We start from the raw sequence: 144,179 nt of genomic DNA on the forward strand, positions 1-144,179 counted from the left end.
CGTCTGCTCAGACATGGCTGTTTCGCGAATTCAGAACACAGTCTCTACTGAACAGAACTCGACGTGGGAAGTTGGGTGTGTCGATGCAGCGGTGCAGGAACCGCGCGCAGTAGGCATCATAGCGTGTACCCTTTGTGAGTGATACGGATGTAATTTTTGCTCACGCAGAACGTTCCAGACGATACTGTGACTAACACCCATTGCACTCATTGACGGTTTCTCTTCAGTGCGATGAGGTACATCTTCTTCAAATTCGGGCGTGCGGCGTGGAGCACCACAGTCCTACCTCCTAACGTTGAATGTATCTGTTTCTCGAAGCCGCTGCGTAACTTGGGCAAAAAGCTTGTGCGATAGCGTGCTACGTTGCGGAAAACATTCGTGACACCGCCGACGAACAGCCCTTCTGTTAGCTCGAGCTTCGCCATACACGAGGATCATGTCTGTGTATTCCGAAAACGTGTAGCGCACCATGCTTACTCTGTCCAAGACGTACAGGCACTGAATAGGTCTCGCAGCAAGGCAGATGTTAGGTGACAACAGTTGATCGTCTGATGTAGCTCACATCATCCCGTCTAACCTACTGCATACCAGGACAAAGAAGTCTGAGACTTTTCTCTTTCCCTCAGCAGACCTGGCCGCTTTATACATATGAATCGAGATTGTCGTAGGACGGAAATGGTACATTTCTGGACCTGGGTTCCTATTCAAAATATTACGTAGCTACTTACTCCCCTCTACAATTATATATATTTGTGGTAAGATCTTGTCAGACCAAACTGCTTAGGTCATCGGTCCCTAAGCTTGCACACTACTGAATCTCACTTAATATGACTCACGCTATGGACAACACACACTCCCATGCCCGAGGGAGGACTCGAACCTCCGACGGGTGGGAGCCGCCCTCTACAGTTCCTCGAAGTTTTGTAAGGGGAATTTCCGAACACCCTGTATAAAAAAAGTACCACATTTCACCTCGGTTGATATTCCCCTTATCAGATGACTCAACCATTTCTCTCTTTAGTAGCTGACAGGGGCACAGTTTCACCAATAAGAACAAGATTAGCTAAGCACAGTAGCGTTTAGACCAATCTTCGTGCTGATGGGTCTTTTCACTTTTAGTTTCAAGTTATCTCTGACCTTTGCTTCTGTTTATGAATTTCCTTCCGTACATTGAATCGTTGAAAGTCTTGGGTCGGCTCATATTGTTTGCCGCCTAGAGGTTTACATTGTGAGAGCTGTCGGGACCCAAACAAAGATCGAATCCATGCACTAGGTTAATAATCATTGATTTTATACACTAAACAACTACTTTCTGACGTTTTAGGCAGTCTCCAACAGCTGCTCGGTTGAATTCCTGAATGGTTCCCCATCTCTTCCTCAGAAACACAGTAAACATGTAGTTAAAACAAGATAAAAAATGAATCTACAATCCCAAAAGAAGACATGAATTTCGCGTGTCGTCGAAAATGAGGTCTTAAGTCGCGGATCACAAGATGAGACAGGGCAACGATGGGGAAGAAAATTTAGTTTGTCCTTTTCAAGAGAGTCATCCTGGCATTCGTTTCAAACGATTTAGCGAAATTACGAGAAAGCTGAGTCTGTGTGCCGGACGAAGACTAGACCCCGTTCCTAACGAATAAGAATCCAGTTAATCCAATCATATTGATGCGGCACATGCACAGCGAAGACGTATGCAGCAGGTGCACACATGCGGTGCCTCACTGACGAGGAATCTGAAACAAGGAGGAAAGAAGAGTTCCTGTCCGCGATCGAACCGGGGGCCTTCTGCGTGAGAAGCACATGTGATAACCGCTATCATTGGAAACGACGGGCTCGGAAACTTCGTTCTTGTGCACTCCTTGCAGTATCAGTTTCTCTCCCGTTCGCACACGCAATACTTGATGGACAACGCCTCTGACGTCCTCAAACCCATCACAAATGAAGGGAAGTCTTCGTAGCGCCCACGCACGTGTCATCCATAGCGTCACGCGCGGATACCACCGTTTAACGCAGTCCCATCGGTAGTTCGGTCCGAGGAAGACGTACTATGAATTCCCTTCCTCATATCTAGGTGAATGAGGACCCATCAACTGCGTCACCTGCTGGGATCAGTGATGATACGATAAAAACCGTATTACTGTTTCTGTAATCAATATTGCGATGTGAGAGATCGAGTGTGATATGTAATTGTTGAGATACTCGGTTCACGCTCAAGAAGAGAACGGTTCGAACATCCAGTAACCGGACTTCTACTTTCCATTGTTATTGTAAAACCTTCACCGAATGGTGGGATGATTGATAGCCTTAAAGAAACAGTCGTACACCACATTCATCACCATCGTTCGACTGAGCTAATAATCTGTCTCTATCGACAACACTGTTTGCAAGATCCTTCTATTCAGTAGAGGCTGTAGATTGCGTCAAATGTAGGCTGTCTTCTATACAGAATCAAGTTTAGCCTGAGTTCAAAACTAGACAAGAGCTTCTAACAATAATGCTTGTATGTTGGCGCGGTGTATGTAAACAGGGACTGGAGATGGTTCCCAAACTTTTTCGTCGAAGCTGTAGGTTTTAGAAGACATAGTTTTACTTTCGTCTCACGTGGTTTCTCCAGAAGTACAGCTGGGCACGACGACAGTTAGGGCTGTTTGGTGATGACGCTGGAGTTATAATCCTAGGAGGTTCCATATATGCTCGATTGGAGACAGATCTGATGACCGAATAGGCCAAAAGCGGTATGTGAGAGAGCGTTATCTTCTTGGAAAACAAGGTACCTTTTCCGACACAAAGGCATTTTAGCGGGCCTGACGTATTCGGGTTGGAATCATTTGCGCAGATATTTGCATCTACTGTTTGATGTTCATTCTACTGTGGATTTTAGAGAGTACATTATATTATAATATATGTTAAACTACCCGTTGACTGTTTACAAATAAAACTCTGGGATGACGACATATCGTACGCAGCAGTTTTAATTGTTATTAATCTAGTTTGCTGGCCGCTGTCGCTGAGCAGTTCTAGGCGCAGACTGGAACCGCACGACCGCTACGGTCGCAGGTCGCAGGTTCGAATCCTGCCTCGGACACGGATGTGTGTGATGTCGTTAGGTTAGTTAGGTTTAAGTAGTTCTAAGTTCTAGCGGACTGATGACTTCAGATGTTAAGTCCCATAGTGCTCAGAGCCATTTGAACCATTTTCTAAAATCCATGAACCATGGACCTTGACGTTGGTGCGGAGGCTTGCGTGCCTCAGCGATACAGATAGCCGTACCGTAGGTGCAACCACAACGGAGAGGTATCTGTTGAAAGGCCAGACAAACGTGTGGTTCCTGAAGAGGGGCAGCAGCCTTTTCAGTAGTTGCAGGGGCAACAGTCTGGATGATTGACTGATCTGGCCTTGTAACACTAACCAAAACGGCCTTGCTGTGCTGGTACTGCGAACGGCTGAAAGCAAGGGGAAACTACAGCCGTAATTTTTCCCGAGGTCATGCAGCTTTACTGTATGGTTAAATGATGATGGCGTCCTCTTGGGTAAAATATTCCGGAGGTAAAATAGTCCCCCATTCGGATCTCCGGGCGGGCACTACTCAAGAGGACGTTATTATCAGGAGAAAGAAAACTGGCGTTCTACGGATCGGAGAGTGGAATGTCAGATCCCTTAATGGGGCAGGTAGGTTAGAAAATTTAAAAAGCCGGCCGAAGTGGCCGTGCGGTTAAAGGCGCTGCAGTCTGGAACCGCAAGACCGCTACGGTCGCAGGTTCGAATCCTGCCTCGGGCATGGATGTTTGTGATGTCCTTAGGTTAGTTAGGTTTAACTAGTTCTAAGTTCTAGGGGACTAATGACCTTAGCAGTTGAGTCCCATAGCGCTCAGAGCCATTTGAACCATTAAATTTAAAAAGGGAAATGGATAGGTTAAAGTTAGATATAGTGGGAATTAGTGAAATTCGGTGGCAGGAGCAACAAGACTTTCGGTCAGGTGAATACAGAGTTATAAATACAAAATCAAATAGGGGTAATGCAGGAGTAGGTTTAATAATGAATGAAAAATAGGAGTGCGGGTAAGCTACTACAAACAGCATAGTGAACGCATTATTGTGGCCAAGATAGACACGAAGCCCATGCCTACTACGGTAGTTGAAGTTTATATGCCAACTGGCTCTGCAGATGATGAAGAAATTGATGAAATGTATGATGAGATAAAAGAAATTATTCAGGTAGTGAAGGGAGACGAAAATTTAATAGTCATAGGTGACTGGAATTCGAGAGTAGGAAAAGGGAGGGAAGGAAACATAGTGGGTGAATATGGATTGGGGGAGAGAAATGAAAGAGCAAACCGTCTGGTAGAATTTTGCAAAGAGCATAACGTAATCATAGCTAACACTTTGTTCAAGATTCATAAAAGAAGGTTGTATGCATGGAAGAATCCTGGAGATACTAGAAGGTATCAGATAGATTATATAATGGTAAGACAGAGATTTAGGAACCAGATATTAAATTGTAAGACTTTCCAGGGGCAGATGTGGACTCTGACCACAACCTATTGGTTATGAACTGTAGATTAAAACTGAAGAGACTCCAAAAAGTGGGGAATTTAAGGAAATGGGACCTGGATAAACTGACTAAACCAGAGGTTGTACAGAGTTTCAGGGAGAGCATAAGGGAACAATTGACAGGAATGGGGGAAAGAAATACAGTAGAAGAAGAATGGGTAGTTCTGAGGGATGAAGTATGAAGGCAGCAGAGGATCAAGTAGGTAAAAAGACAAGGACTAGTAGAAATCCTTGGATAACAGAAGAAATATTGAATTTAATTGATGAAAGGAGAAAATATAAAAATGCAATAAATGAAGAAGGCAAAAAGGAATACAAACGTCTAAAAAATGAGATCGATAGGAAGTGCAAAATGGCTAAGCAGGGATGGCTAGAGGGCAAATGTAAGGATGTAGAGGCTTATCTCACTAGTGGTAAGATAGATACTGCCTACAGGAAAATTAAAGATACCTTTGGAGAAAAGAGAACCACTTGTATGAACATCAAGAGCTCAGATGGAAACCCAGTTCTAAGCAAAGAAGGGAAAGCAGAAAGGTGGAAGGAGTATATAGAGGGTCTATACAAGGGCGATGTACTTGAGGACAATATTATGGAAATGGAAGAGGATGTAGATGAAGATGAAATGGGAGATACGATACTGCGTGAAGAGTTTGGCAGAGCACTGAAAGACCTGAGTCGAAACAAGGCCCTGAGAGTAGACAACATTCCATTAGAACTACTGACGGCCTTGGGAGAGCCAGCCCTGACAAAACTCTACCATCTGGTGAGCAAGATGTATGAGACAGGCGAAATATCCTCAGACTTCAAGAGGAACATAATAATTCCAATCCCAAAGAAAGTAGGTGTTGATAGATGTGAAAATTACCGAACTATCAGTTTAATAAGTCAAAGCTGCAAAATACAAACGCGAATACTTTACAGACGAATGGAAAAACTAATAGAATCCGACCTCGGGGAAGATCAGTTTGGATTCCGCAGAAATGTTGGAACACGTGAGGCAATACTGACCCTACGACTTATCTTAGAAAATAGATTAAGGAAAGGCAAATCTACGTACCTAGCATTTGTAGGCTTAGAGAAAGCTTTCGACAATATTGACTGGAATACTCTCTTTCAAATTCTAAAGATGGCAGGGGTAAATACAGGGAGCGAAAGGCTATTTACAATTTGTACAGATAGCAGATGGCAGTTATAAGAGCCGAGGGGCATGAAAGGGAAGCAGCGGTTGGGAAGGGAGTGAGACAGGGTTGTAGCCTGTCCCCGATGTTATTCAATCTGTATATTGAGCAAGCAGAAAAGGAAACAAAAGAAAAATTCGGAGTATGTATTAAAATCCATGGTGAAGAAATAAAAACTTTGAGGTTCGCCGATGAGATTGTAATTCTGTCAAAGACAGCAAAGGAAGCAAAGGAAGAGCAGTTGAACGGAATGGACAGTGTCTTCAAAGGAGGGTATAAGATGAACATCAACAAAAGCAAAACAAGGATAATGGAATGTAGTCTAATTAAGTCGGTTGATACTGAGGGAATTAGATTAGGAAATGAGACACTTAAAGTAGTAAAGGAGTTTTGTTATTTGGGGAGCAAAATAACTGATGATGGTCGAGAGGATATAAAATTTAGACTGGCAATGGCAAGGAAAGCTTTACTGAAGAAGAGAAATTTGTTAACATCGAGTATAAAGTGTCAGGAAGTCGTTTCTGAAAGTATTTGTATGGAGTGTAGCCATGTATGGAAGTGAAACATGGACGATAAATAGTTTGGACAAGAAGAATAAGAGTCGAGGGGCATGAAAGGGAAGCAGTGGTTGGGAAAGGAGTGAGACAGGGTTGTAGCCTCTCCCCGATGTTATTCAATCTGTATATTGAGCAAGCAGTAAAGGAAACAAAAGAAAAATTCGGAGTAGGTATTAAAATTCATGGAGAAGAAGTAAAAACTTTGAGGTTCGCCGATGACATTGTAATTCTGTCAGAGACAGCAAAGGACTTGGAAGAGCAGTTGAACGGAATGGACAGTGTCTTCAAAGGAGGATATAAGATGAACATCAACAAAAGCAAAACGAGGATAATGGAATGTAGTCAAATTAAATCGGGTGATGCTGAGGGAATTAGATTAGGAAATGAGACACTTAAAGTAGTAAAGGAGTTTTGCTATTTAGGGAGTAAAATAACTGATGATGGTCGAAGTAGAGAGGATATAAAATGTAGACTGGCAATGCAAGGAAATCGTTTCTGAAGAAGAGAAATTTGTTAACGTCGAGTATAGATTTAAGTGTCAGGAAGTCGTTTCTGAAAGTATTTGTACGGAGTGTAGCCATGTATGGAAGTGAAACATGGACGATAACTAGTTTGGACAAGAAGAGAATAGAAGCTTTCGAAATGTGGTGCTACAGAAGAATGCTGAAGATAAGGTGGGTAGATCACGTAACTAATGAGGAGGTATTGAATAGGATTGGGGAGAAGAGGAGTTTGTGGCACAACTTGACTAGAAGAAGGGATCGGTTGGTAGGACATGTTTTGAGGCATCAAGGGATCACAAATTTAGCATTGGAGGGCAGGGTGGAGGGTAAAAATCGTAGAGGGAGACCAAGAGATGGATACACTAAGCAGATTCAGAAGGATGTAGGTTGCAGTAGGTACTGGGAGATGAAGAAGCTTGCACAGGATAGAGTAGCATGGAGAGCTGCATCAAACCAGTCTCAGGACTGAAGACCACAACAACAACAACAACAAGAATGTTGAAGATTCGATGGGTAGATCACATAACTAACGAGGAGGTATTGAACAGATTTGGGGAGAACAGGACTTTGTGGCACAACTTGAATAGAAGAGAGGACCGGTTGGTAGGACATGTTCTGAGGCATCAAGGGATCACAAATTTATCATTGGAGGGCAGCGTGGAGGGTAAAAATCGTAGAGGGAGACCAAGAGATGAATACACTAAGCAGATTCAGAAGGATGTAGGTCGCAGTAAGTACTGGGAGATGAAGAAGCTTGCACAGGATAGAGTAGCATGAAGAGCTGCATCAAACCAGGCTCAGGACTGAAGACAACAACAACAGTTTTCATACTTCAACGAAATTAGAGACACAAGAATGTTATTGGATTCCTCTGCGCAGATTAGTTCACGTAATTTTTCTAAGGCTTTTGGCTCAGCACTTACGTCCTAATAGCTATAGGCATCTGGCGAGTCAATGAAAAATGTGGTTTCCCTACATATACCCCTGTGATCTGAATGGCATCTTAGGATTTATGTCGGAGGATCTTTCCCCTATGTAGTTCCGTTAAGAATGGTACCCGGGAGAAATGAATGTCGGTAATCCTCCAAGTGAGCTCGAATTTCTCCGGTTTTTACTGTCGCGGTCAGTTCACAAGGTAAGCGTGGGAGAAAGTTATCTGTTGCCTGACTCTACTTGAAATGTACGCTCTCGCAATTTCAAGAGTAAACCTGTCCTTTCGTAGAGTCTACCACCGGAGTTCGAAGAGAAACTCCTTAACACTCTCGCGCCCACTACAACAATCCCGTCACAAAATACGGTGCCCTCCTGTTAATCTTCCGTATATGCTCTATTAATCCTATCGGGTAAGGGTCCCAGAGGAACGTGACAGACTTGAGAATCGATCGAACGAAGGTTTCGTAAGCCGCATGTTTCGCGCGTGAATCACTTTATTTTGCCTAGAATTGCCCCCACGATCCTCAGTATGTAATTAATCTGGTTTTCATACAACTAGTTTCCTGTGAGATCGTTTCACCATTTGCATTGGTCTCTTTTTTTTTTTTTTTTTTTTTTTTTTTTTGCTGGTTCACAGACATATATTTCACGGTTGCTACTATTTCCACACGATAAGGTGGGTAGCGGAACGTAGTTGTAGATTTAGATCGTGCAATTATAATGTGTCTTTCCAGCTATCCACATGCAGATCTTTCTGCGTTGGACCCTATTTTTCGGCCGTTCTGACTTTCCACTATACGACAGCGTCGTCCTCAAACAGTCTCACGGAGCCTCTAACTTTATCCGTTAGATGGTTTACACAGATTAACCAAAACATTATGGCCACCAGCTTAACAGCGTGCTAGACCACTTTTGGAGCACAATGCAGCAGCGACTCTGGATCGCATAGATTCAGCAAGTGATTGGTAGGTTGTCAGAGGTATGTGGCACCTAATGTCCACGCACAGCTCATACGGTTCCTGTATATTACACGCCGGTGAGACTTCCTGGTAGATTAAAAATGTATGCTAAACCGAAATTCGAACTCGGGACCTTTGCCTTTCTCGGACGAGTCCTCTACTGGCGGAAGTAAAGCTGTGAGAATGGGTCGTGAGTCGTGGTTTGGTAGCTCAGTTGGTATAGCATTTGGCCGTGAAAGGGAATGGTCCCGTCCTAGCAAACAGTTTTAAACTACCAGGAAGTTCCTTGTCAGCGCATACGTTCCTTGTCAGCGCATACTCCGCTGCAGAGTGGAAATCTCATTCTTGATGCGTGCCGGTGGTTTGTGGGAGCGTAGCTGTCGCCGGATGGCGTCTCAGATGTGTTCCAACGGACTCAGATCAGATGAATTTGATGGCCAAGACATCAACGTGACTTCACTATCGCGCTTCTCCAACCATGGTAGCATGGTTTTGGCCTTGTGACACGGGACATTATCCAGCTGGAAGGTGCCACAGCCGTGGGGGAACACATTAAGCAAGACGAAATGTAACTGGTCAGTAATAATATTCACTCAGTTCATAGCCGTCATAGTGCCTTAGATGGTGACCACAGAATCCTTGAAAACTCGGATGAATGTCATCATAGTCTATTATACTGAGGTAACCAGAGTCATGGGATACTTCGTAATATCGTGTCGGACCTTCTTTTGCCGGCGTAACGCAGCATATCAACGTGGAATGGACTCAACGAGTCGCTGAAAGTTCTCTGCAGAAATATTGAGCAATACTGCTTCTAAATCGGTCCAGGATTGCGAAAGTGTTGCTGGTGCAAGATTTTGTGCATGAACTGACCACTCTATTATGTCCCATAAATGGTCGATCGGATTCATGTCGGGTGACCAGGGTGGCCAGATCACTCGCTTGAATTGTCCAGAACGTTCTTCAAACCAGTCTTGAACAATTGTAGCCCGTTGACATGGCGCATTGTCATCCGTAAAAATTCCATCGTAGTTTGGGAACGAAAGTCCACGAATGGTTGTAAATGGTCTCCAAGTAGCCGAACCATTTTCGGGAATGATCTGTTCAGTTGGACCAGAGGATCCAGTCCATTCCATGTAAACGTAGCCCACATCATTATGGAGCCACCAGCAGCTTGCACTGTGCATTGTCGCCAACTTGGGTGCATGTCTTCCTGACGTTTACACCACATTCGAACACAAGCATCAGCTGTTACCAACTGAAATCGGGACTCGTCTGACCAAGCCACGGTTTTCCAGTCGTCTAGGGTCTAGCTGATATGGTCACGATTTCAGGATAGGCGCCGGAGGCGATTTCGTGTTGTTAGAAAAGGCAATCGCATCGGCCGTCTGCTGCCATAGCCCATTAACGCAAAATTTATACCCACTGTTCTAACGGATACGTTTGTCGTACGCCCCATATTCATTCCTGCGGTTATTTCACGTTGTGTTGCTTATCTGTTATCACTAATAACTACGGAAACGCCGCTGCAGTCGGTCTTCAAGTGAAGATCGTCGTCTAGTGCGTTGGCCTTGGTGAGAGTTAATGCCTGAAAGGTGGTTTTCTCGGCACACCCTTGACGCTGTAGATCTCGGAATATTGAATTCCCTATCAGTTTCCGAAATGGAATATCCGAGCTCCATCTACGATTCTGCATTCAAAGTCTATTTATTGCCGTCGTGCGGCCGTAACCAAGTCGTAAACCTTTCCACAAACTCGTAAATCGCCTGAGTACAAATGACAGCGCCTCCAATGCACTGCCCTTTCATACCTCGTGTACACGATACTACCGCCATGTGTATAAGTGCATACCGCTATCCCACGACTTTTGCCACCTCAGTGTACTGCGCTTGGCCTCCCATGGCCGTTATCGGAAACACGCGGTGACGTTACAGTAAACAAGTACAGTTGTGACCAAGGAAAACGCATCGCACGGTGAACGCTCTCAGAACAGTTGTGCGTATTCTATCAAGTGCTTCTGAGTGTCCTCGTAAAAGGTCACTACAAAAACTTGCGATATGTCGACCGAAGCGCCCTAACAAGGGGGGGGGGGGGGGGGTGCAATGATGTTGTGCTCATACTTTGTTCGACATGTGAAAATGCGAAAACGTATCGACTATCTAGCGAAATTCAAGGAATACGACAGCAGCCTGTATTTACTGCATTCTAGGTTTCATGATGAGCGAGCTGAATTTCACAAATTCACTATGTTGATTCTTCCAGGAAAGATTATTTGTTTCCAGAAAGGTTGTAACATGCGACTGTAAATATGGGTTCCCGCTTTCATAGTTTCTTAGTTCAGTGCTGTACTCAATACCTAAATCTGCACTTATGTGCTACACAACCAGCTTCATTATGTTAGATAAGAAACTACTCCTGATTATTGCAAGATGCGCAACAAAAACTGGAGAAAGAATACATTGACTCTGTTAGATCTCTGTATACTGAGAACAGTCTCAAGAAACTAATAGTGCTCAAATGAAAATGAGTTGGTGCCTCACTTGTTGTATCCGGATACACCGCAGTTGTAGTACGATAGAACTGTTGTAGGTTCATATCGGAGAGGCTGCGTCTCACCGTACTGAATTCAAGTCTTCCTCGCCGTAGGACACGCCGCTAGTTTTTCGTGGAGGGAGCAGGCATCGGCAGACATCTGCCCTTGGCATGTGGCATGTGGCATGAGCAGAGCTGCTGCCTCCCGCTCCGTCGCTACCCCGACTCATTGCTTTTTATGAACGGCTGTCGCGCGACCGGTCTGTGTTTTATACGTCGTAACAGAGTGCGCCCTCGGGTGCGGAAGAGGACAATTTGTTTTCAGCTTTGGGTGCAAACAGCGTCCTGCTACGCGCCGCTGCCTCCGTAGACGGCTGGTCTTTTGCCTCCGGCGTGTCGCTGCAGCAGACGAGCTTACATTCGACAAACCGACCGCCAGTGCACAGGTTCTCGCTTAACAAAGGCAATATCCGTAAGAACGGCAGTTAAGAAGCGGAAATGACGACGTCTGTTTAATCATCTACAGAGGAACTGAGACAGTGTAACGTCCCCTTAAAAAAATTTATGAATGACTGTGCTGATAAACCTCCTATGTTATTTGATTTTCAAACAGCTTAGCAAAACTGAACGTACTCAGACATTTCTCTCTCTACTTATTCTGATCATCACTAAACTGACACGCAATATTTTTAGCCCAACGCAATCTGACTTTCAATAATCCCTACAAAAGAATGGTCCTGACTGAAAACAACCTATACCTTTCATGAATCACTTACCTCACAAAAATCTTCGTTACTCGAACTAATGCAATACAGCGAGCGCCAATACTGCCAGCTAAATAAAAGATTCTAACTACTGAAGGCACTAACTACTGATAGGCATAGTCAGCAAATGAAAGATTTTGATAGAGAACAAACAGTGTATTTTACCTTAATAGTGTTCAAAAGTCATCATATATATATCTATCAATTCATGACATCCATCTTTACAAATTTCCTTTTTCTGGCGGACACACGTCCAGATCGTCCGTTCTCAAAACTCTGGCATCTCTCTCTCTCCACATCCACCACTGCTGGCAGCTCACCTCCAACTGCCCAACACTACGCGCTGTTCACATCCAACTGCCCAACGCTTCACTAGCAAATATTCCAGCAATGAGTCCAACCAGCCACAGACTGCACACAGCACAGTCAGTGATTTTCATACAGAACGCTACGTGGCGTTACCAACATAAAAACCTAAACAGCCTACTACTACAGTTAAAATACTTGTAGTGAATCCTTAAGTTCGAATACGCTTCTAGATAATAAAATTGCAACATCAGTAAAGAGAGCAAGTAACTGTATTTCTCATGCTGTACATATAATGTATACTAGGAAGGATACAAGTTGTAGCGCGGTAAATTATTGATTTGGGCTTGAAATAAAAAGCTAATGAATACTTAGAAACTTACATTTTTATTTCTCTCATATTGGACAATAATGGAAGTTTCTAATTACATTGTTTAAACAGTATATCTGGCATATGTCTACCTTCACAATACGCACACTGCCGCAGTCGTTTTCTGAGATTCTCATGCACTCTTTCAAGCATGTCTTCTTGCAGTTTCAGCCTCAATATTGTTCTGTAGGTCTCCCAGGGTATTGTAACGGTTGCAATACACCTTTAACTTCAGGTAACCCCAAAGAAAAATTTTATATCCCGACTGGAAGGCGGCGCGTGGGACTATTCCTGTAAACTGAAGGGTAGGCCGAATGTTGGAAGTTGGTAGGACCAGGAAAAGGTGAAAAATCTCTCGGTACAACTTTTTACGTAAAAGTACAATTAATAGGGAATATTAACCAAGACATATACGTAACTTTTGTTAACGATGAGCAGTCGTAAGTAGTACATACTCTCAGTAGCAAGCTGAGGTTGAAGCGATGTTTCCAGGTCGTCTGACCGAGCGAGGTGGCGCAGTGGTAACACACTGGACTCGCATTCGTGAGGACGACGGTTCAATCCCGTCTCCAGCCATCCTGATTTAGGTTTTCCGTGATTTCCCTAAATCGTTTCAGGCAAATGCCGGGATGGTTCCTTTGCCAGGGCACTGCCGATTTCCTTCCCCATCCTTCCCTAACCCGAGCTTGCGCTCCGTCTCTAATGACCTCGTTGTCGACGAGACGTTAAATAACACTAACCTAACCTAACCAGGTCGTCTGCTCTTGATGAAATGGCCTGACTCTGCAGCGGAGCTCGTAGATCTGCTCAGCGCCTGCTAGAGGGCGCTATCGTCGATGTCGGTCGTAGTGCCAACTGAAGTACTTGCCCCTCGCCGTGGCATCTTAGCTGTCGATACCACAAAAAAAATCGCGTTGGGCTGAGTCAGGTGATCGTGCGGTGCGGGCCAGTTGAGATCCCCCATCCGAGAGATTAGCCTTCCACGAAATGTTTGCCTCTGAAAATTCATGGAAATGTCCACTGTGTGTGCAGTGGCACCGTCTTGTTGAAACCAGGTATCTTGTAATTGCACTGCCTCGAAAGCCGGCTGGAAAAACACTTGCAGCGTAATTAAGTAACGATCTGAATTCAAGTTTCAGGACTACGATTTTCCTGGGAAAAGTAGGGGCCAATGATGCCTACTCGTGATTTGGCGCACCACACAGTGAAGCGGTCTGAGTGCAGGGGTCTCTGGTGAAATTGCCTCGGGTTCGTGTCGTTCAGTACCGCATATTCTGTTTGTTAACACACCCACTGAGGTGAAAATGTGCCTCATCAAAAAAAAATCACATTTGCGCTACGGGGTATGGTTGCAAGCATGTCTTCACAAGATGTTCTTCGTTTTGCATAATCCCGTACTGATAATTCTCAACCATGGACATTTTATACGGGTGAAAATTCAGTTCATTATGAAGAATCCGGTGGAGAGAACGTCTTGAACTGCCAAGAGCAAGTGCGTATTTCCGAGCTGAGCGTTTCGGAGATTGTAGTACTACTGCTCTAACTCGATCGACATTTTGTGGTGTTGTAACGCTTCTCTCAGGTCCTCTTCGTACAGATGACACATCCCCTCTTGCTCTGAATTTAAAATTGATTGCCGTCCCGGGACACGTCCGCGTGGGGGTACTGCAAATCGCAAACGAAAAGCACGCTGCACTGCAGTGATCCAATGGGAATTCGAGAAATACACTTCAGCACAAAATGAGCGCCCCTGACGTGTCCAGTAGATTATCGCAACTGAACGACAATTAAATACAAACCCCCGTCGGTCACTATAAACCACGCCCTCTCTCCCCTCTACTCGAACAACAGTGCCGCCACAACATGAATTCTAAAAAAGCAATTTACCACCCTCCATCCTCAACTTGAGTAAATTACATGAAACATATTCGCACTTCCGATTATGGACAACCATCAGCTACATAATGGAATGACGACAACGAATTTTTTTTTTTTTTTTTTTTTGCATTTTGTTCGTTATTGATCGTTGTGTTTGGTCGTTGCGGACGTCGCAAGACATCCTGTTAGAGTTCGGTGGTTGATCCTTCCATTCAGTTTTTTATTACAGAGGCCAACCGGCTCTCTGACCGAACACGCTGAGCTACCGTGCCGGCATCATTAGGCTATCCGAGCATTACTCACGTCCAGACTCTAACTTCCATACATCGTAAGCCATATGTCTGCAACTTGCACGAGTACATTCGTTATGTATATTCCCGTACAAAAAAAAATGGATCAAATGGCTCTGAGCACTATGGAACTTAACACGTGAGGTCATCAGTCCCCTAGAACTTAGAACTACTTAAACCTAACTAACCTAAGGACATCACACACACCCATGCCAGAGGCAGGATTCGAACCTGCGACCGTAGCAGTCGCGCTGTTCCGGACTGAAGCGCTTAGAACCGCTCGGCCACCGCGGCCGGCATTCCCGCACAGGGGAGACATTTTAATTGAAAGTTGCTTGGCCAGTGTTGGCTGATAAATACGACATTGAAGTGCCTGCGATGTTCACAAGTACCATGCAATGTTCCTTCGATCATGCAAGCAGGCTTTCAATTAAAACGTGTCCCCTTGTCGGGGAATGAAGACTCCTATGCCATCTGTTGGCGTTCTGTTAAGCCCGTACAGATGTCGGGGAATGAATACTCCTATGCCAGCTGTTGGTGTTCTGTTAAGTCTGTACATATGAGCAGACTAAGCAAATTTTGAAATCCAAATATGGGGATAAGAACAGAATTATCCAAACTCACCTGGATTTATTGGGGAATCTTGACACTTCGACTTCATGCAGTCCAGAGGCTGTCAATTCCATCTACATTGAGTTCCATAAGCGCATCCGAACACTAGGAGAAAATGTGGACTTATGGGAGACTGCTTGCACTCAAACTTCTTCGAGCCTTTCCTACAGGAATTTCCAAAAGTTGGCTTGTGCGTGCCTGAAGGCAAAAGACTGAAGAAGGGAACCTCACCCGTCTTATGGAGTTCTTAAATGAAGAGGTGGAAGGAGCTATCAACACACGCAAAATTCGTGGAGATACTGTTCCACGCGAAAATTATGTACCAACAGCACCTGCCTTCCATGTAAAGGTTAAGACGAAGAGGGACAAGAAGAAACAACATAACACCAACAGATGGCATAGGAGTCTTCATTCCCCGACACCCCTGTTCGGGAATATACATAATGGATGTACGAGTACAGGTTGTAGACACGTGGGAGACTACGAATCGAGGTTTGGGTCTTGCACTGAGTCGAACTCGGATAGTCAAATAGTAAGGCACCGATCGCAATAAGCGGGAAATCCGGGTTCGTGTAACGGTCTGGCACAAAGTTTCATAGTCGTCATTGCATTATACAGCTGATGTTTACCCATATTCGCAATTGCGTGTACATTTCACGTATTTTATAACGGCTGTAGTCGCCGCAGTGCGTGTTCCTTCGGACACGCATGCATGTCTGAAGGAACATCGTATCTTACTTGAGAACAACGCAGGCACTGCGATATCGAATGATTAAATTGGTAGCTGACCAGGGGGTTTACAAGGTGTGGAATTTAGTGTACAGGGCTGCCACCAGTGTTCGCACCAACGATGGTTCTAACCCGACTGGGCGCGGGGCAGGGGATGGCGGTTATGGATGAAACAACAGGTTCTCGGTTATATCGGTTTTTTTCTCTGTAGTTTAAACAGACTGTTAAAACCGCTCAAAATAACCGTTTTTGAAATAATCGATTTTTGGATTTTTATTGCTACTTTTTACAGTAATAAAAGTAGACTCTGAACAAAGACTAAATAATTCTAATAAAGGTGAATGAGTACGTGATCTCGGTCGATATGGCGTCGACGCTTTGGCAGAATTCGTTCTCCAGCAAAGAAGGCAATGGCGAACGAGACGTGTGCGGCGATGGCAAGAGAGGAAGGTCACAAGCTGATGACTTTCCTGTATCATCCGCTTTTTGATGGTATCAGTGGTATCAATGGCTTGCCATGAAGGGCAACAAAAGGGGCACATAATATCGTCGAATTCAGAATGTGAATAATAGAACAAACGTAATACTTGTTGGGATTTTGAGTCGACATCCTTATTCTGAGTTTATTTTTCGATGACAACACAGTCGCTCCTGAAATCTGGCGACATGTAGCAATGCTGTCAGAGAAAAACAATGTGGGAAACGTCGATTAATTTACTTTTCGGATTAAGCTCGTAAGTTAACCGATTTGCTGGGTTAAAGAATAAACTTCCATAGGCCAATGTACGAAGACTAGACGTGAAGAGGTAGGTGGAAAGTAGCGATGACGCAATGTCTGTGCCAGCTCCTGAATCACAAATACTGGGTAGACTGTGCCGTCCTGCAGCCAACAAAATCCTTCTGTTGTGTGTATCGCCTATTACTACGATTATTCAGAGACATCAGTGCTACCATACATAATCAAAGGAAGCTTCACAGTTTAGCCGGCTCCATTATACGAATCCCAAACACTTCACGCTGCGGTAGCAGGTTTGAATCCTGCATCGGGCATGGATGTGTGTGATGTCCTTAGGTTAGTTAGGTTTAAGTAGTTCTAAGTTCTAGGGAACTGAAGACCTCAGATGTTTAAGTCCCATAGTGCTCAGAGCCAATTGAACCATTTGAACTCAAACACTTCAGTATCAGAGATGCCGACGACTTCCAAGATGCTACTCCAGGCGGGTGTAAAATGAATGTACGCAACGGAAATATTGAACGCGAAAATGAAGATTTGGCTCTGTTTGACTAACCCCTCAAGCAGATCATAGGATCTGTTAATGGTGATTATCTCATTCTTCCTCTTTAACATATAAATTACAACATAAACATAAATGAATGATTAAGGGAACTAGTAACTAGCAAATGATAACTGCTGTTTCCGGTTATACATTTATTGTAGATTAAAATCCCTTTACATTAAAAATATTTTTATATCAATGTCCAATGGACATAAAGAGATACAAATGAAATCCTAACTAATACGATTGATCAATTGCCCAAATCTGCCCCTTTTTATGGCTACGTGATCTAATATAAATAACGCGAGACGACTGACATCATCTACGTACCAAACTCTAGAAGACACTACTTTCAAAGATCATCTAAAGTGGTGTGCAACCTCAGTGGAAATAAAATTTACGTGATCACAGCTGTTTAGCTTTATAGCCCTAATAAGCCGAAGCAATTAGCAATATCACCGTATGTACAGCGTCCTGTGCGTCGGAGTGATGGTTTTCGTACACGTATGCGACGATGGAAGGACCCCAGCCAAAAAATAAAACTCTTTCAAACACTAGGATGGCAGAAGGCGGTCCTCTGACTATTATAACCTAATACCGTCTTCTCCTCTCTGTGTTCTACAGACAAGAAACGCGAACTCCCAGCCACAAGGACAGAATTCAGATAACATCTCTACGTGAGTATAGACAGAGGAAGTGCTCTCAATCACTGAACGCTGCGTACTCAACGAAGATTCCCTACCTGGAGGCGAAGTCCTGTATAAGTTGGCAACAGTTTAGTGCCTAACCGTTCTAACTATAAAATCTCCTGAGAGCAAAGACAGCAAGTCCCTGTACCAACAAAAGCTGATACTGAGCGACTGTCAAACGTAGGCGCTCAAAACAGGAGACCCCTTCTCTCCACCGCTGGCTTCCAGCAAAGCTCGGCCCCCCTCCCTCGTAACTCAGAAGGCGAATCATATTGTCGAAAGCACGGAATGTCCTCCCTCTCTACAGATTCTTCCGAACGACGACCAACCATATTTTAGTCTTTTGTCGTCCAGCGCGGGGAGTTTTCGAGAAAATACCTATACTCGTACAATGGTGCACTCCTCAGAGTAAAAATCCTCGGAAATAACCCAGCCTGCGATTTCCGAGGTAGTGGTTCTTCCTTCCTCTCTGCTGCGTCCAAGATTTTCAGAGTTTCCGAAGTATTATCCGGTTATCCTTCCGGCACCACTACAATACCGGCTGGCCGCCGCCGTATTGTGCTTCCGCGCTCAGGTGTCCAGACCGTCTGTCTTGGCACTTCAGTGAAGCAGGACCAACACACTTGTGCGGGCTTTTCCACCCAGGGCTTGAGTTACGCCTGCTGTTTCATTTCCACTGAAATTCCAACCTCTACTAGTATAGGCAATCATTCATTACGCCGTTTTGATAATAAAGACACTCCGTCACCTTTCGTACAATAAGCGTTAGCAATTATTCACAAAGTGTGCGTGACAATGTCAGTCATCTTTAAATATTCATATATACGATGTACAACCTACAAATGATACCTAATTTCGGTTGTAAATCACGGCAAAGTATGTAGATGAGTGCTTGTAAGGTGCGAAATTATAGCCACCTTACAGAGTTAAAAGCATCTCCTGCGTCAGCTGCATAGTAATGTAAGCAGTTCCACAGACTTTTATAGATAAACAATAACGAAACTTCCGCCACCTTCTTACCTTGAATAACAGTGGTCATTTATGTTTCTACTTTTGTGCTGACTGTTACAGTTTTCCTCTTCTTGGCAACATCACTGATTGGAGCTGCCGCATCTCGTATGTATTAATTAATAAGTAACGAATATGCTACGAAACTCGATGTACCGTTTCGTTACGGTCTGAAACGTTTTACAACTTCCATGTTTCCTTACTCTCACGCTGTTCGCGCACGGCTCGGGCCAAGTCTTTGGTTATCGTATTCCTCCAATTCGTTAACCTCACTGGACTCGGAGTAATGGGTACGTTTCGTTACTCGCCTTTCTCCTTCCCTGCACGTAGGTGCCGATTCGGGAGGTTTTGTATCCCTCCAATTTATTATTCTCAATGACGCAGAGTATCGAATACTTATTGTCCCTCGCTACGTGTTTTTGCTCCATGTAGTCCGTGTCAGACTCGGGCGGAATCGGCAGTATTCGTAGTTCTCTAACTGCTTCGTTCAACACGCTACGGATTCCCCGGTACGGAAAAAGTGCCCTCCCTTACCGCTGCAGAGAGTCGTAGCTGTACAGCAGAATTGCAGGGTACGTGAGGAAGTGGCGTGGTGATTCAGTTTGTAATTATTTTGATAGGACAAAGAATTCAATTCTTACTACTTCAGCTGCTATCATTAATGTCAGTATAACGTTGGTGTCTTTTCATCATTATGTGGAAGAGAAGATCTGTTCAGGAAAGAACACACTCAAATGAGGCATTCAAGAGCTCACTTATACACACAACTTGCTAGCAGACAAAAGTATTGGCTACATGAGTAATGACGTTCAGTAATGAAAGAGTAACGAATATTTTGCAACGGTAGGTCTCTCGACAGTACCGAATCCATTCAGTACAGAATTTAGTCGCTTCTTCACAGCCTTACCACTGGGCGACTCCGCATTCGCATCTGGCCTTCTTGATTCAGTTTCCCTACAATCTGTATAAACCATTAAGATGAATGCTGAGTTAAAGAGATCGGCAACTTCTTGACATAACACGGAATCCGCTGAGAATTTTAACTACGACGCTGAGAAAACCTATATAAGATGTGGCTTAAACTGCCCGAACAGATTCTTTCATTCTTTTCTTCTTTCCTGACTAGAAGTATCTCTATAATCTCGCCAGTCGATAGACCACTTGACAGAAGCCATCAAACGTAAAGAACAACGCACTGAGACGAAAGAACTCTCCCTCTTTCCAATTTCCTCTTTTTTCCGAGCGATTTGACTCCCTCTCTTCAATCCTGTCATCCCTCCCCGAAAATTACACCGGCAGTAGTTTTCCATTTCTTGCGATTTCTCCCGTTCCCTTCAATTCCGAAATGATTTTCAGAAAAAGGTAGTTACGTTTCCTCACCTTACTCTGGACTCGCATTGATTATAACATCGGTACCGCTTTACGCAGTGTTTTATGCTTGAGACTGATTCATTTTCTGGCACCTATCTAGCCGACACGGTGGTCACACCGTGGTCGACTGGGTGGACTCTCATTCGGAGTGCTCTCCGAATGAGAGTCCACCCAGTCGACCACGGTGTGACCACCGTGTCGGCTAGATAGGTGCCAGAAAATGAATCAGTCTCAAGCATAAAACACTGCGTAAAGCGGTACCGATGTTATAATCACATTCACGACCGGCGAAACGGCTTTAGATTTGTCTGTGATTTCCTAATTAAGGCGAATCGTTAGATTACACTTCGAGAAAGAAAAAGCAGATATTCTGTCAATCCCTAGTGACCTCGTCGTCGGCGGGACTTACAGACCCACTCTCCTTTACTTTGCTTCTTTTTTTTCTTGAACTGAATCCTGCGATGACGCAATGCTCACTCTTTATCGTGAATATAATTCCGTTGGATTTTTGTGACCAAATACCACTCCCGTTGTCACTTTCACCTACACTATGTGATCAAAAGTATCCGGACAAATGGCTGAAAATGACTTACAAGTGCCGGCCCGAGTGGCTACAGTCTGGAACCGCGCGACCGCTACGGGCGCAGGTTCGAATCCTGCCTCGAGCATGGACGTGTGTGATGTCCTTAGGTTAGTTAGGTTTAAGTAGTTCTAAGTTCTAGGGGACTGATGACCTCAGAAGTTAAGCCCCATAGTGCTCAGAGCCATTTCAACCATTTTTTTACTTACAAGTTCGTGGCGCCCTCCATCGGTAATGCTGGAATTCAGTATTGTGTTGTCCCACCCTTAGCCTTGATGACAGCTTCCAGTCTGCCAGGCAAACGTTCAATAACGTGCTGGAAGGTTCCTTCGTGAATGACAGCCCATTCTTCACGGAGTGCTGCGCTGAGGAGAGGTATCGATGTCGGTGGGTGAGGCGTGGCACTAAGTCGGCGTTCCAAAACATCGCAAAGGTGTTCAGTAGGATTCAGGTCAGGACTCTGTGCAGGACAGTCCATTACAGGAATGTTATTGTCGCGTAACCCTCCTCCACAGGCATTATGAACAGGTGCTCGATAGTGTAGAACGATGCAATCGCCATCCCCGAATTGCTCTTCAACGGTGGGAAGCAAGAAGGTGCTTAAAACATCAATGTAGGCCTGTGCTGTGATAGTGCCACGCAAAACAACAAGTGGTGTAAGCCTCTTCTATGAAAACCACGACCGCACCATAACACCACTGCCTCCGAATTTTACCGTTGGCACTGCACACGCTGGCAGATGACGTTCACCGGACATTCGCCATATCCACACACTGCCATCGGATCGCCACATTGTGTACCGTGATTCGTCACTCCACACAACGTTTTTCCTTTGTTCAATCATCCAATGTTTACGCTCCTTATACCAAGCGATGCGTCGTTTAGCATTTACCGGCGTGATGTTTGGCTTATGAAATACAAGTTTTCTCACCTTCCGCCTAACTGTCATAGTACTTGCAGTGGACCCTGATGCAGTTTGGAATTCCTGTGTGACGGTCTGCATAGGTGTCTACCTATTACACATTACGACCCTCTTCAATTGTCGGCGTCTCTGTCAGTCAACAGACGAGGTCGACGTGTACACTTTGGTGCCGTGTGTGACCCTTCACGTTTCCACTTCACTGTGACATCGGAAACAGTGGACCTAGGGATGCGCTGAAGAATTCTTAGGAAACAGAAGCCCGTCGGATCGAATCCTGGTTGGATCAAGGGATTTTCGGTCTGCGTTTTAGCCCAGAATTCACGTCTCAACGACATGAGGAGTGGCCAGAAACTACACTTGGAATGGATTCCACGTTAAACTACAGGTCCCTTTTCGCCGGTTAGATAATAGGGGTAATTTGGGGACAAGTAAGTCGCCGAATTGGTGTCCAGTTGAAAGACTTACATCAGGCCATTGATTCAAATGAAATTATTGTTATTATTATTATTTTTTTTACAGGATGGGGAAAATAAAACTGGCCCGGAAAACACTTCATGATGTTAAGTTCGGGTCACAAAATATTTTCTGGACAGTTTAACTTTTTTTAATGTAGAATACCCTACAGGTGAGGTCGATTGCTCCCTGAGACTATTCCTGAAAGACACAATGGTATACTGAGAGGTACTGGCATTAGAAAACCATTGTGGAATCCAGGAAGACCAACTGTCGATCAGTACATGGTGCAAATATTTAGATAAGCCTCAACGCAAAAAGATATGTACATGTGACTAGGCGAAAGACTCACTCATGTTTGCAGGCCTCATCGCCTATAATGCACTGGAACGAGTCACGGCTGTAAAAAAGCTAAAGATATCCATTCGGAGCGTTTTACAATGACGACATAACTCCAGCTGTGGGGGAAGCAGATGCCAGACTGATCTATTAAGATAATGGTAACTAAGTATATTTTACTGATGCTTACAGTACTCATAATCGGATGGTCATCAAGGTTTGCTCGTCAGTATTAACCTCGTAGCAAGTTAGATTAACGGAACCGATAGACGAGACCCACACAAGAAACGCGCGATTCGTCACTGGTTTTGTTTAGTCAGCGCGAGACCCTCACAGAACTTAACGAGCTCCAGTTGGACGTGCTGCAAGAAACTAAAATTTAAGCTTAGGGTTTAACGCCCTGTCGACGACAAGGCCATTAGGGATGTCGCACAAGCCCGGATAAGACCAAAATAGGATAGGAATTCGGCCGTGCCCTTGTCAAAGAAATCATCCCGCACCCATCTTATCGATTTAAAGTAAATGGAAAAATCATAAATCTGTATACATGTAGTTGAAGGGGCTTTAGAACTCTGAGCCTCTGAACGCGAGTCAAAGGCTTAGTTCTGAATAGTTACACACGCAGATCAGGTAGCTACAACAAGACAATTTTAACATGAATACGACGTGACAAATGAAAATGCGCTCAAAACCGGGAACCGAACGTAGATTTCTTGCTTTTCGCGAACAGTTAGGCCATAGGAATACACATTCAGGCCTCAATCACACGTTTGCTGTCTCTAATGTTTTGTACTATGATTTCTGCTCAATTCAACCAGACATTCACCCACAGGATACGTGGAAATACCCGGTCTAGCACAAATTTTCTTTAGTCACGATACATTCATTAGACTGTGAGTTATTTTTCAACGGTCCTTTCTGATATCACTTAACTTCATTGCATCTACACTGAAGAGCCAAAGAAACTGGTACACTTGCCTAATATCGTGTAGTGCGAGCACGCAGAAGTGCCGCAACACGACATTCCGTGGACTTGACTAATGTCTGAAGCAGTGCTTGAGGGAATTGACACCATGAATCCTGCAGGGCTGTCCATAAATCCGTAAGGGTACGAGGGGGTAGAGATCTCTCCTGAACAGCACGTGGCAAGGCATCCCAGATATGCTCAATAATCTTCATTTCTGAGGAGTTTGATGGTCAGTGGAAGTGTTTAAAGTCAGAACAGTGTTCCTGGAGCCACTCTGTAGCAATTCTGGACATGTGGAGTGTGGCATTGTCCTGCTGCAATTGCCCAAGTTCGTCGGAATGGACAATGGGCATGAATGGATGCAGGTGATCAGACAAGATGCTTACGTACGTGTCACCTGTCAGAGTCGTATCTAGACTTATCAGGGGTCCCATATCACTCCAACTGCACACACCCCACACCATTACAGAGCCTTCACCAGCATAAACAGTTCCTTGCTGACATGCAGGGTCCATGGATTTATGAGGTTGTCTCTATACCCGTACACGTCCATCGACTCGATCCAGTTTGAAACGAGACGCGTCCGACAAGGCAACATGTTTTCAGTCATCAACAGTGCAATGTCGGTGTTGACGCGACCGCGCTAGTTATAAAGCTTTGTGTCGTGCAGTCATCGAGGGTACACGAGTGGGCCTTCGGCTCCGAAAGCCCATATCGATGATGTTTCGTTGAATGGCTCGCACTCTGACACTTGTTGATGGCCCAGCTCTGAAATCTGCAGCAATTTGCGGAAGGGTTGCTCTTCTGCCACGTTAAACGGTTCTCTTCAGTCGTCCTTGATCCCGTTCTTGCAGTATCTTTTTACGGTCGCAGCGATGTCGGAGATTTGATGTTTTACCGGATTCCTGGTATTCACGGTACACTCGTCGAATGGTCGTACGAGAAACTCCCCACTTCATTGCTACCTCGGAGTTGCTGTGTGCCATCGCTCGTGCGCCGACTATAAGACCACGTTGAAACTCACTTTAAATCTTGATAACCTGCCATTGCAGCAGCGGTAACCAATCTAATAACTGCGCCAGACAACCGTCGTCTTATATAGGCGTTGCCGGCCGCAGACTCGTATTCTGCCAGTTTATATATTTCTGTATTCGAATACCCATTTCTTTGACGCTTCAGTGTATATTTACTGTATCCCTACCAATCATTAATTTTATTTCAAAGGATCGAATTCAACTCTTACTTTTAATATTAGAAGAGTGAATGCTTGCAAACAAATCATTAGACATTCTACCAATTCCTCCCATATATACCTCACCAGTAAATACAATGACAGGGAAGTTGGAGAGCTGCGCGGGATTAGCCGAGCGGTCAGGGGCGCTGCAGTCATGGACTGCGCGGCTGGTCCCGGCGGAGGTTCGAGTCCTTCCTTGGGCATGGGCGTGTGTGTTTGTAATAATTTAGGTTAAGTAGTGTGTAAGCTTAGCGACTGATGAACTTATCAGTTAAGTCCCATAAGATTTCACACACATTTGAACAATTTTTTTGAAGTTGGAGAAGCCCTGATTTACAAATTATCGTACCGACAGACGTTGTTTTGTACACCATCAGAGAACGGAGCAGATAAATAGGAGGTGGAAAAGGGAGGGGGTGACACTTCTGGTCGGCTAACAAGGGAACCTCCCCATCGCACCCCCCTCGGATTTAGTTAGAAGTTGGCACAGTGGATAGGCCTTGAAAAACTGAACACAGATCAAACGAGAAAACAGGAAGAAGTTATGTGGAACTATGGAAAAAAATAAGCAAAATATGCAAACTGAATAGTCCATGGGCAAGATACGCAACATCAAGGACAGCCTCAGCTTACGAGTGCTGTGGTCGCGTGTTTAGCGTGAGCAGCTGCGGAACGAGAGGTCCTTGGTTCAAGTCTTCCCTCGAGTGAAAAGTTTTCTTTTTTTATTTTCGCAAAGTTATGATCTGTCCGTTCGTTCATTGACGTCTCTGTTAACTGCAATAAGTTCAGTGTCTGTGTTTTGCGACCACAAAGCAAAACCGTGCGATTAGTAGACGAAAGGACATGCCTCTCCAACGGGAACCGAAAACATTTGATCGCAAGGTCATAGGTCAACCGATCCCTCCACAGGAAAACACGTCTGATATATTCTATACGACACTGGCGACGGCATGTGCGTCACATGACAGGAATATGTTGTCGACCCACCTAACTTGTACACTTGGCGAATGGGTAAAAAGATTCTTGTACCTTGCCCGATTTAGGTTTTCTTGTGGATGTGATAATCACTCTCAAAAAAGTGATGAAAACATAAGAGTTTGTCACATAAACTGAAAATAAAAAATTAAACTTTACACTCGAGGGTAGACTTGAACTAAGGACCTCTCGTCCCGCAGTTGCTCACGCTAACCACGGGACCAGGGCGCTCAGGCGTTCATAGTGTCCTTGATGTTGCCTATCTTACACGTCAACTACTCAGTTTGTATATTTTGCTTATTTTTTTCATAGTTCCACACAACTTCTTCCTGTTTTCTCGATTGATATGTGTTCAGTTTTTCAAGGCCTATCCACTGTGCCAACTTATAACTAAATCTGATGGGGGTGCGATGGGGAGGTTCCCTTGTAAGTACTGTTTGCCGCTGAGAAGAATGTGCACGCTAGAAATGCGGCAAAGAGTCAAGTGATGTGCCCTACACACAACAGCACAAGCCACGCCAAACACACTTACTTGAATGCAGTTGAATCACTATTGTAACTGTGGCCCGCGTAAGGAGGATCGAGCTACGTAAATATTGTAAATCGACTTCACCACTATAACTGTGACAGGCGTAGTAAATCGACTCATTTCTTCAGTGTACTTATCATTTCATAATAATGCGGATCAAATTCTCCAGTTAGGTGCGTGTGGTACTACTGGCTGCTGTATCAGTAATTTTATTAATACTGCTACTGTGTTATCAACAACATAAACATGTTTGGTTACGATACCTATTTCTAGTTTTTCAGTTAAAACATCGCCAATATTGGACGTGATACCTGCCTGCATATTACACTACCGTTTCTCTTTCTCAGTGGAGCTGCACATAAAAAATGGAAGTAACTGGGAGACCATGGACAGTTTATGAAACGGTAACAATTAAGTCTACTGGTAAGGCAATGGCACCACCACCGCGTATCGAAGTCATGTTTAGTTAGTAGCATCTTTGGAAAGAACGCACACCAAGTTTCAGCCATATTGGTGTATTTCTTTGTGTTTGGCATTCGTGTGAATCAAGAAAGTCGAGTGATTGTCAAAAATGGACGAAAAAGAATTTCGTGTGGTGATTAAACATTACTTTATGAAAGGCAAAATGCCTCAGAAGACTAAACATTACGGTGACTTTGCACCTTCGGTTAGAACAGTTTATAAGTGGTTTCAAAATTTTCGGAGTGGCCATATGGTCACAAGCTACGCTGAACGTTCTCGACGCCCTGTTGAAGTTGCGACTTCAGAAATCATTGATAAAATCCATGATATGGTGATGGTTTACAGAAGAGTTAAGGTGCGTGAGATTGCTAGTGCTGTGGGCATCTCGAATGAATGGGCACATAATATTTTGGACATGAGAAAGCTATCCGCAAGATGGGTTCCGCGATTGCTCACGCTTGACCAAAAACGGAATCGTGTGAAGTGTTCCAAGGATGGTTTGCAGCTATTCGGGAAGAATCCGCAGGACTTAAAGCGTCGTTTCTTCACTGTGGATGAAACATGGATACATTACTATACTCCTGAGACCAAAGAACAATCTAAACAATGGGTTACCAAGGGAGAACATGTACCAAAAAAGGTTACGGCGACTGCCTTTTGGGATTCTCAGGGGATAATCCTCATCGACTATCTGGAAAAGGGTAAAACTATTTCAGTTGCATATTATTCATCGTTGTTGGACCATTTTAAAACCGAGCTGCAAGAAAAACTCCGGCGATAGGATCGCAAAAATGTCCTTTTCCATCAAGACAATGCACCAGCATACACCTCAGCAGTTGCGGTCGCAAAATTAATGGAAGTAGGATTCCAACTCGTTTCACATCCCCCCTATTCTCCAGACATGGCTATTCTCCAGACATGACTCCCTGGGACATTTGTTCCCCAATATGAAGAAATGGCCGGTGATTGCAGCAACTAATAGCTGCTTTGCAGACTTGGACAATTCCTATTATTCGGAAGGGATCAACAAATTAGAACTGCGTTGGACGAAATGTGTAAGTCTAAAAGGAGACTATGTCGAAAAATAAAAAAGGTGTACACCAAACACGTAAGTAGTTTTTATTTTTGCACGGACTTCTCAAACGCCCCTCGTATAACAGCTGCGTTACACAGGACAACGGAATATAGACTGTAGCTTATGAGCGCTCCACTTGGATGGATACTGAAGTGTGCACTGGTATCGGTTGTTTATAATTAAAGTGCAGCTACACACGGACGTCCAGTGTGGGCTCTAATTACCGTACGACAGCGAAACTTGGTAGATATTCTAAGTTAAAGCGGAACCGATTTGTGCTGGAAAAAACTACTTCCAATTTTGGCCACCAGATGCAAATCTGGCGCTGTGAATGTAAGGAAGGCATAGAGAAATGTTTCCATATGTAATGGATTAGGAACGGAATGTGGGCAGAAAAGGTCAAACAAGTGAGAAATGTATAATGTTGATTCTATTATTAACCGCCAGTTACATAATTTTTTCAAAATGAACACCAGAAACGTCGACAAGATGCCGTACAGAGCCAGATTTGCACTCCAGTCTCTGTCGATACACTGTGGACGTGGGACAGCGGCTGGTCAAATATTTAACAAAGAAATTCGCCGAACAGTCGTGCACATTGAGAAGTTATTTTATTTTGTTTTTGCTAGCAGTTTCCGAAATTCACTATGCCATCTTCAGGACCCAAATGCACCTCTCAAAAATTATCGATATTCGCATCCTGGGGCCGTCTGTTTCTCTATGTCGTGAATTCTCAAGTGATTCTTTCGAGGACTTCAGTGTAAGATTTGCACCTGGTGGCCAAAATTGGAACTAATTTTTTCCGGAGTAAACCGGTTCCGCCATTAACGCTTTAGCATATCTACTAAGTTTCGCTTCGACACGATAATCACAGCCCACAGTGGACCTCCGTGAGCAGCTGCACTTGAATTACAACCACCCGGTACTTTCTACACTACTGGCCATTAAAATTGCTACACCAAGAAGAAATGCAGATGATAAACGGTTATTCATTGGACAAATATATTATACTAGAACTGACATGTGATTACATTTTCACGCAATTTAGGTGCATAGATCCTGAGAAATCAGTACCCAGAACAACCACTTCTGGCCGTAATAACGGCCTTGATACCCCTGGGCATTGAGTCAAACAGAGCTTGGATGGCGTGTACAGGAACAGCTGCCCATGCAGCTTCAACACGATACCACAGTTCATCAAGAGTAGTGACTGGCGTATTGTGACGAGCCAGTTGCTCGGCCACCATTGACCAGACGTTTTCAATTGGGGAGAGATCTGGAGAATGTGCTGGCCAGGGCAGCAGTCGAACATTTTTTGTATCCAGAAAAGCCAGTGCAGCACCTGCAACATGCGGACGTGCATTATCTTGCTGAAATGTAGGGTTTTGCAGGAATCGAATGAAGGGTAGAGCCACGGGTCGTAACACATCTGAAATGTAATGTCCACTGTTCAAAGTGCCGTCAATGCGAACAAGAGGTGACCAAGACGTGTAACCGATGGAACCCCATACCATCACGCCGGGTGATACGCCATTATGGCGATGACGAATACACGCTTCCAACGTGCGTTCACCGCGATGTCGCCAAACACGGATGCGACCATCATGATGCTGTAAACAGAACCTGGATTCATCCGAAAAAATGACGTTTTGCCATTCGTGCACCCAGGTTCGTCGTTGAGTACACCATCGCAGGCGCTCCTGTCTGTGATGCAGCGTCAAGGGTAACCGTAGTCATGGTCTCCGAGCTGATAGTCCATGCCGCTGCAAACGTCGTCTAAGTGTTCGTGCAGATGGTTGTTGTCTTGCAAACGTCCCCATCTGTTGACTCAGGGATCGAGACGTGGCTGCACGATCCGTTACAGCCATGCGGATAAGATGCCTGTAATCTCGACTGCTAGTGATAAGAGGCCGTTGGAAGCCAGCACGGCGTTCCGTATTACCTTCCTGAACCCACCGATTCCATATTCTGCTAATAGTCATTGGATCTCGACCAATGCGAGCAGCAGTGTCGCGATACGATAAACCGCAATCGCGATAGGCTACAATCCGACCTCTAACAAAGTCGGAAACGTGATGGCACGCACTTCTCCTCCTTACACGAGGCATCACAACAACATTTCACCACGCAACGCCGGTCAACTGCTGTTTGTGTATGAGAAATCGGTTGGAAACTTTCCTCATATCAGCACGTTGTAGGTGTCGCCACCGGCGCCAACCTTGTGTGAATGCTCTGAAAAGCTAATCATTTGCATATCACAGCATCTTCTTCCTGTCGGTTAAATTTCGCGTCTGTAGCACGTCATCTAAATGGTGCAGCAATTTTAATGACCAGTAGTGTAGTTTCTCGAGCGTACAAGCGACGGTGCTGCCACCTGGCCAGGCCTCAGTTGGCTTTGCTGGATAATACCTCGACACCACAGTAAGTAATCAGTATAGAGGAGTTCTTGATCCGCACAGTACACGACCGGAGGTGTGTCATCAGCAGGCAGTGGACGGCTGGCGCGTCCGGTGTCCGCCCCTCGCCGTGGAACGCGAGACGCTCGTGGCGTTTGTTTCGCTGAGAGTGGCGAGGGGCGAGCGTGGCTGCTGGTGCGGGGCGACACACGTGGTGCGCACGCAGCACGCAGCGCACAGCAAGCAGCCGTCACGCACGCCCGCAGCTGTTTACGCTCCGCGCCAAACAAACGCCGCGCCGCGCTACCCGACCTGCTCTGCTGGTGACACGTCACAACTCCCAGCTCGAACGGCACACCTTGCCTGCTGGCGCTTGTCGCTCCTCGCTGTTGTTTTTCTGGTCTTTCACTGCACCCTCAACTCCAAGCAGTAGAGCGGCCAGCGGCCTGTTTGCGATCCGGTCCTTTATAGAGTCGCGGTTCTTTTCAACCAATTACGACTTGAACTGGTGGTGGGGCACAAGGGTTCCCAGCAGGGTATAAATCTGGTGGGATGACTAGTTTCGGCAATTGCCTTATAACCGAAATAAACCTCCAGACAACCTTGATCGGAACCGGTGGGTAAGAACAATTTTTTATTTACTTCTAGGATAATGTTCATAGTCATGGACAAAAATGTAAAAAAATGTTTGTATGTGTCGAATAGTAATGAATAAGTCAGTTAACGGGTGCATGTTGGAATCCTGATTTTTGCTCAATAACCAAACTGTATGTAGGGTATCTGGTTTGCTTTGAGCAAATCGTTAAGTAATTAAATATGTTGTTGTTATTGTGGACTTCAGTCCGGAGACTGGTTTGGTGCTGCTCTCCATGTTACTCTATCCTGTGCAAGCTTCTTCATCTCCCAGTACCTACTGCAACCTACATCCTTCTGAATCTGCTTAGTGTATTCATCTCTTGGTCTCCCTCTACAACTTTTACCCTCCACGCTGTCCTCCAGTACTAAACTGGTGACCCCTTGATGCCTCAGAATATGTCCTACCAACCGATCCCTTCTTCTAGTCAAGTTGTGCCACAAATTTCTCTTCTCCCCAATTCTGTTCAATACTTCATCACTAGTTATGTGATCTACCCGTATAATCTTCAGCATTCTTCTGTAGCACCACATTTCGAAAGCTTCCATTCTCTTCTTGTCCGAACTATTTAACGTCCGTGTTTCACTTCCATACATGGATACACTCCACAAAAACAATTTCAGAAATGACTTCCTGACACTTAAATCTATACTCGATGTTAACAAATTTCTCTTCTTCAGAAACGCTTTCCTTGTCATTGCCAGTCTACATTTTATATCCTCTCTACTTCGACCATCATTAGTTATTTTGCTTCCCAAATAGCAAAACTCATTTACTACTTTAAGTGTCTCATTTCCTAATCTAATTCCCTTAGCACCACCCAAGTTAACTCGACTTCATACCATTATCCTCGTTTTGCTTTTGTTGATGTTCATCTTATATCCTCCTTTCAAGACACTGTCCATTCCATTCAACTGCTCTTCCAGGACGTTTGCTGTCTCTGACAAAATTACAATGTCATCGGCGAACCTCAGAGTTTTTATTTCTTCTCCATGGATTTTAATTCCTACACCAAATTTTTCTTTTGTTTTCTGTACTGCTTGCTCAATAAACAGATTGAATAACATCGGGGATAGACTACAACCCTGTCTCACTCCCTTCCTAGCCACTGTTTCCCTTTCATGTCCCTCGACTCTTATGGTTGCCATCTGGTTTCTGTAAAAATTGTAAATAGCCTTTCGCTCCCTGTATTTTACCCCTACCACCTTCAGAATTTGAAAGAGAATATTCCACTCACTATTGTCAATAGCTTTCTCTAAGTCTACAAATGCTAGAAACGTAGGTTTGCCTTTCCTCAATCTGTCTTTTCAGATAAGGCGTAGGGTCCGTATTGCCTCACGTGTTCCAACATTTCTACGGAATCCAGTCTGATCTTCCCCAAGGTCAGCTTCTACCAGTTTTTCCATTCGTCTGTAAAGAATTCGCGTTAGTATTTTGCAGCAGTGACTTATTAAACTGATAGTTCGGTAATTTTGACATCTGTCAACACCTGTTTCCTTTGGGATTGGAATTATTATATTTTTCTTGAAGTCTGAGGGTATTTCACCTGTCTCTACATCTTGCTCACCAGATGGTAAAGTTTTGTCAGGGCTGGCTCTCCCAAGGCTATCAGTAGTTCTAATGGAATGTTGTCTACCCCTGGGGCCTTGTTTCGACTTAGGTCTTTCAGTGCTTAATTAAATATACAGGTTGTAAATGATAACTGTTTACAGGAGACCACAGCAGTGGAGAGGGTTGAGACGAACAATGTGATATATGACACATGTGGTTTATCAGGCTGAGAACTGGCCCAAAAAAAATGGTTCAAATGGCTCTGAGCACTGTGGGACTTAACATCTGAGGTCATCAGTCCCCTAGAACTCAGAACTGCTTAAACCTAACTAACCAAAGGACATCACACACATCCATGCCGCGAGGCAGGATTCGAACCTGCGACCGTAGCGGTCGCGCGGTTCCAGATTGAAGCGTCTAGAACCGCTCGGCCACACCGGCCGGTAACTGGCTCAAATTGGCCTATAAAAGCAATCTGTAATGATCAGCCCGAAGATTACCTACCTAATAGCAGGTATGTCCACCTTTGGCACGAATAACAGCACCGACGCCTCGTGGCATGGAAGTAACGAGGCCTTCGTAGGTCGCCGAATGGAGTTGGCGCCATATCTGCACACACACAAGTCACCTAATTCCCGTAGATTCCGGGGAGGGGGCGATGAGCTCTGATGCCACGTGCAGTCACATCCCAGATGTGTCCGATAGTGCTAAGATCTGGCGAGTGAGGGGGCCAGCACATCAACTGTAGCTCGTTACCGTGTTCCTCGAACCACCTCATCGCACTCTTAGCCTTGTGACATGACGCATTTTCTCGTTGAAAGATGCCACTGCCGTTGATAAACACGATCGTCATGAAAGCGTTTTTGTGGACTGAAACCAGTGTACGACACTCCTTGGCCGTCATGGTACCTTGAAAGAGCTCGACTGGACCCATGGATGCCCACGTGATTGTTCCTCAGAGCACAATGGAGCCGCCGCCAGCTTGTGTCCATTCGCAGTACAAGTATCAAGGAGCTGATCCTCTGGAAGACGAAGGATTCGCGCCCTCCCTTCGGCATGATGAAGACGGTGCATTCATCAGACCATGCAACGCTCTGCCACTGCGGCAACGCACCCATTTCAGTCGTAGCTGTCGATATCGTGGTGCTAAGATTGGCACTTGTATGGGTCCTGCAGAGGCCCATCGTTAGGAGTGTTTGATGCACTGTATGTTCAGACACACTTGAACTCTGCCCAGCACTGAAGTCTGATATTAGTTCCGCCACAGCTCGGCTCCCATCCTTTTTTATCAGTCTGCCCAGCCTACAACGTCCAACATCTGTATAGAGGAATGGCTGCCCAATCCCACAATGTCTGGACGTGGTTTCACCCTGGTTTCGCCACGTGTTGAAGATACTCACCACAGCACTCTTCGAATTTCTGAAGTCCTCTTGCCGAGTCTCCGGACCATTACAAACTGCCCTCGGTAAAACTCAGATACATTGTGCGCCTTCCCCATTCTACGCAATCACAGCACGCTCACTGATACTACATGCACCGTGCGTGTGTCTGACCAGCAGTCTTTTCTCGCCAGGTGACGCTGCTATCGCCTGGACGGGTTTATATCGATAGTATGTCGGTGGTTGGTTGGTTGTTTGTTTGGGGAAGGAGACCAGACAGCGTGGTCATCGGTCTCATCGAATTGGGGAAGGATGGGGAAGGAAATCGGCCGTGCCCTTTCAGAGGAACCATCCGGCATTTGCCTGTAGTGATTTAGGGAAATCACGGAAAACCTAAATCACGATGGCCGGACGCGGGATTGAACCGTCGTCCTCCCGAATGCGAGTCCAGTGTCTAACCACTGCGCCACCTCGCTCGGTACAGTATGTCGGTGGTCATAGTGTTCTGTCTGATAAGTATAAGCGACAACACACGCGCGCTGCGCTAGATTTTCAGTATCCTGTCGCATTCTAACGCTACCGGCTCGCTCGTCTATTTCATTGACATTGCTAATTTAAATTTAAGCTTGAGGGTAATGAAAGAAAAAATATTTTTGTAGCCGATGTGCAGAAACTAATTACGTTTGCAATTCGATTTAAACTTAACCCTTACAAGCACAGCAGTTTCGCTATAAGAAAGCCAAACAAAATGGTTTAATTGTAAATTCACAGTACTTTGAGATAAAACAGTTTAACAACTGTATATGCAAGAACAAGTAGTTTTTAATATTCAACGACGATGCTAGTCTGGCGCGGCGCGCATGCGCTGTAGCTTAGATGGCTACTGTAGAACAATCTGATACTGTTTCCCTGCTCAATATACCGCAAGTGTCCTATATCAGTTTGTTCGTTTTGAGTTCATTTACTCCACTGTGTGACATTTTCTCGTTCTAAACAAGAAACATGGCTTGCAGGGAAGATATTTTTATTGACTGAAGGAGTTACATGTGCTATAAACGATCATTATGCGGAACAAGAAAGAAATAACCTTTATCCTGAGCAAATGAAAATAAAGTTTGCCCATGTACAGCCCCAACCGGTCGTATTAAAATCGTGTTGTTGCATGACTGCGTTTAACACAAATCAAAAGATATGTATGAAAAAAGTGAGTCTCGCTGCAAAATATACAGGGAATAGGCAATATAACGTGAACAGTAGTAGTAATGGGATGCTTGTGTTTGACTATCAACAACACAGATAAGGCGCGTGTCGCGCTGGACTGTGCTTCTTCGGTACGGACTAGGTACCAGTGCAGGCTGTTTACGAGTAGTGCACATTTCGTATCTGCATTCAGAGCGCCGACGTCGACGTGCAATGAAAGACCCAACAGAGTTCCAGAGAAGGCAAATTGTGGGGGCCCGATTAGGCGGAGCATCAGCAACCAAGACAGCCATATCATTGAAGGTTTCAAGAGCAACTGTTTCATCAGTTATGACTTCCTACACAAAACATGGAAAGACATCATCGTATGAACTTAATAGTGGGCACAAATAAAAACTAAATGACAGAGGTCGTCATACGCCAACACGAATTGTGTCAAAACAACACAAAACTACGGCGGCTAACGTGAGTGCAGAGCTCATAAAGCGACTATTCATGGACGAGCTGCTATAACGAAACCATTAGTGACGACAAGCAACGCAAAGAAGCGTAAGAAATGGTGTCAGGATCATAAATCTGGACGGCTGATCAGTTGAAACACATCATATGGTACGACGACGAGTCAACGTTTTCGTTATTTCCAACATCGGGCCGAGTTTACGTCTGGAGAACGCCAAAAGAAGCCTACAGTTGCTTGATTCCAACGGTTAAGCATGGAGGTGGAAGTGTGATGCTGTGGGTAGCCTTATCATGGTATTCTGCTGGTCCCATCATTACTCTCAAAGGCTGTGTTACAGCCAACGATTATGTGAATATTTTAGATGATCAGGTGCACCCCATGAATCAAATGTTGTTCCCCAACAATGATGCCATATTTCAGCACGATAATGCACCCATTCACACAGCCAGGAAAATACAATCGTGGTATGAGGAGCACTCAACTGAACTGCAGCGTATTGCATTGCCAGCATAGTCCTCGGACTTGAACATTATCAACGGTATTGGAGCGCAGACTCCGGAGCAGATTTCCGCCTCCCTTGTCGCTACAGGAATTAGAAAAGGTTTTGATCGAAGAGTGGCATACCATTTCACTGGAGACTATACAATCATTATATTCCTGCAATCCAAGAAGACTCGCACCTGTATTACTGGCAAATGGGGGTCCAACCCCTTATAAATAAACCATTCCGAAGTAACTACAGGTATTCACATTATTTTGCCCATCCCCTGTACATTGAAGCATACTGTTCTCGTGGATATGTAGTTAACTTATTGTACATGATTGGTACAGCATTTATACATTGTAGATTTCTGTCGAAATACCGTGCAAAGAAAAAAAAGACAATAATCCGGCAGCGTCCCTTGAGAACATTACGACAATCAACGCCAGCAAAACGTGAGATCTTGAGTATATTTATATCTGTTGACTTTATCTCGAGATACACATTTTTATTTGTCGGAAGACTATGTTGCTCTGTCTTACTTTCACCACACTAACCAAACTAACCTCAAACGTACTTCTATTGGCCAACGAGCACCGCTGCGTTTACCCGCCGGTAATCACGCGGCGTTATAATATTGTTTCCTGTCTGTACGCCTGAGGAACCAGCCTGCCTTTACACGGTCCTGAGGCGTGTAGGCGCGTATTGTTATTGGTTACTTGGACTTCTTTTACGGCCGGCCGTATTTCCGCAGCGCACTTGACAACTGAATGCCAGAGAAATGAAGTGCAGACTGGATTTTACCGTTGTCATAAACCGTGGCATAGCCGGTAGCGATGCGGCGTTCAAGCGCAGCACATTTACTGGGTTATAAAAGGAGCAGATGTTCGACCGCATCACTCCTGTATGGTGCACATAGCTCTCCCTGTGTAGGCTGTGCCACATAAATAAGGGTACTAACTTCAGGAGGTTATTCTGGAACCAAGATGAGAAGTCAACACAAACCTACGACCAAAATTCCTATTTCGTGACAACATGCGGTTGGACATCTATCACAGGTCGCTGACACGCCTGACGAAAACCTTGTAGAGGGTTTACTTGCAGGTGTTACCACAGTGACAAAGACTCTCAGGTTGATGACGTGTTCCTTGATTTGAGGAAGGGATCTATTACACTCCTGCTGTGCCGTTTGGTGTAAAAAAGATACGAGTTTACAAAGTATGAGACAAAATTTGTCGCTGGATTGAAGACTTCGATGTAAATATAACTCGACATGTCGCTCTTAACGGAACAAAAGAGTACCCCAAGGAAGTGTGATAGGAACGTTACTTTTACAATGTACGAGTATATAAATGATGTAGCAGGAAACGTCGAAAGCTCTTTAAGACTCTTCGCAGATGATGCGGTTGTCTGTAACAAAGCAGCAACGCCAGAAGGCACTATGGATTCACAGAATGATCTATAGAGAATAGATGATTGGTGCAGACTCTGGCAGTTGATCCTGAAGATCAATAAATATAATATACTGCGCAAACATAGAAAAGTAATTCCCTAGTGTACATCTACACTATTGGTGATACACTGCTGAATACAGTAGCGTAAAATATGTAGGAGTAACTATACAGAGCCACCCCTTAAGTGGAATCATCACATGAAACAAATAGTAAGAAAATCAGATGCCAGACTGAGATTCGTAGAAAGAATCTTAATGGAATGTAAATGCTTACTGAAGAAGTAGTAAACTGCCTAATATCGTGTAGAGCCCCCGCCAGCAAGCAGCAGTGCCGCAACACGACGTGGCATGGGCTCTGAAGTAGTGCTGGAGGGAATTCACACCATGATTCCTGTAGGGCTGTCCATAAATCCGTAAGAGTACGAGGGGGTGGAGATCTCTTCTGAATAGCACGTTGCAAGGCATCCCAGATATGCTCAATAATGCTCATGCCTGCCGAGTTTGATGGCCAGCGGAAGTGTTTAAACTCAGAACAGTGCTCCTGGAGCCACACTGCAGCGATTCTGGACGTGTGGGGTATCGAATTGCCCAAGTCTGTCGGAATGCACAATGGACATGAATGGATACAGGTGATACGACAGGATGCTTATGTACGTGTCACCTGTCAGAGTCGTATCCAGATGTATCCGCAGTCCCATATAACTCAAACTGCACACGGCACACACTATTACAGAGCCTTCACCAGCTTGAACAGTTCCCTGCTGACATGCAGAGACCATGGATTCATACAGTAAGTACCAGTACAAGTCCAGCCGCAATCTGAAACGAGACTCGTCCGACCAGGCAACATGTTTCCAGCCATCAACAGACCAATGCCGGTGTTGACGGGCCCAGGCGAGGCGTAAAGCTTTATGTCGAACTGCCATAAAGTGTGCACGAGTGGGCCTTCGACTCCGAAAGCCCACATCGATGATGTTTCGTTGACATTTGTTGATGGCACAGCATTGAAATCTGCAGCAATTTGCGGAAGGGTTACACTTCTGTCACGTTGAACGATTCTCGTCAATCGTCGTTGGTCCCGTTCTTGCAGGATCTTTCACCGGCCTGAGCGACGTCGGAGATTTGATGCTTTACCGGATTCCTGATATTCATGGAACACTCGTACGGGAAATCCCCACTTCATCGCTACCTCGGAGATTCTGTGCCCATCGCTTGTCCGCCGACTATAACACCACATTCGAACTCATTTAAATCTTGATAACCTGCCATTTCAGCAGCGGTAACCAATCTAATAACTGCGCCAGACAACCTTTGTCTTATACAGGCTTTACCGATCGCAACGCCCTATTCTCCATTTTTACATGTCTCTCTATTTAGATACGCATGCCTATGGCGTTTCAGCCTATGTGTACATGAGTCTGTGTTTCTTGTTTTCATTACTTTGTCGTTTGAGAGATGTGTGATTGCTTTCTTCACCTACTCAGATAGCACTGAATAAATTGGCACGCCAGACCCAGATGTCAAAAATACCGCATATTCATCGCTGTTGAGCGTCAGGAAGGGGCACTGGCTGCTCTAGTACAGAGCACGAGGCCGCAAGTAGCAGTAAGGGTCGCCGTGCGCAGTGGTGGTGAGTTTACGGGCGGACGATCGACAGGAATGCCGAAAGCAGAGCTCGCGCCTCGAGTCGCTTACCCTCGCGGCCGGCGGTCGTAAACGCCACTCCGCTAAACATCCCGCTAGCAGCGTGCGGGGTGTCGACTGGGAGGCCGTAAACAAAGCAAAGCGGTGACGCAGCCGGCCGCCGCGCAGGCGGGTCGTCACTCAGCTGTCGCGCCAACAGCGGCCGCGTGAGGGGGAGGGAGGCTCCGAGGCCACGCACGGGTCGTTCGCTCCTCTCCTAGAGGTCCGCGTCCGTGCGCGCCACGCCGCTCAGCGCAGCAGACCAAATGACCAGCATCGCTCTAGTTACGTCAAGGTGCGTACACAACGCAAACAAAAGCAAACGGACGACCACCAACCGCTTGGTTGGCCGAGATTTACAGAAGTTGCATACACACTGGACTACGGCAGTTAATGCAATATCGATAAACCGTTACTTTTCCCAAATAACATCGATATGTGTCAGTGATATGCGGGCTTTCAAAAACATGAAATTGAAATGATGTGGCCCTAAACTACGTACCCTCAGACTCAAAATTGATATATTGAAAGTTTTGGCTGGTTTCGTTGTCTAGGGGCTGGGATACGTAGTTGCCGCATTACAGGCCAAATACTGCTTAGTCTACAGTATACAATATGAATATACACATGAATCGAATGGTCGTAGGTTCCTATCATTCGGTACCTGTGAATTTTGAACGTAACATAAACATTTATCCATGACAGATTGCAATTAAATAAATTCTGCAGGTACTATTTCAACGACTTTAAATGATGAGTACAATAGCAGAAGTACCTGTAAGAATGCCCTTTATTACTGTAAAACGCTTATTGGTGTCGATGGTCCAACAATTAAATAAAATGTAAGTTGAATAACACGGAAACCATAGATTCCTACTTCACGTAATTAGTTATGAGCAACAACATAGCTCGCGAGATATTCACTTGTTAACGCATACTACGTCTTCATTGCAGAAGCCACGGAAATCTCACAAGCACACAGGTCGGCACTACGACCATGCGTGTGTCGCGCCATGCTGTCCAACACTCTCTCGTGTCCTCTCCCGTACTGTCCCTCGCGCCGCACTGTTCAGAACTCCCCCTCCATTCACTTCGGTAGTCGCCTCCTTTAATAACGAGCGCTGTGATTGGCGATAGAGCTCCCGTCATGTCTCCAAGCCAACGCATACTCACAAACATTTTCAAACGGCTCTGAGCACTATGCGACTTAACTTCAGTCGCCTAGAACTTAGAACTAATTAAACCTAACTAACCTAAGGACATCACACACATCCATGCCCGAGGCAGGATTCGAACCTGCGGCCGTAGCGGTCGCGCGATTCCAGACTGTAGTGACCAGAACCGCACGGTCACTACGGCCGGCCACAAACATTTTGAAATACATTCGAAATACTGGATTTACATTTAAATAACTTGAAATTAAATAAATATTCCTACTCCAGGACCATAAACACGCTCTAACACACATTATTAAATAGGTAAACAAAGCAAATAAACATATATCAAAGGAATAGAAACAAAAGGTAGGCCAGTAGCCTAATGTCTCTGTGCTTTCTAAAACACAGTAAATAATTGGCCAAGATCTTCATGAATAGTATATAGCCGGCCGAAGTGGCCGTGCGGTTAAAGGCGCTGCAGTCTGGAACCACAAGACCGCTACGGTCGCAGGTTCGAATCCTGCCTCGGGCATGGATGTTTGTGATGTCCTTAGGTTAGTTAGGTTTAACTAGTTCTAAGTTCTAGGGGACTAATGACCTCAGCAGTTGAGTCCCATAGTGCTCAGAGCCATTTGAACCATTTTTGAATAGTATATATCGGATATAAACAAAGACATAGATGAATAAATATATTTACAAGCATGCTGCTACTGTTGTTTCTTGTAACTGTGTAGTACTTATGGCCTGACGCGATTGGTAGAATTCGGCCACGTTGACCTCCAATAACTCATGTACTATTCAAGGCACATGACTGTAATTTATCTCAATTTAGGTTTACACTAATAGCTGTCTGAAGACATGTCGATCGACAAAATAGTATGAAACGTTTAGATTTTAGAAATTCGTTGCTGGGTGTTACTTGTATAATTTACAGTCAGATACTAAACTTTAATCTAATAATGATATTGTAAATCTGATTACACCATCAGAATCGTCGTGCAAGTAATGGTAATGTACATGTTTCTTTTTAAGGTATCTACTATTAATTTCTATATGAACTGTGAAATGTCTGCCATTATAGTTTCACAAAGTCCGCCATCTTTGCACTCGCGTCATGTCTCCTTCATCGACATGCAATTCCCAGCCACGCTGTCGGCCTGGACCCCAGCTACCGTTTGGCACCACGTGGCCACCGACGAGCCGCCGTCCGCTGAGAGACCCCAGCGCGGCCATCCCAACTCCGATCTTAGAATATTTTCAGGGCGCCACAACTCGCCCGTTACAGATTTATTTTTATCTGTTATATCGATATAGAAACGGCAACATCGAGTGCCGATATTGTTATTTTACATTATATTTTTTTCACAATTTTCGTTAAATATTTGAACTTGTTCTTTCGAAATTATAGTAGAACATAATTTTACTTTGACTGTGTGAAGGAGTCTTACTACTTTTTGAGCTTTTATCAGGTCCAGTCTTTCTCGTGGACTGTGTGAAGCAAGTATATGTGACACAAAAGAAGCGCTCCGATTGCACTGTGGGAGGAAAGGGGGGGGGGGGGTTTGGCGTGCAAATGCAATAAGAAGATTCTGTTAAAAAACAATTTTTAACGCAGCTAGTGTGCAATCTCTTCACATCGGCATTCTTGAAAAACAGTTGCTAAAAATGATGGACAAAAATCTAAATGACAAGACCCGTCTTTGCGGTGGGCGGAGACGTGTGAGTGGAAATGCTGACGTAATAGGCGCTTGGCACTACCAACATAAACTGCGACGTTTAGCTTCATCACGCAATTTTGACACTACAATTGCTAGGTCGCTGGCGTTGGCAGAAATGAAAAAACTGGAAAGTCAACATGAAGTGTTCCGGACAAATACGATATGTGACGAAACCGAGCGACACACCCGTCAGACACGTGTTATTGTGCCACTTACATGCAGTTACCATTGTTAGCGAAGTGGTTATCGCGAAGAGTGAACGTGCATCGTTTTCCTTTCAATTCCTGCTCTAAGGATGGTAGGCAGGCTGCTAGCTTGTTGACGTACATATCTAATAATAAATCAGTAATTAAATAAACAGCTCTAAAACCCCAGTATATTTCCAATGTGAAGCCGGTATTTTTATGGGCTGGTACATCGATTTCTTTTAATCGATGCATCGATATATAAAAGCGTTTCTTCGATATGTCGAAGGCAGAAGACGATGTGTATGAAGTATCGATTTATCGAACTCCCGATTTTTAAAAAATTATCGACAGTCATACACTGGACCACCGAAGGCCACCGAACGAAAGCCAAGCGCTTCGTTGCCCGATATTTGCTTAGTGTTCACGGAGCCAACAAAGTGGTAATAGGAGCCAACAAAGCGGTAACATCAAAGCGGTGGCCGTTGGTTGGCCTTGGGATACCTGTCCTAGTTTGGACCCAGGGTCGGATGTTAGTTGGTTCAGTAGCGATTTGTTAGGTCTATAGAATAAGTGTGTATATAAGTTTTTCAGGACAGCCACGAGTTGCGCTTAGAATATTTTATTGACCGGTTTCGCTGTTTAATTTAACAAGTGCGTCATCAGAAACTCTGGAATTTATTGTATAAAACACAGCAGATGGCTGTTAGATAGAGAGCGAAACCGGACAATGAAACATATTGAGTGCGACCTGTGGCTGTCCTAAAAAACCTAATTTCAACATTCACTCTTTCCCGTACTGGCACTGTCTGCCCTCACTGAAAATGTGTATTTACTGTGATTAGATTTTAGAGTATGGATGAGAATATGGAGAGAGCATTGAAGCTGACAGTGTTTTATCGTGAACAGGAATGTTTACGGGCCTCTACGAACTGCGATCATAAAAACAAACTGAAAAAATTAGGCGCTCGGAAGGAAGGAAGGCCGGCCGGTGTGGCCGTGCGGTTAAAGGCGCTTCAGTCTGGAACCGCGTGACCGCTACGGTCGCAGGTTCGAATCCTGCCTCGGGCATGGATGTGTGTGATGTCCTTAGGTTAGTTAGGTTTAATTAGTTCTACGTTCTAGGCGACTGATGACCTCAGAAGTTAAGTCGCATAGTGCTCAGAGCCATTTGAACCATTTGAAGGAAGGAAGTGAGCCATTAGAAAGAAATGTGCACGATGTGAAAAAGAAAATTGAGTCTTTACTGACATCTCTTTTCCGTAAACGACAAAGAAAAAATCCTTCAAATGGCTCTAAGCACTATGGGACTTAACATCAGACACATCCATGCCCCAGGCAGGATTCGAACCTGCGACCGTAGCAGCAGCGCAGTTCCAGATTGAGGCGCCTAGAACCACTCGGTCACAACGGCCAGCTAAACGACAAAGAGAAACAACCTAAACTAGGAACGACCATTAAACTTTCTACTGCAGGTATAGCTCTCCTAAAATAGGTGTCATCTTCGGAAGTTTTATGACCTACACAGTTCTAAAACAGTTCGAAATCTGTAGCCTTCATTTAGAATAAGTTATGATATTACCCATATATTCAGCTTCGAGACCAGACGTTAATTTTGCCCCATCACTGTGGTGTGCGTACTGTAAGACCTTCGGTACACACACCATCAGATTATTTGACTTGTCGCTCTAACGAAGTAGGCGAGTGACAGCAATGTGTCTCGTGGTCTTATCGTGGCGTGTTTATTTTCTGCCATTAGGTCAGACGATAGAAATGCCACTTGCACGCTTAGAGTAGCAGATTGACGGTGACCAACTTTAAACAGAACTTGATTAATTTTCACACATATTTATTAAAATGATAACAAGCATAAACATTACTTAACTTGATTCTGGATGCTAATTACAATTGACAATCTGAAGTTCCTTTGGTCTTGGTACGTTAATCTTATTCTCACATATCTCTGATACTTGACAAAGTGTCTATACATTTATCTTCATGGCTATGTACAGGAATATGATAATCTTCTTAGGCGCAGTCTGAAACTTGACTATAGACTGGTACAGACAAATGCAGACTGGTACAGACTAATGCAGACTGGTACAGGCTGGTGCAGACAAATGCAGACTGACTAATCGGAGGTCTGTACACTCGTTATGATACCTTGCGCGTTCAGGTAACATTGCGCAAGTGTGATCCGCGAGGAGAAAAGGTTCTACGTTAGCAGCAATCTCATTGGCTGCGTTACATATTAATACGCGGATCGGCGGAAGCAGAATTTGGTCCGTCTCTAAGGCAGCACCATCTCGTAGTGCAGAGACGGACGAGCGCTGCGCCTGCGCTGTTGTGCTTAGTGGGGCGCACTCTTGTGGGAAAGTTGTGTACGCGCTGACTACGCGGAACTATGTACACAACAATCACACTGCTCCCTACTTATAAAATGGAGGTCGTCGACCAGAGTCTTTTCGTCTTCTTTTTCTGACGAATAGCTTCTTGCAGTAACTTAAATGCTGCACAAGCGACAACTACTAAATCCTGTTCTTCCCTCAAGATATAGGCTGGTGTAATTGTAATTAAAACGCAGCTTTAGAACTAGAGCAACATAGGAGCAACATCGGCAAGTTATCAGAGCGATTCCACATGGCCAAATCCGTTGCTCCCAAGTGTTTGGTTTCGTGAGGATGAGAGACCGAACGCCAGTGCGCTGAAGACCAACGTTTGACTGAATCCTTTGGCTCTCATTCGTAGGCTTAGTGTGTATGTGCATTCAGACGCTAAGGCTGCCCGCATCACCTCTGGCGAATATAGTTCTATGGTTGCACTTATTCTTTCTGCAATACGCAGATGTTTATTAAACACAATAACTGGGCGTACACTGAAACTTTCCGACAGATTAAAACTGTGTGCTCAAACCGGAACCTTACCTTTCGCAGGCAAAGCCGTTACTGGCTGGGCTATCCAAGCACGACTCACCACCTGCCGTCACAGATTCACCTCTGCCAGTACCCCTCCCTATTCGCCAAGTTTAGATAATTTCGCCTGCGTAAGTTATGGAACTAGCACTCATGGAAGGAGGAATATTTGGGTGAATTGGCGTATCCACAGCCTAGATGGCTACAAGCTGATTCTTGCAAGGAAACAAATAGCAACCAGTCACTGTTAAAAACACTATTCGCCGCGCGTTGTGGCCGCGTGGTTTAGGGCGCCAAGTCACGGACTGCGTGACCCCTCCCGCCGGACGTTCGCGTCCTCCTTCGGGCATGGGTGTGTGCGTTGTTCTTAGCATAACTTAGTCTAAGTAGTGTGTAAGTCTAGCGACCGATGACCTCAGCAGTTCGGTCCCTTAGAAATTCACATGCATTTGAACATTTGAATAACTCTATTCATTCAGACAAGTTGGGTAAAGTACCCACCATATTGTAAGAATTTGGTGATTTGGTGGTCACAAAACGTTGGCGTCGTCGTCGAACGTGAAAGAGACTCAATGAAACCGAATGTGTTTTTTGCCGCTTCTTTTCACAAACTTTATGGACCATTCTTTTTTGCGGAGGAAGTTGTGGCAGGAATGTCATACCTGGAATACTGCAAAACGGGCTGCTTTCTCAACTTCACGAAGATTCCAATGACTTCACGACGGGGCCGCGCCTCACTTTCACTTTGAGGTACGGTGTTACGTTACCAACACCATCCCATGTCGTTGGATGGGAAGACGTGATTTTGGCTTCCCGGGCCACGAGACCTCATACCTCGCGATTTTCATTTCTGTAGGAGTACAGAGACTTTGTCCCAACAATGGCAGCTACTCTTCAAGACTACAAATCTGTCAGTCCCAAGAATATCGATACAAAACATCGATAATCGATACAGACTCACATGCTATAGTCCGCCATCTTGTGTTGTGTGCATGTATGTGAAGCAATTTGTGCAGTGAATTACGTTGGCGATCAGTGACAAAATACAATGTGCAATAGTGTAATGTCAATCAAAAGCTCCGCCATTACACCAGTGATGCAAGTGAAGCAGCAAGATGATGAAATTGTAAGTGATCAACTGTCATATAAAAGCCTTTCACACTATTGTCGTAACACATAACTGATGCAAATCTATCTGCATCCTGTACAGGCTGTGATATCATACACAGTCAATCACAAGGAAGAAAACCAGCAGAAGACATCACTGATTTCGATTTCTGGCCATCCACTGCCCCCCTCCTCCCCACCAAATGCCACACCAGCCGCTACAGTAATAAACAACGGGCAAAGAGTTCTAGATTAATCTAGTTTATGACTTTATTTTTAAGTAACATTTCACTGTCTGTATGTATGTATAAATGCCTGAAGATGAACAGAACAAGTTCTAAACGCGTTGACTTATGTTAGATTAAACATAAAATAAAAAAAGTGACTAATAGCAGAAATTAGAAATAAATAATTATCCCACACAGTCACGGTTCATAAACATAGCCTGAGAATAATTACTCTTCAAGAGCTGAGAAAAGCGAATTGGTGAAGCTGTCATTTCAGTAAACAGGGACCTGTTGATCTTGTGTGGAATGAAATGAACTACCGTTTGGATGTTTCTCGAGCAACGCATGGTGCTCATGTTGAGTGTGTGGTATAGCGCCTGTGTGAGAATACCACTTTGAACCTCCGTCTACCGGGACATGCTCAATGTGTTTCAGTTTGTTTGCAATAAAAGTTGGAACCAGTTTTGTGCTTTTGAATAACCCTGTTCAGGATGAACCAAAAGTCAACCGACAAACCTTCAGAGGTGGTAATATAGACCAAAACAAGAAAAAAATGCATAGTAAACTTGGCTCTAAAATGCGTACCTTCAGAACTATGAGCACTTCTCCTCTACTCATATCTCTTCTACTGCAAGCTCTTTGCTTTCCATATTTTGCAAAAACGTAGTAGCCGCGCGGGATTAGCCGAGCGGTCTAGGCGCTGCAGTCATGGACTGTGCGGCTGGTCCCGGCGGGGGTTCGAGTCCTCCGTCGGGCATGGGCGTGTGTGTTTGTCCTTAGGATAATTTAGGTTAAGTAGTGTGTAAGCCTAGGGACTGATGAACTTAGCAGTTAAGTCCCATAAGATTTCACACACATTTGAACATTTGAAAAACGTAGTACTGACCAAAACAAGAAAAAAATATCCGGTAGACATGGGCTCTAAAATGCAGACCTTAAGAGTTACGAGCGCTTGTTCATCTTCCATACCGTGAAACGCGTCTCTTATACTGAGCACGTGCTAGTAGCTCTTAAGGTACGCATTTTGGAGCCCCTCTTTACTAGGCACCTAGGCACTTTTTTCGTATTTCGGTCCATGCTACCACCTCCGAAAGCTTATTGGTGGAAGTCTGGTTCACTCTTTATCCTACTTACATCTCGCGAAAACGACCATGGACATAAAATTACAGAAATTCGAGCTCACATGGATGTTTATCAGCAATTGCTCTTCTAGTCAACCATTCATGACTGGCACAGGGAAAGGGGGAAGTGACAGTAGTATATAAAACGCGCTGTAAGGTGGCTTGCAGAGCGTAGATGTAGATGCAGAAGAGTGCCCGCGAATGAAGAGCGGTCCTCAGAGTAGCTGAGCTAGTTCACAGACGGTGGTGACGTCGCGAACCGAACGCCAGAGGCAACTTCTGTTGGCAGCGGCGTGGTGTACGCGGGGTCGGCACCGCCCACGCAGTGCTGGCGCCGGAGCAGCTGGCAGCAGCGCAACCCCTGGCCTGTGCTGGCAGGGAGATGCGGAGGGTAAGGGTGGCCTCCCCAACAGCCAGCGGCCTGCAGCCGCAGTGCGAGGGCGCGCAGCCAGACACGCCGATATTGATCTAGGCCTTCTCTAGCCCTCCACTACACAAACACCAGGCCCCTATCCCTGCCATGCCTCACTGTTGTGTTTCTGGAAATCTTGATTGTCGTTTCTGACGTTTGTGCCACGCTGGAAATTTTTTTCTCCTTCAGTTTCCTCCAAAAAATAGCAAACCAATCTACAAGCAGCTGCCTAGGGTGATTTTTCGACGGCACGGTTCTCAACCATATGGTGAAGAAGCACAGAGGGATTTTTCTACGACAAAACATTTGGTTCCCTGAAGTGTAGCAACGGTATTCAAATCTTATGGGACTTAACTGCTAAGGTCATCAGTCCCTAAGCTTACACACTACACATCACTGAGGCTTTTTGCGGATGATGCTGTGCTATATCGAGAGGTTGTAAAAATAATGGCTATGAGCACTATGGCCCTTAGCTGCTGAGGTCATCAGTCCCCTAGAACTTAGTACTACTTAAACCTAACTAACCTAAGCACATCACACACATCCATGCCCGAGGCAGGATTCGAACCCGCGACCGTAGCGGCAGCGCAGTTCCAGACTGTAGCTCCTAGAACCGCTCGATCACTCCGGCCGGCGAGAGGTTGTAACAATGGAAAATTGTACTGAAATGCAGGAGGATCTGCAGCGAATTGACGCATGGTGCAGGGAATGGCAATTTAATCTGAATGTACACAAGTGTAACGTGCTGCGAATACATAGAAAGGAAGATCCTCTATCATTTAGCTACAATATAGCAGGTCAGCAACTGGAAGCAGCTAATTCCATAAATTATCTGGGAATATGCATTAGGAGTGATTTAAAATGTAATGACCATATAAAATTAATCGTCGGTAAAGCAGATGCCAGACTGAGATTCATTGGAAGAATCCTAAGGAAATGCAATCCGAAAACAAAGGAAGTACGCTTGTTCGCCCACTGCTTGAATACTGCTCAGCAGTGTGGGATCCGTACCAGATAGGGTTGATAGAAGAGATAGAGAAGATCCAGCGGAGAGCAGCGCGCTTCGTTACAGGATAATTTAGTAATCGCGAAAGCGTTACGGAGATGATAGATAAACTCCAGTGGAAGACTCTGCAAGAGAGACGCTCAGTAGCTCGGTACGGGCTTTTGTTGAAGTTTCGATAACATACGTTCACCGAGGAGTCAAGCAGTATATTGCTCCCTCCTACGTATATGTCGCGAAGAGACCAAGAGTATAAAATCAGGAAGATTAGAGCCCACACAGAGGCATACCGACAGTCCTTCTTTCCACGAACAATACGAGACTGGAATAGAAGGGAGAACCGATAGAGGTACTCAAGGTACCCTCCGCCACACACAGTCAGGTGGCTTGCGGAGTATGGATGTAGATGTAGATGTACTTAACCTAAATTTTCCTAAGGACAAACACACACACCCATGCCCGAACCTCCGGCGGGACCAGCCGCACAGTTCATGACTGCAGCGCCTAGACCGCTCCGCTAATCCCGCGCGGCAGCAACAGTATAACCATAGGTGTTGATAAAATGCACAATCCACACGTATTATAAAAATTGGTGTGTGTGTGTGTGTGTTTTCCACATCTCCTCTCACTGGACCGATTTCAGCCAAACTTGACACTCATAACCCATACTGCCAGGCAACAATCGCTGTGAGGGTAAGAAACACGTGCCTGTCATAGTTGAGGACAAACCCACGAGAAAGACAGGCCTCGCAACGAACTTGCGATGTCACACTAGTCGGCTTGTCCGCCACATTTCGCGAACACTCGATTCCGTGCTGGGCCCACGGGAAATCAATATGTGACTGGAAAGGTACCCACAAAGGTCTTATTTGACGTGAGCTATCTAGAACTTGTATGTATTTAAACGCGCAGTCAAGAATTATTAAAATTGTGTCAAACAGTTGCTCGCTACTCGCCGGAGACCTGCAGTATCACGTGCTGTCACGTACGCGCTACGGCCTGTCTTTCTCCTGGACCTCGGTTCAGGAAATATGACGTCATCAACAACGAGATGTGTCAGAAACTGCCGCATCATCCATCACTTTAAAATTTATTACTTCTTCTCTACTAATTCTATTCGCAACACATTTTGCAGGTAGTATCCATGTATTTATTTGGTAATTTGTGGTAAGCTACTATGAGACCAAACTGCTGTGGTCATCGGTCTTACACACTATTTAATTTAACTTAAAGTAACTTACGCTAAGGACAACACACACCCATACCCGACGGAGAACTCGAACCTTCGACGGGGCAGCCACGCGAACCATGACAAGGCGCCCCAAGACGTCGCGGCTCCCCCGCGCGGCTATCCACGTAAGCCGCTAAATTTAGCTACAAAATTATATCATTGTTTGACACATAGATCAGGATACATGACGTCATAACCACTGAAATGCGTGAAAAATTCCGCATCATTCATGACGTTTAAATTTGTTACTTCTTTGCTACTAACTGTATTTCGTTGACAGTACCCTCATATGCCACGTAATGTACCTACACAAATATATCATTGTACGACACTTAGTTCAAGGGTATGACACCATAAACACTAAGATATGCGAAGAAATGCCGCATCATGCATGAAGTTTTAATACGAGTACATTTATTCTTTACTACTAAGACTCTCCTACAGTCGAGTTAACTTAAGGACATCTCTGACAGCTTTCAACTATGTAGCACAAACGACTTTAATGGAAAATAGTAGCCGTCTGTTGACCTATGAAGAGGCGTTGGCACAGAAGCGTTTACAAATTCACGTTGTATACATGCGAAGCAGTTCCGCCCAGCGTACAGAAACCATCCGGGATCATGTTTCTTAATCTGGATACTGTACTTATACAGTTGTACACTGTGTATATTTCTTTCTACGACTGTTTCATGATTTCAGAGGTATTTTTACGAATACATGGAAATGAAATTTTTTCGATACTTCCCTATAAACACAGTTCATTTTTTTCTGTTGTAATAGGTAAACAGCGAAATTAATTACACGGGAAATATCGGGTTTGTCATCTTGTTTATCATGAATTATCGTTATCATTAAAATTTAATATACAAATATTTTATGCTGTAGTTGGATATGACTGCAAAACCTTCATGTACCATAGAGCACAATCCAACATACAGGAACACAATAAACGAGGTGAGGGAATATTGTCTTGTTAGTTGAGAGGCAGTAATAGCGGAATGGGTCGGTTACAAGAGCTCAGTGACTTAAATATTCTTTCATATTATACTAATACACTAGTCTGCAGAATGTCAATGTAGCGTTCCAAGGCCAATAACAATAGCGAGAAAAAAACGAATCGGCCTTTTTGCAAAGTTGATGTACCATCAGACTGCAATGCTCTATTATTTTAATATGAGTAGGCTTCTCAAGTTTATGCCTTATCAGAGCGAATATACAAAGAGATCCTAGTGTGTGGAAAGGCTGATTATAAATAACAGCAGTCATAAATCGGAAAGAGAAAAATGAGCAACGAGTACGTACGCATTGTCTCAACTCAGATCTAGAACAATATGCTGTCAAGGAACTGTTTCACACGTTAATACTGAACAAAAAGACGTTACGTGAGCACGAAATAGCATTAGGCTCCACTGCTAGACAACGAAGTGCGAAAAAATAGAAATAATTCTTAAGAATAATTGAATTAACACTTGCGTTAGGAAACAACCCTCTCTATGCTGCCACATGCGGAGCCCCTCCATTGTCTAATGCACGTTTTTAATTAGTCGTCGCTTTTCTCTGTGAATTTCGGAATGAAGCTGTCTAGAGCACCGTTTCCACTCTTGAAAAGCCCTTCATTTCTCGTTAGTCACAGAAGAGTGACGGAAAACAATCCTCAATACCTAATTGCAGATGTTATCTCCCTTCATAATTAGAGGGTCGCTGTTTCCTAATAGCCCGCCTGCTCTTTTCTTTATTGGTCATTGTGCCCCCACACATACAGCCATCTACGTACTGTATCTAATCCGCAATTCCTCAAATTTCTACATAGGTTCATTACCTGGTTAATATTGGTCGGATGCAATAAATATTTTCCTTAAATATTCGGAGATATGCAAGAAGTTAGAAAAAAGCTACAGAATTACACATAATTTAGTAACACATTAGACGAGAGCGAAAAACTTCCTTGAGGAAACACAAATTCTTCTTTACTACAGGGCGGTACAGGTGAATATCATGTAAAAATGGCACAATGCATGTTACAAAGTACACTTTGCAAAGAAGCATGAAAGCCTAGAACCACGAAAAACTGAGATGAAAAACTGCAGCAAAATATTATGTGTACTGAAAATGACAGAACGCCATATACTGTGTAAACATCAATACGTAATATTAAGAAAATGTAGTGAACCCACCGACCACTGACAATGGTGAAACTCCGTGGAAACAGGTATGGGTGTTAAAGAAAAATTTGTGTTTGCTCAAGGCACAACCATTTTTCCGTAATTATAGGGCGTGATCCCGCTATGATGTTACAAATTTTCAGCGATGATGCAGAAGAATAAATGTACCAGTTTCAAGCAAGGGACCCTCATCCAAGCGAGTCGAAAGTATAAAGCGAAAATCGTTCTGCTATCTCTGACAGTGGGTTACATGTACCTGTACTGTTGTTGCTGGGATTCTAGGGTATGAAACTTTCAGAGGCGGTAGTGCGGACCAGAAAAAGAAAAAAATGTCTGGTAAACATGGGTTCTAAAAGGCATGCCTTAAGAGCTATGAGCACTGGTTCAACTTCGCTACTGTGAGACACACCTCTTCCACGGAACAAGTGCCCATGGCTTTTAAGGTATACATTTTAGAGCCCATATTTACTACAATTTTTTTTCATGTTTATCCGGCCGCAGTGGCCGGACGGTTCCAGGCGCTTCAGTCTGGAACCGCGCGCCCGCTACGGTCGCAAGTTCGAATACTGCCTCGGGCATGGATGTGTGTGATGTACTTAGGTTAGTTAGGTTTAAGTAGTTCTAAGTTCTAGGGGACGGATGACCTCAAATGTTAAGTCCCATAGTGCTCAGAGCCATTTGAACCATATTTTTTTTTCATGTTTTGGTCCACACTATCATCTGTGAAAGTGTCCCACCCCACGATCTTCGCAGTATCAGTACCGGTACATGTATTCCAATGTCAGAAAGTCCGCAGCTGGTGGTATAGTGGCTAGCGTTGCTGCCTCTGGATCACGGGGCCCCGGGTTCGATTCCCGGCAGGGTTGGGGATTTTCGCTGCCAGGAGACGGGGTGTTTGTGTTGTCCTCCTCGTTTCATCATCATCATTCGTGACAATGGGTAGGTTGGAGTGCGTACAAAATAGGAGTGTGAAAAAATTGGAATTTTGTACGGTCACTGATGTCCGCGCAGTTGAGCGCCCCACAAACCTAACATCAACATCATCCAGTGTCAGAAATATCAGAACGATTTTCGCTCACTACTTTTGACCCGATCATTACCGGACCAGTCTCTTACCTCACACTGATACACTTAGCCTTCTCTATAACCCTGAAAGTTTGTGATATCATCACGGAATCATCATGATTTGAAAGTAATGGTTCAAATGGCTCTGAGCACTATGGGACTTAACATCTGAGGTCATCAGTCCCCTAGAACTTAGAACTACTTAAACCTAACTAACCTAAGGATATCACACACATCCATGCCCGACGCAGGATTCGAACCTGCGACCGTAGCAGTCGGGTGGTTCCGGACTGCAGCGCCTAGAACCGCGTGGCTACCACGGTCGGCTTGGAAAGTAAATACGGAAAAACATGAATTTCGATCACAATAAAAAAGAGAAGCTTTGTGTCATTTGTTGCTGAAATTTCCAAAACGTTCACTTTCCATGTACACACCGTCGAGCTTAGAAATAATCAGATTAAATGAAGACAACTGCGAAAATTAATGAGGCTGACAACAAGACTTACAAACTACCACGGTCATCACCGTTCCTTCCATCTTGGGTGACCTTGGGCAGAAGAACATCAGCTTTGGTTTCGCACTATGGACAGACTCGTTTCCTTATAAGAGACACCGACTGGACTACTGGCGAACGCCATCGGAGGCTTTTAAAACATTTCCGCCGCGAGATAGAATGCTGTTACTTAGGCGCTTTACAGCTCCCATTTCGGCCACTCGAAAAGAAATTTTATTAAGTACTGTCGCGCTACTTGGGAACGTAGCACGGTTACAGATATTTATGTATTTCCATTTCCTTCTCGCCGAAGATAACGCCGGACTATTTGTGGCAGCATCGACGTAGGGGAGTGCTTCGGCGGGATAGGGCTCGCCTATTTAAGGCATCTGCCTGGCGTAATGAGGTCGTAAAATGGAAGATCTTACCCCCTCGCCGGTAATGGAGATTAATGGAGCTTTCAAGCGGGGGGAAGGCGCACCTGACACTTGCCATTATAGGCGCTGGCTGCCCAGTTTCTGTCAGGACACTCAGTAAGGGTGGCACTTTCAGGGAGCCGCTACAGTAGAGGGTAGCGGACGCCATTCGTTCCTCTAAACTAACTCCCGCCGTCTGTGGATGGCGACGGTGGAGGGGCTCCAGCGATATGAACTCGACCGGTCCCATACCTCCTTACTTATTTGTCTTTACGTTAGAAACGTTTATGGCTGGGTACAGGCTCTGTTCCAAAGGTAAAGCGAATGATTTTTGGTAGATGGCTGCAGCGTTGCCTTACAAATGTTTCGGGTTGTGGGTGCTCTCTGAAACATTGTTAGCTTCATTACAGCGGTGTGCAAACAAGAAGGTGGGTACGTTATGCGCTCTACGTAGATGGAGACGGAGAGACACTTGTTGGAATCGCCAGTGTGCTCTCAGTTTCTGTGCCATGGCACAGTCTTCGACCGTTTCCAATCCTGCTAACTACTGACGCTGGGATAAGCGCCACAGCTGGCCAGGGTAGCCGAGTGGTTCGAGGCGCTACAGTCTGGAACCTCGCGACCGCTACGGTCGCAGGTTCGAATCCTGCCTCGGGCACGGATGCGTGTCATGTCCTTGGGTTAGTTAGGTTTAAGTAGTTCTAAGTTCTAGGGGACTGATGACCTCAGAAGGTAAGTCCCATAGTGCTCAGAGCCATTTTTTTAAGCGCGACACTGGGCCACTGTACCTGCTTCTAACTCTCCCGAGATAAGTTTACACGCATTGAAAACTATCATGTCTTAATGTAATACTTGATGTTTTCGATTTATGACACCCATAATTAAAATTGCCGTGCCTAAGTGCCTCCACCAAGCCAAAACTAAAATGAAAATGATACACTCTAAAAAATAAAAAAAATTAAAAATTAAAAAAAATTAAAAAAAAACGACGCACCACGAAGGAAACATCCGAATGGGACGGAAAACGATAGAGGTGACGAACATGTACAGACAAAGACATGATTACAATTTCAGAAAAATTGAATGATTTATTAAAAAATAAGCTTCACATCTTGAGCAAGTCAAAAACGCACTGGGTCACGTCTGGCCCTCATACAAGCAGTTATTTGGCTTGGCATCGATAGAGTTGTTGGATGTCTTTCCTAAGGGACACCGTTCCAAATTCTATCCAATTGGCGTTAGTTCTTCAACATCCCGCCGGCCACGGTGGCCGTGCGGTTCTAGGCGCTTCAGTCCGGAACCGCGAGACTGCTACGGTCGCAGGTTCGAATCCTGCCTCGGGCATGGATGTGTGTGATGTCCTTAGGTTAGTTAGGTTTAAGTAGTTCTAAGTTCTAGGGGACTGATGACCTCAGATGTTAAGTCCCATAGTGCTCAGAGCCATTTGAACCATTTGAACCATTTTTCAACATCCCGAGGTGGTTGCAGGACCCTGACCGTAACGCTCCTACTGTTTTTAGTAGGAGAGATATCCGGCGACTTTGCTGGCCAAGGCAGGGTTTAGCAAACACGAAAACAAACAGTAGAAACTCTCACTGTGTGTAGGCGGACTTTATGTTACTCACATGTAAGCCCAAGATGGTTTGTCATTAAGAGCAACAAAACGGGACGTAGAATACCGTCGATATGCCGTTGTGATACAAGGGTGCCGCGGATGACAACCAAACAGTTCCTCTCGGGCCGTATGACGGGTGACTGTCAGGTTGGTATCCCATCGCAGTCCAGGGCGTCTCACTAGAGTGATGGTCTGGAGTGCCGTTTCAAAATGGCTCTGAGCACTATGGGACTTAACTTCTGAGGTCATCAGTCCCCTAGAACTTAGAACTACTTAAACCTAACTAACCTAAGGATATGACACACATCCATGCCCGAGGCAGGATTCGAACCTGCGATCGTAGCGGTCGCGCGGTTCCAGACTGTAGCGCCTAGAATCACTCGGCCACCCCGGCCGGCAGTGCCGTTTCATTTCACAGCTGGACCCCTTTGGTTATCATCTGCGTCACCATTACAGGGGATCGATACGACGATATTCTATGTCTCATTTTGTTGCCCTTCATGACAAGTCATCCTGTGCTTACATTTCAGCAAGATAACGCCCGTCCGCACAGGGCTACAGTTCCTACTGCTTGTCTTGGTGCTTCCCAAACCCTGCCTTGGCCGGCAAGGTACAGGGGATCGATATGGCGATATTCTATGCCTCATTTTGTTGCCCTTCATGACAAGTCATCCTGGGCTTACATTTCAGCAAGATAACGCCCGTCCGCACAGCGCTACAGTTCCTGCTGATTGTCTTGGTGCTTCCCAAACCCTGCCTTGGCCAGCAAGTTCGCCGAATCTCTCTTCAACTGAGAGGTTTTGGACCATTGTGGACACGGTCATCAAACCAGGTCAGGATTTTAGCGATCTGAAGAGCCAATTGGACATAATTTAGCACGATATCCTTCAGGAAAACAGGCAAGAACTTTATCAATAATTGCCAAGCCGAATAACTTCTTGCATAAGGGCCAAAGGCAGACCAACTCGTTATTGACTTGCTCAGATTCTGAACCTCTTTCCATTGAATAAAAATAATGAAATCTTCTGAAATTGTAATCTTTCGTTTGGCTGTACATGTACACCGCTTCTACCGTTTCCCGTCACGTTCGGATATTTCCTTCGTGGTGCGTAGCTTTTTTTCCCCCTTAGAGTGTATTTGCCGTTTTTACCAGGATTCCTGTGTTTAAAAATATTTTTCTTGACCACTCCAAATAACAGAGTCTTTGTAAGTACCTTCACTCATTTTGCAGCTCCGGAATCGATTTACACTAACAGTATTGCTCTCTAGCTCTGCAAGAGGATCGAACCGATGCGTTTTTATCCACCGCATTTCTATTTCGAATAATGTGCGCGTTACTCTTTCTGAGGAAACGTAGAGTTACATTAATCTGGCGGCCGTATTTTATGCAGTTACAAGGGCATGCCAAAACGTAATGCCTCCGAATTTTTTGTGTGAAACTTCTTAAAGCTCTTTAAACAAAACAAATGTTTTTAACACTCTATATGTTGATTCTTCGTGTCTACATATCTGCAACCCGCTGCCGCTAGAGGGCTCCGAATTGTAGCGTGTAACATGGCGGTGTGTACTTTTAACCACGTCGGTACGTGAGAAACAGCGTGCAATAATATAGTTTCGATTTACAATGAAATGAATGCCCCTAGCTGCATACAGCCGTTGATATAAGTCAACAGGGACAGTTGAAAATGTGTGCCCCAACCAGTAACCGAACCCTGGATCTCCTGCCTACATGGCAGATGCTCTATCGATCTTTTTTTTTTTCATTTTGTTCGATATAGTTCGTTGCGTTTGGTCTGGACGGACGTCACAAGACATTCGTTGAAAGTGATCGTTGATTCCTTGACTCAGTATTTTTTTTTAAATTACAGAGAGCACGCAGCCCTCTGACCGAACACGCTGAGCTACCGTGCATGCTTCCATCTGACCCACGGAGGACACAGGATAGTGCGACTGCAGGGACTTATCTGTGTCACGCCACCCGTGAGACATTCCCTACTTATTGTCCCGCACTATATTCATAGTGCCCCTGCCCATTATACTCATTACTCGCGGCTATTCCCGCAAGAGTTCTGGCACTGTTTGTGCCTCCGCACAGAAGAAGAAGATGGTCAAGTTAAGGCTCACCAACATCGATTGTGTCAGAAACCGCCGAGGAAACTCAGAACGTTGCTGCGGATCATGAGATTTTAGTTTCTGCATCCTCTGGATCTTTTACAGGTACCAGTGTAAAATAGACCATAAAAACTCTCCGTTCTATTGACCATGGGATGAACAATTCTTGTGACACTGCTCGAGAAGTAGCACTACCTGGGGCACAAGCTGCATGGTCTGTTACGGCAACAGCAACCTCATCAGGAACATCCACTAGGAAAAGGATGTCTTCGTCCTCCTGCTGCCACAAATCTCATCCGCATTTTCGAATTTCATTATCATCTTCTTTTTGCCATTTAAGGACATCGGGACTCTCCTCAGACTTTTCAGTCGGCGATAGCCTCTCAATGCAGCACATTAATTGCTGCTGTTCCCATAAAACAGTTTCACTAACAGCGGACGGTCTGTCTTCGCCTTAGCCATACACTTCACTCACGATGTGGCTTCCCAAATAACAGCATGGATGTCATACCGTCATACAAACAGTGTACAGCGCCAGATTTCAACCTGGTGGCCAAAATTTGAACTAATTTTTTTCCAACGTAAACGCATTAGGATATCTACCAGGTATCGCATCCATACAATAATTATATCGCAGATTGAACTTCCATGGGTAGCTGCTCTTTGATTATGATCGCCGTTACCAGAATCGGTAAAACCGTTTGTTCAAAATATTATATAGAGTTGTAGACTGTTCAAGCACCTGAAGGTGAGCCAGCGAGGCCCGAAATGCATCGTGTGTTTAAAATAAAATCTCGATTTGTGATTGAAGGTGGTTCGTTTTCTTTTTTATAAAAGTTTGTGCAAAGCATTTTTCCAAAATCTTAACGTGTTATTAAAAGAACATTTGTGCAATACACCAGAAGCGAGAAGAAGTCGAGCAAGGCCGAGGAACCGATACGTACTGCAACAGCAAATCAGTAATCCTTCAAGAGAAGAAGGAAAAGAAGAACAAGCCGGTGTAAGGATATGCGTGAGAGAGAGATAGAGAGGGAATTAACGAGATGGAGCTAGTTTGAATCTACGCTCTTCTAGCACGTGTTTATATCCCGGGTGTTCACAGGTTACTATGACAGCACGAATGGTTTAAGCACATGCAGCATTTGTTTACTGCCATTACCCAGGAAAAGGTTGTGTGTTTCACTTTAGTGCTGAATATGTTACACAACTCAGCTTGTGCGCGTGTCACCTCTACATGATTTCTATCGCCGCGCTGACGACGCGAACCCACACAGACGGTTTGCTGCGACCGAGTAAAACGACACTGCAATATCTGCCCTCCCGGCGGCTCTACATATTTGCATTTCATGTGCGGCGGTAAGATGAACGGCGGAGCGGCCGCGCTATTTTACATGCTTTCATCTCCACTTGCTACACAAAAAGTAAACAGCGCGGCGTGCATCTGCAATTATTTGAGCTGTGACAGGTCGTAAAGAGGACGCCGAGCCGCGTGCCGCAGCCGCCGCCACTCAGAAGTAAACAAGCGAGGGAGCGGCGCTCGCAGGAAATTCATTCCGGCTGCCCGCAGACGCAGAGAGCCGTGGCGTCGAGTCCTCCGCGCATGCGTAAACGAAAAGAAACGCGAGCGTCAGAGTAAGCTGCCACCGTCCTCGGCTGTAATTGACCATCATTCTCGCCACGCTAGCACGCCATACCGGGCGTTATAATTGCTGGTCTGCTCTAATTGGGTGGTCAGCGCTATGCGGAGGTGAAGGTACACACACACACACACACACACACAGAGCCAATGCATGGTGAACACAAAACGAAAGCAAGAAGGTGAAAGAAAGCGAAGATAGCTTGTTACAGTGAGAGAAGACATACGAGGTTCACTCCAAAAGAAATGCACACTATTTTTTTAAAAATCCATCTTTTATTCTACATGTTTGAAAGTTTTATAGTGTGTACATACATCCTTTAGGAACGGTATTTTCATTTCTACACATAATTTCCATCCCTCTCAACTGCCTTACGCCATCTTGGAACCAGCACGGTAAAATTCTGGACCAACCTGTTGTAGCCACTGTTTGGCACCGTGCACAAGCGAGTCATCATCTTCAAACCTTGTTCCACGAAGAGAGTCTTTCAGTTTCCCAAAGAGATGATAAGCAAGAGTCCTTCGGAATCGAACAACACCGTAGCCATAACTTTTCCAGCAGAAGGTCTGGTTTTGAATTTTTTTCTTGGGTGAATTTGCATGATGCCACTCCATTGATTGCCTCTTCGTCTCTGGTGAAAAATGATGGAGCCATGTTTCATCACCTGTCACAGTTATTCCAAGAATTTCATCTCCACCATTCTCGTACTGTTCCAAAAGTTCGCGGCATACCGTTTTCTTGTTTCTTTGTGAGCTACTGTCAGCATCCTGGGAACCCACCTGGCACAAACCTTTTTTAACGTCAACACTTTCAGTATTCTGCAAACACTTCCTTCCCCTATCCCAACATAGTGCGACAATTCGTTCACTGTGATGCGTCTGTCAGCAGTCACCAATTCGTTAACTCTCTGCACATTGTCTGGAGAGTGTGCAGTACGAGGCCTGCCGCTGTGAGGACAATCCTCAATATTGCCGTGCCCGCTTTCGTCACGTAACCTGCTTGCCCACCGACTAACTGTACTGCGATCGACAGCAGCATCTCCATACACCTATTTCAACCTCTAGTGGATGTATCCCACTGTCTCGTTTTCACTGCACAGGAATTCTATGTCAGCACGTTGCTTCTGACGAACGTCAAGTGTAGCAGCCATCTTGAAGACATGCTCTGACAGCGCCACTCACGGGAACTGATTGAACTAAGATTGAAAACAAGCGAGAAGGATGTATCTACACATTGTAAAACTTACACACATGCAGAATGAAAACTGTATTTTTACAAAAATAGTGTGCATTTCTTTTGGAGTGACCTTCGTATCTTTTACGTTGAATGGTGGTTGTGTGTGCACAAAACTTTCATCACTCTAATGTTTTAAGTTCACAGCATCTAAAGGAATACACTGTTGCTCTTACTGCAGGGAATCCGAGAAGAACCTAATCATTTATGGTAAGCAGCGCTTTAATTCAAATTAATCGTTTATAGTAAGAAAGAATATGAATAGAACATGGAAGAAGACATCGTAATTCAATGAAATCACTACAGTTCGACAAGACAGCCCTCCGTATCCAAGCAGAGCTGGCATCTCTCCTCGTGTATCCCTATACACGCTGTAACATTGTTGGGCTAATTGTACGCACAGTAGCCGAAAAGCGTTCATGCAGCTCCTTCAAATCCCTAATCTTCCCCTTGTATACCTGACTCCTGATGCGACCCCATGCAGAGAAATCCAGGTGCGTTAGATCAGGCCAACGTGCTGCCGAGAACCGTGGTGTACTCCGTACAACGCAACGCCCTGGGAACGTCTCGTTGATGTAATTACGCACAATGTGTGCAAAGCTCCTTCTACTGCCATCTCATTTGAAACCCCACCGACGCCAGAATATTGTCGACAAACAACTGGGGCTGCAGAAACTGCTTAAGCATGTCCAGGTACGATGTTGACACTTCAGTGAAAAAAGCATGGACCGTAAATGCGCTGTTGAGTGAGGCGTAGCCACACATTTGCCTTTGGAGTGTTATGTTCCGATTCCACGGTGACGTGTAATTGTTCATCAGCCCATATGCTGCTGTTGTGGCGATTGACGAGACCACAGGCCTAAAAGATAGGCTCACCACAGAACAGGACGTGTGCCTCAGTCATACAGCGGTCCACAGCCATACGTGCCGCATAGTCCTCAGGTTCAAGACGATAGACACATGGCGGTGAGACGCTTTTCCCTAATTTTAAAGAGACATTACATTCATAATCCGATAAGATCACTAATACTCGTTGTGTGTTGAGATGGTAAGCACGTTCTAGCACTTGTGATGAAATTTGTGTAGTGGCCGTTTGGTACCTCAATGAATGTGCAGACCACCGCTGCGGACATTTTAGAATCTTCCTTCTTTTCCGTGCTGTTTCATGCTTTTCTTTTTACACACGCATAGCCAGCCGCGATGGCCAAGCGGTTCTATGCGTTTCAGTACGGAACCGCGCGACTGCTACGGTCGCAGGTTCGAATCCTGCCTCTGTCATGGGTGTGTGTGATAACCTTAGGTTAGTTAGGTTTAAGTAGTTCTGTTCTAGGGGACTGATGACCTCAGATGTTAAGTGCCATAGTGCTCAGAGGCATTTGAACCACTTTTTTTTTTTTTTTTTTTCACACACACACACACACACACACAGAGCGAGAGAGAGGGAGATACACACACAAATACCGCCAAACCTTTGAGAAAAGAGATTGTGGAAGTAAGAAAACGAAAGAAATAGAAGTAAGATTGTGACAGCGGAGGAAGACGTATTTCAGTGAAGCACCAAATACTTGGGCTTACAGAAGTTTAGTTCGACCGATTTTGAATATTGCTAAAGAGCTTGGCCCCTTTCCAGGTAGGATTACTAGAGAAAATAGCGGAGATCAAAAGAAATGCAGCGTATTTCGCAACACGTTCGTTTAATGAGCGTGATAACGTTATGGAGATGCTAATCGAATGCCAGTGACGGACTGTGAGAGAGGCAAAGTAAACCACGGAGACGTTTATACGAAAGCGTATGTTCCAAGGAGTCAGGCAAGATATTATCTTCTCCCAGAGGATTTCGAGCATATTCGCAGGATTATCGAGAGTATTATTCTTTTAGCACCAGTCCTAATGGAATTGTTTGGTTGGTTGACTGGTTTGGAGGATGGGACCAAACAGCGAGGTCAACGGTCCAATTAGATTAGGGAAGGATGGGGAAGTAAGCCGATCGTGCCCTTTCAAAGAAACCATCCCGGCATTTGCCTGAAGCGATTTAGGGAAATCAAGGAAAACCTAAATCAGGATGGGCGGACGCACGTTTGAACCTCGTCCTCCCGAATGCGAATCCAGTGTGCTAACCTCTGCGCCACCTCGCTCGGTATGGCATTGGGAAGGAAAAGTTACTGTGATATAGGGCATACCCTCCGACACATATCGTAAGGTGCTTCGCGGAGAGTAGAGGTATATGCAGAGAAACCATGCACTACGAAAGAGAAAATACACCTTAAAAAACACTAACTAATTACGATAAAAAAGTTTGGAAGTTACTGTGATATAGGGCATACCCTCCGACACATATCGTAAGGTGCTTCGCGGAGAGTAGAGGTATATGCAGAGAAACCATGCACTACGAAAGAGAAAATACACCTTAAAAAACACTAACTAATTACGATAAAAAAGTTTGGAAGTTACTGTGATATAGGGCATACCCTCCGACACATATCGTAAAGTGCTTCGCGGAGAGTAGAGGTATATGCAGAGAAACCATGCACTACGAAAGAGAAAATACACCTTAAAAAACACTAACTAATTACAATAAAAAAGTTTGGAATTACCCACTCAGTGGCTGTTTACAAAAACTGTCAGAATCCAAGCATTATTGTTGAAAGCCATGACGAGCTTAGTTCTATATTCAAGATACATTTGACGCAATCTATAGTTCTACGGAATCTAAAGGCCTGGTAAACAGTGTTGTTAGATACCTTTTGGTAGCTCACTGAACAACGGTGATGAATGTAAATCGGCTGGTAGAATTTCCTTGGTCAACCGGAAGTCTTCCATTAGTGTTCCATGACAACAAAATTTCAGAAGTGTTTTCCGTGGAATGAAACTAAATCGTTCCATCAAGTGATACAACTCTTCTGAACCTTTGCGTAAACCGATACCGTTAAGGATCTTGAGCCCGAATTTTGTTGTTGTTTTTGTGGTCCTCAGTCTGAAGACTGGTTGGCTCTCCATGTTAATCTTGAATTTAGGAAACATATATCCGGATATTTTCCATAATATCTGTCGCTCAGTTAACTCTATCACATTAGTATTCATGCTCACTGATGATGTCTCAGCCGCCTAGAGTGCGACGTAGTTTTGCTTTCATGGAAAACGATATCTTTATAAACATTCCAGATTAATGTGTAGGCTTCACGCAGTTTTTCTGCAGTAGTTTTATTGCTCACTTTATTGTGGTTTCATTTTTTAAGGATAACCATCATTATTTTAAAAGCGCTTGAAACCTTTTGGGAAGAGGACATGAGTCATATAATGTTCATTAAGGTTTTCGGGGAGTTTTTGTAAAAATAGCAGTATAATTTTCGAAATACAACTTCCAATGTAGGCAGCAAGACGTATCTCGTCATCGATGTCGGGATCGCTCCCAGCACTGTTCAACAATTTTTACCATTGAGTTCAAGAGAGCAAGCGTCTATCCACCCGCCCTGGCGTTTACATTTAAAAAGTTACCTAGCTATTTTCTTTAAAAAAAATTCATAGCAAACCTTCAAAATCTTTATATCGCTGAATTCCTCTTTCCAGTAACTCATTCCCATGCCCTTTGAGAGAATCACATTATCCTGCAAGTTTTATTTCGTGATCGACCACTAAAGACTATGTAACCTCCCCACCAAATTTGTTTCTGTATGAAATTTAGCCCAATTTTAACTCCCGCTCCGTAAAAATCTATGTATTACCAAAACTGCGTACACACAAACTCTTATCCGACTTAAACTCGCACACTAACCTTTGACTAAACAGAACCTAATTTGAATTAAACTGTAACTGATTTCAATGCAACTTTATATTAAACGCGCAACTGAAGTAAAACAATTATCTGGCCCCAATCAAAATTTCCACTCGCGTCTTGACAACATTGTTGCAGATTTCTCGAAAGCACGACAGCTAGATTTCTAATTCTAAATAAAATTAATTTCCAACTGGTGCACACTACATGGTGAAATGTGGTTATACGTAATGATAAATAGCAGGATGAGGAGAGTAACTATTCCTATGATATGACATTCCAAAACAACGATTTTAGTATGAAGTAGAAAAAGACAGAGTACAAACTTCTCGTGAACTTTACACATAACATTGGTCTGAACAATATTATGCTTAACAAAGTGAACAATGACTTAAGTAGGGTACAATAGTAACAGAGAATTTCTATGAAAATCAAACAGCTTAATCACTTAATATGTTAATACTTGACTCACGGAAGTGGGGAGGACTTTCTCTCAGCCCTGAGCAACTGAATGAAGTTAACTAGCTCCCAATATTCATTTCTACAAATTAGGTGCACAGTGCTGCAGTCTTACCTCAGACTTCCTCTCTTAAAAAAATACTAAAACTACTCAAAATTTACACTCTCTTCACTCTCTCGCATACACATCTTTTTCATGCTTGCTGTCCTTTGCAATCAATCATTTTTCCTCTAACAGATACAATAACAAGTCAACGCAACACTACTAAATACATCCATACCCTACCACACTTCAACTCTGAATGTATCAGACTGCGCAGCGGGAACAACTGTGCCAGGACAAGACCAAAGATTGTTTAACACTAACGTAACTTGCTCTCTCTCTGACGTGCGCATCGATAACGTGCAAAAACCAAATTGACTTGACCACTTTACAACTATAATCACATAGACAATGGGTTTTCTGGAAGTGCTTGACAATGAACGACTACGTCCTTCTTATGATATGGAGTTGGCCGGTGACGGCCGAAACCGGTATTTTTTTGTAGAAATTGTATGTGATTGTGCCGGTAAATGAGCTATGTTTAAAATTAGGTTAATAGCTTGAAATAATGCCGTTTAGGTTTTATTGTATCGTACAAATGTATAAAGGGAAAAAGGGAAACTCCACCGTTCTGGTCACAGACGTGCCAGTCGGTCCAGACCGACCGCCGCGTCACCCATCAGCTAATGGCGTCACAGGGATGCGGCATGGAAGGGCGTATGATCAGTGCATGGCTCTCGTGCCCTTTGTCGGGTTAGTGGATCTGGAGTCGCAATTACTCGGTCAAGTAGCTCCTCAGTTGACACCTCGAGGCACGACGAGTGGAACCTTTTCCAATACTCCCACCAAGGAAAAAATCCCTGGCGGTACCAGGAAATCGAACCCGAGTCCTCCACATGACAACTGTATACACGGACCACTCAGCTGCGTGGGCGAATATGTGGATACTGAGTTTCGTTATAATAACACATAACGATTACATAAAATTAAGATTAGATGCTACTGACTTAGAATGTGATATTCTTTAATATCTACTATTTCTTTGCCGTTAATTTGATCATATAATTGCTCATTTTTAAATACTGAGTTTTTAAGAAGAAAATATATTATACACTAGACAAAATTTTGTTAGAATCGGCAGGCAGGCTTGAACCCGACCACACGAATCCGAATACGATTCGTTCAACATTCGCTCATTCTTTAATACGTCTGTTGAATGTGTTTCATTTATATTTCTTCTTCTTATGCTTGTACGGTCTCATTGGAGCACTTCAGTCAGGCATTTCCTCGTCATCGTTGATAGGTTTTGTTTGCAAATTGCCCAGTATCTTTTCATTCGTTCTAATCTTTTACGTCGTTCCTCATCTGTAAATAGCATTTTTTATAGTTTGTCGTTTATCTATTTTTGGTTTAAAACTTCTTTTTATGTTTTTTTTCACTTTGTTTAAATATTCTGTTTTCTTTTGCAAATGGTCCAGAGTTAATTCTAGTTCCTTCATATCCTTCCTGTTTCCTTTCTCCATCCTACTTGTTGTTTTATGTTCCATGTCCTTGGTATTCTACTAGTTCCTGTGCAAATTGATCTTTACAAATATTGTGTAGAATTCGTGACATGAATTTATATGTGACATCCAAAAGGGAAATTCCTCTACAGTTGTCTGGATTTGATTTGTCACCGTTTTTGTGCATTGGATCGATTATAGCTCCAGTCCAATTTTCTGGTAGTTCTTCCTTTTTCCAGATTTTTACTATGCGTTGTACTAATGATGTCTTTACTGGTTCTGCTGCATACTTCCGAAGTTAGGTTAGTTTTATTAATTTTTGTTTTACTATTTTTTCTGCTCTTTATCTCTTTTTAATTTGGACTCCTTCGTTGTTTTTTAAGTTTTGTAAGTTCTAGTTCTACATTTACACTCCGCAACCAACTTACGGGCTGTGGCGAACGGTACTTCATGTCATGCTGTCACTTTCCCCTTTACCCGTTCCAGTTGCTATTAGTTTGCTCGCAAGCCTCCATGCGAACTCGAATCACCCTAATTTTACCGTCACCGTCTTTTCGCGGGATATAGCTAGGAGAAAGCAATGTACTGGTTGACTTTTCTAGGAGCATACGCTACAGTAAAAAGTAAACTACAACCTAATGCACAACGCTCTCTTCCAGCATCTGCCACTGGAGTTGGCTTAGTTTATATGTAGATCTGAATGATCGCACGGGCATTTGAGCGCCGCCGATCCCGAATATTAACCTTAGTGGCCTAACCCCTACATTACCAAGCTGTCCGTGCTCTGATGTCTCCATTTCCAATGACGCCTTGACAATTAGTTAGTTAGTTAGCTAGATGTTCTATAGATCATATTTTCTATAGATCATATTTTCCATCGAAATGATGTGGAACAAGACGGTTTCAAGAATACGTATACATGTTTAGTTTTTTCGTTAATGAGCATATTTGTCAATCCTACTCATGCAACTACACATAAAAACTAAGTTTCTTTTGCGGTAGGAGTTATTGTCCAGAAGAAATGATTTTAGGTTGGATTTTAAAACTTGTTTCGCTACTTGTCAGACATGTCTATGCTATTCAGCAAACGATCAAAAATTTTCGTTGATGCATGAACTTCGTGAGACACTGACTGCTTTAATAACAGGTAACAGAGCTCACTTTTACTTCTAATTTTTTTTTTTTCATTTTTCTCAAATTGTAATGGTTTATTTATTACGAAATTCATTTCTGAATGTGATTGTTGTGCAGGTGCAGTTAAAATGCTCAGCTCCTTGAACAGGTACCTACAAGATGACTGCGGGTGAACACTGCTCGCTTTTGTTGCAATTATTACTTCCTTGTTAAGGGATAAACTACCCCCAAGAACTATTCCATGAGATATTATTGACGCGAAATATTCAAAACTAGCAATTAATACGAAGAGCACAACGTAATGGTTTGAGTAGCTTGTAATATATTTCTTTCAGATTACGTTTTCATCAATATACGCACACCCAAAAATCCGCAGCGTTCCACCCTGTTTACAGACTCATGTTCATGTGTTATATCAGTTATTGGTATTTATTTATTTGTTCTGTCGAACCGAACACAATGTGTTTTAAAATTTAGGGAGGCTCCTTTTTCAGAGAACCACTTCATAACTATTTGAAAAAACATCTTTTTACAGTTATTACTGTTACTTTATCTCTAATGGAGTTTATTTAGTACTGGTATCGCTTGCAAAAAGCCTCATTTCTGCTTGATTAATGTTAATTGGAATGTCATTCACATATATTAGACTAGTAAAGGTTAACAAAGACGCTTTCGAGATGTCATTTTTCTAGCGTTCTAATTGCAAATGAACCAAAAGTTACTTTAATGTATAGTACAGTAAAATGTACTCTCTAGCGTCCCCACTCTAGTTACTTTTAAAATGTCGATGCCAGTATCTAAGTGAATGATTCCCTCCCAATTATATTAGACGAGCTAAAATGCCACGGTTTTTTGAACACTTGTTTTCTTGACAAGAAAAAGCTGTTGAGGTAAGGAGGGTCACTTGTACTCCATAAGCCACAGAAAGGATTTTCATTTTCTAAAAGACAAAAATACGTTTGTAATCAAAGGTGACTGAACAAGAAGTGCTGCTGCACAGTAAAGACTTTTCCTCTGGCAATACGAGTAACTCAAGAATACATTTCCATAAGTTACTGGTGATAATTCATCACGAAAGACTGTACACCAGTGTGGCACTCCTTTTAGTGTTCAAAAAGTTTTGGTGCACATACAGAGAATGGAACGAGGATCACCATGACCCATAACTGAAAATGTAAACGACCGATATGACAGGGAAACTGAATAACAAATGGGAAAATAAGTTCTCGGAGTACCTGTAACGAATATTTTATATCTGTAGAATCTTGTACCGTAGGAAGCAAGAGAGAGGATGCTATTAGGGGTGGCCAGTTTCCTCTTTCTACAATGCAAATGCACACGTGGACTGACACAGTTCTTTATTTACATGAACAGATAGCTGCTACTTAAATAGAGTTGTAAGTAGGCTGTTTAGGTTTTTATGCTGGTAACGCCATACCGCTCTGTATGAAAATCACTGACTGTGCTGTGTGCAGTCTGTGGCTGGTTGGCATTGTTGGAATATTCGCTATTGTAGTGGTGGGCAGTTGGATGTGAACAGCGCGTAGCGTTGGGCAGTTGGAGGTGAGCCGCCTGCAGTGGTGGATGTGGAGAGAGAGATGCCGGAGTTTTGAGCGGTTGCTATAAGCGAACGATCTGGACGTGTGTCCGCCAGAAAAAGGAAATTTTTAAAGATGGATGTCATGAATTGATATATATATATATATATATATATATATATATATATATATATATATATATGACTTTTGAACATTACGTTCTCTATCAAAATCTTTCATTTGCTAACTATACCTAACAGTAGTTAGTGCCTTTAGTAGTTCGAGTAACGAAGATTTTTGTGAGGTAAGTGATTCATGAAAGGTATAGGTTATTGTTAGTCAGGGTCATTCTTTTGTAGGGATTATTGAAAGTCAGATTCCGTTGCGCTAAAAAAACTTTGTGTGTCAGTTTAGTGATGATCAGAATAAGTAAAGAAAGAAATGTCTGAGTACGTTCAGTTTTGCTCAGCTGTTTGAAAATCAAATAACGTAGAAGTTTTCCAGCACTGTCATTTTCAAAATTTTCTAAGGGGACGTTTCAGAGTCCTATGATAAAAGCTCATCCGCAATAGTCGTCTTACAGACACTACCAGAAATCTAGCTATTGTAGCAATTCTGGGCGCTATGTACTATCGTAGCGTGTAATGTGAACTGACAGTCGCCAACTGGAATACTGAGTCAGTGACAGTGAGTTAGTGAAGCCCTCCGATCAGCGGCGGCGGCCTAAACACTTGCCATCGAGAGGGCGTTGGCGGTGTGTTGCTTACGAGGCTGTCTCTGGCCTCTCTCGTGATAGGCGCGCTTGATCAAGCGCCAGCTATCGATCTTTGCGCTACGTAGTTGCCGACCAGTATGCTAGCCACAGCTTATGCCAGCACAATATAAGTTTTAATTCCATAGGGAAACAGCTGTGACCAGCGACTGTATTATTTCAAGTAGTAACGGATACAGCAGTCATTTACATATGATGTTTATTGCATATTTAGATTCCGGTCAACCTCTTACACGAATAGTCTAGCTGGAACTGTGTGCGTATACAAGTGTTTTAATGCTTTAACTTACGTTTATTGGTACGCATTTTAAGACTCACATTTAAAGCTTTTGCAATTGTAAGTTTAATGAGGCATGCGTGTTGTCTCATTCTGATTCCACACATGTTCTTTAGCAGTGAGGATGGCCACACTGTGGCCGAAATCTAGATATGTAATAAACATCATTTGCGGCTGTTTGCTCCACCCTTTACTACCTTGAATATTTTATAGCTTGCGCACTGCCGGTTCTAAGCTCTAATATGGAGACATGAACTTTGAGTGCAAAGACCTTTCAGAAGTTGAGTTACGCACGCCAGAGAATTGAAATAAGAAGCATGACTACGATTAAGAATAAATGATTAAGAGAAATGTCAAGAGTTGAGGCTGTAATAGCACCTTTTATGAAATTACAGCTAGGTGAAGTTAAGGAAAGAGGTTTACCTAAAGAAATTTTGGCAGCGATGTAAGAAAACAGGCAAGGTATTCCTGGACACGTAAAGCTGCAAACGGTAAATCGTGGAGAAATACACTGAAGAATCCGTTTTACAAAAGTTACTCAAAATGGCTGTTGCTTATGATGAACTTGCTGACGCCTCTCCTCTTAAGCGTGAATGATGATATCGACTGCAGCAAAGTTGTACTCGCAGAGAAGTTGTAATCAGTGTAAACATAGACAGGACGGGGCAGATGCAAATCAGAGGTGTGCGAGCGCAGCTGGCGGCCAGAACCTGTTGTGTGAGTCAGACAGGACACTTCCTGTCGGCAGGTCCAGCTTTTTGCCAGCGCCGGAAGCCTCTGATGACCCCGTGGCGCTGCTGCCGAGTCGGCTCCCCGCACGCGATGAACCACTCTGCTTGAAAACATTGCAACCAAGCGCACAGGCGTCGGCGCAGATTGCCTTCACAAAGAGAAGCTGCGGCCGTTGCACTAGCATTAGTTAGCGCAGTCTAAAGACGTCCACTACGAAGCCACTTTATGTCAGATTATCGGATAAAAAAATGATGAGATAACACTGAGGTAATAGTGAGTCAGCAGCTAGTGGTCTTGTGGCCAGAGTTGCTGATGTCTTTCAAGGGGCTCCGGGTTCGATTCCATGCCAGATGGGGAATTTTTGTCCGCTCGGGACTGTCTGCGTATGTTGTCATCATCATCATCATTTCGTCAGCGCAGACGTACAAATCAACGAAGTGGCGTAAAATAAAAAGACTTAGTCTAACTGATTCCACATATGGTTTTAGCAGTGAGGATGGCCACACAGTGACCGAAATCAAGATATGTAATAAATATCATTTTCAACTGGTTGATTTACCCTTTACTAACGTGAATATTTCATAGCTTGCACGCTGCCGGAGGTCGAGCATCCCAGATGGGGTCTCCCAGCAAATAATGCCACACGCTAAGTCCGGGAGAGTTGGACCACTTTTTTTCTTCAGTATAAAATTTGTGTGTTTTTCAACTCGATTTTGGCACCATGTTCGTATAGAGTGTCATAGAAACTTATGTAAATGTATCATTGAGGCACTGTTAGTTAAAAAACAACAGATATGATAAAACGAAAACATACATAAGCGATCCACCTCACCCATAATTGTATAGGTGAGATGGACCACTGAAAGGGAGAGACGGACCATGTAAAAATGGCTGCAAATCGAGAAAAGAGTCAATTAAAAATACACATTTCTATTTGCAATATGTTGTAATGAACACAGAATTACACTGTTACATATTTTAGTCCTTTCTTTACTTGTCCCTCTCTTTCTTTACAGTTTCAATATTTTGTGCAGAGTTTAGCACTTTCGACACAGTTGCTGTCTTACTCTTAAAATTCGTGGTTTTATCAATAGAAGCAACAGTTGATATCTCTTCCAGAAGTTTTGAATGTGTTGGCTTAGTAATAGTCAGTAGGTTTATTAGGAGTGGAGTCCCAAGTTATTTCAATGAAACAGTTTGACTTGTGCAGATAACTCTGCTCTTTTGATGTGCTCGGAATCACTGGGCCTTTTGATGAGTTTTGAAGTGGTTGGTTGGCCTGTATGTGAGATCCTGCTCTTCCACTTGTTAGCACAGAAGTTTCTTCCGAGAAATAAGCATAATCTGGGCCTGCATCCATATGCAGTCGGATTATTCGACATGCCTTGAAGCTAAATTTAATTATGGTCCGTCTCTCCCACATTAAAGCACTTGCTCCATCCCTCCCAAATAATACTGGTCAATGAACCATCCCGACTTCCATCTGCAGCTAGCGGATTCAGATAAGTTTCATGCCTACACATTTGTCAAACTCACCTGGATTTACCCTACGGAAATTTTATTTCATTTTCTTCAAATAAACAAACGTTTATTTATGGTTCCTTGGAGAGAAACTTCATTGTATTTTGCATATTCAACTAGCTGTTTCTTTGTTTGACGAGGAATCTAAAAGACATTCTTGATTAAGTGACCGGACAGTCTGTTCAGACGCTACTTTAAAGTGACCTGAAAGGAAGAAAGAAGAACTGTTTAAGTTCTGAGCGTCGTCGACACAGAGGTTATTTAGACGGAACTCTTATTCAGTGTAAGGAAGACAACTAACGTTATTGGCATGGGCGCAGATGTACTCCGTCAGTCTAAAAGGTTTAGAGACTGCACTAATAATGGAATAGAGAAACGTTAAGATGGCGGTTTCAATGCTTCAAGTGTTCTACATAGTCTCTTCCCACTTGAGCTGGCCCACAGAACGTTCATGCAACCATGTGAAACTAAGAGGAAAGTACTTCTTCGGGACTTTGTTCAACTCGCGAACCAGAAAATAATTTTTAATTTCAATCAAGTCGCGGTAGGCGACCACGCGTCTTTGTTTTTGTTCGGATGTCAAGGTGTGCGTGAAAAACTTTACACACACTTTTCGCCGGCCGTAGTGGCCGTGCGGTTCTAGGCGCTGCAGTATGGAGCCGAGCGACCGCTACGGTCGCAGTTTCGAATCCTGCCTCGGGCATGGATGTGTGTGATGTCCTTAGGTTAGTTAGGTTTAATTAGTTCTAAGTTCTAGGCGACTGATGACCTCAGAAGTTAAGTCGCATAGTGCTCAGAGCCATTTTTGAACACACTTTTCCCATCTTCTGGAGAATATAAGATCACATGACCAGAGAGGTTCGATTCGTTGCTGCAACTCGATTCGTGACACAAGAACGTTGATACTCCACGGCCACAAGTCCACTAAATACTGGCCGAACGCATATCTGTTGTTTATAGTTGTTATGCGCGGGGAATAAAATTAATCTTGGACCGTTTTCGACTGAGGGTGAAATTAATCAAGCGTTAACATGAAGTGATTCAGATAAAACAAAGTAAAACCTAAAAGAGGTTTATAGCGTGAACACTTTATCTCGATTCTCCAACGATGAAACCAGTTTCCTGACCACTGTGCCACCTCATCAGATTCCGATTTTAATATTTCCTGTTGTAAGTGTCCTCTCACTGTCGCGAATCCACTGATAATACGAAGTTACATATTGTGTGAAAGCAGCTTCTCAAATAAGAATATACTGGTTTCTTTTGGTAGCGTGTATCTAACGTCGTAATATTTTTCTTCGTCAGGAGTTAAGTGGTAGGAGATTCAAATGGTTCAAATCGGTCTGAGCACTATGGGATTTAACTTCTGAGGTCATCAGCCCCCTATAACTTAGAACTACTTAAACCTAACTAGCCTAAGGACATCACATACATCCATGCCCCAGGCAGGATTCGAACCTGCGGCCGCACTCCGCCGGCGGTAGAAGATTACAATGACTTCAAAGTGAGCTGATAGTAGGCACCATGCCTCACAGGAATATGAGGACGTGCTGAATTATGAGTAGCGGTTTGTCGTCGCTTGCTGTTTGTTTACTAGTTGGACGTTAAAAGTTCCGTTGACAGCAAGATCATCACGGAGGTACTGTAAGCAGTAATGTTGGACGTTTAAGTCTATTCGCAGAGAACCGTGCTTGCAGGATTGTGTGTATATTGGGCATAATATGCCAATAGATATGGCGAAAACAACAAAAAGATGCTTTTAACGAACATGTTTAGAGCACACAGCAGTAGATGAAGTTCAGATAGCGGCAGATATAGAGTCGCCACCAGTAGGAAATGAATGGTTTTGTAACTGAAACGTGGGAGTGAGACATATCACAGAGTAGGAAAAGTAATTTCGAAGGGTTTGTCGGCGAGACTAATAGGAGATGCACAAAGCACGTGTAAAAAGTGCAGTAAATGAATCAGTACCTAAATGAAAACATACCCTAAAATGCGCGCTTGCGTATATATACACTGCGGAACATGTGAAGAGGAACAAGAGTGTCCCGCCTCAGATGCATGCTACGCTAACATTTAGAATACTTTGTCCCACATCCATATAGAATTCACTCTGGAGTCTAGATGCAGGCGGATGGGGGACACTGATTCGGAGACTAATGACACTAGATGTTTAACCTCTTTAAACCCATAATCAGCAGCTCCAGCAGCAACAAGAGAGTGTCGTACACGCTCGGCTAAAACAGAATTCTCTGGCGCGGCCTTTGAACACAGTCAGTGCGAAATATTGTACCAATGTTGCAGTTACCGTTTACCTGGCAGCACAAAGAGGCACGCCGACAGTGGTTCGCCTAAAAACAACAATGGACGCGCTAGTGACACAGTATCTTCTTTTCAGACGCCCCCTGTTTCTGTACACTCTATGTATCAGTGTATGGAGACTTCGAACAGAATGCACGTTACTATATTGCAATCGCCATCGTCACATGGGTCCATCACATGGTTTGTGCTATCAGGTACTCAACACGCTCGTTTGTGGCTCGTATACCTCCATATCGCCATTCCCCCTGCACTAAAATTCCCCTCCCTGGTATATTTTTCCAGATCGTAAATTGTGTCCGGCTGTAATCGCTCTTTCTTTCCAGAGTTATGATTACATGTCACCGCTTTGCCAATTTCACAGAAAACAGATGTGCTGGGGTGCACACACACCACACACCCACACGCCTACAAAATTGGCGCAAATCATAAAATTAATGCAGAACTGAATCCTATATTCGGAAGTCAGGAGACCTACTACTTTTCCTGTTTCACAGATGGGATACGAATTAATGCAATATTGTAATCTCACAACACAATAGTTATTCCCTAATATCTTGTACACCGTGTCCCACACAGCCTTGCTACGCGAGCTAAGTTTCTCCTTCATCGCTGCTTACACTGATATTCAACTTTTCATTAAATTAACTTAATGTGTTTCAAGTTTAAATGAGACAAAATCTAAAAAGAAGAGACACAAAATGAAAAATAATGAAAATATGAAAGTTGTAAAGAATATTGGCAAACTTTATCACGTTCTTACAGTTTCTTTATCCACGTCCGGTACCTACACAATTCGATCGACAGCAAGTCAGGGGGCCGAGCAGACTTTAAATCCTCATACAGACAATTCCCACTAGAATTTCTGTTTCTGTGCTTCTCAACTATCCAAATAACGAAGAAATTCAGTCCGTAAATTTGTCTTTATTTTGGGTGAGGGAATACACAGAGTTCAAATTAACAGCCCGTAATTTTTACTAGTCATTCTTTCTCACAGTAGGTATCTCCTTATAATGAAGCTTTAAAGGCCTTGTAAAGGACTACTTATTAATGGTCTCAAGTGTGGAAACGGATTCCTGTCCAGTAGTGCCTTCCAATGGTAGCTTAGGCAAAAGACGAAACGGTGATCGGTCGGCTGTAGGAAGATAGAACCACGAAACTCATTTTTATATTTCTAAGGTTGCGAAACCGAGAAACAGAAAACTCAGTTGGGTGAGATACAGGATGAAGTTCAGAAACCTCCTACTTCTGATTTAAGTCTTTCAACATTTTCTTAAAGGCAATTTACAGACGATTCTTCCAAGAACACAGCTGAATGCTTCTCCCCTTCATTTTTCCAGTGTTAAGTGATTCGCTTTCCCGCGACCTCTTTCTGTCCAGGACGTCAAAATTGGAGCTTTTCTTTCCTTTTTGTCACTAGAAAGACAAAAATTGATTGTTTCAACAGTTGCTCTGCGCTAAATACGGTACACCCTTGTGGAGCATCGTTTGATCGCTGGCTTCCGGTTGCGTCTGGTGTTTAGCCAGCCCGGAGGGAGTAATAAAATCGACGATGAACGCTTCGTGGAACTGTAGTAGACAGGACAGGTTCAGAGGCCGGGCAGGAAGCGGCGCAGCAAGGTTTATTGCCGATTCAGCGGGAGAACAGTCTCAGGTTAAAGCGTGGGAAAAGGCGTAGCAGAGCTATGTGGGGTAGGCAGACAGTCCTCCTTGTGAGCAGAGATCGAATCAGTCCTTGGACGTATATTAAAACGGTTTCTCACAAGGATCATCTGTTCCTCCATTACTTAATGCATGTACTTTGACAGTGAAAGTGCTAGTATGACCATGAGTGCGAAGGATTAATTAGATAATTGCTTGAGTAAATCCCAGTGCAGTGAACATTCTAGTGCCTACAAGCTTAGTCATGAAGAAAATTATAGCAGCTGATGGCCATATACGCAATACCATTTTCACACGTACCAGCATTATGACTAATGTCGACTTTACACTTAATCAAGACAATAGGAACTCAGATTTGCTGGAACTAATGGAAAAACATTAATATAGGATAGAAGAGGTTGAATTTATGATGATTCAATAGGTATTCATAATCAGCCACGATTTGTGAGTACTAGTAAGTATTAATCATTTGTTCTACTAAAAATAAACCCTTTGTCTAATTTACTTTCGCTCACAACCGAATATCCAGAACGACCATTATTTAGTTACAACACCACAGTGAGAATGGTGTTGTAATGCTTCGAAATTGCCGAGACTCAATGAGGCCCTATGGTCCGACAGAATCACCCTGATGTTGAATAAGAAATGCGTACTTCCTTTACCGTAGATTCGTGGAATAATTGTCTGTGTTGACTGATCGGGAAGACCATAGGTCAGAATCTTCTGTAAGAGGAATGTAATTACTCCATCCAACCCCTTCCCTCTCCATAACTAGCTCGTATTAGCGTCGTACATGTCTAGTATACGTCTGTCGCAGTGGCTCTAAAACGTATCCCGAACACATTCTGGAACGTATCCAAGCGCTACTAGTCATTTAGAAAGAAAACATGCTCAGTAGGACCGGTGTCATTTGTCTCATGGCCTACTGCGACTTATCACTGAATCAAATCGTGCAAGAATTTTTTCAGATCCATGGCACCTCCAGCTGACGCTCTTATGAAGCGGAGGAAAGTACTACGGAGAAGTGAAACTGAGCTTATTCTTACATCATTCTTCAAAAAAAAGTTTCCTTAATACAGAGAGCATTGGTCCATTTGGAAAATGCAGATTTGCAAAAATTCCGCTTTTGACACCATAAAAATGGAAATGAGTGTTTGGCGTCATTGTCCGGGATGCCCCTTACGGGGCAGGCCCGGCCACCTTGGTGCAGGTCTTATTACATTCGACGCCACATTGGCCGACCTGCGAGCGGGCTGGGGATGAAATGATTATGAAGACAACACCACACCCAGTCCCTGAGCGGAGAAAATCCCCGACCCAGCCGGGAATCGAACCCGGGCCCGTAGGACGGCAATCCGTCACGCTGACCACTTTTCTTTTATTTTTTAATCTCATTTTGTTCGTTTACGTTCGTTGCCTTCTTCGGGGCGGACGTCCCGTGACACTCGTTGAGGTTCGTTGTTGATCCATTCACTCAGTTTTTTATTACAGAGGGCTGGTAACCCTACAACTGAGCTATCGGGGCGGACTTTGACACCATAAATACTATACGAATGGCCATACAACTTGGAGGGGTGCGATTTTATTTGGACTTGAAAACGACTCAAACTGCAGTACGTCTTGTAATTTTCGTTGTGTTGAGTTCAGAAGCAACACGCATTCAGCTGCTAAGTCACGCGGCTGAAATGGGCGATGATAATAGGAAACAATAAAATTTGTTCAATCATTGGGGGTTTAAAAACACAAGTACCATATACATGAATGAACCACGGTTGAAACACCTGCAATTTCTGAAAGATTGACGAATACTGATCAGTGGCTACATTTCAGAAAAGCGAATTTCTTGTATTCATCAATGCAACACTATAATTTCCCTCCTCAAGAACACTAACAAAAAGCATTACCAAAGTTGTTAATTACAGGTGAATGATCGTAACCTGACTTATTTCGATGCCTAGAGTAATATACATTGAAATGATTCTGTGTCCATCTGATTTTAAATTAGACAACAAAAAATTCTTTATTGTTGACAGTCTATTAATAAATTTGGATTAAGAATCGTTGAAGAGAAGCCTGTCAAAATCCTACATTTGCGTGATATGCAATTTTAATTGCTAAGGGAGATAATTTGGTTGTTGCTTTTACACGGTAAAATCTTGATGCTCTATCCTTTCAAGGTGTCATTCAAAGTAGGTTTGTCCCTGTTGCTACCCTAACTGCTAACAAAGAGCAGATATGTTTGTCAGATGGCCTTGTTAGCTGAGTTAGCCGGCACGGTAGTTCATCGTGTTCGGTCAGAGGGGTAGCTGCCCTCCGTAATTAAAAAAAAGAGTTAATCGATCAACAACAAACTTAAAAGGGTGTCTTATGACGTCCGCCCCGAGCAGATGCGACGAACAAAAGCGAACAAAATGAGATTTAAAAAAAAAAGTGGTAACGTGCTTGTGTCCCATGCAGCGGGCCCGGGTTCGAATCCCTTGCGGGCTGGAGATTTTCTCCGCCTGTGGACTGGGTGTTGTGTTTTCCTCATTATCCTTTCATTATCATCACCGATACGCAGGTCGCCCAATGTGGCGTCGCCTGAAATAAGACTTGCAACCTGGCGACCGAACTTACCCGGATGGGGCTTCCAAGCGAACAATGCCACACGATAATTTCATTTCATTTGTCGTTCATCATTATTCCCTGCAGGATACGTATGGAAAGAATGATAAAAATGTTCTTTATTTACCGTTTCATTCGAAATTTTATGAATACACAAATTTGGAATTGGATTTTCTGCAATTATTTCCGAACTGGGCCCAAAGCTACCATTTTATTCCCAGAAGCAGACATTCAAAATCACCACTAGTTGCCCTGATTTGAACGTAATAATATTTGCAGTAAACTGTGAGTTGAACTGAATACGTAGATATTAATCTGTTGCATACAACTTAATTGAAAGATACAATATTTCTATTTTCGTTGCTGCTTTTGGGTACCATTTTTGGAATTAACAATTGTATGAGTGTTGTTACCGAACTCAGCAAAGTGAAATCCAAGAATTGAGTCTTACTGCGTTTCCAAACATTTCGTCCAAGCGAAAAGGTTTGCTTTGTAGGTGTAAACAATGGAGTGTTACCTTCGGTTCGGTCGGCCGAAGTGGCCGTGCGGTTAAAGGCGCTGCAGTCTGGAACCGCAAGTCCGCTACGGTCGCAGGTTCGAATCCTGCCTCGGGCATGGATGTTTGTGATGTCCTTAGGTTAGTTAGGTTTAACTAGTTCTAAGTTCTAGGGGACTAATGACCTCAGCAGTTGAGTCCCATAGTGCTCAGAGCCATTTGAACCATTTTGAGCCTTCGGTTCGAAGGAAAGAAAAAATTAAAGTGTTGAATGCTACAATGGCAGGGCATTTTCCGAACGCTATTAAGTACTCGAAGACACATTACCAAACAAGGCGCATAACACTGGTTATCGTTCAATACGAAATCAGAATTCTATTTTCGGTATCTGTCGATAAAAAAAAAAAAAAACTGTCACGATAGGGACAAGTGGCAATATTCTGGCTTGGGCACTAATTGCATAAATGCTGTAGAAAAAAATGGTTCAAATGGCTCTGAGCACTATGGGACTTAACTTCTGAGGTCATCAGTCCCCTTACCTAAACTAACCTAAGGACATCACACACATCCATGCCCGAGGCAGGATTCGAACCTGCGACCTTAGCGGTCGCGCGGTTCCAGACTGTAGCGCCTAGAACTGCTCGGCCACTCCGGCCAGCTAAATGCTGTAGAGGTGTTACATAAACTGCCGATGATATTTGCCTCGCGGTCTTCGCAAAGCGGAAAAGAGAGAAAAGAAACAAACTCACTGTGTACCGCCTCCCGATCAGTCGTCTTCCCAATGCAAGTCACTACAGATCGATATGGGAACAATAACATAATGAACCGAACACATGTATCTGACAGCAACATCTGTCAGTAGTGGGGCGTTGCCGCGAGCCGGTTGCGGACGTTGCGAGATGTGATTCGCACTACTCATAAACATTAATGAGACCCTGCTGGGGGTAACACCGAACCGCCCCGCCAGCCGCGCGGTTTCTCCGTCCAGTTCCCGGTAGGAGGCGCACGTAACATCAGCTGGGTCGCTGGGCGTGCTTTCTCTCGGCTGCAGATGTTGGCTAGTGCAGGAGGAGGAGGTCGCGAGAGGTCGCACAGCCAGCGGGCGTTTCGCGCTAACACTGCGGCCCACACAGTTCGCCGAACCGGAGCCAGTCCGCCGTCCGCAGCGGACAGCACACGCGCTGCGTGTCTGTATCGACGCCTCTGTGGGCTCTGACAGTGCTAAGGCCAAGGTGCGGCCGAACCGAGCAGCGTCAAGACCTACACGACTACTTTGCAGTTCACACTTAAGTGCCTGGTGCAGGGTTCTTCGAACCGCCCTCAGCCTATTTCTCTACAGTCTCACTCTCGAAGAGTGCTTCGATAAAATGAACAATTAAATATTTCCGTACCAGCTCTGATTCCTCGTATTTTATTACAAATATCATTTCTCCCTGTGTAGCACGGTGTCAACAAAATACCGAGTGATCCAAAAGTCAGTATAAATTTGAAAACTGAATAAATCACGGAATAATGTAGATAGAGAGGTACAAATTGACACACATGCTCGGAATGACATGGGGTTTTATTAGAACCAAAAAAAGACAAAAGTTCAAAAAATGTTCGACAGATGGCGCTTCATCTGATCAGAATAGCTATAATTAGCATAACAAAGTAAGACAAAGCAAAGATGATGTTCTTTGCAGGAAATGCTCAATATGTCCGCCAACAATAGCTGTAGTCGATGAATAATGTCGTGAACAGCACTGTAAAGCATGTCTGGAGTTATGGTGAGGCATTGACATCGGATGTTGTCTTTCAGCATCCCTAGAGATGTCGGTCGATCACGATACACTTGCGGCTTCAGGTAACCCCAAAGCCAATAATCGCACGGACTGATGTCTGGGGACCTGGGAGGCCAAGCATGAAGAAAGTGGCGGCTGAGCACACGATCATCACCAAACGACGCGCGCAAGAGATCTTTCACGCGTCTAGCAATATGGAGTGTTTTTTTTTCTAATAAAACCCCATGTCATTCCAAGCATGTGTGTTAATTTTTACCTCTCTATCTGCATTATTCCGTGGTTTATTAAGTTTTCAAATTTATACTGACCTTTTGATCACCCGGCATTTTCACATTCGGAGGAGAACGTTGGAGATTGTAAGTTCGTGAAAAGATCTCGCCGCAACGAGAAAGCCGTTATACACTGAAGCGCCAAAGAAACTGGTATAGGCATGCGTATTCAAGTACAAAGATATTTAAACAGGCAGAATTCGGCGCTCCGGTCGGCAACGCCTATGTAAGACACCAAATGTCTGGCGCGGTTGTTGGATTGGTTACTGCTGCTTCAGCGGCAGGTTATCAAGATTTAAATGAGTCTGAAGGTGGTGTTATAGTCGGAAGAATGGGACCAACTTGGGAGAATCGTTCAACGTCATAGAAGTGCAACCCTTCCGCAAATTACTGTAGATTTCAGTTCTCCGCCGTCAAAAAATGTCAGGGTGCGAACCATTCAACGAAACATCATCGAAACGGGCTTTCGGAGCCGAATGCCCATTCGTGTACCCTTGCTGACTCGTGTACCCTTGCTGACTGTACGACCCAAAGTTTTACTCCTCGCCTGGGCCCGTCGACACGGACATTGGACTGTTATCACTGGAAACATGTTGCCTGGTCGGACGAGTCTCGTTTCAGATTGTATCGAATGGGTATGGAGAAAACCTCTTGAATCCATGGACCCTGCATGTCTGCAGGGGACTGTAATGTTGTGGAGCGTGTGCAGTTGGAGTGATATGGGATCACTGATACGTCTAGATACGACTCTGACAGCTGACACGAACGTAAGCATCCTTTCTGATCACCTGCATCCATTCTTGTCCATTGTGCATTCCAAGGACTTGGGCAATTCCAGCAGGACAATGCGACACCATATATGTCCAGAATTGCTACAGAGTGGCTCCAGCAACTCTTCTCTGTGTTTAAACACTTCAGCTGGCCACCAAACTCCCAAGGCATGAACATTATCGAGCATATCTGGGACGCCTTCCAACGTGCTGTTTAGAAGAGCTCTCCACCCCCTCGTCCTATTACGGATTTGTGGATAGCCCTGCAAGAGTCATGGTGTCAGTTCCCTCCAGCACTATTTTAGACTTTAGTCAAGTCCATGCCACATCATGTTGCGGCACTTCTGTTTGCTCGCGGGGGCCCTACGCGATATTAGGCACGTGTACCAGTTTCTTTGTCTCTTCAGTGTGTTAATGATTGCCAATTGAGCTCTCCTATGATACCCGTGACACTCGCTCTCCTATTTCTCAATAGTATAAAGGAGCTGCTCTTCTTTGGACGTCTTTGCTGTCCTCCGTTAATCCTATCTGGTAAAGATCCCACGCCGTACAGGAGTAGTCTAGTAGCGGACGGAAAATCGTATTGTAGGCATTCTTTTTAGTATAACTGTTGCATCTTCCAAGTGTTCTGCCAGTAAAACAAGGTCTTTAGTTTGTCTTAAGCTGTTCATAATTGTAATTCCTACGTATTTAGTTGAACTGACAGCCTTTAGGTTTGTCTGATTCTTCGCGTAATCGAAATTTAATGAATTTCTTGAAGTACTGATGTGGATGACACCACACTTTTTCTTATTCGGAGTCAACTGCCACTTTTCGCATCATACAGATGTAGTGTGTAGATCATTTTACAATGGGTTTCGGCATTCTGATGACTTAACCGGACAGTAAAGGACAGCGTCATTTGCAAACAATCAAAGAGGGCTGTTCAGAATGTCTCGTACATCATTTACATAGGTTAGAAACAGCAGAGGGTCTATTACACTTTCTCGGGGAACGCCAGTTATCACTTCTGTTTTAGCTGCTCAGTTCCCTTCAGTTACTACGAACTGTGACCATTCTGGCATGAAATCACGAATCCAGTCGAACAACTGATACGATACCCCAAAGGCGGCAATTTGAGTAGAAGTCTCTTGTGAGGAATTGTGTCAAAAGCCTTCTCGAAATCTAGAAATGTGGAATCGATTTGAAATCTCCTGTCGACAGCCATCATTACTTCGTGCAAATAAAGAGTTAGCTGTGATTCACAAGAACGATATTCTCTGAATCCTTACTGGCTATGTGTCAACAGACCGCTACCTCCCAGATGGTTCATAATCTTCGAACACAGTCCATGGGGAAAATCCTACTGCATATCGACCTCAGTGATCTGAATCTATCATTTAGCGGATTACTCGTTTTTCGTTTATTGAATATTGGAGTGACTTGTGCTAATTTCCAGTCTTTAGATACAGATTTTCGTCGAGCTACTGGTACTATATGACAGCCAAGTATGGAGGTATTGTATCTGCACACTCTAAAAGGAACTCGGAAGGCACAACCGTACGTCATGGGTCTCCTGTGTTAACTCTCATATGACAATATCATGGTGCCATTTTTCAACAGGACAATGCTCGTCCACACATTGCACGCGTCTCTATGAACTGTCTGTATGATGTTGAGGTACTCCCGTGGCCAACTAGATCTCTAGGTCTGTCCCAGATATAACATGAGTGGGACAAGCTTGGACGTCAGCCCCGTCACGGTGCTATTATGCAGGATATTAAGGACCTGTTTGACCAGTTGGGACCACGCTTGCCTCAGATGATTTAAGGGTTTTATGGCACCTTTCCCCAACCCAGTACGTACATGGATCCAGGCCGGATGGATGCAACGTCATACTGACAAGTTCATTCATAATTTGTTCTTTGTACCTTTGACTCGATTTTGTAACCACTGAAATAATCATAGTAATAATCACGTACCCTCTCAACCCATGAAGTTTCATTTCGTTCCCTCGTCCCCATTTACGTGCTTCACTTCTTTTGTTCGTCAGTGTAATTTTGCTTTGTCGTTCCACTTTGTCCTAAGACATTGCCAAAAGCATAGTCGAACTTTAATACGTCTTTCCACATTTACACACAGAATTCATTCCATTTTTTGTATCAACTGTTAGTCCTTACACAAATCGTCGATCATCTACAGGTATTCCTGTATTTTTCCACAGCTTTCTGGTGTTGCACCTTTCCCAAATACAAGAGTATCATCCGCGAAGAGCCTCATGGGTTGGTTGGCTGGTTGATTTGGGGGAGGGAACCAAACAGCGAGGTCCAATGGCCCATCGGTTTAGGGAAGGATGGGGAAGGAAGTCGGCCGTGCCCTTTCAAGGGAACCATCCCGACATTTTCCAGAAGCGATTTAGGGAAATCAGGGAATAGCCGGACGCGGGTTTGAATCGTCATCCTCCCGAATGGGAGTCCAGTGTGCTAACCACTGCGCCACCTCGCTGGGTAGCCTCATGAGGCTTCGCTTGTCATCCATCTGATCATTTACACGTATCGGTAAGAGTAAAAACCGTTTAATATTGCGCTGGGGTACTCTCGAAGTTAATTTTACACACGAAGTTTTCACCCTGCTAAGAACAGCGAGTTGATACCTATCTGCTAGGAAGTCTTGATTCGAGCTCTGTTGGATACACATATTTGCAGTTTTATTAATTTATTGTCTACTTATTTTCGACATGGTTGTATACCAAATACTTCTGATTATGCTTCTCCTTAGTTCTGTTACACTTCCAATACTCTGTTGAAGAAATTATTTGTCGTGACTATTTTGTGGAATTTATGTAGACGACCAAAAATAGCTGAGTTGTTTTGAAATACCATTTATTAGTGCTGATTGCTTTTTCTAATAGCTAATAGACAGAGAGAGATGGGAGATACCGGAAATTATAACTGTCGGCTGTGCCGGCTGCCTGACCGGACGCTCTTCCTGCAGCCAGCGTCCTGGGTTCGAGACCCGGTCACTGGGTACGTTCTCACAGTAGAAGCGGACGGGTGAATTTCCCACGCACAGAGTGACTCAGCTGGCCAACGATCGCCGTTATAAGCACGTATTAGTCGAGATAAGATGCGACACGCCGGAAGCAAAAAGCAGCATCCGGGCCCCGTAAGAAACCACGGCGCAAAACTAGTTTTGGCGTTATGAGACACTCCGTAACGTCCGCGTCTCTCGTAAATCATTAGCCGAGACCGGATGCAACTCAGGATCTGACTATCGGCTATCTGCAGAGACTCATTTCGTTAATGGCTCAGCTGCAGCCACTCCGCGGACTTACATCTCCTTCTTCTCATTACCTTTGGCAACTGCACAAGACTTGTTCTCTCTTTTTCATTGACACTCGTTACCATTACAGACATTTTAGAGCATTATAAGCACGTTCTTTCATATATCAGTGTAATCAAAGGCCTTAAATATCTGCATGCGTAGCTTACGTGGCTACGTAATAGCTATCAAAAAGCAATGATGGTAAACGAAACTTTGGTTGCTAGCAGTTAACTGATGAAAGAAGGAGAGGTGGTCGCGTAAAGCTCCTTACAACCGGGTCGAGAGCGCCATCGTCCTCTGAAACCTGTCCATAGTGTTCCATAGCGTGAAAGGAAGGGAGATTACAGTTTAATGTGCCATCATTAGAGATAGAATACAGATTCGGAATGGACATGGAGGGAAAAGCAAATCGGCCATGTCCATTCCGGAGAATACACCCCCGCTTTCGCCTTAGACTATTTACTGCCTGAAGTGAGCAAATGTGATATCGCTGACAGCGATCAATCCATTGGATGGGGGGCGTGAAGTCGTGTACTTTGTGCCGAACGATAGATATAAGACGGGGAGCGATGTGCTGGTGCCGTGTTTCCCCTTCTCTCTAACCTTATCAGCAACAAAAACGAGAGACAATATATTTCACACGCACTCAACACTGTCGCCTAAACAACAGTCCTTAAGACAATTGACATTCAAGTCGCAAAATTGGTGTCAAACATTAAGGCTTGAACCAGTGTATCTGTCGAGCGAATAATAACAATAATGATGATAAAAGTTGAAGAAACTACTAATTTGTTCAAATGGCTCTGAGCACTATGGGACTTAACACTACTAATTTGTGATAAGCCTGAAAGCCAAATCGAACCCTATGAATTCACGCCCAGAGTTCAGGCCATATGACAAATACGAAATCAAGCGTCACATTGCCCGACACAAAAACAACAATGTGGCTTGAGTAGACTCAGTAGTTTCAGAACTGAGGAATCACTTGAAACCTTGCACCAGAAAATAAAAGTAATTTAGACTGAGGAAAACCTATCCGAAGACTGGAAGAGAGCTCTAATCCGTCCATTGCACAAAACATGCGGTATGAAAAACATGGACAACTACAGAGCTGTATCCATGCTGTCAGTAACTTTTAAAATTCTCTCACTTGGCATCCTGGAGACTTTAGAAGCCCAAGTCGAGGGGAACACCAAGGGTGCTTCAGGGGAGGTTGCTCTACATCCAAACAGATCCGTCACGCCAAAAGCATCATCAGATATTACACACTAATCTCTAAATGGTAGGTATCAGGCTTTGTGTTCTTGAAGAAAGCCTACGAGTCAATTGACGGCGATATCCTGTTCAAAATCCTTAATGAATTCTGGGTTGATCTTAAACTGAGGGCATTAATTGGAGTTCCTAGGATGCCTCTCAGATTCCTTTCGGATCAGAACAGGACATACAAGACAATGGGCTGCCTCCGATGTTTTTCAACGCTGTTCTTGAAGAGATCGTTTGCACCTGGCGAACGAAACTGTTGCGAACCGACTGTAGCGTGACGAAAATAGGAACTAATTCCAGGGGATTCATGGTAGACTGTCTAGGTTTTGCCGGTGATGCAGCCATTCTCTCAAACGATGCAGAAACTGTTAAAGGCAACCGCAGAAGAAACTGGCTTGCAAATATCATGTGGAAAAAAAGAATATAATGACTAACATCAAAGATGTCCCCTAAAACTCCGAACGCAATGTGGTGACATCATCAGAGAAGAAAAATTTAAGTACTTCGGTGAGACCATTATGAAAAATGGACTAGATAACGAAGTTCCTAAGGAACTAATACTTAAACCTGAAATGGCCGACCGATCGTCGCACACTGTCTACAACTAAAAACGCCGTACAGAAAACACTAAGATACGTTACTATGAAACGGTTTTAAAGCCAGCACTTACTTATACAGGCGAAACCATATCCCTAAAGCTAAATAACGGCCTTATCGAAGAAATGGAGAAGGAAATGTATAATATCAGTAGGCCAATCATTGCCTCCAATTACAATAATGGCATCCACTAAAAAGGATCCAAAAAGGAAGTCTGTGGCAAAAGAGAGAAAGTTACAGACACAATCTACAAAGGACATGTACGATTTTACAGGCATATCAGACGAGTGGAGAGGAACAGGCTGAGCAAGAAGCTCTTCCACTCTTTTGATTCAAACCCCAAAACCATAAAACCCTGGTTTATATATACCAAAGAAGACATCTGCGACAGTAATATCTTCCGAAGGACTTGACAAGAACTCAAGACGTAACGTTGTACGTGGCCCTAGCGAAATAATAATAATTAAAAGCAATAGTTATAATGTACCTAATTGCTTCCAACTGCGCAAAAATCGATTGTGATCCACAGCCAAATTCTAATACGTTTCGTCTTTATCTGCTCACTCTAAATTTTAGCGTCATAGTGAATTTTGTCAGTTTACCAATTGTGATAAAACAGCAATGACAGAGAAGTCGATAAATCTATTCGAATCATTTAACGAATAAATCCTTTTTGTTTCTTTCTTTTCAGTTTTCCATGTAGTCAAACAAAAATTTATTTGGTTAATTAGGTAATAAACTTAAATTATTCATGAGTTAGTAATAAAGAAGTAATTTACAGACAACGTGGAAAGGAATGATACAAAAGGAGTCTAAAAGTTCGTTAACAGTATTACAAAAAAGAAAAACCTCTACAAACAAAATCCCTTCATTCACATTTGAAGTAATCGTCATTAGATACAATACTCTTTTCGCAACATCTACAAGACACAGGCTTTTTGAAACTATCGGACAATCCTGTCTAATGTCTTTTATGTCCAACGAAATAAGATGCGGCCTGTTGTGCGCTAGGGTCCTGTCGGATGTCTAACCTGCTCTGACTCATACAAGTAGCATGATATTCCGGCCGCTGTGAAGACTGTCAGTAGAAAAAGCATATGTCATTGTAATCTCCAGCAGTTTCTGGCTACGCTATTTCTGCAGCGTGGACAAAATAAAATTGGCCCGGAAAATATTTTATGCACCTTATAACAGGCAACCCAACGTACACCATCCGCCTCAGTTCCATTAGCGAATGGTGCGCGGGCAGGATGACTGTTGCTAAGCCTCTGCCTGAGCTCTAATTTCTCTTACTTTACCGTCATGTGCGCGTCTGGGAGGTAATAAGTTACCTGTTCCTTTCTGAAACGTCTACTCTCGGAGTTTTAACAGCAAACTTCTCTGTGGTGGTTCAAATGGCTCTGAGCACTATGGGACTCAACTGCTGAGGTCATTAGTCCCCTAGAACTTAGAACTAGTTAAACCTAACTAACCTAAGGACATCACAAACATCCATGCCCGAGGCAGGATTCGAACCTGCGACCGTAGCGGTTATGCGGTTCCAGACTGCAGCGCCTTTAACCGCAAGGCCACTTCGGCCGGCTTTCTCTGTGGTGCATAGCGTCTCCTTTATAACGTCATCCTCGGGAGTAGCTTAGTGTACGAGCACACGCTGAAACGCCCCCATTGTCTTATGGTACGAGAGACGAACGATCTCCTCCTAAGCCATCGTATAAGCTCGAATTTCTCAGATTTGCCCGTTATGGTCGTTTCGCCTGATGTGCGAGGGACGAAATAATATGGTTTCTGACTGTTCTAGAAAGTGCGCTCTTGTAATTTTGATAGTAATTCTATCCGTGGCTCTGAAATGTTCAGAGTATTAAGCGTCGTCCAAATGATGCGATACTTCGGCAAGCTTCCTTGTTTATATGTTCAGGCAGACATTTTCAAACTGACAAATGCCGGGGAAGCCTAAAATCACACAATCCCCTCCGCGAAGCGCAACGACTTTATTGTAGCATCTGCTGCTACAGTTTTATAAGCATCTCCGTAAGGCCCTCGCGCTTTGTGCATGAACCCATTAGAAAATGCGCTGCGCTTCTTTGGGTCATTCTGTCTCATCTATTAATACTACCTGGTTTTTTATTGTTACCGTATGGCTTAACAAAACATGCACAAGTACATACATTTACAGGTTAATCTTTGAATCAGACAGTCAGTTCGCAGTACTCGTGTCACCTCATGGAAGTCTTTCAGACTGCCATTACAGGTTTGTGGTGGACAATTCTTCGCAGTATGTCCCATTTAATTGATGAAGACCGCTCCCATTACTGGTATGCCCTTTATTTAAGTCAACGAACGGCTTCAGCCTTCACATCCGGGCCACCTTCGAGTGGATCTGAAACTGTGAGATGTGTCCACTCTCCATCTTTGTGGTGGTTTTAACTCTGCCAGGGGCACTACCAATGGCAGAAAGGGAGCCCATTCTTCCTCAGGAGGTGAAACTAGAGAACCTAATGATGTTGGACCCTGAGACCTGCAGCAAACTCGACGTTCTACCTTATCCCAAAGGTGTCAAAGATGTTCTATTGGAGTCCAGATCGGGACTGTGGACAAGCTAGCCCATTTCAGGAATCTTATTGGCGACAAACCATTGCCTCATAGGTTCCGCTTTATGACAGGGTGCATCGTAGTGCTGATACAAGCATTTATCGTCTCTAAACTGTTCTTCTAGTGTACGCTGTATACAGGGTTGTATTTACATTCCAAACACCGCGCTTCACTGTTGGCACTGCACATGGCTTGCAATGTTCCTCACGAGGTCGCCAAACCCAAACCTTTCCATCGGGTTGCCTAAAGGTATAGTGTGACTCATCACTCCAAATCACTCTTTCACAGTCATCCATTGTCCAATGGCGTCGCCCTTTACACCACTTGAAGCGTCGCTCTACGTAATTACAGAGATGTGTGGCTTGTAAGGAGCTACTTGACTGTTGCACCCTTTTCTTTTCAATTCTCTGAACGCAGTCGTTCTTCCAGCTGGACTGCTAGTAGCACTTTAGAACTAACGTGTCAGTCCTTCGATTGATTTCATGTGGTTTTTTACAAACACCTTCCGTAATGCTTGACTGTCCATTTCTCCAGTACATGAGGTTGCCCGGACTTGCTTTAGTTGTGACTGCTCCTTCGCTTTTCCAGTTCACTATGGGATTACCAACTATCATTTTGGCAGATTTAGGAGGGCTGAAACGTCCTTGATGACCCTATTACTCAGGTTACACTCAGTGACCTTCGGAGTTACTGAGCTCTCCTGAACGACCCTTTCTGCTTTTACTGCTTCTCTACCCATAATACAATACTCTTAGCCTCCTTTTACACTGGCAGGATCGCCAGTCGTGACATCTAGTGGCCAATTCCTCATTACATAGGGGTGTCCGGATACTTATTGTATTAGCAACTGGAGCAGCCTTTGACTAATTGAGTATTCAGCTTCAGAGTAACAGCACTCGCGAAAAACATGGAGAAACTAATATTATGTCCTATGGTCTGTTCCTGCGTACCACAGTTACATGCAACATTTTCACAAGGACCCCACGTCTTCAAGGTGTGGCCAAATTTACCTTGTCCCATTTGGATGTGGTTGAGTATTGGCCATTCACGATGGGGAAGATCAGTACCTGTTTCCTGCGTCGTTGGGCGTTACGGGGTGGATGCTCATTCCAGCGTTCTTTTCACTTCTCGATGACACTGAAAACGTCTGTGACCCAAAGATCGATCCAGAGTGGCTTGCGAGACTTCAGACGCATAACTAGTACATTGTGGAGTCATGCAAGCCACCCTTGGATCACACACCGAGAAGTGGGCAGAACGCATTTCAGAACACCCATCTAAATCAAAACCCAACGGTAATGGTCCCAGACGACGAGCAATTCTCAAGAGTTGGTCGAATGAATATTCTGTAAGCCAGTTATTTCGTGGATGAATTACATTTTCTTAGGATTCTTCCAATGAATCTTCGTCTGGTACTAGCTTTTCCTAAAAATCTGGACAAATATTTCGAGATATTTGACATTAGTTTCTGTACTCAATGATCTATCGCCATCATACACTGTAACAATAATTGTTCTAGCCGCCTATTTATTCACAATACATTATATTTAATTACACTGGCTACCTACCCCGGCACCAAGTGTTGATCCTCTGCTGATCTTCACGTCTTTCTCTGAAATTTTCTAGCGTTGAAAAATCCCTGAATACTGCAGCGTAATCCGCGAACAGCTGGGTGTCATATCAGCGTTTAGCAATTCGCAAATCGTACCAGCCATATAACATTCTCCTTAGTTATTCCAGAATTTTCTTTTATTTGTAGTGTGTCTTTCAGTTTACACGGCACAAATTAACATAAACACAATTAGCTTAACTACTTCCCAAGTCCTCCAGTGTCAGAGTTTAGGCGGTCGCTTGTTTTGTGCCACCATATGTCGCACTTGCTCGATATTAGGTGTTGTTATGCTTTTGGACGGTGGGACCTAACGTGATGCATCATCAACGCTTTCTTTTATGTCCTAGAAAGTTTACATCAGTGATAAACATTTTTTTTTTTTTTTTGCTCTTTGTTACGCTCCGTCAGCTTGTACCAACATAACATTCGCCTTCGACGCCATTTTTACAGTCCAAAAGAAATCTCAGGGTTTATACGCTGCTGTATTGCACTGCGAAGCACATCGAAGCAATTCAGAGGCGGGCTGCTAGATTTGTTCCTATTAGGTTCGAATAACGCGCAAGTTACGCAGATGCTTCGGAACCTCAAATGGAAATTCCTGTAGGGAAGGCGACATTCGTTTCGAGGGACACTGCTGAGAAAATTTAGAGAATCAGCATTTGAAACTGACTGCTGAACGATTCTGTTGCCTCCAGCATACATTACGTGTAAGGACCACGAGTATAAGATACGAGAAATTTGGGCATATAGACAGTCGTTTCTTCCTCGTTCTATTTGCGAGTGGAAGAAGAGGAAATGAGTATTAGTGGCGTTATCGATGTAGATGTACGAGACGGATCATTACATTTCGTTAGATTTGCAGCAGTGGAAAATTTGTTGTGTTTGAATAGAATGTGACACTTCTCGACATACTGTACCTTTCCATGCGCACGCACATACCATCGTTTTAACACTCATTCCCACTGAAATGCTGATCCGTTTACTGAACTTTTTACACGTACTTTGTGTGTCATGCACTTATCATAGGTTACCGGTCACAGTTTTGTCACGTGAAAGAAGTGTAGCACTGTTAGTCGTTGAATTTTATTAGCTTTAATTAAATAATAAGCAACCAGTTACATATAAGAAATTTAATTTCTTGATCGGTTTCGGGCACTTAGTGCCCTTCTTCAGAAGTTTATACTTATCGCATTAGCTGCCGGTATTCGCAGGTAAATGCAGTGAACATTTAAAAAATATGGTATCTATGCAGTTTGTGCCTGCCTGCACAGCCAAAATAAAAAATATGCTCTGGTAAAGGTGCGTGACAACATTAAAAAGACGTCTGATAATTCTCTCCCTGGAGCATCTGCAGCTGAAAAGGTGTTCCTTCTCCAAAGCCCCCCCCCCCCCCCTCTCCGATGTAACAATATGTTTACTCCTTAGCTTCCTCTCTTCGTCCAGTTCGATGCATTCATTAGATCATTTATTTCTTTAACCTGATCAGATTAGGTTCCTCAAGCCCTCCGTTGATAGTAATGATCGTTTTCTCATTGAGCAAGTAACCCGTTTAATTCCTGCCGATTCGCTATCTAAGAGTGTGCAGCTCCTTCTACTCATTGCGCTCCTAGTGACTGCCCAGCGTCGCCATGGGCCCCTCTGAGTGTCTGCCATAAACATACGTTTCATTCTCTGCCCGAAGCCAGGGCAGACTCTTTCTTTGGTATCTGGCCCATTCCAGAGTTCTGTTCTTTTGAATCAAATCCCAGCGAGGTGAGAGTAGGGGTCCGCAGCTCGTGGTCGTGCGGTAGCGTTCTCGCTTCCCGCGCCCGGGTCCCCGGGTGCGATTCCCGGCGGGGTCAGGGATTTTCTCTGCCTCGTGATGACTGGGTGTTGTGTGATGTCCTTAGGTTAATTAGGTTTAAGTAGTTCTAAGTTCTAGGGGACTGATGACCATAGATGTTAAGTCCCATAGTGCTCAGAGCCATTTGAACCATTTTTTGAGAGTAGGGGTGAGGATTAAAAATTGGGAAGATAGTCTTCGGCCATCTATGACCGATACCCTTTATTTCCAGTTTATAGGACGCTGCTGCTAGAGCGAATAGGATGCGGTATGTGGTATCCTGCTGTAACTAGCCCTGTCACAACTCACTGGTACAGTTTCCTATATGTCTTGTGATTTCGGGAATAAAGGCAGTTACTTCCAAGTTGGATGTTTAACAAACGCATTCCGTCCATTGCTCCATGTAACAGCTAAGTCTTACCAGACAGGCCACTTTTTGAGGTCATCTGTGAGCTGTAGTTAACAGATAGAGATCAGCCAAATTTCCATACACTCTCACAACGTGTACGCAACCGAAGACGAAACACTGAATCTCATTACGCGGTCAGTTATGTGTCTCCAAGGCAGTTAGGTTAGGGTTCAATATGCCGGCGGCGATGATATCACTACAGACTGAACACAAATTAGCATTGATTAGAACATGAGGGAAAAAACTACCGCAGCGTCTGCCCGAAGTGATTTGACGGACGATCTAGAAAACTAAAACCAAAATCGTGACGATTGTCCAGGATTTGATGGCCTCTCTCCAATGCAATTCGAATACCTTAATCACTGGGCCTTCTCACTTACACATTACTGCACTATGATCGCTGTCAACATACTATGAGCTGTCTATAGAACTAAGCAGTATCCGATTAAGGAGAACACGGTCTCGGCTGTTCATCAGATGTGAATGAGTCAGATATCACTGCATTAGTCCATCACTTTTTATATAATATTAAGGCCTACAAAAATTTGCTTGTTTTCGCGGCATCCGAAGTCCTTTTTTTCTTAACGAGCTGTTTGGTATAGTCCCGGACTGGTAGCGAAAAGAAAAAAAGTAAAAAAAAAAACAAAGTGCTTAATGAAACATGAACCAGTACTACATTTTCCTTTTAATTACATCGCATTTAAACGTAACTTACAACGTCCAGAGAATTTTTTTTTGTGATTTGCTCAGTGGTTTTAATGCTATTTCTGCGATTTAGTTTATGTAATGTTGTTAACATAAAGCACTGTAATAGCCGCCCGCGGTGGTCTAGCGGTTCAGGCGCTCAGTCCGGAACCGCGCGACTACTACGGTCGCAGGTTCGAATCCTGCCTCGGGCATGGAAGTGTGTGATGTCCTTAGGTTAGTTAGGTTTAAGTAGTTCTAAGTTCTAGGGGACTGATGACCTCAGATGTTAAGTCCCATAGTGCTCAGAGCCATTTTTTGAGCACTGTAAAAAAACTGAGTCAGACATCACCTTTGATGTTTAGTAACTTCACTGAACGTGCAAAACTACTGAGATTATACTTTCAGTTGTTTCCAGTTTCTCATTTTGAATCCCACACTGATTTCGCCAAAGAAAAAATTTCGTTTATCACCGGAGCTGAGCTTAACAGAAGGGCGTAAACAGGCTAAAATGTTAAATAAAATGGTTCGCAATCACACATATAGGGTGTTACAAAAAGGTACGGCCAAACTTTCAGAAAACATTCCTCACACACAGATAAAGAAAAGATGTCATGTCGGCATGTGTCCGGAAACGCTTAATTTCCATGTTAGAGCTCATCTTAGTTTCGTCAGTATGTACTGTACTGTACATGTGTGGGCTGACGTCATCAACACAGATTTTCTGTGAACGTTTGGGCAGGCATTGTTGGTGATGTCTTGATTGGGCCCCATGTTCTTCCACCTACGCTCAGTGGAGCCCGTTATCATGATTTCATACGGGATACTCTACCTGTGCTGCTAGAACATGTACCTTTACAAGTACGACACAACATGTGGTTCATGCACGATGGAGCTCCTGCACATTGCAGTCGAAGTGTTTGTACGCTTCTCAACAACAGATTCGGTGACCGATGGATTGGTAGAGGCGGACCAATTCCATGGCCTCCACGCTCTTCTGACCTCAACCCTCTTGACTTTCATTTATGGGGGCATTTGAAAGCTCTTGTCTACGCAACCCCGGTACCAAATGTAGAGACTCTTCGTGCTCGTATTGCGGACGGCTGTGATACAATACGCCATTCTCCAGGGCTGCTTCAGCGCATCAGGGATTCCATGCGACGGAGGGTGGATGCATGTATCCTCGCTAACGGAGGACATTTTGAACATTTCCTGTAACAAAGTGTTTGAAGTCACGCTGGTACGTTCTGTTGCTGTGTGTTTCCATTCCATGATTAATGTGATTTGAAGAGAAGTAATAAAATGAGCTCTAACATGGAAAGTAAGCGTTTCCGAACACATGTCCACATAACATATTTTCTTTCTTTGTGTGTGAGGAATGTTTCCTGAAAGTTTGGCCGTACCTTTTTGTAACACCCTGTATACCGGATTACTAAGTCTCGCGCGATACTGGTGAGACTTTTCATTTCTTATTAATAATTTAACAATAGTAGCTGCGAAAAGTGTGACTGATGGTGATAAATAATTACAGTAGTATAACAGCTTGGTGAATATCATTTTTAATTTCAAATCTACTTTCATAAGGGATTCAAGATAACGGTTGCCATATTACAATACAGCATTTCACCAAAGATGAAACATTCATGGCGGAACACTGGACCAGCGATGAATGCAACACGAGGGGACAACTATCTTTCTTGCTTTGTTGGTGTGCTGCATAGAAGTGCTACAAAAAATCGTGATTGTGACAACTGGTTTAACAAGCTTTAAAATGCAATGGATCTTAACTTAGTCAAAGTGGCGGCCTGAGTTTCAACTTCTTATAAAATAAGACAGGATAAATATTTCCCTCTGTCACCAAACATTGTTGTTTTCAAAAACGAAGATTTGCGGCTGAATGTATGTGTTTTTTTCTTTCATATATCTTGATTAATGTAGACACTGTCACTTTAGTCGCGCAACAGTACTGCAAAGTCATCTTCCTTAAGGGTATTACGCTTAATGCTACAATAGCTTTTTCATGCACTGCACAGTTAATACGCCGGCGCTTAAGGTGAATTCTTTACATATTTTAATGCCAGTACGTTTGGTCAGACTCGTCTAGTAAAAGTTGTTAAGCCAACTATAAAAGTCATTTGAAAGTTCGCCAGTAAAACTAGATGCAAGAGAAACTAAAGTTTTCGTCTGGCTTATGATGAAATATAATGAACTGGTCCGTTAGGCGGTATGGCACTTCACACGGTTTGCAGACAAGTGTTATGCAAAGAGCCGACACGAGGATCTTCCCTTAGCTCCTGCCAGCGAAACTCGGACTTGCAGAATTGCTGAAAATATTGGCAGACAGGAGCGAACGGTATTACTAGAAATGTTAAAATGTTTTCAAAAGTGTGTTAATAGAAATATCTTCCGAAGGTCACTAATTTTTGCTAATCATTTCCGTTTAAAGACACTGCCGACAGGTGTGGGGGTAATTAGGTTCTCTGCAGCTGCAGATACACAACTGCACAGTGCATGTCGCAGAGTACTTGGTACCAAAATTAGAGATTTTCTGCCCTAATTCGATCGCATACGGAGTGAAGGGAAACAGACTGCACAAATGTCTTCCTTATCTTATTCTTATGACACCTGTGTGATGTATGCAATAACGGTGTAAGATTTATCCCACAGATTTCCTCCAACACCGGTTTTCTAAATTTACGCAACACTATTCTCATAATCAGTATAAAGTAGATTATTTCCAAGGATTTCCATTTAACTACATCACATTACGTCCAAAGAAAATCCTTTCTATGCCTGCCGAAACGTATCTTTTGCTGCCTGTGAAACTATAATCAGGTACTTTTAACATGTTTAAGACGTTCGAGTTCGTGAGCCGATGACATGGCGAACGTAAATGTCAACATATACGCTTTGTACTGCGCGATAATTCTAGCTATCTTGTTCTGAATAACAGCTCATTAGAATAACTTATTTGAGCGAGAGCGCGTGTGAAATTACATTGGTATTTTGTGTCCTGTGATTTATTGGTCTCAACTGACACCGTTTTACGTTTATTACGTATCATTAATTTACGCCGACAGCACAGTACAGTAAAACAAAACAATGACGACGAACGTATTTGACGTGCACAATTTGTCAGAAAAAGCACAGCGGGATTACACAGGACTACCCCATTCAACAAAACCGAGTAATTCGTTATCAAATATTCCACTTGAAGGCGACCCATTATTTATTTCGTCTGATTTTGAAAACTACGTGTATGTTGTTACAGTCATAGTAACGCTAATGAAGATCTATGTTAATGTGATTTAAAGAGGTTGTAGATGATCTTATATAAAATTCTGCAAATAGCTAAATGTGAATGAATCTCTTGCGAGGACGTAGTGAGTGCCTGTACGCTTTTTGAGTATTACAACAATGGCCAGGAAATTTAAATGTATCCTAATCTGATCTGTGTACAATATTTTATTCTTTTTCGTATCAGACAGTCTATATCCAGATTCTCGTCTTAAAAACCTCATTTTCGCAGTTTGTATTCTTCGTTTATTTCCAGCTGTTATTGTCCAACCATCACTGCCATAAAGTATGGATGGCATTGGTTTTGTTTCGTAGAACTTAATTAGGACTCTTCGCTCAATTTTTTGTTTAGTGTTCTGTATATGGCAGCATTAATTGTGACTTAACCTTTCAATTGTTTCCGGAATGTCTTTATCGTTTGTGAAGCCACTAGTATGTCACAAAAAAATAGATTCATTCACTCTCTCGATTTTCTGGTCGTTTGTTACAATTTTGCTTCAGACAGGGTCTTTCGCGTGCCTTTTTCGGGTCATGATTAAGTGATAGTTCTTGGCAGCTTTTTTAATTTATAAATGGCTTTTTAAATCGTGTCCTCAGCTGTGAGCTATATGAAGTAAGTCGTGCGCAAAGAATGTTGTCACTAGAGTGTGGTGGTCTGCATAAAGGGAGGGGTATGTAAAAATATTTTGTTAGGCTGTATTGATGGCCCAAACTAACAACTTCTCGATTCTGTCTGCACAAGAACTGTAAAGTCCGAACTAGGTGCGGACGCCTGCAAAAGGGGCCTAATATATAACATATCTGGAAATCGTATCTGGTTTCAAATCATGATGAATTTACGGCACTGTGCGTGATCAGAGAGATTATATAAATTTATAAGAATAATTTACTTCCACTTCTTCTGGTTATTTCTCCACTTAGAATTAAATAAACTGTTCAATGTTAAACATTAATAAACGATCACTGCAGAATGATATCACTACAATAAACACCAGACTTCAAATGAAAAAAGACTGCTGCAACTCAAGTAATGTATATCGTTCGTAAACGAATTCAAGGATTTCGTCTCTTGGGTCGCTGGCTATTTTTAATTCAGTATAAACTACAATTCAATGTAGCTTCAATCAGAGCTGACCTGGCGCATTAGTCTATCCAGAATACAATGCGACGGTCAAAAGTAAGCTGAAACGGTTGTAGTGTCTTTTTCATAGTCTTCATTGTTCGTCCCTGGCTTTTCGAAGCTCTTCGACATACGGGACGTTGCCCTGCCGCCGCTATTTGCACAGCTAGTTACCTGGTAGTGTCAGCTCTAACGGTACATCAAGATGCTCGTTCTAATAGACAACTTCTGGAACATTTTCTGCGAGTAATAGCACATGGCGTTTCTCTCACTTGTAGGCCGCCGGGCTTCTCGATTGTCATACTCATCAAAAGTTCGTAATTTGACGACACAAGAAAATTGACGGCTGCACTAGGTGCACCGTCACAATATAATTTTGTTGGTTAAGGTTATGGACGTGAAACTCTGTTTCTAGCAAACTACTTGTAGCAAAATTCGCAGTTAGAAATGTCACCTTGTTTTATCATTAAGAATCTGGGTGGCCGTATGCTGAGAAGCATGTGATTTATTAAATGTACAGTTCGCTTTCCTTTTTTTGCCTGCTCCCATCAGTACGTGAGTCGGGTCGCAGGTCTCCTGTACTTGGAGCCTGCAAAGTGTGTTCCCCGGTACCCACTCAGCGAAGCTGCGACTCAGGTGTAACGTGAGAGCAGGGCGTGACGTAGCAGCTCAGTGGAGAGCGACACCTTCCTCGTGTCCGAGTTTCGCTGGCAGCAGCTAAGGGTAGATGCTCGTGTCGGCCCTTTGCGTAACACTTTTCCGCGAACCGTGTGAAGTGCCTAGCCGTGTACTTCTCACTCGCTTCCCTACGGGAGAAAATCTGATGAGTAAGGTACAACGCCTGCTTCTACCTCGCCGTAGCAGTTACGTAACTTCGATCGGCCTTTGTAGTCTGTGGGAGAGTAAGAATCACGCGTATCCTGTATCAGTATAACCGCGATCCACTTCTATGTGACTAGCATCGGTAACGGTAGGGGATGACAACCGAGTGAGGAGGCGTGGTGGTTATACACTGGACTCGCATTCGGGAGGTAGGATGTTCAGATCCCCCTCTGGCCATCCGCATTTAGATATTCGCAGGATTCCCTGCATTCCTTAAGGCAAAGGCGAATCTGTTCTTCTGGAAAAGACACGGCCAATTGTCTTCTCCAACTTTCCCAAACCCGAACTTGTGTTCTGTCTCTTATGGTCTAGAGGAGACGTTAAAACTTAAACTTCCTCACTTGTGAGACGGCACTCTGAGTAACACATAGTCTTACACGTCTCCTACATCACTGTGTTCCTGTTTCCAGATGTTGTTTCTGTAGAAAGCTGTAACTCCTCACTCCACTGTACCGCTTTTGTGAAGTTTACGAGTCTTTTACTTTCATTTATAAGGCTAATCTTAATTTACAAAACTGGCCAGTATTGACGAAATAAACCTGAACTTTTCTGAAAATGCTTTCATATGTTTCTTCCCTACAAACGTGCAACACTTTCCGTCCAAATACAATTGGAAATTGGAAATCTGTTGTAAGTTCCTATGGGACCAAACTGCTGAGGTCATCGGTCCCGAAACTTAACACTACTTAAATTAACTTAAATTAACTTACGCTAAGGACAACACACACCCCCATGCCCGAGGGAGGACTCGAACCCCCGACGCGGGGAGCCGCCGGACCGTGACAAGACGCCCTCAGACCGCGCAGCTATACCGCGCGGCCCCAAATACAATTAGTTGTCGTCAATAACAACAAGTGTGAACAGGGTGTTTAACTATTACAGGTACAAAAGAAATGGGCGAGAAGATGACAATGAAAGAAGTCAATAATCCTAATAAACAAGGTTCAAATGCCTCCAGAATGAGATTTTCACTCTGCAGCGGAGTGTGCGCTGATATGAAACTTCGTGGCAGATTAAAACTGTGTGCCCGACCGAGACTCGAACTCGGGACCTTTGCCTTTCGCGGGCAAGTGATCTACCATCTGAGCTACCGAAGCACGACTCACACCCGGTACTCACAGCTTTACTTCTGCCAGTATCTCGTCTCCTACCTTCCAAACTTTACAGAAGCTCTCCTGCGAACCTTGCAGAACTAGCACTCCTGAAAGAATGGATATAGCGGAGACATGGCTTAGCCACAACATGGGGGATGTTTCCAGAATGAGATTTTCACTCTGCAGCGGAATGTGCGCTGATATGAAACTTCGTGGCAGATTAAAAATGTGTGCCCGACCGAGACTCGAACTCGGGACCTTTGCCTTTCGCGGGCAAGTGCTCTACCATCTGAGCTACCGAAGCACGACTCACGCCCGGTACTCACAGCTTTACTTCTGCCGGTATCTCGTCGTTCAAATGGTTCAAATGGCTCTGAGTACTATGCGACTTAACTTCTGAGGTCATCAGTCGCCTAGAACTTAGAATTAATTAAACCTAACTAACCTAAGGACATCACACACATCCATACCCGAGGCAGGATTCGAACCTGAGACTGTAGCAGTAGCTCGGCTCCAGATTGTAGCGCCCAGAACCGCACGGCCACTCCGGCCAGCTAAACAAGGTTCAAGAAGCCATTTGTTTCCCTAATACAACGTATTACGATTGATTACATGAACACCTTATAAAGTTCTCCCCGAGGATCCAAATTGCAGAGACACACTTGAGGACAATTACTACAAGTGCTCCATATGGCCACCGTTCACGTGAAGGCAGACTCCAACATGTCTCCACGTCGATGTCCGCACTCTCTCAAAAAGCTCAGGCGAGTTCCGAATGCATTGACAACCATCCATAATGCTTTCCCGGAGTTTATAGAGACTATCAACAAGGCTAGAATACTCTAAAGCTTTTAAATACCGACTGCCGGAGCAGCCGAGCGGTTCTAGGCGCTACAGTATGGAACCGCGCGACCGATACGGTCGCAGGGTCGAACCCTGCCTCGGGCATGGATGTGTGTGATGTCCTCAGGTTAGTTAGGTTTAAATAGTTCTAAGTTCTAGGGGACTGATGACCTCAGAATTTAAGTCCCATAGTGCTCAGAGCCATTTTTTTTAAATACTCCCACAGAAAAAAATTTAACGGGTTCGAGTCGGGGACCTGGGAGGCTAAGGTATTTGCGAGCCTCGACGGGTACACATGTCGAATGCTATTTACCACTACTTAGGTATCCGGAATGACGATAACATCAAACGATGATAACATCAAGACAGGCTCCCTACTACACTCAATAAAAGAAACGGTAAGATAAAAAAATGTCATCCCTCTCACACAGCTAGAAAAAAAGAATAAATAAATAAATAAATCAAAGACCTCTTCCTCCCTTCGCCATCTGGACACACACACACACACACACACACACACACACACACATAGACCACAAAAAAATTATATTACACCAAAACACATACACAAATGCATACACAAACAGATCACAGATACTTCAATAATTACACTCAAAAGTTTGGCGATAACATTCGATCTTTGGCAATAACATCTGACAGTCGGCAACACAAACCAAAACGTTGCATCGAAACAAGTGTTCAGTTCATAGTGCTGTGAAATGTGGGAAAAAACCGCAAACTGGAATTTAGAAGAAGAAGAACAACACCAAAAATGCAGCAGGAGCGTAATATGAAGGAAATTGTCCACGCAACCTGTAAGTACAGTTCAAAATATTACTACTTAATAAGAAATACGAACCACCAGAACTGTTTATAACTTATAGGTACAGTGACCAAAATGTAAATCAAACAGCAAACATATGTACATCTTACAGGCCACTGAAGATGCCTTGCAGAAAATAAAGGCGAAACGCGTATGGCACTAAAATTGTGTTCCATTCAGTTGCTGTCAGGCGGTCCATAAAGTAATAATTACAATACCGGAATACCACAGTAATTCTATCGGGGAAAGGGTGCCTACGGTTTAATGTGGAATCCGAACATCGTGTCATTCCCACCGAATCTTCACATTGTTGAGAGGTTAAGGCTAGGTTAAAAGCAGACTAACAAAATCCGTGGATCGATCGCGGTTCGATCCCGCGACCTTTGGTTTTCAGGCGTGCACTTTGGTTAACTTGAAGGAACAAACGATAAGTATTAAGTTTGGTTTTAAGGTCCGTAAAATTGCAGCTGAAACCCACCGTATGATTAGCGAAAATGTTTGCAGTAAGCTTTGAGCCTAGCGACAATATTTTAATGGTTTACCTGATTTGAAGACGATCGATCATAAGTCTGTTGAGGATGACAAGCACGCGCGCCGACCGTCATCAGGCACGGCTCCCCAAACAATAGCAAAAAATGCGCGAATTGACCCACAAGGACAGAAGGCAGACAACAGTGTCTATGAAATCGTTGGAATTTCGTATGGGACACGTCAACTTATTTTAGCGGATGAACTGAACGTGGGACGATTGCATTATAGTTGGTTCCTCGTCTTTTGAGCACCTACCAACGAGGCAATCTGGTTCAGATGTGCAATGAATTACAGACAACAGTTGAAGGTGACCCAAATTTCCTCTCCAGCGTCATAACTGCCGATGATTCGTGGTTGTACGATTATGAACCTGAAACAATAGAACAGTCTTTGCAGTGGTGTACATCATCCCCCCCCCCCCCCCCCCTAGTGGCTCAAAATGACGTTCGCAGTAGCACATTCGTGGGATTGTCCACAACGAATTTCTTCCATGTAGTCAGAAAGCCATAGAGAAGTGCTACTGCTGCGTTTTTAGGAGTATGAAGGAATGTTTTACATACAAACTGCCTGGGGCATGGGAAACGAAAAACTGATAACTGAATCATGACAATGCACCTGAAAGCAACTCACTCATTGTGAGGGAGTCCCTGTCCTTCACCCATCCTACTCGCCCGATTTGGGACTTCGCGATTTTTCCCGAAAATAAAACTGAAGTTGAAAGATGGACATTCTGGCTCCATAGAAGAAACTCAAGCGGAATCACTATTAATTTTGGACACATTTCAGCCAGAAGACTTTCAGCACTGCTTCCGACAAAGGGAAAATCGTTGGAAGCGTCGCACACAACCGTGAGAGGACTACAAACAATCCTGTTGGCAGAACATCCACAACTGAGCATTGTAGCAGAGGTTGAAAATACCGCTTCAGTTGCAAATTACTTTATTTTCATATGACCTGTTTCGGACTGTTATAAGCCCATCCTCAGGTGTCGTAGCTGTGCTGTGGTCCCTGTTCTGCGCTCATAGGCAGCACACCGCGCATGGTACACGCGGCGCTCGGGGACCACAGCACAGCTACGACACCTGAGGATGGGCTTATAACAGTCCGAAACCGGTCGTATGAAAATAAAGTAATTTACAACTGAAACGTTATTTTCAGCCTCTGCCGTGAGGGGACTATTTGAAAGGTAACGCTGGGAATTAAGGTGTACGGCTTCTGATTTCTGGGTAGCGCCTCGTAGTTTCAGCACCCTTTGTTCAGGTGCAGCCCCTCCTGCAGTGGTGCGCTGAATTGGGCCATTCCTTGCGGTCGCCACACAACTGCATGCCGCCGAGGCCACTCGGTCAGTCCTCGGAGGGCCGGCATACCAGCAAATAGTGAGAGGCAGTCCGCAGCGCGACCAGTCGATCACGGGTCGGCGATATGATCTGTCGGCATTTTACAAGCCGCCAGCCAGCCTTGGCGCCCGCCTGGCGTTACTCACACGTCCGACAACTGCTGATTACACGGGTCTTACACGCCGGCTTATAATAGCAGCTAGCCACGGCTGTGCACGTTTCTCGGACACACACTCGGGCAGGGCGTATAATACCTGCACGCTGGTTTTCGGCGACCAGAGAGAAAGGTTACCGAGCGACAGGCGCTCCGTGAACAAAGTCGTTGCTGACAGCTGCAAGTCAATTCTCACTCAGCTATTCCTTCGTGGAGTCCTGTTGCTTTTAGTCTTGCAGGATCGTTATAATTAAAGTACAGCTACTCAAGGAGGTACATTGTGGGCTGTAATTATCGTATGGCAGCGAAACGTGGTAGATATTGTAATGCGTTAATTCCAAAGCGATTTCCACTAATTTTGGCGACCAGGTGCAAATCTGGAGCTGTGAATGCATGAAAGACGTCTAGAAAGGTCCCATATGTAATGTATTCGGAACAGGACATGGGTAGAAAAAAACAGGTGCAAAAAGTATTATATTTTTTTATCATTAACAGGTGCAAACAGGTGCAAAAAGTATTATAATTTTTTTATCATTAACAGCTTCCTACACAATTTGTTCAATACGAACACCGGAGATGTCGACGACATGATTACAGCGCCACATTTGTACTTGGTGACCAAGATTGGAACTTTTTCCAGTGTAAATCGGCTCCTCATCGATGGATTAGCATATTTACTACGTTTCGCTGACATACGATAATTACAACCCGCACTGGACCTCAGTGAGTAACTGCAATTTAATTATCACGACCCGGTACGTGTGGAAGAAACGTAGACTTTAATGAATGGTTATAAATGGTCTCCGAGTAGACGAACATAACCATTTCTAGCCAATGACCGGTTCAGTTGGACCGTATTTAGGAGCCAGTCCATTCCAGGTAATCACAGCCCACACCATTATGGAGCCACCACCGTCTTACACAGTGCCTTGTTGACAACTTGGTTCCATGGATTCATGGGATCTGCGCCACAAGCGAAACCTACCATCAGCTCGTACCGACTGAAATCGGGACTGATCTGGCTAGGCTACGGTTTTCCGGTCGTCTAGGGTCCAACAGATCTTGTCACGAGCCCAGGAGAGGCGCTCCAGGCGATGTCGTGCTGTCAGCGAAGGCACTCGCGTCGGTCGTCAGCTGCTATAGCCCACTAACGCCATATTTTGCCGCACTGTATCGGATACGATCGTAGTACCTCCCACATTGATTTCTCCGATTATTTCACACAGTGTTGCTTGCCTGTTAGCTCTGACGACTCAACGTAAACGCCGCTGCTCTCGGGCGTTAAGTGAAGGCCGTCGGCCACTGCTTTGTTGTGAGACGTAATGCCTGAGCTTCGGTATTCTCGGCACACTCTTGGCGCTATGGATCTCGGAATACGTAATTTCCTAACGATTTCTGACATGGAATGTTCCATGCGTCTAGCTCCAACTACCATTCCGCGTTCAAAGGCTATCAATTCCTGTCGTGCGACCATAATCAACTAAGTGCAAACGACAGCTCCGCACTGCCCTTTATACCTTGTGTGCGCAACACAGCGCCATCTGTATATGTGCATATCACTGCGTGTGTGTGTGTGTGTGTGTGTGTGTGTGTGTGTGTGTGTGTGTGTGGTGTGTTGTTGTTAGCATAGGTTAGTTTAAGTAGTGTTTAAGTCTAGGGACCAATGACCTCAGCAGTTTCGTCCCTTAGGAATTCACACACATTTGAACATTTTTTTATCGCTATCCCATTACATTCGTCACCTCAGTGTGTGAACTCTGGCAATATCAGACAAAAAACTTGACCTTCGAATACGTTCTTTCCGCAATTAGCCACGGGTTCCATCAGTACGGTGAACATGTGTTGTAGTTTAATGTTATTTATGCAGAGGCCGCGCGGGGTAGCCGTGCGGTTTGAGGCGTCTTGTCACGGTTCGCGCAGCTCCCCTCGTCGGAGGTTCGAGTCCTCCCCCCGGCATGGGCGTGTGTGTTGTCCTTAGGATAAGTTAGTTTAATTTAGATTAAGTAGTGCGTAAGCCTAGGGACTTATGACCTAAGCAGTTTGGTCCCATAGTCCTTGCCACAATTTCCCAATTTTTTTATTTATGCAGAAGATGACAACAACGTTGACAGTTACATAGACGACGACATTTTTACTATGTATGAAATCTGTTTCTTATTTAATGTAGACGCATTGTTTCACTTGAATATTCAGCCTATGAACGTGATTTTAATGTATAAAAGTCAAACATATATTAAAGATTTTGACATGCACTGAATGCGTGATTGTAGTATGTGATTGCCACATGTTTGGAGTAATGTAAACGCAGTTTTGTATGTGTACTCTGATTTTTAACATTTTCGCAATAGACTGTTTCAAAATTGGAACGCTACATGTTATGAATAAATAGTTTTTATAATCAAAGAGACCTATAATTGGAAACCATCACATCCATAAAATATCTAGGAGTACGCATACGGAGTGATTTAAAGTGGAACGACCACGTAAGACTAACTGCAAGTAAAGAAGATGCCAGACTTACATTCATTCGAAGACTTCTCCGGAAATATATTCCACCGGAGGTAACTTACAAAACCCTAGTGCAAACAATACTTGAATATTGCTCGTCAGTCCGGGATCTGTACAAGATAGAATTCATAGAGGAAATAGAGACGATCCAAAGAAGAGTAGTGCGTTTCGTTACAGATTGATTTAGTAAGTGCGAAAGCGTCAAGAAGACGGTACAACGGTACCGTACGATCTTACCGTCACCGATTTCATTCATACTGACAGGCTGAGCAGGGCACGTCTAGTACTTCAACATATATAAACACAAAGGAGCCATTCTCAAACTGTTTTCAAAAAAATCAAGTTTAAATGTTTTAGACCTGCAGATATACTTTGTACGCCCGCCAGTGTTGAATAAGTCCGCAGCCGAGTGAGTAAGCGGTTAATTACGTAAGTGGAAGGTCTCTGACCGAATCTCGCTTCTGGTACTTTATTATCATACCCATGTATTTCTAACAACAGATTTGTCATGATTGTGTACGCTATCAACATTTAATGATTCCTTTATTATTTTCATACTCTTTATCCTGAAAGCCGTTTTGCAAGAGACTATTGGCTTATTTGAATCAAGGGTAAAAAAAAACAGTTGGTGAGTACGCATGCAAATACAAAAACGTTACTATAAAGTTGTAAGTAGGCTGTTTATGTTTTCTTATTGGCAATGTTACGTAGCGCTCTGTATGAAAATCACTGGCTGTGCTGTGTGCAGTCTGTGGCTAGTTTGCATTGTTGTCTGCCATTGTAGTGTTGGGCAGCGGCAGCTGCATGTGAACAGCGCGTAGCGTTGCGCAGTTGGAGGTGAGCCGCCAGCAGTGGTGGATGTGGGGAGAGAGATGGCGGAGTTTTGAAATTTTTAAAACTGGATGTCATGAACTGATATGTATATTATGAGTTTTCAACATTATGAAGGTAAATACATTGTTTGTTCTCTATTAAAATCTTTCATTTTGCTAACTATGCCTATCAGTAGTTAGTGCCTTCAGTAGTTTGAATCTTTTATTTAGCTGGCAGTAGTGGCGCTCGCTGTATTGCAGTGGTTCGAGTAACGAAGATTTTTGTGAGGTAAGTGATTTAGTGATTTGTGAAAGGTATAGTTTAATGTTAGTCAGGGCCATTCTTTTGTAGGGAATTCTGAAAGTCAGATTGCGTTGCGCTAAAAAATATTGTGTGTCAGTATAAGCACAGTCATTTGTAATTTTTGTAAGGGGACGTTTCGTTGAATATCGTATCGCTCTAAGCACTATGGGACTTAACATCTGACGTCATCAGTCCCCTAGACTTAGAACTACTTAAACCTAACTAACCTAAGGACATCACCCACAACCATGCCCGAGGCAGGATTCGAACCTGCGACCGTAGCAGCAGCGCGGTTCCGGACTAAGCGCCTAAAACCGCTCGACCACAGCGGCCGGCGTTTCTTTGAAAGGGGACGTTTCAAAGTCTTCAAAGTTCGGCAAATTCACTACAGCTATATACTAGGATTTCCTAAGTGACGTGTTAAAGTGCAGTATTAAAGTAATTCCTCCAAAATATACTCCGTTGGTGCAACCTATCGACTTTTATTTTTACAGGCATGTGAAAAACCTTATAAAATGAAACAAAATAACACGTTCGTCATCGAACAGAACAGAGAGTTTCTAGAGAAGACTGTATAAAAATTCAATGAATCATACGCTATTAGTATCGGTTATAAACTTCAATATGCTTGGTACGCCGCGAAACTGTGTGATGACCGAGAACCGTTTAGGAATATACACTAAATTTGTTTAGCAACAAATACGTTGAAAAAACCGTCCACATGTAAAAATTCGGCGTTCATTAGACGTGCAGTATATCGCAATAACCATCGTTTTCCATGTTTCTATGATCAGTATCATCATGATTAGTGCAGTGCTCCATAAGGTACGCATTATGCTTGTCACATATGTAGATAAAATAACATAAATAAAGTGACTATATTGATTGAGAGTTCTCGTGAATGCATTTTTTATTTCCAATCTCCTTACGAAAAATTTTTCTCATTTTACGCAGGATAAATAAAATGAAAATAATAAATGCATCATTAAATACTAACACTTTACAAAGTCATAATAAATATGTTATTATAATTACGAGGCAATGAAAAAAATACGTAGAACAAGATTCGATGTAGAGGAATCGCGCATATGAAACGAAAAGTTTACCCGCTCGGCTGTGGACTTCTTCAGTACAAGCGACCGTACGAAGCACAGCGCTTAAATCCGGTCAAATGAAACTTTTTTTAAAAGCAAATTTATTAAAACAAAATATAAATGAAAATGAAAATCCCTTTACATATAAGTAGTAGTATCTTTCAAGAGTAACATTACTCGATGTAACCCGCTTTAGCCGCAATGACCTCCTCCAATCTTGTCCTGGAGCGACCGCACACACTCTTTAAATCAGCGCTGTCCACATTCTCGAATGCTGCTTCGATACCTGTGCGTAAAGGCGCGACATTAGGGTGCCTCGTCTTGTTGGTAACCCTTTCGACTACGCTCCAAACTTAGTAGTCGAGGAGGTTCAAATCCCGGCTATTCGGGTGCCTGAACTCCTTTGACCAGAACATGCCAAAGTTATCCGAGAGCCAGTTTTGGACTAAATGGCTCGTATGAAGACCTCCTCTACCATCCGACGCATTGTTCGCTCGCTGACATTCAATACTGACGCAAGTTTCCTCAGCGACTGCCCAGGTCCTCCGAAATCAGCGCCTGAGCCTTTCCGATGACTGCCGCAGTTCGTGACAAGCGTTTCTTCGAATGAGATTTCCTCGCAGGGTTAGCAGAACCTTCCCCAGACTTCTCCGAAGCATTACACTTGCTCACAATACCGAAAACAAGAATCGAAAATTTCAGTGGGCGAACGCCCAGCGCCAAGACTTTCGTTAGGAGTAATACACTAAGTTACAGGCCCATATAATTAACGTCGACATGCAGCAGGATTTTGGAACCTATATTGTGTTCGAACATTATTAATTACCTCCAAGAAAACTGTCTATTGACACACAGTCAACATGGATCTAGAAATCATCGTTCTAGCTCAACTCGCATGATGTGTTGAGTGCTATTGACAAGGGATTTCAAATTGATTCCGTATATCTGTATTTTAAGGCTTTTAACACTGTACCACACAAGCGACTTGTAGTGAAATTGCGTGCTTATGGAATATCGTCTCAGTTATGTGACTTGATTCGTGATTTCCTCTCAGAGAGGTCACAGTTCGTAGTAACTGACGGAAAGCCATCACGTAAAGCAGAAGTGATTTCTGGTGTTCCCCAAGTTAGTGCATGGGCCCTTTGCTATTCCTTATCTATACATACGACTTGGGAGACAATCTGAGCAGCCGTCTAAGGTTGTTTGCATATGATGCTGTCGTTTATCGACTAGTAAAGCCATCAGAAGCTCAAAAGAAACTGCAAAATGATTTAGAAAAGATACCTGTATGGTGCGAAAATTGGCAATTGACCCTAAATAACGAAAAGTGTGTGGTCATCAACATGAGTGCTAAAAGGAATCTGTTGAACTTCGGTCACACGATAAGTCAATCAAATACAAAGGCCGTAAGTTCAACTAAATATCTAGTAATTACAATTACGAATAACTTAAATTGGTAGGAACACACAGAAAATGTTGTGGGCAAGGCTAACCAAAGACTGAGTTTTATTGGCAGGAAATTTAGAAAATGTAACAGATCTACTAAGGAGACTGCCTGCACTACGCTTGTGCGTCCTCTTTTAGAATACTGCTGCACGATGTGAGATCCTTACCAGATAGGATTGACGGAGTACACCGAAAAGTTGTATTATCGCGAAATAGGAGAGAGAGTGTCACTGAAATGATACAGGATTTGGGATGGACATCATTAAAACAAAGGCGTTTTTGTTGCGGAGCAAGCTTCTCACGAAATTTCAATCACCAACTTTCTCCTCGGAATACAAAAATATTTTGTCGACGCCGACCTACAGAGGGAGAAACTATCACCATGATAAAATAAGGGAAATCAAAGCTCGTACGGAAAGATATAGGTGTTCGTTCTTTCCACGCACTATACGAGATTGGAATAGCAGAGAATTGTGAAGGTAGCTCGATGAACCCTCTGCCAGATACTTAAATGTGATTTGCAGAGTATCCATGTAGATGCAGATAATCGCAGCTCTACGGTTTTACTCTGCGCTTGTTCGTAACATCTCGGCCATTTTGAGGTTCTGACTGTTTACTAGATGCCTATGGGTTTCAAGAACGCCAATCGCAACCGGCGGCGGAACTACGATATGGCGGGAAATTCAAATTGAAATTTGTCAGGATTTAAGCACCGCACCCTGTATGTAAGCACACCCAAAATTTTCAAAACCAGTCATCTCGAAAACGATTGAGATCTGCGTCTTTCTGCTTACATATGTAGAAGTCCTAGTCCTGCCCTAACACCCTGACGATATGAATCCAGTCGGTGTGGGCAAGTTCGTACGATTCCCTCGTCAGCCAACTCCAAAAGCAGACGTTTTAAGAGAGCCGTCGACATCACGGTGTGGTTTACTGTTAAAGTTTCCTCAGCCTACGTTCCTAGAAGAGTCGACCGATATATTGCTCCCTCCTACGTATATATCGCGAAATGAAGATGAATGTAAATCAAGAGAAATTTGGACTGACGCGGAGGCTTAAGAGCAATAATTCTTTCGGCGAACCATTCGCGGCTGGAACAGGAAAATGGGGAAGAGTCAGTGATATACAGATTACCCTTCACCATACACACCGTAATGTTGCTTGCCGACTGTAGATGCAGAAATGGATATAGATGCAAAAGGTGACCACTACAGTCTTTAAAAAATCTGGACGTTTTCACTGCAATGTCGTCCTAAGCAACGTGACGAAATAAACAGGAAGAGCAACCTAATATGGTGTAGAGTACCTCCTGTATCTCAAACAGCGAGAATCCTACTGTGAAACAATACTTGTAAATTCTGTAGGACGATCGGCCATAAAAGAAATTGACCCATTGCCTTGAGACAGATACTTCAGATTTCAATACAGAGTACAATAGCCCGACAATATTCCAAGCTTACGAATTTAGATACCAGTGTATACCTAACATTTCATCCTCTAGCTCCTCAAACTAATTTTGGACATTTATTGCTTAATGCTTAAGGACATCATCTTCGGAAATACGTGGATGGTAATAAGAATGTCTGTGGTATCGAACGAATATCGTTTCCCGTAATGGCAGGATGACTGGTTCTCTGATGCGCTCTGGAGGTTTTGCTAAAGAGTACCAGGGCAGACACAGGTAGAAGCAGATGACAGGTTCTCATCCAACAAAGTGTTCTTTCAGTGTGATGTCAGCACCTATTAAGAACTACTATAGGCACTCTGTGGAACAATTATCATTCTTTACTTCTAGAAGAGACAAAGTCTGACGTTTACGCTTCCCTCGAGTTCACCATACGCAAACACTTGCTCTCATATAACGACATTTCAGCGTGTAATCAAAACAGTCAAGGAGGCACTGTAATTACAAAGGAAATAGCTACAATTTAATGATAGAATAAATGTCTCGTCACAATAGGTATGGTGTCCCTAGCATGACAAGGATTCGGCTAACATTCTTCATCTACTGTCAATATTTGGAACAGCTACAGTTAACAGACAGAAATTAATTACTACAATAACTTCTAATTTTGATCTCTGTAACAAATCATTAGTGTTCTGTCATGGATTGGACGTCATAATAAATTTTAGAATATCACTACCACATTATTCGATAATGAACTACCAGACATGAATATTTCTCTGCGTCAAAACACTACGTGAACTTCTCTGGATAAACACTGCAAAATTGTCGTTGATATTTCCACTCTCCCTGAAGGTCTGATCACTTGGAGAATAACACGAGCGAGCCCTTTCCGTTCTTTCAGTATCATAAGCCTTAACTCACATAATAAAAGAAGCATGGTTGTGTGAAAGCTATTCATCAGGCGTTGACGTAGTTCGCTCTACTACGTCAGAAATCCAGTTCGCAGAATGAAGAGAATTACCGCCCTAATGGGATGAAAAAGTCACGCAGCGCGCATAATTGCAGCCCCGTAGCAGAACAAAGACCTGCAGCAACAGATATCGGTCTGCTAACTGCGGTCACGAGTCCCACACAAAGAAAAAGAGAGCAAACAGATACTCGATAAAGGCTTTCACAAACTGCCGGTACAAAGCACTGCGGGTAATTGCGAAACCATACACAAATACTACAGGGCACAACGCATTCAAACTTGTACTCTGTGTTGAAATTCGAACTTCTCCTCTTTCAAACCATCGCTGTTTGCAGCATTCATTTTCCGTTTCACCGCGCTATAGGTGATACTTGTATTGCACTCTAAGGCGTAAAAGCGCTTAGGTCTTTTAATATGACAGTTTCTCTTTCTCAGATTATAAGGGTTTGACACTGTGCATAGACACTTTTCATTGAATTAAATAAACATAAAATAACATCGTTCTGTTTTACACCCAGGTTTGAATTTATGGATGTGAAGCTCAACTGTTTTGTCAGCCAAAGATGCGTAACCGAAAGAAAACGCACTCGTCGGATGCTGCCTTACTGTGGTAATGGCACAAGTATTTGTCACATACATTGACGGAAAAGAAATCGCTACACCAAAAAATAATTAACGTAGAGTAATGAAATTTCGAGAATACTTTTGTCTAGGTGACATATTTAAGTGATTAACATTGCTAGATCACAGGTTAATGTAAGCGTGAGATAAGCCATTGCAAGTGTGAAGTGAGGTAAGCCATTGCAAGTGTGAAATGCTTGTACATTAACAACCACTGTAGCCGCAAGAATGTTGAAATCAAGCATGCAAATAGCATGCAAATTTGCATAATTGTGTTGTACAGATGCCGGATGTCAGTTTGTGGGATGAAGCTCCACGTCTGGTGCACTTGCTCAGTCAGTATCGGCCAGTACAGGGACGGTTAATGCTGTCGGTGGATGATGGTGGAGTCAACATCCGATGATGTCCGATATGTGCTCGACAGAGGACCGATCCAGTGAGCTAGCAGGCCAAGCTAAGACGTTGACACTCTATAAACGTGTTGGGTTACAACAGCGGTATGTGGACGAAGATTATCGTGTTGGAAAACACCCTCCAGAATGCTGTTCGTGAATGGCAGCACAACAGATCGAATCAGGAGATTCACGTATAAATTTGCTCTCAGGGTGCACTGGATAACCACGAGCGTTTTCCTACTGTCATACGAAACCGTACCTCAAACCATAACTCCAGATGTATGTCCAGTTTGCGTAGCACATATACTTGGCTGCATGCCATAAACTAGCCTCCTCCTAACCAGCACACGGCCATCATTGGAGCCGACGCAAGCCAATTTTCATCAAAAAACAGACTTTCACTGTGCCCTCCAATGAGCTCACGCTTGACACCACTGAAGTCGCAAATGGCGGTGGTTTGGTGTCAGTGGAATGCCTGCTACAGGTCGTCTGGCTCGGAGCTGTCCTCGAAGTAAGCGATTTGTAACAATTCGCTTTGTCACTGTGGTGTGAACTGCTGCTGAAATTGCTGCTGCAGATACAGTACGAAGCGCCAGAGCCATACTCCGGGCACGATGGTCTTATAGTGACACGTGGCCGTCCGGAAAACGGTCTTCTTGCTACCGAACACTCTCGTGACCATCGCTTCCAGCACCCATGTGCAGTGTCTACACTTCTGTCTAATCTTTCTGCAGGATGACAGAAGGAACATCCAGCTTCTCGTGGCCTTATTACACGCTCTCGTTCAAACTCAATGGCGTTTGACGATGGCGTCTTTCTCGTCTTCGCTTTCTTGACTGACGTCGACTCACTACTTCCAATGTAAAAGGTGAGTCACGCTCAGAACCGTTACAGCGTGTATATAAAGCATGCCTGATTCGCACTCTTATGCGACTGGAACAATATCTGAACAGACATCTTTCAGATGCAGAAACATGCCTACCAAATTTCGTTCATATCCCACAATCCTTCTTGTTGTTACGATCTTTTGCCGTCGGTGAATCTGCCAATAACAGTACAGTGCCGGTCTTGTCGTTTACAGATATACAATAAAAACACGTATGAAAGTTTAGGTTAGCTTTTTTTGCACATGCCGTGCATCATATTCACGAAAATTTGCAGTGATCTGAAATATATCTGCAGGTTAAAAAATAAGACACATTTACTCTGTGAAAGCATGGCCATTTACATACTGTTCTTTTAATCCACAACAGAATTTGATAAATGGAGCCCAACCACATACAGCCAGATACTACTTATTGAGAAATTTATCTGTGAATAAGCAGAACATTCCTACCAACTTTCGTTTACGTCGCACAATCCTTCTTGTTGTTGCGATCTTTTGCCGTCGGTGTATTTGCCAATAACAGTATATTGCCGGTCTTGTCGTTTGCAAATATACGATGAAAACACATACGAAACTTTAGGTTAGCTTTTTGCATATTCCGTGCATCATATTCACGAAATCTGCCGTGATCTGAAATGTGTCAGTAGACGGAATGGAAATGTGTGACGAGGGCCTCCCGTCGGGTAGACCGTACGCCTGGTGCAGGTCTTTCAAGTTCACGCCACTTCGGCGACTTGCGCGTCGATGGGAATGAAATGATGATGATTGGGACAACACAACACCCAGTCCCTGAGCGGAGAAAATCTCCGACCCAGCCGGGAATCGAACCCGGGCCCTTTGGATTGACATTCCGTCACGCTGACCACTCAGCTACCAGAGGCCGTCAGCAGATTAACAAATAAGATACATTTACTCTGTGAAATCATGGCCATTTACCTACTGTTCTTTTAATCCGCAACAGAATTTGATAAACACAGCCCAACCACATACAGCCAGATACTACTTATTAAGAAATTTATCTGTGAATAAATAGAAGTTCTCGAGTGAAAAGATTTCAGTTTGTTTTTAAAACTTTCGGTGTTTGTTAGCGCCTTTAATTCTTGGAAGACGTTGTCAAATATTTTTGTGGCTCCATATTTAGCTCTCTGTCTGTGCAATAGTAAGATTAAGTTGTGGATAATGGAGGATTTTTCATTCCTAATGTTATAATTATGGATGCTACTACTAGTTTCAAATTGTGCCTCATTCTTCACAACAAAAATAATAACAGAGTATATGTGTTGTAGCGCTGTTGTTACTTTGCTTAATTTTTTGTAGAGTTGGCTACGTGAAGCTTGAAGATTGCGACCGGGTATTATACACACAGCACATTCTGTTACAATGAAAACTTCTTGTCTATGTGTGGACTTTCCCCAGAAAATTATTCCATCTTCAACATAATAATGCCAGTTTTGTGATGTATGTATATATGTATTAAAGCGGGGACCTAGAAACGACGGAGAGGCTTCGTCCCACCGCAGCCCTCAGTGGTTCACAACCCCACAACAGCCCACAGCAGTCCACCCACCGCACCGCCACGCCACACCGAACCCAGGTTCGGTCCCCAGTGGACCCCCCGGGAACGCCTCATACCAGACGAGTGTAGCCCCAAATGTTTGCGTTGTAGAATGATTATAGTAAGCGTACGGGGAAACGGTGTTTGCGCTGCAATTGCCGATACAGTGTAACTGAGGCGGAATAAGGGGAACCAGCCCGCATTCGCCGAGGTAGACGGAAAACCGCCTTAAAAACCATCAACAGGCTGGCCGACACATCGGACCTCGACACTAATCCGCCAGGCGGATTCGTGCCGGGGACCCTCACGCCTTCCCGCTCGGGAAGTAGTGCGTTAAACCGCGCGGCTAACCAGGCGGGGCTAATTTTGTAGAGTGCAAGAAGTTACTGTATGCTTGAGTGTTTATGCTCGAGCGTAAGCTACCTCAGCCCTTCATGTGCTGCCAGTTACAAATCTGACTGTAACGTTCCCTTCATCATTAGCTGTAAAGTGCTTCAGAGACCAAAAACAATGCATCGGTCCAGTTTTTTATTTGCCATTTTAAAACACATAGTACTGTAAAAAATGTAGGACAGGTGACATATACTATTAATCTGAGAATCGGCATCCACTTTGCCTTCAGCCCCTCTATTAAGTCGTATTAGAGGTTTGGGAGGCTGCGAACTTCAAGCAGACCGCGAATATTTTATGAGACGGAGCCTTCAGCTCTCCGTCGTCGTGCTTGATCACTTTTCCGAACTTGCAGCGGTCATGTCTTATCAGACAATTTGGCCTCCTGCCGACTCAATTTGGTCCCCCTCGTGTCGCCTAATGGGAGACGAGCGCCAAGTTCTCCAAGCTAAGCGGCGCTATCTCTGCTCTACTCCGCTGCTCCCTCTTCTGCGTAATATTCAGCTTTCTCTCACATCACGCACAATGCCCTCCTGCCCCTCCCCCCTCCCCCCCTCCCCCCAACACTCCTTCCTACGTCTCATCTCCTCACACTCCCCTCTCCCTTCTAAACCACTTACGCATGCCCCACTCATCTTACTTCACGTCACAACTCCAGAATACTCTCAAAAGATGGCTTCTAAGTAAGATTAAAGATATGCACCAATATTTCGCTTATTGCGTTCTTTTATTGTTGTATACGTGTCTCCAACAATACATTGATAATCATCAGAGTGTTGAAGTTCTGACCACCTAACCGTAATCGTTCCCTATTTTGAAATAATTAGCGCAAAATCTGACACAGGTGAAAGTATACGCAAATAGAAGAAAAATGGTTCCATTACACATGGGCCTGAAAATGAACCGCTCACGAATTTATGGTTATAGTCCGCGACTGACATCAATATGAAATATTGTCCTCCTTGTCGCAAATAAGGATGTAATGCAAATTTTTTGATTAAGTCTTCAACTAATTCGATGTGGATATCAGCCATAGCCTATGGTTTGGCAACATGGTGCACGCATGATGGGACACCGGTACATTTTGCAGCTGATGTAAGGTGACGTCTAATGCGAAATTGCAGTCCAAGATGGATAGCTTGAACAGGCCTGTAATTTGACATCCAAGATGACAAACTGCTGTCTTACGGATTTTTCCGTCTGGGGTCATCCCAAACGGGAATTTTACAGCAATCCCGTTGATTTGGTTGAAGAACTTAAGCAATGAATTGTACAGCTTTGTTAAGACTAACAAGAGGATCCGTGAGTTTGATCCTGCACTGTCCAGTCACGTTATTGCGGCCACTTCTCAAAAGCCTAAATAACCGTCTTTTGCAGCGTGGACAGATGAGAGCCGTGCGCGAAATGAGTCAACGGAGTTCTGGAAGGCACCGATGGGGCTGTGGAGCGCCATGATCAGCTGCTCTAGATTTCACGGCTGAGGCTCCGTGGCGCGTACAGCCCGATGGAGGTGGTCCCACAGATTCTCGATTCGGTTTAAAACCGAAGACTCTGGTAGTCAAGAGAATAAACTAAACTCATCCTGGTGCTCTTCGAACCACGCACGTACAATGCGAGCTGTGTGAGACGTTGCAATGTTCTGGTGGTAGATGCCATCGTGGTGAGGAAAAGCAGCACGTAGCAGTGGACAAAGTCCCCAAGGATGATGCATACTCGTGTTGACTCATTATGCCTTCCAGAATAGCGAGTTCACTCAAGGAATGCCACAAACACATTCGCCAGACCATAGCGCTCCCTCCTCCGCCATGGACCTTTCCCACGATTGTTGTAGGGTGTTTGCTTTCAAACGTTTCACTCCTTACATGCCAACGGCCACCAGTGCGATGGAACATAAACGTGATTCACATGAAAAGGCTACCTGCTTCCACACAATGAACGTCTAGTTGCGGTACTGGGGTGCAAATTCCAGCCTTCGTCAACGATGAACAGCGTCAGCGTGGGTGCACGAGCCAGGCATCGGCTGCGGAGGCCTATATGCAGCAACGTCTGCAGAATGGTCATTGGGGAGACACTTGCTATCCCCTTGGTTCATCTGGGTGGTCAGGTGCTCAACAGTTGCATGTCTACTCGCCCGTACACATATCCACAGCCGTCGTTCACCCTGCCATCTACGACGAGAGGTTCACCGCATTTGACTCAACAGCGATTTTGGATAGCACCATCTTGCCATGCACGGTATATTTTAACTACAGCAGCACGCGAACAGTTTACACATCTAGCCTTTTCGGAAATGCTTCCACCCTTTCCGGCGGGAGTGGCCGAGCGATTCTAGGAGCTACAGTCTGGAACCGCACCACCGCTGCGGTCACAGGTTCGAATCCTGCCTCGGGAATCTATGTGTGTGATGTCCTTATGTTAGTTAGGTTTAAGGAGTTCTAAGTTCTAGGGGACCGATGACCTCAGAAATTAAGTCCCATAGTGCTCAGAGCCATCTGAACCATACGCTTCCACCCTTTGCCCGAACGCCAGTGATCGTGCCCTTTTGGACGTCAGGTAAATCGCCCCGTTTCAGCATTACGACAACGACTACAGTGTTTTTCCCCCGACACACTTGGTGTACCCTCCGCTGCTAGTACTGTCATCTGTCGTCTGTGAGTGGTTATTGCACGTTGACGTCGAACATGGTGGTGGTCACATAAATGTGACTGAATCTTGCGCTATCGTTTAGTTTCACCACGCTCAGTTTTCGGTGTTAATTGTGGCACATCCCATATAATTACAAGCTCTGTTGTGTCGTGTCAGCAAGCAACTCCCGACATTTCGTGAACACCCAGTCATATTTTAAATGTAATTCAAGCTAATGAATCAAGCTTTTCGACAAGTCAGCGTACGTAATATGGTCAATATTTGCAGTACTGTTAATTCTTGCACTATAATTATTTTCGCAAGTAATGAAGTAATAACGTGGGAAGATGTACTGTTTTTAAAGGTAATCGGTATACCCTCAAATCAGAAGTACATCGATGAAACGGTGTTCATGTTGGCAGCAAAAGTTTCGCAAAATTATGCCGAAATTTGAGACCATACGAGGTCGTCTCTGCGTAATTTCTTTCACACTATGCAATGTTTAAGTGACAATGAAGGTACTTTCATTGTGCTTCGTGTTTAGCAAATAGTCCGGGGATTTCTAATAAAATTTCCGCTGAAGACAATGAGAAGAATTGCATCACTGTTCTCCTCTATTCCGCAATCATCAAAGAACTAACAAAATTCCACTTAAGAGAAGAGGTGTGTCAGTTTCTTACTAGTCATATTGTCCGCCAACGGCAGCTGAGTGGTCAGCACGACAGAATGTCAATCCTAAGGGTCCGGGTTCGATTCCCGGCTGGGTCGGGATTTTCTCCGCTCAGGGACTGGGAATTGTGATCTCTTAATCATCATCATTTCATCCCCATCGACGCGCAAATCGCCGAAGTGGCGTCAAATCGAAAGACTTGCACCCGGCGAACGGTCTACCCGCCGGGAGGCCCTAGTCACATGACATTTACATTTATAGTAGTCATATTCGGGTACAAAGAGAGAGAGAGAGAAAGAATAAACACTACTATTTCACAACAGTACTACCATGTAAAAACGAAATTATATGTAATTTACCCTTACATAAGAAAACAAATAATCAAGGACGCTAATGCATGTGATACTCAGAGATGAAGAAATTGGCACAGGAGAGGAATTCGTGGCGGGCTGCATCAAACCAGTGCGATGACATATGACCCCCAAAAAATTAGTGTTACTATGGAGGTAGATGTTATACACGTCCTGAATTCCCTTCTTCGCCTAGGTTTTTTTCCAGTTTTTATTCTAAGATAGTGCTGAGTCATCTTAAACACATTGTACGGTGTATATTACCGTCTCCCGCTGAAAAATAGATTTTCTGCTCTATTAGTCACCTAAAATGGTGTGGTAAGAATTAAAGATTTCCCTTCGACTCGTTAAAAAAAGAAACTGTCGAGTCTCGTTCAAACATTACTCAACTATCAAGCGGGGATCCGTGTATCCACACTTGTTATAGCTAGGAGTTCCCCTTCACGCTCAAATAGAAAGTGCTCCGCGCAAATTCACAAGGACCTTCCGAACATAAAAATTACTTTACGTATGTTCAGTAAAATTTTTCGCTTAAAAATGTGGGAAAATCCTGCAGACTTATTATCTAGTTATAATTCATGTTCAACTTCTCCTTCGGTAACTTGTTTGTATAACAATTTAATCAGAAAATTTACGGCTGCACATCCCGCATTCGTTTCGTTTCACATGCGTGAAAGAAATTTTCGCAGCCGTTCGAACGGCATCCTTTTTCCAATGTGTCTAACGACATTTTGATGACTTATCTGGATTGCAGCAACCAGTTCCACCGCTATTGTGAAAAAAGGTGCAAGATTCTGATTGCTTGGAAATGTAGGACGACCATTCAGAGTTAACAACCTGAATTTCAACGTTCTTGCTAACGTCGTAACTGGCTTCATGTCGCTCTTAACCATATTCTACATACGAAAAAGAGTTCCATTTTCAGTGTAAAATCTGGTGACAGCGTATTCTGGTTTTAATACGTCGTTATAAATTACATCCATGTTGCAAATTTTAGTAGAAGCTATGTCATTGCGTTGAAAGTCAAATGAAATACGAGGGGCGTTCAGAAAGTAAGCTCCGATCGGTCGCGAAATGGAAACGACTATGAAAATCCGATAAAGCTTTGCACAGATGTGTTGGGTAGTGTCTCTAGTATAACCCCAGTTAGCATCACGTCGCTCTTCTCCTTTCTGAGCTCGCAGTGAGTGCGTAAAGATGTCTAGAAATTAGTGTCTGCCGCCAAGTACGAGGGCCTGGTGAGAAATTTCGCCTGAAGCTATGCAGCTAACATTACATAACTGTCGTGCTGTTTCTTCTTCAAGACAATTCTCAGCCGCATTCTGCAGGGGCAATGAAGATGCTCCTGCATCGTTTTCAAATGGAAATGTGAGATTACCCACAATACAGTCCGCAATTGTCTCCCCCTGAGTTTCATCTCTGGTCACATGAACCGCTGTCTTTGAAGACAACATTTTGACACAGACAACGAGGTGTAGGCCAGCGTGGAGAATTGGCGGAAAGCACTGGCGGCTGCCTTCTATGATGAGGCTATTGAAAAGTTGGTACAACGCTATGACAAAAGTCTAAGTCAGAACGGCGACTACGTAGAGAAGTAGCTGAAAGGTGTAGCTAATTGTTACAAGTAAAACATTTCTGATGTTCACTGTGGTTTCAATTTGGCAATCAATCGGAGCTTACTTTCTGAACAGGCCTCGTACTTTTGGTTCCGGCGTAACAAGTTCCTGATCTTCAAGATAGCCCCTTGCTGCCATTGGTTAGGCAACACTCCCTGCCCTACTGCAGTACAGAGACGCGGGCACCGCAGGCGCCGGTAAATCTTAGTGCCATGCTACCTCGATTCAAAAGAGGTAAGTGGAGAGTGCAGTTTGAGGCTACAGAACAGTGTCATCATTAGCGTCCACACAGCCAGGTACAGTACAAAGCAGAAATATAAACGAAAATAACATGACGTCATCCACTAGTAAATCATGCTTCGCGTGACAGACAGTTGTTACGCCTAAACGGAAGAGAAACTCCTTTTGTTCACCAAAATCGCATTCGTTGTTCACGGAATCAGATGTGTTCTCTGCATGACTTGCAATTAATGTATGATAATGTATGGCTTCCCACCACCTTGGGTCATCGTTAAAAAGCTGTTTAATTGCCGACAGGTTCATCGTGCGTCATCTTCGAGAAGCAAGAACTGCTCGTACCTTAAACTCCCCTAGTACCCATCAACTCGTAAAAATGCAGCTTTCCCCTCCATGGAACATCACTTCTTACTTATTCTGTTGTTTGAGTTATTCTTTCAAGTAAAATCGTGAGCGCTCAGTACTCATTGCTTTCAGGAATGGCTATAATTCTGAGTGTTAAAGCCATATACAAAAAGAGAATACAAGGAGGTCAAATTATGCCTCTTCTACATGACTGGTGAACACCGACCAGACTGTAGTGACAAAAATGGTGCACTACCAAATTTGTTGACAAAATTTAAGAGTACAGCTACAATCCCGCAAATACAAACTTTCATTTTATAATTGCATTCGCACATTGAGGATATTGTACAACACGAATGACACAAACATCCCTTTAGCACAAGCTGCCGTGTATACAATCATCTGTAGACGTTCTGGAAAATTATACGTGGACATACAGATAGGTGGCAACTCGGATATCGGAACGTTAGAGAAGTTGAAGACTCCAAAAGACTAATATGTTTTAACGAACATCACACAGTTGTTGCACAGTGGACGTTAGCTATACAGATAGATAATGTGTGAGGAAGGCAAATGAAAAACTGCGTTTTACTGGCAGAACATTTAGAACACTCTACACGTCTACTGAAAAGACCACCTACACTTCGCTTGACCGACCTCTGTTAGAGGGCTTTGCCAGATATGATTGACGGAAGACATCGAAACATTTCAAAGGAAAGGCAGCTCGTTTTGTATTATCGCGAAATAGGGCAGTAAGTGTCACAGATATAATAAGTGAATTGGGGTTGCAATCATTAAAACAAAGGCGTTTTTCGTTGCACTAAGATATTTCCCCGAAGATTCGATCTCCAATATACTCCTCCGAATGCGAAAATATTTTGTCGACACCCGCATGTGTATTGAGAAATGATCGTTGTAATAAAGTTAGAAAAATCAGAGCTCTCGTGGTAAGATTTAAATATTGGTTTTTACCGCGCAGCGTTGGAGAGTGGAACGGTAGAGAAAAGGAGTGAAAGTGGTTCAATGAACACTCTCCCAGGCACTACGAAGTAGTCCTGTAGGTGTGGATGTAAATGAACTGCTAAGAGGTGAAAAAACATAATATTACAGAAAATGTTAGAAACGAATAAGTGTATGACGCAGAGTGCCACTTAGGTATAAATGAAGGAACGAAGTTTTTCCCCCCTCCTGTTAAATTAAATTTCAGTTATCCTTGGATGAATAAATTGGTTAAATACAACAGTAAATTCAGAGTTTTTTAGTATAACAATTTATTTTGTATTAAAGCCGTATTTATGTGATCTTAACAGTTTTGTATACTGTAACTTTATGAATAACTTTGACATTGCTATTTTATCTGTGTATGTAAGTTAGTAGTCATTACATAATGACAAAAATAGTGAACAAATACAAATCGTAGTTTAACATCAAAAATGTTTTTCTCGTGTGTTATTGCATATAACTATGACATTTAGCTGTTTCAAATTAATATAACAACTCAGTTATTGATTTATTTGCACATCGATTAATTTAAGAACGCCATAGTCGATTCTATGTCTAGATAGACAAAAAATATACTCGTTTTAACCACCCACCAATGGCTTCTTCCTTCTGATTGTAAGTAGGTGTAACGTTCATTGCTGTGTATTGGCCTAGGTTATGCCAAGTGCCATGTCACGTACGGTACTTGCACATTGTTGACAAAAAATAAATATGTAACATGTATATAACATCGACAAATTAGAGCCTACAAGTATTTGGAAATAAAATTTCCATCTACTAATAAATATGTAGATCTTGACGATGGGGTTTTCGCAATTATTATTGCTTAACATGTATGGCGAATGGATATACGTTCTATTCTCCTTCTCCCTCTCTCTCTCTGTCAATTTCCTCCACTCTTTGTCCATCTGTTCATCCCCCCCCCCCCTCTCTCTGTCCATGATCTGCTCCTCCCTCTCTCTGTCCCATCTCCTCCTCCCTTCCCTCTCTCTGTTCATCTCCTCCTGCACCCTATCTCTCCAGTTCCTTCTCCACCTCTCACTGCCCATTTTTTCCTTCCCCCACTTCTATCTCCAATTCCTCTCCCCCCTCTCCTTCTCTCTGCATCTACTCCTCCTGTCTCTACTCTTGGGCCTTGCTTATCGTTATTGCAAATTCAGATTTCGTAGTAGTATTCTAGTCACAAGCTGATAGGCAATAAACACAACTTTTCTGTTTTGTCTTAAAATCGACTGCCAGAAAGGAAACAAAACATCACTGTATATGCAATTTTTCTTTAAAAGTATATATAATGAGAAAGGCTACATGTGGGAGAAACAATATGTTCATTGGTTTAAATGCCCTACTACCGTAATTTAAACTGATATCGGGAAAGAAAACAAAGTCGCACACATTCACAGCAGAGCAGAGCGCAGCATTTTCTTTCTCGCTCAGGTCTAACAGAAAGTGTGTACGTTGTTATTTAAAAAAATATGTAGCCTATGCCCGTACGAATATTTGTTAGAAAGTCCTGTAAAAACTTGAAGTTTCCAGATTTTTACTAACAACGTTTCCATATCATATGTTATATATACATTTATATATTACGTATATTTAAAAAATACAGCCTTTGTCCATACGAACGTTTATTAGAGTAACGTGCATAAATCTGAAGTCAATCGGTCAAAAATTTTTGGATGTTTTTGGTAAAAAATGTCGCTCTTTTCTATACTAAACTGTATTTATGTATTACAAGATGACGCTGCAGTAGGTATATAAAAACACGCGATAATTCGAACGCAACGTTGTGTTAAACGTTCAACTCAATCGATGAAGAACTTCTGGAGATTTAAGACTTTGAACAAACAAACATTTACATTTTTATTATATATAGTAATGTTTTTTTTTCAAACCTGACGTTATTAAATAACTGTCTATTCATAACGTAATACGTATTTGAATGTGCCAAAATGTCAGACTCGTTGACTTCACGGAAGTTGCTTAAAATTTGGTGTTATTTGTTTTAATTTTTGTGCACTAGAACACAATTTGTCACGTAAAGATGTTTAAGCAGAAGTGATAAATGTCATTTGTATAATTTCACATCATACTGTTTCGCTAAAACTGAAAGAACACATCATAGCCGACCTTGTGACCGAGCGGTTCTAGGCGCTACAGTCTGGCACCGCGCGACCGCTACGGTCGCAGGTTCGAATCCTGCCTCGGCCATGGATGTGTGTAATGTCCTTAGGTTAGTTAGGTTTAAGTAGTTCTAAGTTCTAGGGGACTGATGACCTCAGAAGTTAAGTCCCATAGTGCTCAGAGCCATTTGAATCATTTGAACCAACACATCATAGCGCATCACATGCCATATACAACTCATGAGGACGGCGGGTAGCACGCCATTTCTGTCGAACTGATGTCACATTTCGATGAGACAAAAAATTATTGCGAGAGAATACCCGAGACCCATATTTACATCTGTGCTTCGCAATCAACATACGGTATATGTTGAAGCGTACTTGCCGCTGTAATATCTTTTTGACTCCTCGTTATTTCATTCTTGAATGGCCCATGTCTGAGTTTCCTATTGTTTATTTTTCTAAGTCTTCTCTAACTCCACCCATAATGGAACTTGGTCAGAGTCCCAAACTCGTAAACAGTACTCCACAATGAGAATTTAGGAAGCGGGCTCTTTCATGGAAAAGAGGTCCTCCTCCACATTTAGATGTATGTGACCACGGAGTTAAATTGATCCGAATGGATACCTCTAGATTCTGAACTGTTGTGACAGATTTGAGTGCAGTATCAACCAATCTCGAGCATTTTCGATCATTTTCTCCCAGCCCCTTAATGGCTAGTGCGCTTGTTGTCATCAGGGTTTTCGGCTAAAGGGTCAACAAGGTGTTCAGTTTCAGATTAGTCATATAAATGTCATTTTATTCTGTAGAGAAACCTCCATGATCTTCGAGAGAGGTTACACTAAAACAGAAAACGTGTAGTCAACAAGTATCTTTGTTTTGTGCGCAACAAAAAAATTGCAAAATTTACGGTTGAAAATGATATGCTACTGTATGCCACTTGTGCTGCATGAAAGAATCTTTACTCACTCGCTCTTTCTAGAGGATCTTTTGAGAGCTGCGTTGTGTAGTAGAAAGCTGGCACATCTGTCTCCGGTAAGAACAGGTAATTAGGATCCTACGCGTCATTACGAAACCAGCAGCTGCAAGCGAGCCGCCCTCTTTCATTACAGTCGGAAGCAACACACTGGGAACTTCAATGCCAGAGCAGAAGAGCAACACATCCTTACTTCTGGTGGCGCCTGCATTCTGAAATATCTGAAAGCAGTTATTCTAAAGAAATCATTAGTCTACAAATATGCGCACTTAATAGCTATCTTTAAAATACAACACTAGTTAATGATGTATGTTATGTGACAAAAAAAAAATTGATAAGAAATTTTCTTGACTGTTCGATGTTAACATTTTGCTTCAGTGGCTGAAAAATATTGTGAATATATCGCAAAACACCCATATACAATCAACGTGAGAATTCGAAAGAAAACATCAAGACGGCATTAGTGCCCGATCTCAGAACTGTTCGAAACTGTATATCGGTTTGCTGTCGACACATAACGACCCACTAGGAGTACTGGCCTTAGACGCGTGTATTAGTTAAAATAGAAAATAAAACAGTAAAACACCACTGATACACTCAAGCATATCTCTGAGACCCACAAAACATCATCGCGTCGTCGTGACGCTCGGTTAACTAGACTGGGACTAAACAGCAACGTATAACATAAACGACATACGCCAGGTTTTTTATTGTGAGACTTCAAGAACAAATGGAGACATGGCTTGAATATAGTACATCTGATTGTGTAATAAATAGAGTTACCTACAGGATTCAAGAAGACGACTGCGCGAAAACTACAAGTTACAAAAGAAAATGGTAGAAACAGTGGATAAAGCGGGGCTGGTCTGACGAACAAATACCTGTATCATGAAGACACTATGCACTTGGAGTGGCCGGCTAAATACTATTGACCGTACTTTCCTGCCATTCTTGGAGTTCGGTTCTGTTATTATGTAGTTATTTTTCTGAATCCTCCGGATTCAATGAAGTAATTTTGTAGCTACAGTTGATATTCTTTAGGTCGACGAGGCAAATGAATCGTTCCGTTCCCCTCTTACGAGTCGAATGCGATAATGATGAGTGAAGACATGTTTTGCTATATGATTCTGTAACTGCTGCACATTTTGTGCAGCAACGTCCGAATTATGGATACTTCACTCCAAATCCGTTTCCTCCGTTGCCCTTTTAGAAAATTACGATAATTACGATAAAAACACCCGTGTGTCTGTTCAAGCATAAATTATCTTCGCCCTGCTGGTAACTCTTTTTAGTGTATGAAAACCGGCGACCAATTTACGGTGTAGGATAAAATGAATTCGTTTTTCAAGTTATATGGAGGAAAATGCCCCTACACCTAGTAATTTTGTTTACGATATTATGAGTGACTAGGCCTACCGTCATAAGGAGGGAAATCGCTACGTATACAAATAACCGTCAGTTTGGTGTTCATAAGGTATGACTCTGTATCACCTCTGTTGTTATTCATGGAAGGAACGTAGGGACATGTTGATGAGCTTGTGAACCCTGATTTCTGAGCGTGACACAACTCACTTCCTCTTACAGTTTGTCGTACGAAAGTATCTGTATTGGTTGTGGTCAACAGAGCTCCCGGGGTTAGTCACGAAGAAAACAAACTTTGGGTGTCTCAAAGATAGGTATAGTGCTCCCAGCTTTGTTTAAGATGTTAGTTTTCCTACTGTTTACACCATGTACTCAATGTATAGCACACAAAGCGTCTTTATCTATTTGTAGATTTAATCCTGAAAATGTTGTGATTCTCAGTTCTGTGTTTAATAATTCGTTGAATATGTTATTCTGTTCAGTAACTGAAATTTGCGGTACAGATTTACGTGATAACACATTTCTTAGCTTATTTCCAGGCATGTTGTAAGTGATCCGGTATCACTTTACAATAATTATGTTGATGTCTTCCTTTACTTTACATTGTCTATATATCAAACGCCCTTGCAATTTTTTTTTAAGTTTAAAAGAGTAAAGACGACTTGGTCAGTTATTAGATGTAATCATCAATTAGTGGCTGCAGCTGTATATCAATACCTGAAGACCTGAAGAACCTTCGTCGCCTGATTGAGGACATTATCAGAGCCACAGGCGGCTTTATAAGCTGTTAGCGTGAAGCCCCCTGGCGATAACTAATTTTTTGCTAAGAGTGCGTATGTTTTAAAGAACACCTGTTGCAGTTTTGCGCGTTTGACATAACTGAAGAATGAAAATGTCAAATGTTCTAAGTGCCAAGCCAGGAGAATCCAAAAAACAGTACATCACTTACTTGTATCCAAAAAAAATTGAGAAGGTACTCTGATACTAGAATCTCATGCACCTCATTTCATCACGTCGTCAAACAATGAGACAATTTAGAACATAATTAATTTATTAACAATGTTATACGTACCATACCAGGGAAATGACTGGATCCAAGCGCCGATAAGAAAGTTTTTGTTTCAAGTCGCATTGGAAATCTGTGGTAAGTTCCTATGGGACCAAAGTGCTGAGGTTGTCGGTCCCTAGGCTTACACACTCTGAATCTAACTTGAACTAACTCATGCTAAAGACAACACATGCACCCATGTCCGAGGAAGGACTCGAACCTCCAACGGGAGGGGGGAGGGGGGAGGGGTTAGGAAGAGTGACGCAATTTTCCATACTCAAAACCAATAATCGTGACTGATTGATTGATTAACTGGAGGAAGATAAAACAATGGCTGAACCTTATTACGCATCGTTGGTAGACCTTAAGTTAAAACGGTACCGATCAAAACTAGCTCGCAAAAAAGTGCTCTGATATCACATTTTAGCCTTAAAAATAGTTTCCTAGACCTCATGGCAGGGCCGCTTATCTGAAGGCGGGAGAATTCCATCGCGGAGACATTGGGCAACCACACATACACGGGTTATATGTTGCTAACACTATGGGTGTTTATAAGCTTTCCAGTCAACGCATAGGAAGTTAACATTCTGAATATTATGTTTCTTTTTCAATTATATTTCTCCTAAATTCTGATCCTGTACTATTACGCAGCTGAAAACCTATACATGCAGTACTCCTCATCTCGCATCGTTCGAGATTTTTATTGTAACTGATGTTCAGTTTGCCATTGATTATTTTCTTTTTCCTCTGCATCATCTTTATAGGCATTCTTGATGTTTCATATGACTATTTCTCGCAACACGGTGTAAATATTGTCACGGAGTTCATAAGTTCTACGTTTTAAAGTAACTCCGTCCAGAATTTCATGATCGCCTCTCTGATTATAAAGGTAGAAGTTATTATTTCTCGGTATAATATTTGGCATGGAACAATAAGCAAATAAGTTCAGTAAGGCAATTTCGTACGCGGGGTGAGACAAATTAACGTGGGGTTAAATACAGCAGTTACAATCGAGTTTTCACCTGATAGGCTAAACGTCACACCATGTTCGATACCATCCATTGTGTTGGTGTCAGTATGTGACAACCAATTATCAGCTGCTGTCAGTTACCATGTGGTTGTAACTGAAAATGACAAGTAGTCGAAATCAGCTAATCGCACGACAGTGGCCACAGAGGAAGGGTGTGGGTGGCAGAGTCTGAAGCATAGTTTTTACTTGTAAATCATATCATTACATGTATGCTCGTGATTTTTACAAGAGAAATAAAAGCAATGCAGTAGTTGTGTTATGTGCAAGATCTGATTTTTTTGTAAAAGGACCCCCTTTCATTATGTCGTCCGGATCACCCCTATGCTTCTTCAAACACAGTTGTTAATGATTGTGTTTCTTTCTGTTGCAGGTAAGTTGCTGCACGACCCAGTTCGTACGCCATCATTGCAGTAGTTAAGAACAGTATGGGCTCACTCCTGAGCGGAATGTCAAGACCTAACCAGATTAGGAAGACGAACTGGTGCCTGTTATAGCGTACGTAGAAACACAATGCTTTGCACAGTACATGAAACACATCTGCCGAAGGCTACAAGGATGGGTAGATAAACCTGGTTAACTTGTACAACTCACTAAGTAATAAGTGCTGTCGACAGGGAATGTCAAATTGATTCCAATTTTTTTTATTTTGAGAAGGCTTTTGACAGCGTTTCTCACAAGCGAATTCTAATAATTTCGTGCTTATGTACCATCATCTCAGATGTTCTGGTAGATTCGTGATTTCCTCTCAAGAGCTGCAATTCGTAGTAATTGACGAAAGTCATCGCGTTAAACAGAAGTAATATCTGGCATTCCCCAAGGAAGCCCTCTGCTGTTCCTGATCTACGCAAACGATTTAGGAGACAATCTGAGCATCCCCTTTAGATTGTTTGCATATGTTGCTGTCATTTACGTCTTATTTAGTCAACAAATGATCAAAACAAATTGAAAACGATTCGGACAAGGTATCCGTATGATGCGAATAGTGGCAATTGACTGTAAATGACGAAAGGTGTGAAGTCGACCTCATGAGTACTAAAACGAATCGAGGATAAAACACACAAACCTGAAGGTTGTAAATTCAACTAAATATTTAGGGATCACAATTACGAATAACTTAAATGGGAACAACCACATACGTAATGTTCCGAGGGAACAAACCAAAGACTACGATTTATTGGCAGAACACTTACAAAATGCACCAGGTCTACTAAAAAGATGGCTTACACAACGCTTGTCCGCCCCCTTCTAGAGTATTGCTATACGATGTGCGATTTGCATCACAAGGACTGACGGAGGATATCGAAAAATTTAAGAGACGCGCAGCTCATTTTGTTTTGTTACGATATAGGGGAGAGAGTGCCACGGTTATGATACGCGATTTCGGTACCAATCATTAAAGAAAAGACCATTTTCGTTGACGAAGGATCTTTTCTTAAAACTTCATTGCCCTCATCCTGTGAAAATATTTTGATGGAGCCCACCCACATAGGGAGGGAAGATCATCATAATAAAATAAGAGAAATCAGAGCTTGCATGGAAATATATAAGTGTTCATTTTTTCCGCGAGCTGTTAGGGAGTGGAGCGGTAGAGAAGTGCACTGTGTGATCAAAAGTATCCGGACACCCCCAAAAACATACGTTTTTCATATCAGGTGCATTGTGCTTCCACCTACTGCCAGGTACTCCATATGACACACCTCAGTAGTCATTAGACATCGTGAGAGAGCAGAATGGGATGCTCCACGGAACTCAAGGACTCCGAACGTGGTCAGGTGATTTGGTATCACTTGTGTCTTACGTCTGTACGCGAGATTTCCACACCCCTAAACATCAAAAAATGGTTCAAATGGCTCTGAGCACTATGGGACTCAACTGCTGAGGTCATTAGTCCCCTAGAACTTAGAACTAGTTAAACCTAACTAACCTAAGGACATCACAAACATCCATGCCCGAGGCAGGATTCGAACCTGCGACCGTAGCGGTCTTGCGGTTCCAGACTGCAGCGCCTTTAACCGCACGGCCACTTCGGCCGGCCCCCTAAACATCGCTAGGTCCACTGCTTCCATTGTGATAGAGAAGTGGAAACGTGAAGGGACAGGTACAGCACAAAAGCGTACAGGCCGACCTCGTCTGTTGACTGACAGAGACTGCCGACAGTTGAAGAGGGTCGTAATGTGTAGTAGGTAGACATCTATCGAGCCATCACACAGGAATTCCAAACTGAATCAGGATCCACTGCAAGTATTATGACAGCTAGACGGGCGGTGAGAAAACTTGGATTTCATGGTCGAGCGGCTGCTCATAAGCCACACATCAAGCCGGTGAATGCCAAACGACGCCCCGCTTGGTGTAAGGACCGTAAACATTGGACGATTGAACAGTGGAAAAATGTTGTGTGGAGCGAAGAATCACGGTACACAATGTGGCGACCCGATGTCAGGGTGTGGTTATGGCGAATTCCAGGTGAACGTCATCTGCCAACGTTTGTAGTGCCGACAGTAATATTCGGAGGCGGTGGTGTTATGGTGTGGTCGTATGTTTAATGGAGGGGGCTTGCACCCCTTGGGTTGTTTTGCGTGGCACTATCACAGCACAGGCCTACATTGATGTTTTAAGCACCTTCTTGCTTCCCACTGTTCAAGTGCCATTCGCGGATGGCGACTGCGTCTTTCAACACGATCGAGTACCTGTTCATAATGCACGGCCTGCGGCGAAGTGGTTACACGACAACATCCCTGTAATGGACTCGGCTGCACAGAGTCCTGACAATCCCACAGAAGACCTTCGGCATGGTTTGGAACGCCGACTTCTTGCCAGGCCTCACCGACCGACATCGATACCTCTCCTCAGTGCACCACTCCATGAAGAATGGCTGCCATTCCCCAAGAAACCTTCCAGCACCAGACTGAACGTATGCCTTCGAGAGTGGAAGCTGTCATCTAAGGTTAAGGGCGGGCCAACAGCATATTGAATTCCAGTGTTACCGATGGAGGGCGTCACAAACTTATAAGTCATTTTCAGATAGGTGTCCGGATGCTTTTGATCGCATAGTGTACTAGACCACCGCCAGCCAAGAAAGTGCGAAAAATTTAACCGATTACTTTGTTTCACCAGAAGAGAAAGTAAAATAGTAGGAGAGATGTCTTTAAAAAATGGTTCAAATGGCTCTGAGCACTATGGGATTTAACTTCTGAGGTCATCAATCCCCTAGAACTTAGAACTACTTAAACCTAACTAACGTAAGGACATCACACACATCCATGCCCGAGGCAGGATTCGAACCTGCGACCGTAGCGGTCGCGCGGTTCCATACTGTAGCGCCTAGAATCGCTCGGCCACTCTGGCCGGCGATGTCTGTAAATTTTAGCTGTTTTTTTACCTTAGCTTGAACATAAACGCATTACGTTTGTAATAAATAATGTCTGCAAAAATCGAAGAGTAGTTGAAATCTTGGTGATCTAACTCGCAGTATTTTTGTATTCTGTTTTCGAATGCACAACATTTGAAAAAAAAAAGTAATAAATACTGTTTGCAGAAGTCGAAGAATATTTAAAAAGTTATCTTGGTGACACAGACTGCATCATTTTTGTATCCTGGTTTTGACTATTTTATTGTAAAATAGACAAGAGATTTTTGTAAATTGCGTTTGAAGTTCTGATTAAGTTTTTAATCTGTGCAAAGTCCTCTGATTTTAATTCACTGCCGGCCGGCCGGAGTGGCTGTGCGGTTCTGGGTGCCACAGTCTGGAACCGAGCGACGGCTACGGTCGCAGGTTCGAATCCTGCCTCGGGCATGTATGTGTGTGATGTCCTTAGGTTAGTTTGGTTTAATTAGTTCTAAGTTCTAGGCGACTGATGACCTCAGAAGTTAAGTCGCATAGTGCTCAGAGCCATTTAAACCATTTAATTCACTCAGTATTGTTTCTTGATAGATATGTACACCTCTCTATCCAATTTTTCACTGAAACACATATTTTATTTTTCTGAAATTTTTATTTTCGTCGAGTTTTTTCTTCAGTAATAAAAACACAACAACGGTGGCGGTTGCCCTGGTTTTTAGCTCAACACTGTAAACATCCACTTGCCGATCTCACGACGCATGTCTTGTGGAAACCCACCTGCAAGTACTTGGAGCAAGTTGCTGAAATCAACCTGCCCAGACGACGTGCAGAAATAAACTTGAGCAAGTTTTTGTTCTAATGTAAACAGATCAACAAAAAATAGTCAGATGTGTGTGAAATGTTATGAGAATTAACTGCTAAGGTCATCAGTCCCTAAACTTACACACTACTTAACCTAAATTATCCTAAGGACAAACACACACACCCATGCCCGAGGGATGACTCGAACCTCCGCCGGGACCAGCAGCACAGTCCACGACTGCAGCGCCCCAGACCGCTCAGCTAATGCCGCGCGGCAAACAGATCAACAAATGCTTGCAGAAGTTACTAGCGAAAGCTACTTGCTAGCTGACACGCGCCTTTAGTCCTCCGTGGCTCGTTGAATATTTTGGTTAAGAGATTAGTGACAACCAATTGCGACCCCGTCCCCACACTTCCGAACCCGAGATCCGGAACTTTGTGACGTGGTAAATGAGCCAGAACCAACAAGGCCGCGCCTGAGCCAAGGGAGGGAGGTGTGAACTCTGCAGGTATGAAGCACACAGACTCCCTGAGGCTGCGTGTTGTGGGGAGGCCAAACAGCGGCGTTTGGGGCCGTCGCCCTCGGCCGCAGTCTGCGCACGCCCAGCGCGTCCTTCCCCGTCCTTGCCCTCCCTCCCTGCCAGGCATCCTCCGGCCCCCTCCTCTGGAGGTTACGTCTTCCTGGGACCGCGGCGCAGCCTTTTGTGCGCCGCCGGGCGGGACCTGTGGGCGAGGAGCACCCAGTGCCCGCATTGAGGACCAGGTACCGCGCGCAACCCGTGAGAAAGCGAAGCGGGTCCGAGTGTCGCGTTGCGGGCGGCCCTTCCCAATACCCGCTGCACTCCTTTTTCTCGCTTTATCACGGCTGAATAAGCTTCTATTTTATACATTCATTCCTTTTCACTTCGACAACGGACTAAATGCACCGAGAGCTATTCACGGATCTTCTCGTGAGCGCCCACGTGTGCGACCAGAAGCGGAGCTGGTCATTTTAAAGATTAGTATAAATGTTAGTCATTATAAATGCACCCCCGCAAGCCGCGGTAGGAAAGGAAAAACATTAAGGAGGCTCTACGCTAGGCGTCTGACCGAGCTTCAGTGTCACGCCTTGCGCCCACACTACATTGATTCAAATGGTTCAAATGGCTCTGAGCATTATGGGACTCAACTGCTGTGGTCATCAGTCCCCTAGAACTTAGAACTACTTAAACCTAACTAACGTAAGGACATCACACACATCCATGCCCGAGGCAGGATTCGAACCTGCGACCGTAGCAGTCGCGCGGTTCCGGACTGCGCGCCTAGAACCGCTAGACCACCGCGGCCGGCTACATTGATTCACCTATATCTACATACATGCTCCGCAAGCCACGACATCGTGCATGACGAAGGGTACCTTTTATCACTACTAGCCGTTTCCTTTCCCGTTCCGCTCTCAAATGCAGCGTGCGATAAACTACTGGCTACGCTCCTCCATGCGAGACCTAATTTCTCTTATCCTATACGTTGGCGGCTGCCGATTCTTTGTATTTTCTCAACAGTCTTTCGCGATAAGAACGTCGTCTTCCCTGCAGAGGTCCCCGTTTAAGTTCACAAATCATCTCTGTAATACACGCGTGTTGCTCGAACCTAATGGTAACAAATCTAACATCTGAACTGATTCGATGTCTTCCTTTAACCCGACCTGTTGGGGATCTCAAACACACTAGCTGTGCACCTGTACTCTGCAAGCCACCTTCTTGTGTAAGGCGAAGGGTACTTCTGGTTCCACTGTTAATTCTCTCCCCTTCTCTATTGCATTAGCGAATGGTGAGTGGCAAGGACGACTATCGATAACCATCCATGTGAGCTCCAATTTACACAATTTTCTCGTCGTCGTCATTTCGCGAGACATTTGTGGCACGGAGTAAGATGTTGCCCGAATCTTCAAGCAACGTACGCTCTCCCAAATTTACCAGGAAACCTCTCCGCGAGCCGGCCGGAGTGGCCGAGCGGTTCTAGGCGCTGCAGTCTGGAACCGCGCGACCGCTACGGGCATGGATGTGTATGATGTTCTTAGGTCAGTTAGGTTTAAGTAGTTCTGAGTTCTATGGGACTGATGACCACAGCAGTTAACTCCCATAGTGCTCAGACCCGTCCCCTCGCGTCTGCGGTCATTGTCCACGAAATCTTAGCACGATGCGGTGCGCGAGACAGATCACTCTACTTATTCCGAAACGTTTGTTGGTGGACCTGAGTGATTCCGATGCATTGCTCCACACATGCTTTCAAGCGAAATTAGGATGCCAGCCTCGCTTAACCACGCGGGACGGGTAGAATATTCCCATACTCAATATCACTATTCAATGCTCTTTAGCCATCTGTCTATTTTCAGTAGCTTACCAAGTCCGACGACTGGGTAAGACGGCGAAGTAGGCAATCAGTCTCTGCACCGTTAACAACCGATTTCCACCATTTCCTCTGTAACCCATACAGGATTACAAGCTAAAGGGAATAAGAACATACACAAGAACGTGACAGTTCAAATTTCGATTAAAACAATACGCGGTATGTTCTCTTCTAATATCCCTCGCCAAGGTCGCTTCGTCCGTTAGACAACGTCTCCAACTAGCCAGATGCTCCACAGAGTGTTAGGCGGTCTCTTCCTAAACAGTTCCTGTGTGTTCGCTACACAGTGACATCCACATCATAAACAGGTAACAGACAAAGATGTTTCCCACGTGCGTAAAAGGGAGCGGACTTGCGAAGACCTAAGCTTTCCACGCGTAGAGAACAACCTTCCTAATCCTTGACTACCAACTTCCGAAGTACGCCTCCACATCATCTCCGTCCTAGAGGGCTCAAACTCGCCTCCTGCACCCTGTCAGGGCAACCGACCGACTCCTCGACACTCGTTAGCTGCTCCCAGCTCCAGGACAATCTTTCCACATACATACGTCTCGGCCCTTCATCCACAGCTGAAGGTACATACTTCGACTGGCAATGTCCTGCTAACGCTGGTAGCACTACTGTGAAGTGCTGCCGCCTACCGACACTTTCAGTACTTTGTCCGCTAAGAGCGCCAGGAAATGCCAACCATTTGAAACTCTCGCCTTTGAGAACCTCCCGGTTCGGCCGGGCCACACCCACTGCCCGGATTCGCCCCAGGCGTCAGAGCAGTTCCCGTCCACTAGAGGTAGGTATGGTGGTTATCGCTGAGACAACAGATTTTCGGTTACATCGCTTTTCTCCACGACAGTTTCACCTGACAATTAAAACTGCTCAAACTAACCGGTTTCTGAAATAATCGGTTTTCGGTTTTTTATTCCTGTTATTGCTACGCTTATTGAACGCCCCTCGTATTTCACCAGTACTTTTGGCGGTTTCGAAATAAGACTTTTTCAAATAATAAAACAGATTTGATAAAGTAAATGGTTCAAATGGCTCTGAGCACTATGGGACTCAACTGCTGAGGTCATTAGTCCCCTAGAACTTAGAACTAGTTAAACCTAACTAACCCAAGGACATCACAAACATCCATGCCCGAGGCAGGATTCGAACCTGCGACCGTAGCGGTCTTGCGCTTCCAGACTGCAGCGCCTTTAACCGCACGGCCACTTCGGCCGGCGATAAAGTAAATAGTGACTGGTTGCTGCAAATCATTCCTGAGTAATAAACGATGCAGTCACATGTCCTTTAAGAATTTATTTGAAGAATCGAGCATGTTGGTAGTTCCATGGTGTTACATTCCAGCACACTTCTGGCGTCCAAAAGACATGAGATGTTGCTCAGGCTTTCAGGCGTTGCGTCGGAATGTGTAGCTAAAATATCATAGTATTTCGACAGGGCATCTGCTTGTAATCTTCAGGCAACTAGAAGGGCTCTTATAGCTGTGGCCAAAGGCACTAGTGAGACACCGTCTGTAGTTCTGGCACCTGGATCTGCATGCTCTGTGATGAAAATAGGTCGCCCGGTGGCTGCCAAATCAAAAGGCGCCAAACAGTGGTCATTTCACTTCCCTTCTTCCTCAATCCCCAGCAGTAGTCGACATGATTTTAATACGACCAGTGCAGAAGTCGTATAGCATGCCTGTCCCATCCAGACGGTCAACACCTGCCGCAAAAATTGGCAGTTGCCTCTAAACATAAATAATTATATTGCAATTCGCGTAAATAGACGTAAAGATGTGATATTATTCGACTATGCAATGTGCGATCAATCATTAACGTCAGGAATCTAGGGAGAGATTGAAGGTAGGACGGTAACATAAATCTAAACACGGGGAAGCCAGGTGCCGCATTCAGATTTAATCGAAGAATAGTACGTCATAATACAGAAGCGATCATAACAAGCAATGGAGTCCAAATAATAATAAGTACAGAAAGCTAATTAAAACCCGAAATAGAGAGCTAACAGTAAATGGAAATTTATTTTGGTATTTGGTATTTGTCGTAGTAGACAAGAAACTCCAGTAGCTGCTCAGTTGGCATCACGAGGCAGAGTGCACCTCTTTAGAGTCCTTCCACCAAGTGAAAATCTTTGGCTCTAAAGGGAAATGAACCAGAATTCTCCGCATTCCAATTAGCCACGTCGACCACTCAGCTACAGAGGCGAACGTATCTGTTCTAGCTGAATTTAAACCTAATGATTTTCGTCGTCGATTGTTACTGCTATTACTTCCAGAGTATTAAATACTGTACGGTTACTGTATTTAAAAAATAAAAAGAATAGTGTGGATGATTAGGAGATCCGGATTAATGAGGGCCGGTTAAACGAGATTCCACAGCACTCCGATGTACGACGCACTATTTTCAGTGAAGAGTACTGTTATTTCTCGGAGTGCTGTAACGCAAATAGACTTAACACATGAACAGATTCCCTCCTATTCCTCCAAGCATGCGCGATTAGCTCCCATTTCTGTCATTAGTAATTATTATTGACCAGACAAGCTAAGCCTCAATGACTAAGGTGCTAAGATGAGTTACAGATTTATTTATTTATTTTGTTATAAATGCGTGTGTGGTGTAAGAGAAGTGCTAACCATTGTGCGGCTGGGTTTCCTGGATGAAAAGGTAAATTGGTGTAAGAAGAACTGAGGGCCCTGGATCCATGAGCGCTTCCATGATGCTGGCTTCTGCACGTTTTTGCTGCTTACTGACAAGGTGGGGCCACGACGTTTGGAACGCGGATTTACTGCAAACTTCGTACAATCGTAGTACTTCATGATGACAACAAAATGTGTAAGCAGTAGCGTGTACTTCTCAAGCGTTATTGAGAAAATCGCAAGATAATTTCGGTCGTCGAATATATATATATATATATATATATATATATATATATATATATATATATATATATATATATATATATATATATATATATGTGTGTGTGTGTGTGTGTGTGTGTGCGTGCGTGTGCGTGGCCATTTTAACCCCATTTTAACCATGAAGCGGCTGCAGCCGAGTGGTGCCGGTACGGTAGCTCAGCGTGTTCGGTCAGAGAGCTGGTTGGCCTCTGTCATAAAAAACTGAATGGAAGGATCAACAAACAAACTTGAACGGATGTCATATGACGTCCGCAACGACCAAACAGAACGATCAACAACGAACAAAATAAAAAAAAAGAGCGTTAGCTACCCTTTATAATAAAAAAACCGAGCGAACGGATCATCGACAAACTGAATGGGTGTCACTGGACGTCCGCCTTGAACAAATTCAACGAACAATATAGAACATTCTTTTTTTAAAAAAAAAGTGTTTGGCGGTCAAGCCGCTGGATCGATTTGCGTTCGTCAGTTTTTTTTTTTTCTCAACACAGTCATTTTCTTTATTATTTTTATTACAACTGATATAATGGGGAAAGTACGTGTAATAGGATGAAATTTTATTAAATTTACAATGTTATTTGTCAGTATAATAATTTTTATTATCACAAATAATGTAATATTCATAACTATCGACCAGTAAACGACCAAATGCATAAAGTCATACTAAAAATGTATGCTTGTCCGTGATTTGAGAAATCCCTTATACGCTTGTTACCTCCAAGTTTTGACCGACACAGATGGCTTTCGAAAGATATACAATTTAATCGTCGCTTTCTACATTACGAGTACAAGTTGCAGGATGGTATTTTTCGTAAAAACGTGGAAAACATAAAGTTAAACGGCACCAGCTCCATTGAATAAATACTATGTTTCCGCATACGCAAGGTCTTTTGACGTTTTCCGTGGAAAAACAAACCTTGTTAACATTTTCAAAAACCTCTCTTTCAGACGATAGTTTGGAAGCAAACCATGCATAACGCAATATTTCCTTAAAAATCGGCGCTGATAATTGGTTATGCAGTATCGAGAGTTTTACGTTGTTCGCTCAATTTGTTCAGGGCGGACGTCCGATGACACCCTTTCAGTTTGTTCGTTCATCTGTTCGCTCAGTCTTTTTATTAGAAAGGGAAGCTAACGCCCTGACCGAACACGCTCTTTTTTTTTTGTTCGTTTTCGTACGTTGCATCTGATCGGGGCGGACGTCGTAAGACACCCTTTTAAGTTCGTTATTGATCTATTAACTCAGTTTTTTTGTTACTTAGGGCGGCTAACCCTCTCACCGAGCACGCTTTTTTTTTTTACAACAATGATACGTCACGCAAGCCTGAAGTGCAACTACACGTTTTTTTTTTTTTTTTTTTTTTTTTTTTTTTTTTTTTTTTTTTTTTTTTTTTTTTTTTTTTTTCCCCTGATGAACCGCTGCAGGAGCAGGACGACGGGTAGGGCCAGGGGTCGACACCCGAAGCCTGGCCATCCCGCCGCTACGCCCAAGCAACGTGTTCTAGTTCGAGGATCGAAGGATCAGGAAGAGGATGGAGTGGGTTTGTCGATGTTGTTCTTTTTATTTATTTATTTCTTTAATTTTTATAACTTTTTTTTGTATTATAGATTTATTTTTGTTTCATTACAAAGAAAGATCCTACAACTGCCGTAGCCGAGCGTCCGAGTCGTCTTCTCGTCTGTTGGGAGGGGTTCCCCCTATTCCGTCCGTAGAGGATCAATATGCTCCAGAATTCTTCTTCATTTTCAGCGTCTCATACCCGGAACGCCCCAGTGAGCAGGAGGATCCGCAAATAATGAACCTAAATAATTTGCGAAACGAGTTCTGTACTTCGGGTGGCGGCTGAAAGCTGCATGTGTCGTCATCAATAGGGACCAAAAGTCGAGTGTGCCTTTGGGAGCATCGCAAAATATGTAGTAAACGGCCATGCCTTTTAGCCAGTTAACGGCGTTCGTTCTGGTTGATGGAAAGTATACGACGTCGGGGCGCAATACGTCATCAGGGGAGATAGACTCCGGCAATCGCCGCAAGAGTAATGCCAGCATGCGCTGCGTCAGTAGCCAGCACTCGCTGCTCGCGGCACACGTCAGACGGTGTGCATCCGAGTCAGCGACTGAGCATGTCGGACACAAGGGGTCGTCCGTCAGATGTATGGAATGTAACCTCTGACGAGTAGCGAACTTCCCATTCACAACTACGTACCACAATGAACGCACCGTCGTAGGTAGAAAAGGCGTGTGTACCGCTCGCCACACCGTGTTCCAGGCAACTTCAGGGTGTCTGTGGGTGACCGTATTTACAGGTTGCCGCTGCTGATAGAGGCGATAATAGTCTTTTGTGCTGGGCTTCCGTGTCGTCGGAAGTTCTGAACGTAAGTAGCTGAAGTCAATAAAGAAGTCTCTGATGTGGGTGAGCGCCGGTGAAATGTGTCCTACAGAAACCGGGGGATGCAGAGAGTGTGGTGCCACTTCCGCTATCAGGGTGCCCGTTAGAGTGGCGTGGGCAGAGGTCCACGTGCGACGCATAGTGTTTAGATAAAGCGATCGCGCACGGTTATATACGTGAATTAAACCGATACCGCCCGCCCGCTGCGGCAGTGTCAGGGTGGCGTATCGGACTTTAAAAACCAGACCGGTGCTTACGAAATGTCCATATGCTGCTTGAAATCTGTCGGCCATCGTAGCTGTCAAGGGAAGGATATGCACAAAATAGTTCAGTTTTGAGACAAGATAGGTGTTGACATAACGTGTTCTGAGGAGCATATCCAAGCGACGCAGTTTGTTGTCCTGCAGCAGAGCACGTGTCTGGTGTAGGAGCCGGCGGTACGTAGCCGCCGCCGTGCGGCGGACATTGCTATAGAATTGCACTCCTAAACACTTGAGTACGGGCACCTTGTCAAAGGGCGCCGCCGTTGTGTGGGAAATCCCCCCTCCGACATCCATGTATTTTGTCTTCTTCACGTTGATGACGCTCCCAGCGACCGCCCCGTACTGGCGTAGCCACTGTAGCGCCATATGCATTTCGTCCTCTGATCTGGCCAGGAACACCACGTCATCGGCGAATGCACCACAACAAAAGGTCACGTCCCGCAAGGAGATACCAGTTAATCGCTGCCGTAGACCATGTAAAGCTGGTTCAAGTGCTGCGGCAAATAATATGCCCGACAGGGGGTACCCTCGTCGCACTGACCGTCCAACAACAATGTGACCAGACTGATAACCGTTGACCATCATGCGGGAGCGCGCTCCGTGGACCAGTCGAAGGACCACCTGTGCAGACTCCGGAGAGAGGCCCATGCGATGCAAAACTGCGCGTAAGAAGCCGTGATCGACGCGGTCGAATGCGTGGTCAAAATCTACGGCGACAAGGGCACCTCCTATTTTGCAGGCCGCCGTCAAAGCAATTACGTCGCGGTATGCTCCTAACGCCGTATGAATGTTGCTGACACCACCTAAACATGTCTGATCGGTGTGGATGGCTTTCCCGATAGCGGTGTGGAGACGCGCGCGGAGGATACGGGAGAAGATCTTGTAGTCGTTGTTGAGGAGTGTGAGTGGGCGAAAATCCTGCCACCTACAACCACCATTCGGTTTCGGAACTGGGATCAAGATGCCTTCTGTGAATTCTGTGGGGACAGTGAAATCAGGGCGGATCAGGTCTTGAAACATTTGGAGCCACTTGTCACCCATAAGGTGGTAAAATGTGCGGTAGAATTCCAGGGGTAAACCGTCCGGTCCAGGTGACTTGTTCGGTGCTCCACGTGCCAAGGCCGATGTCAGCTCGTCGGGTGTAATGGGCAACAGCAGACTATCATCGGGTGCCACGTCCCGAGGGGCGGGAAAATCGTGCAACAGCCCGTCAT

This window comes from Schistocerca serialis, chromosome 6 (assembly GCF_023864345.2).
Source record: "Schistocerca serialis cubense isolate TAMUIC-IGC-003099 chromosome 6, iqSchSeri2.2, whole genome shotgun sequence".
Classification (NCBI taxonomy): domain Eukaryota; kingdom Metazoa; phylum Arthropoda; class Insecta; order Orthoptera; family Acrididae; genus Schistocerca; species Schistocerca serialis.